The sequence below is a fragment of the Cyprinodon tularosa genome, unplaced genomic scaffold (assembly GCF_016077235.1).
Source record: "Cyprinodon tularosa strain WSP-4 unplaced genomic scaffold, ASM1607723v1 ctg281, whole genome shotgun sequence".
NCBI lineage: Eukaryota > Metazoa > Chordata > Actinopteri > Cyprinodontiformes > Cyprinodontidae > Cyprinodon > Cyprinodon tularosa.
The window spans coordinates 470655-614833 of NW_024038987.1; the positions used below are offsets into that span (position 1 = coordinate 470655).

General features: G+C 39.1%; 4 protein-coding genes across 6 annotated transcripts in view; 3 read left to right on the top strand and 1 right to left on the bottom strand.

Moving 5' to 3' along the window:
- The first annotated feature begins 5576 nt into the window (after window positions 1–5576).
- On the top strand, window positions 5577–17084 carry faxdc2 (fatty acid hydroxylase domain containing 2). The gene is made up of 9 exons (XM_038290461.1): window positions 5577–5618; window positions 7414–7560; window positions 9871–9968; window positions 11937–12040; window positions 12746–12867; window positions 14583–14788; window positions 14871–14976; window positions 15385–15551; window positions 16508–17084. Exons 1-9 carry the CDS (start codon window positions 5577–5579, stop codon window positions 16662–16664), a joined length of 1149 nt encoding a protein of 382 aa, XP_038146389.1. The 3' UTR covers window positions 16665–17084.
- A 1600-nt stretch (window positions 17085–18684) lies between these two features.
- larp1 (La ribonucleoprotein 1, translational regulator) lies at window positions 18685–86757 on the bottom strand. Of its 3 annotated transcripts, none has more exons than XM_038290474.1 (21): window positions 86070–86757; window positions 59429–59493; window positions 53233–53298; window positions 47406–47477; window positions 41320–41470; window positions 36864–36998; window positions 36415–36564; window positions 36106–36268; window positions 33739–33883; window positions 31907–32081; window positions 31329–31495; window positions 30962–31045; window positions 27862–28188; window positions 27061–27184; window positions 25023–25228; window positions 24828–24934; window positions 24075–24232; window positions 23845–23989; window positions 23654–23763; window positions 21776–21903; window positions 18685–21701 (listed from the first exon to the last, which is right to left on the bottom strand). In XM_038290474.1, exons 1-21 carry the CDS (start codon window positions 86440–86442, stop codon window positions 21468–21470), a joined length of 3285 nt encoding a protein of 1094 aa, XP_038146402.1. In that variant the 5' UTR covers window positions 86443–86757; the 3' UTR covers window positions 18685–21467. The 3 variants fall into 3 exon arrangements, with proteins under 3 accessions (XP_038146402.1, XP_038146401.1, XP_038146405.1); XM_038290473.1 differs by having other exon boundaries at window positions 30962–31060; window positions 86070–86756; XM_038290477.1 differs by lacking the exon at window positions 47406–47477 and having other exon boundaries at window positions 30962–31060; window positions 86070–86756.
- Window positions 86758–111641: 24884 nt separating this feature from the next.
- zgc:56585 (uncharacterized protein LOC393297 homolog) lies at window positions 111642–130175 on the top strand. Its single transcript, XM_038290458.1, has 7 exons — window positions 111642–111812; window positions 123882–124005; window positions 126734–126840; window positions 127124–127220; window positions 129271–129347; window positions 129573–129730; window positions 129842–130175. Exons 1-7 carry the CDS (start codon window positions 111720–111722, stop codon window positions 129960–129962), a joined length of 777 nt encoding a protein of 258 aa, XP_038146386.1. The 5' UTR covers window positions 111642–111719; the 3' UTR covers window positions 129963–130175.
- Window positions 130176–135586: 5411 nt separating this feature from the next.
- The window catches only part of znf346 (zinc finger protein 346), a 12632-nt gene continuing 4039 nt past the window's right edge, over window positions 135587–144179 (top strand). Inside the window, exons 1-5 of the mRNA XM_038290472.1 lie at window positions 135587–135713; window positions 137845–137948; window positions 138241–138330; window positions 140260–140407; window positions 140532–140747. Of these exons, the coding sequence (XP_038146400.1) occupies window positions 135593–135713; window positions 137845–137948; window positions 138241–138330; window positions 140260–140407; window positions 140532–140747 (679 nt within the window). The 5' untranslated portion in view covers window positions 135587–135592. The remainder of the gene's footprint in view (window positions 135714–137844; window positions 137949–138240; window positions 138331–140259; window positions 140408–140531; window positions 140748–144179) is intronic.

Sequence of the window (144179 nt, forward strand, 5' to 3'; positions counted from 1 at the left end):
ATTTATATTGTATTTAGAATTGATTTTATGACACTTGTTTACAGTGTTTTGTAGATAGTTCAATACTGCACTTTGGAAAGGCTGTTAAAATTACTATTTAAAAATTTCTTTTCTAATTTTGACTTTATAACCGTGTTTCATTGGTTTCAATGTTATTTAAATCGATTTTCATTGTTTCTTAATAAAAGAAAAAGTCAAAGACATGCCTATTCAGTTTTTTGTTGTGTGAGCATGTAAACTGGAAGTGGAATTTACTAGGATGCAGGGGGGGGGGACCAAAAATGTTGCCTAGGGTGACAAACTGGTTAGGGGTGGCCCTGACACCAGGGGTCTCCATGGTGATGTTAAGGTCAAGCCAGTCTGCTCGACCTTTTTGAAGCAGAAGTGTTAATTCAATTCAATTCAGTTTATTTATATAGCGCCAAATTCACAACACATGTCATCTCAAGGCACTTTACAGTTCAACCAGATCATACAGTCAAATTGATACAAAGTTTTCTATCTAAGGAAAACCAGTTGATTGCATTGACTCATTGACTCAAATACAATCCCTCACACTAAGCAAGCTTGTAGCGACAGTGGAGAGGAAAAACTCCCTTTTAACAGGAAGAAACCTCCAGCAGAACCAGGCTCAGTGTGAGCGGCCATCTGCCGAGGCCGACTGGGGTTCAATGAGACAGAAGCAGAGATACAAAAAGCAGCTGTAAAAGGCGGCCCCGTCCAGGAAACACGCAGCCAGCCAGACGAGCTCCAAGGTAGCTCCATGCCAGAGGACGAAGAGAGCACATCCACTCAGTCACGGTCAGAGAAACAGGACCACACTGGAAAACAGGCCGATCTCCAACATCTATAAACAAGGGTGTTGATGGAAGCAGCACAGCTGATGTTTCTTTCCAGGATGGAGTCACAGCCAAACAGGAACAGACGAGGCAAAGCTACTCTGAGGAAAAGCAGAGAGAGCAGAAGGCTAGAGATTGAACTAACAGATTCTGTTTAATTTAAATTATTTTGTTAAGTGGACACCCCATCCCGTGTCTGTGGCGAGCGAGGCCTTGTTGCTTCACACTTTGTGACCAGTATATAAATTGCATGAGTATCGCGGCTCAAACTGCGGGTTTTTCCATTTATAGTTTTACTCAAAGGCAGGAAAAGGAATTTTATATTGGTCTAATTTAAAATCTTTTCAGAATAGTTTGCTACATTCACATAGATCTAAAATAGACAGAGATGCACACATTACAGATACACACACAGCTATACCCACTATAGTGATCCACTGATTAATTTATAACAGATATTATTCACACAGCACATCTAAACAGTTGACTAACACTAGATATAGCTTAGATTAGGTTAGTTTAGAAGAAAAACAAATAAATAATAAAACATATTAGGTTAGTTTGGTAATAGCCTAAAGAAAAAGTTGTCTTGTGTTGAAGTAAAATAATGTGACTGTTAGGAAGGGATGTTGAGGGAGGATCAGAGCTATAGATAAACTGCTGCATTATTTAGTTATTGGTGCTTCTTATACAATACGATCATCTTCATGAGTCAGAACCATAGGCAGAACATGGAGAACCTGTGGGAACTACTGGAAAGCAGAGTTGGGTCAAATTCTTTACATCATTAGAGCTTTTTCAAGGATAATTTATTAATGTACATGTTTTGTTGTAGGTGCAGCCCGCTCTAATATAGGCCTACACAGGGCTAACATGTGTCCTAATTTACAGAAATAAAAACAAATATATACAGATGAAAAGGTATGGAGTAGAGAGCATGCATGCATGCCAATTATTCAGCTTCAAAATCTGTAGAACTGGGAATCCAGAACGTATTACCATCCAGAGCCATAGTGACAGGACCGCACTGTCACACAGCTGTTATGCACCAAAAGGGTTTTGGCAGGTTAGAAATTAGTTTCTTTATTATAATAATCATTATTTTGTTATGAATACAAATATTATGGAACAAACAAGTTCAACTATGAAATAATGCAGACATCAGGATTCCTGCTCAGATTTAGTTCTCAGAGCTATCCAGCAGATGCCGCCATTTTAAACTGTATTAAATATATCAAGCATGGTTGGATTGGCCAATTCTATTAACTTGATTCATTGGTTCACTGGGCTTCGAAATTGACATAGGTCTCCAGCCCTGGTCTTCAGGATCAAAAGTCCTACAGATCTGAGATGCATCCCTGCTCCAACACAGCTAATTCAAATGACGGTATGTCTTCAGCGTGCCATCACATTTGGCAAACGCCTGGTAAACTGCTATTCATTTCATTCAGCTTTGTTGCAGCAGGGACGTATCTAAAACCTGCAGGACAATAGATCTTGAGGACCTGGGTTGGAGACTCCTGATGTACATCATTACCCCCAGATATGTGGAGCAAGAAGAATGAAGCACCCACTGAAAATAACACGACCACAAGAAGGCATACTGGAGGCTGGGCGATGCTCTGGGGCTGCTCTGTGTCCTAAGGTATTAAAAACCTGCAGCATAAGCAGGAGACATTGTTCAAATGTCACAGTGTCTGCTTGGCAGTCAGCAGACCTTGAAACAGGACAACGATTAAGTCTATCTCAAAGTCCATTAGGGATCAGCCTCAAGAAGGAGAGCACAGTCGCCTGTTCTGAAAAAATTAAAATCCATGGAGAAGTTTTAAAAAGATGGTTTCAGCTTTTAGATTCAATAAAATTAATCAAAAGGTAATCTTTATTCAGCACTAATAGAAATATATAGTTTTTTTTTTTAATCAACAGAAGCTCTGCATCACATTGGACTCCTTCATAACAAAACCACAACTAAATACTAAACATGCTTTCAAGAAGTTAGATAATTTTAAAACTGTAGAAGTCATTAAAAACACATTTTGTATTTAAGTAAAGGAACTAGTAGAAATCGCTATTCCTTGTGTTCTGGTTTGAGTGTTAGATTCTATTTTACATCTAAAAATGTGGTGGGGAGGTCATTTGCCATAGAGTGAAAACATAGGAATGAGTTATTGAATAAGAGAATCTTCATACCTCAGAATAGCCATAATATGACCTGACACACTTCATGCAATTAGAAAATATAAAATATACTCTAAGGGGGTCCATGGACAAATTTTTCTCTGTCTGGGGTCCGATATCGACACATTTAGGTAAACTTAAAACTGTGCCCATCCTCTGGCAGTCATCCTGCGTTAGGATCTGTGATCTTATTCAAACCCATGTGAACCATTTCTTGTAGCGTGCAAAGCCTCAGTGCTGGCAAGATAAATGCTCTTTATGTTATGTACGCTCATGTGTGTACATATCTGGATGTATATACTGTATGTGTGTAAAACTGATTGTTTATTTTTCTATTTTATTTTTATTTATTCATTTTGTTTTATTATTTTTTTCTTTATCACTATTCTATATATATGTATATGTATGGGTGTATGTACGTGTATATGTATATATTTTATTTATTTATTCATTTTTTTTTTTTTTTTAGCTATTGTTTATTTTTGTTTTACCTTCAATTATCTACTCCTGCTGGATTGGTGTGCAAAATGTTCTTGGAATAGGGGTTAAAATATAAATATGAGTATCAAGCCTCTTGTAATGGAAAATATATAATGTACCAGTGATGCTCAATAATAATAAAAAAAAAAAGAATAGCCCTAATATTCTTGCTTTGGAAATTTCCAAGAGCATAGATGATGTGTATGGATTTATTTAGGTATATTCAGATATGTGTGCAGGACAAAGACAGTGAGAGAGGAGTGTGGTAGAAATTACAGATTGGGTCTAGGTGGAATTGGGATTACATTAGATATCAACTTTGATTCCTATCCTATTTGCAGTGGCCTTGAACCGACTGACAGTGGATGTTGAACAAGAGTCTTCATGGGTCATACAGTATGTGGACAAATCTGATTTTAGTGTGAGATGGCTGAAGGCGAAATAGATCCTAAAAAGGGGAACATATATGAAACAGAATTCAGGAGAAGGGAGACAGGATACGTGTGTGTAAATAAGAACGAGACAAATTAAGTAACTTTTCCAAAACCTAAGGTGTTTAGGGAAGAGTTCTTGAACCGCGGTGGAAACAATTTACATCAAGTATCTGCAATAACTGCCACTAAATATTTTGCATCATGGTGGAATAATTTTGTCAAATTCTTCTTTGAAGCATTTTTGTTCCATCTAATTGGACAATTTTCAAAACCCAGTGGTGATTTCAAATGCACCTTAAAGGGATCTTAGTCTAAGCCTTAAACAGGCTAAGTCCAAACTTTCATTCTGCCTGTTTTATGCCATTTCAGAGTGACTTTGTGGTATGCTTTGTATGAATGTCTTGTTGGACCAAAATGGAAATTTCTGATAACAGGGAGTAAAGGTCTAGCAAACACACTCAAAGTGTCAGTTCAGTCAGTGAGTATAAGCTAATATGGTTAGTCTTTCATCATACAGGTGTCACATGTGCAGTAGATCAGTCATAAATGGTTTAATAAATGTTTTGACTGTGAAGGAGTTTTAAATCTAACCTATAAAAATAAATTGAGTGGCGACAAGATTAGATTCAATTCTCTTTACATGTTTTAAAATGTTCTTCTGGATTCCCTCTAAACTACAGTTTCTAATCTTGCTGTATTGATAGTTAAAAGGAAAACATGATTATGACTGATGATAAAGTCACGTGTCAGTTCATTTAGGCTGTGAGCTAATAGCTAAAGATGTTAAGACATACGACATAGTTAACGCCCAGGAAATCAGCTCACCCATTGTAGAAAAGCTGCAGTAGATGTGCTAATAATTAAATTTAACTGTTTTAATTTGGATTGGATTGCATGAGATGAAGTCACAAGATCTGTTGGGGTCTTGCGATGTCCATCTCTGTCCTCGAAAGGACTTGTTGATACCTATAAATGTGATTGAAAGGTGAAAAGGATCGATAAAATCAAACCATTAAGGCTGACAACTTTTCTTTTCAGGATAAAGTTTAAGACAGGAGCTTAAAATGTATCTCAATATGTTAGTGGGGACTAAACTAAGACAAGAGCTGGTCTACCCTAAACAGCTATAAAAACAAGCTGTTTTCCACAGGCATCCAGTGTTTGGAGGGAATGTGATTTTCAAGTTGTAAATATCTTCTAAACGTTTACAGGTGAAAATATTCTCAGTTTGTGAGAGAACATGAGAGGGATTTCTGTCAGGTTTGTAAAATCTCTCAGCTCTAGTCTACAGGTTCTTGGCAAATACATCTAATTTTATTCTTTTTTTATTTAACTAAAAACAAAACAACTTATCATCACTACAAAATGTCCACTGCAAACAAATGCATCTAATTAAAACATCAAATCCAGTCAAAATGTTCATGCAATTTTTGTGATAAAATAATGCTGTCTAATACCATTTATCATACCAACTAGTAAAACGTTGTCTATTTAAGAAAACTTTCATCTACGGAAGAGGATTAAGGCCACTGAAAAAATAAAAAAGGTTAACAGATTTTTAAATATTATTGCAGTTTAATATGGGAATAAAGTCAGAATTCTGACTTTAATCTGAGAATTTTGGATCTTAATGTAGATGGGCACAATGAAGGAAGAGGTGGGAGCAGTCGGCTTCACTGACAAAGATGTGAGTTGTTTGAGAGGGCCAGTGACATATTGGTGGAAAATGACGGAATTAGGTGACTTTTTATGTGCCAGAGTGGTCCCCTGTGATGCTATTTCATTAATGAAAGAGCAGGTGAACAGTAGTTCACAGTAGCTAGTTTAGTCACTTAAACAGACATGGCTACAGCTTGATTCTAACATGTTTGTTAGCTGTCAGAATTCAGAGATTTAAGTGAGAATTCTGAATAAAAACTCAGAATTCTGAGAAAAAAGTCAGAATTCTGAGATTAGTCAGAATTCAGAGGGAAAAAAAGGCAGAATTCTGACTTTTTTCTCATATTATACTGAAATATAATGTAAAAATCAATTAAATTTTTTTCAGTGCCCCTTTTCCTGTTCCATGTTTATCTTAGATGGGTAAATTTACATTTCTAGTTTCTAAAGATTAATTTGATGTAACTCCAATATTTTCTCAATGTATGCATTTTTTTTTCTAGTCAAGAGTAAACAGTGGAAACATTTCTTATAAAATCATATTTTTATTTGTTTATTTTCTTGTCATTATATTGATCAATAATACCAGCTGGTCCCTCGTCTGGTTAATTCCTTACTTTAGAGAAGATAAAAATCAAACCTCACGGGAAACTGGCATTATCAAAAAACACTAAAGCGGTTCAAATGTGCTGTTTTTCTCGCATGTGAGCTTTAACCATTTTAGACAATGAATGGTTTCCCTGCTGAGTTTCAACCTTCACCTGAATACATCGTGTGGCCTTCAGGAAAATCACAGCAGGAAAGAAGGGAGAGGACTTCCGGGTTCGTTCTCTGTCAGCTGACCAGGAAGGGACCAATCAGAAGTGTGGATTAGATGTAAATAAACTCATGCAGCAGCAGCCGCATAGAGACGAGAAGACAGGAAAACTGCGGGGAAACATGGAGACTGCTCGCAGCGGTGAGTTTTTGTTTAACATGACCGTCAGAATAACTTCTATGTTAAAAACCGCTAAACGTGGATTATGGATGGAATTGAACACCGAAAACAGCAGAATTAATTTCCTATTTTAATCTGAATAATTAGGCGAAGTTCCTTTATTAATTAATGTACAGCAATGGAAAAAATGTAACTGTACTTGTTGGTTTGTTTTTTTGTTTTTGTTTGTTTTTTTAGTGATGTTTATATTTCTCAGTCTTTATAACAAGAAATTGGAGAAAACAAGTGAGGAATAATATTTTTTCCATTACCATTATTTAATGTCAGCTTTGACTTTATTAAATTAAATTTACTGTAATAATTTTTATTTTAGTCGCGCATATTTTATGGATTTGCATATATTACAACTGTTCCAGGACACGCTTATGTCTATTTAATTTTTCTTTTATAAGCGAACTGTTTCCCATTTATATCCCCTAAAATATTTTGCATAAAAAGAAAAATGCTGTTAACATGAGGCAAGTTCAAGCCGTAGTCAATCTCAATTACTGTAAAGGTGGATTATAACAGATTAAGTGTAATCATGCAAACATGATGTTTTTTTGTTTTTTTAGGAGACCATGCAACACTTAGATGATGATTTTACCATGAATATCATAATAACAATAATAACAATAGAGGAAATTGAGACCATAAAATGAAAAATCTCGATTTGTTCTAAAATAATGTGTGGCCTCTGGGATGGCAAATAGTTTCTTACTAAATCTATTGCAGATGTGTTTTTATTCTCCTAATCCTTACTACCAGAGGGCCCTTAATCTTCTGCTTGAGGCTGCATACCTGCTATTTTTCATTTATTTTTTTTGCCAGTCTTGCTTTTATTTGAAGATATTCTAACTCTGTTTCCCACATTCACAGCAGCTGTCAAACTTTACTAGTTTTGCCAGTAAAGATACGCTGTCCCTCCCTCTATATATATATTTTTGCAGAGAGGAGGAGAGCTGTGAAGAGTTCGGCAAGCAGCAGCCAACAGGTGAGAACACAGTGGCCCCATATTGGATCTTTAGGGTGAGAATTAGACGTACAGAGATTTTTCAGCTAAAAATGGCAACAGATTGTAAGTTTATAGAAGTTAGTATTATAATGCAAGAAGCTTGAGAAAACATAGTTTGTTCTTCTTAACTAGTTAAAAAAGCTTGGCTTTCAGAGGACCATGACTCCCAGTTACAGGTTAAAATGAACATGTTTTCTTATTGATCAGATAGAATCAGACTGCAGAGCTTCCACACATCTTGAAATTTGGTTTCTGGCATCATTATATTATTAAAGTGGTTCATAAATCTTTTTAAACAGAGCACAGAGAGAAGTAGGGAGAGCTGCAGATTTAAAGGGTAAACAGATTTACTGGGATATGCAACATGCAATGAAATATATCTCCAAGTTTACCAGAAAGTATGCTATGTTTCATTTAAAATGAAGCATATCCATATTTTTCTGGATGAATAGAATTGAAATTGTACTTCTAGGGATCCGTGATGTATCAATTTTGGCATCGGAATAGGCTGTTATTCGTTATTTTTGTATACGGTACATTCATGTTTTTGGGCCCTATATATATATATATATATATTGCACTAAAAGGCATCTCTCTAACATCTATAAATATAAATATTAGTTTATTATAGTTTTCTTCTGCACTCAACAATAGCAAAGCAAACTCTCACTTTAATAACTACTTTGAAATATGTTTTCAGTTTCAACATTTCTCCTGCATATGCATATGTTTCTATATTGCTTGTAATATTTGTCATTATTGCAGCATTATACAGGTTTGTTCTACCCTGCTCTGAATAACATAAAAATTCCTTTAACAGTTGACGGATAACTTGAATTCTCTAAATCTGAAGGACATGATGCAGAATTTTATACTCTTATATATTTTTTTTAAACAATTGTATTGCCATACACAAAGAATTATCTCTAAGTGAATGAAGCTATCATGTTTTTAAAGGTGACATTATGTGAGTAATGTTTTAAAGAAGGCCGTAGTCTGCAGATTTGATGTTGGTGTGAATCATGACTGATTCTTCTCTGATGCATATTTTGAAATGAATCTGCAGTTTCTCCTTGCAGACGTGTTAGAAAACAATCTTTTGTTATTCAGTGTGTCAATTACAAAGCTTTGACAGTTGCTAAAAAGGGCGTCATGATTTCTGCAGGTGCAACCCTTCAGCTGTTGTTTGCATTTTTTTTTTCCAGTTACATCATGGATCTGTTGATGTTATTGTTGGATGGAATCAATCTTGTTTTTTTCCACATTAGGAAAGCTTAAGGCCGATTAGTGACATCAAGATGCAATAATTTTGTTGTATTTACAGCTTTAAAAAATGTGATCAGTAAACTTTGTCATCTTTGGTTTAACTTTATTTCTGCCTCGTCAGTATTTGAAAATCTCTCCAAAAAATATTTAACGGAAAAAATTAGTTGAATCTTAAATGTAGGTACAGTTTGTTATCATTACCTACTCTGTTTTATTAGATGCAGGTTGTGTTTTAATGTGTGTAACATAAATGTCCACCCTTTTTTTTTTTAACTGTATCTCCATGGGAACCAGTAATGTTTGCCAACAGGCTCAACCTGATTGGTCACTTTATTCTTGTTCTGTACCGGCTGAATTTGAGCCCTGAAGGCAGCAGAGATTATAGCCGATTATGACTTTTACTTTGTACCAACAAACTCACAGTTCGTTTAGTAATTTGTTAAAAATGCATTTGACAAAGTAATAAGTCTCTCCCCCAGAAAATACAAAAAACAAAATAAAGTGGAAAAATCAAACTCTAGACCAGAGGCATTTTGGATAACACTGGCTAACATTGTTCTCAGGGTTGCCATGGCTACAGTATAGGTGACCTGGGTAAAAGCCTTTTCAGAGTCTGAAGAATGTGATTCATCTGATCTAAATCCTGCTGACTGGATTTGTCCTCTTTCTAACAGATGGGGGAGAAAAAAGCAAATTCTTTACTGTCGTTTGAAGCGATGTTGGACAAGCTGATGTCCTGTATTTTTTCTATTATTGTTTATGTGCTGATAAGTATCCAGTTGATTAAAACTGCTTCAAATCAATAGCACAGGGATGCTGTTGTTTTTAGCATTGGGAACATTTCTCTTCAGTTTTCTCTATTATGGCACAGGACCTGTAGGAATCATTTAGGTGTTGAATCATTTGGATAAAATGATCCTAAAGATGTTTTTCACCATTATGTTTTTCTGATACAGCTGAATATCTACAGATTTTCCTGTAATGAAACATTAGCGCTTATTATCATTTTTCTTTTTTTCCCAGGAGGGTGCTGGAGGACTGTGGGATTCTGTGAAGAAAGGTGCTGTTGTCATTGGATCCGGAATATTATTCTTGGCTGCCTTTGGCAACTCACTGACATGGTACAATCATCACAGAACAAGCAGCCAGCTACTAACGCACCGAACATGGTTGCAAATGGTTCAATGTACAATGAAATAATAGAATGGCAGGGAGTTAACAACAGAAAGGAAATGATTGGGAGGGGTCAGGACTGGAAAAACTAGAATGGAGAGCACTGGGTTGGTCAGTTTTACATGAACTGGCTGCTACAAGATTATACATAACAAGATAGTGAGATAAGAGGCATACATGCATTGATTTTATTGAACTGTGATTCAGAACCACATGGAATTCTATTAGCAAAGGGAAGGTTTTAACCACTCACAGTAAACTAAGCAAAGTTAGTAGCAAGTATGGCTTATTTTTCAATGTTAAAAGGTTTTTAAGTTGGGTTTGGAGTTACACTTTAGATTTTGGCTTTTTTATGGTCTTTATTTTTTTTAAAAAGTAAAAAAAATACTAAATAATGATTATCTTTATCGACTGATCTGCAAGGTTAATATAGTGATACATTTTTCAGCCATTTTGCATGGTCACGTGTAACAGAAGCAGAAAGCTTCTCTGTTATAAAGCCATTTGCAGGTGCAGGTGTATAGACGAGACAAAATAGGACATTGTGGGGTTTGATTGGTTATGTAATATAACAAGCTGAGACAAGATCTGACTAAACGCCATGAGATCTCACTCAGCATGTCGAGGCAGGAACGTGTTGATTGCAAGTGAACTGGCAGGTGCATTACAATGTTGGTATAAAAGTGTTAGAGTAGGATTACTTTCCTGTAACCTGATCAGTATTTTTGCTGTTAGTATAGGAATAATTTACCCTTGGAATAAGAATTACTAATGTTGGCATTTAGCATAGTGTTTCCCTGTCATGTAAATTCTATTATAGGAACAAAGGTATTTAATCTTTTTATATTCATTCTTTTTTCCTGTTTATTATTAAATTTTTTTTTTTTTTCTATGTTCAAACATTATTTGGAAACTTTTATTGGAATATGTAATTATTAGATAATATCTATTTAATATTCTATTACTATTGAAATACTTTCAAAACCGTTGTTAGTAATAATTGCATAAAGAGGTTAGCCAAACATTTGTCTCCTGATATTTCATTTACTTATTTTAGGTTTTTAAAGTTGTTCTTTACTATTATGCTATTTATCATGGATACCATTTTAAATCTGAGAAAATAAGTTTTTCCAAAATCAATTTTCTGGCTTTGGTTGAAAATTTAAAGCTATAAGACAAGGCAAGGAAAGGCATCTTTATTTGTATGGCACATTTCAGCAACAGGGCAATTCAAAGTGCTTTACATAAAATCAGTTAATAACACTTCAGCTGCATAAATGGGAGCTTTGGAACGATAATATTAATTAATGAGCAGGGTCAGTATTAGCCAGAGGATAAAATCATATGCTTGGATGTAGATATATAATGTAAATGTTAAAGCATAAATCAGCCTTAAAACACAACTGAACTCTTTTACTGTTTATGTAAATTCTAATGGGGGCTCAGCTGCTCTTTTAGCTGCTTTATCAAGTAAATAAATCAATTTCTTTTGTTTGTACATCTATTTGTTTTAGGGTACGCTTTAAAGTGTATTTAGTAGTTTTCTTTGGTTGTCATACTATTGATTTTTAGTCATTAGATATCAAAAATCGTTTGTATGCCAGGATTTGAGGTTTTAGTATTGAACTTTTCTTTGAATAAAAGATTCAAAGGTTTAACTTTATTGTTAGTCTTTTTATAAATGAATGTTGTGTGGTTTTCCAATTACATTACAGTTGATCTTTATGGTGTGACTACTTGCTAATGTTTTGATTTCTAATCTGGATTGAGTTTTGCTCATATCTGAAATAAATTAGCATGATAGTTGAGATATGTGCACTTTTATAAAAAAAAAAAATGAATACAGAAGCAGGAAAAAGCAGTAATGACTACACAAGAAATGAAGTTTTTAGCAAAGTTGTGACGTCTCCCCTCAGGCACCTTCAGAGATTCTGGGGAGCTTCAGGAGACTTCTGGCAGACCTTGTGGACGAAGGTGTACCTGGCCTTTGAAGGTCATGATGCCGCTTTGTTCTTCGTAGGTAAGATGTGTGATCATCTGATAACGCCCTAACGAATCCCCCTCCCACCTCCCAGTGTTACGACAGGTATTGAATGTGTTTAGCTGCTTATGCTTAAACTGTGACCTTTTTCTATCATATAGTTTGTGTTGGTCTCCAATGATCTGCATTGATGTCTGAATCCGCTTTATAACTGAATTGGGGGTTGTATTTTTATAATACATGTTATTCTGTTTTTTTAGGGAATTTATGAGGCTCCAAAATGGCTGCCTGCGTTTGATATTAACAGAAAAAGGAAGCTGTGGTCAGTCATGACCTCTAGTGTTTACTCACTCTGTTCAGTCATGAACTCAATTGCTCCCTATTTGGATATTATCTGTGTCTATGTCTAAACCTCTCACACAATCCAAAAAGATCTCCCATGTTTGCTGTGCAACTTTAGAATGTGTATTTACAGCAAACTTGAGGAAAAATGAACTGCTTCTAATGCATGTTATATTTTTTTATTTTTTTTTTATTTATTTATCCTGACTGCAGAATGATTTTTAGAGAATAGTTGGTTTGTTGTTCAAGCATTCTTCGGGTGATACTGTGGTGCGACTTAAATATTACTGTAATGTTTTAGCTCCAGGTTGAATTGATGGGTCTCTGGAGATTATCTAACTTCAGTCACAAGGATTTTTCATCATCTCCCTTGTTTCTTGTTGTTTTATTTCTGCCTTACAGGAACCATGTTGGCCCCGACTTTGGTGTTCTGGGTGTTAAATGCTTTCCTACTGCTGGTAGACACCACTGGTAAACCATCTTTCATCACTCGCTATCGCATCCAGGAGGACAAGAATACTCCAGTAGGTTCCTCTATCTTTAAAAAAAAAAAAAAAAAGAAGCTCAATGTTCTTTACTCTATTTTTTCCATCTCCAATCGATATGTGGAGAAACTTCCTGAAGCAGCTCAACTCGGTAAATTAGTGTTATTAATCTAGTTCTGACGGGTCACATCTCTACCTGAGCAGGTCAGATGGGATGGTCTGCTGTGTGTCTGAGCAAAGTCCTCTCACTGTATTTGATTAACAGATGTTGTTGCAAAGCGCAGAGATAAACTGATTATCTGTCAGAGATTATGTCCAGGAACACGTTGCACACAGGAAGCTCGATCACTGATGTAATAAAAATGATTCAGGTTGTTTGTTCTAATGAGCCGTGCTGGTTGAAGGAACCAACCGGTCTGTTCTGGTGTCTTGATGCAGATGTAAACATCTGTGTCTGATGGTTCTTTTTGATCGCTTCCCACAGTTTTAGGGATCATCACCTTAGTGGCTTGAGTTCATTCTTTGGATCTCAGGGGTCTATTTGGAACCGGTTCTATCTCCTCTGTTCTTCCAGGTTTGCAGAGTTCCTTCTGCATGCTTCCCTTTAGGTTTCACAGTATCTTCACAGTCTGGACCTTGACTGCAACACCTATTTGTGATTAATAGATAATAGAGGGGTTTTTGCGTGTTTAAACCAGTATGCCCAACGTGTGGTCTGTGGACCATTTAAGGGACTTTGGAAGGAGTTTTTACGGCCCCAATTTGCAATTTTAAAAAATGCTGCTAAACTGTTCTTGCAGCAAAAGCAGCTGATGTAGTTAAAATACAAATTCAGATTACTCTGTCAGCACTGTGAAAATACCTTCTTTTTTTATGTATTGAAAAGAAGGGAGACAAATCAATCCAAAATATTGAGGGCTATTAGATATTTTAAGTTTTGTTGATTTTCAGTTTCCCTTTTCCAAATTTTGGATAAACAAAATCTGGAAATATCGATACTATTAAATATTTTTTTTTTGTTTTTGTTAAAAACTTAAAGTCTCCTGAAAACTGAAATTATATAGTAGGACCCATAATAAAATGTTTGAGACACTCAGAATGCACATATATGTAACACACACAATTAAAAACACTTGAACAAGCATCCTTAGAAGCCTTTGGAAGGTCCCTCAAACTAGGACAAAAGGGAAAAAACAAAAGACAGATGGAAAAATTTCCTTAAAGATGTTCAGGTTGAACTGTTTTTTTATAATTAGCTTTGGATTGTACATTCACATCAATTTAAAGCAAAAAGCAATTGACCTAATGACTGAGGTGAGCTCATAACATTCGGTTTCATGGTTATTTACACCCCCATATTCCCCCTGTCCCTATTGATTATTAACCTGTAATCTTTAATGACGGACGCACATTTAAAGTGCAAAGTGCTGGCTCTGAATGGACCTTGTTCTTTAACATAAACACATTCTGTTGCCGAATGTCTGACATTCAGGGTTCATGGTTTAAACCTGGTCATGAAAAGCATTGAAAAATCTAAAGTATTTAGTTAAATGGAAAAAAAAAAAAACAGACCATAAGTGATTTAAAAAAAAGATTTTCTAACATGGTGGGAAATACAGAAAAATACAAAAATCTATCAAACTGTACTGTTACAAAAAAGGTGTTTTTTTGTTGTTTCTATTGTGTGTATAAGAACAAACAGATGTATGAACTGAGAAGATATGAAAACGGTTCTGACTCATCTCTTCCTATAGGTGGATCCTGTGAAACTGAAGCAGGCTGTGAAGACCGTTCTCTTCAATCAGGTGTTCATCTCTGGACCCATGGTGGTGGTCGTTTACCTCCTGGTGAGCTGGACAGGAGACCCATGCGGCCCAGAGTTGCCCACCTTCCACCGGGGCCTCATTGAGCTGGCCATCTTCTCCATCCTGGAGGAAGTCCTGTTTTACTACTCGCACAGGCAGGCAGCCTTCGCTTTATTCCGCTGGATGGTGGCATGATGAAGATGCTTCTGATATATATTTTTTCTTCACCAATCTCAGGTTGTTCCACCATCCCAGCCTCTACAAGCATTTCCACAAACAGCACCATGAGTGGACCGCTCCCATCGGAGTCGTCTCCATCTACGCCCATCCTCTGGAGCATGTGGTAAAGCCTTTATTTACGTCTATTTTAGTCAAACAGAAAATGGGTTTTTAATGCATTAGAGAGAAAATGCATTATAATGTCCATTTAACAAACCAGGAATTTTTCATTGTTGTGTGTAAAATTGGTGCAGATGGAGTGCACAGCTCATCTGCTTGGCTTGGTGCAGTCACAATAAGGAAGACCAAAATGATGGAGTGTTAAACACTTTAGAAAATTTAACACCAATCCAAGTGCATCTGGTTGCACTCTGAATTAGTCTTAAATTAACTCTCTACATAGTGTATATCTTACTCCAGTTGTTGTTCTAATAACTCTAAAAGTTCTTTGACACTGCATATTTAACACTGTTGAATTTACCATGAAAAGGTGCTCAGGACGTTTTAAAACTAACGTTTCCTTTGCTGTCAGATCTCCAATATGCTGCCTGTGGTAATCGGGCCTGTGATAATGGGTTCGCACATCACTACCACCTCGGTGTGGTACTGCCTGGCTCTGGTGAGCACCACCATCTCCCACTGCGGCTACCACCTCCCCTTCCTGCCATCGCCAGAGTTCCACGACTTCCACCATCTGCGGTGAGGCTTTACTCAGACATTTAAGGTCAAGGGTTAGAAAATTGAAATATCAAACCTATATCTCTGTCGGCTCCTCACACAAAAGTATTAGGACAATTCAGTCGTTAACACCAACAATCTTCTGGATTCCTATATAACTTATGAGTCCATGCTACACCAAATCAAGTCATTTATGTACATATAAACATAAACACACGTGGCTAGACAACTCAATACTACAATTCTTACCCATAGCTCACACTACCACAACCATTTCAAATATACACACACACACGTGTGTGTGTGTGTGTGTGTATATATATATATATATACATATATACACACACGTGTGTGTGTGTGTATATATATATGTATGTATATATGTATGTATATATATGTATATGTATATATATATGTATATATGTATATATATATATGTATATATGTATATGTATATACATATATATATATATATTTATTTATACACACGCACACACATATACACACTTTTTGCAAAATGAAACCACGAGGAGTTCACGAGGAGTTCTGGATAAAGCATATTGGCAGACGAAATAGATTTTAAATACAAAATGTTTTTTATTTTGGTGTAATTAATTAACTAATTTAGTAATTACAATTACCAAATTAGTTAACTTTTATTACTATAATCGATTATGATTAATCTAATTGTTTCAGCCCTAAGATCAATCCAGTCTGAGCTGGTCAGTATCAGGATTCTGTTAAACCTGCGGGTAATACTCTCTACTACTCATGTTCCGAATGATGTAGTAGGGTAAAAATGCTGCAGTCCAGCAGGTTATATCTCATCTTTTAATGTTATTGTCCAACTGGAAGTATTGTTGACATGTTGGAGTGACTCAGACTTTAGTTTGTGAAACAAGGACTTTAAATATTGATCTGGTTACTAGAAATTTCCTCACTGAATGAATCCAATAAACCGTCTCTTCTGGTTTCAGGTTTAACCAGTGTTACGGTGTTTTTGGCGTCCTGGACCGGCTCCACGGCACTGATGCAAAGTTCAGGCAGACGAAGCAATACGAGCGGCACACCCTGCTCACCAGCCTTACCCCGCTCACCCAGAGCATCCCTGAAACGCCTAAGAAGGGCCAGTGATCTGCGGCCTCTTGCTTTTTAGTTCTCAGTCAGTCAGGACTTCATTGATTGTAGTCATTTTAACTCAACTTTTTAACCATTCCTGCAAACTAATTCATTAACATGTTATAATCTAATTATTTCATAAAGGAAATGTTGATCATCTCCTTCCTTCTATAGTGCAGTTTTGCAAGGATATGGACAGTTATGCTGGTGTTGAATCTAAGCTTTATTTCAATTCCTAATCTTCTCTAGCAGCACTTAAAGCTCAGCAGTTTACGCACTTCTGACATGTTTACGACAGAAGAGATGCTGACAGGAGCAGCACTTTAGAGGCATTTGGACCCAAACATGTCTGAAAGCATTATGGCCCTCCCTTTGGGGAATGCAGATGGTGTTCTGGGATGTTCTTTAAAAGATTAAAATACTTCAGAAATGTCATTTCTATGTGCTTTATTTTACTGCACTTTTTAAAGTTTATAAAAAATTTGCTGATTATTTAATCTTGTTTTTTCAAAAAAGGGAAGAATAAATCAACCCTTGCAGATAGAAATATTTGAAGTTTGTTTTTAATTCACTGATTAGGCACCTTCATAAAAAATATTTTTTCTTTTACACACCCCCAGCTGCTGCCAGCACTAAACAAGCCCTGCTTGGGAGATGAACCTTGCCAACTCTCAATTTTTCTTCAAGGGAACTGGACCAACACAGTGAAAGATTGTGGCCTTAAAAAAACAAAAAAATGCTTTTCAACAGATGGCCCTAGAATTCAGTTAATTTCAGTGCATAGAACGCTGACAGATGAGGTGAAACTGGGTTAGGCTACAGTCCCCCAAACAGCATCAGGTTATGCACCTCCAGCAAACCGAACTATTCCATAAAATTGTAAATAAAATGCTTTTGTTTTTTATTTCATCCCAATTCAGTCATGAAATTCTTCAGCATAAGAATATTAACCGACATGTTTTAACTAACATTACAGCTGAATAACAAAATGGTAACAACTGAACTAAAGATCAAATTAAGTGTGTAGTGGGAGGGCTGGCCGTATTGTCTGCGGTTGCCATCATTGTCCACATGTAGGCGCTGTGCTTCATATGGTGCCTAAAGTTGAAAAGCTCAGAGAAGCAGGTTGGTAAGGGAAAATGTGTTTCTGTTGCCTGTAGGTCAAGGTAGAAAGTCGCTTCTTACATAGAGAAGGGAATAGCCCTTTTCCTTATTTTCCGGTGCCTCCCCCACACCCCCTCTTTGAAAACTACTGGTAGGGCTAGAAGACAACATCCCAAAGTTTGAGTGCATACAGCCACCCGAAAATGAGAGCATGGCAGAACTACACTAAAAACTACCAAGACATGAACCAACAGGACAAGCAGCGAATCAGTAATCAGAAACAGGTAACTGGAGGAGCTGCAGCTCAGGTAGAATGTTTCTTGAAGAGGGTCTAGTTATGAAATCTGGCCTTTCTGGAAGAGCGATAAGAAGGAAGTCATGCTGCTGTTAGACACAGAACTCGACCAACATTAATGGACATTCATATTCTGATGAGAAAACAAAAAAATAAAGAGGTACTGGAAAAATACAATCCCAATCTAGAACCCCATCCAATCAGATTTTTTTTTTTGTACAAACAGGGGAGGAGATGAAAAGAAAACCAGTCTTTAGAAACCTAAATTCTGTTGAGAAAGTGGGATTTACTAACTGGATGGGGTGAGCTTAACTGCAACACTTCATTACCTTGTGTTGGTGGTACTGCAGGTCCAACTAAAAGACACTGAAAACGAATGTATGCACGGTTCCCCTTCTTTGCATGAATGAATAACTGGATCTGCAACAGTTGGGGAGCAGGAGCAGCTTTAACCTGCAGAGGTCACCAGGCACTGGGATGGAGCCGTTCCTACACGGCATTTAGTGGGAATGGACCCAAGACCTTCTGAGGAAACGGGGCTTCAAGAAAATGAGCCACTAAAGGGTTAATAAAGAATGGATAACCTCTGCTTCCAGTATGAACCCCCCCCCACAAATGACCACACAGCAGCTGCTGTTTTAAGGTTTTTTTGTCCATTTTCTGTTTTTTTTTTTTCTTTATTAAAGGAAAAGCAAAATTACTACAAATTACAAATAACACTAATAGCGAATCACATCAGCCTACAAAGCAGATATTATGAATATTAAATGTTATAATACAAGATCTCATTCAAGTATTTTACATTTTTTTCCACTTGATATATTTTTTTGTTCCTTTTATCCTCATTTTCATCTTTTTTTTTCCTCATGAGAAGCCCAGGATAAGGAAATGAACTTTTGAATGGTTCAGTTAGTTCTTATTCATATGGCTTTATGGAAACGTGTCCTTTGTATTCAGTCTCATAAGCAGCCATATTCCACCCAATCTCCAGTCAGGATAATCCATCTCTCCTTTCCGGGCAAACGGAGCAGGAAGCACCCCTTAATGTTTGTATGGGAGGCTAGCAGCAGCAGTTCAATGCTGTAAACTCCCACAATAAAATATTCTTTCCATCCAAACAGGTAACGGTCGCATCAGAGGGAGCTCAAAAGGGAAGAGAGGGTTAGTCAGTCAGTCAAGCCTGCAGCTTAAAGCCCCCACATTTCCGGAAAACTTATTTTTTTTTTTTCTTTTCCTGTCGCTGTTCAGATTCTGTCCATCAGCTCCGATAAAGACCATATTTGATCCAGGGACAAATGCATTGTTACGTCCAGACTGAAAAACAAAACACTGACAAGACGAAGGGCTTCAACATTACAACAGTGAGGCGGACCTGATCGGCGAACAGGCAGAGATTCAGATGATCAGAGGACCAGCAATACGGATGCATCCTGACAATTAGAATATCAGCAAAACACGAGCATGAAACTTTTTTTTTGTTTTTTAAGATTCATTAATATTCCTGTTTATATTGAAGATTATGGCCTTCAACTGATAAAAACCCCAAACTATGTTTGCCAAAAATTTTAATCAGGAAAAAAGATAAAAATTCTTTAAAAAAAAACAAAAAGCATGTTATGGCTCAAATGATAGGAGGATTCTGGTTGTTCACTTCACAGAATGCTGTATCCATGCATGTCAGAGAAAAGTGGTGTGAAAGAAAAAAATGTAGTGGAAAAAATGTTGCTCTGCTGACAGGCTTTGTGGAGAAGCTTATTTATTTGCAGCAGAACTGGGCAGCTGTACCCACACAGTACCAGAACTTTTAAGAACCAATGGTGTATAGGTGCAGAGCAGCTGAAGGCTTCGGTTAAAGCCAGAACGCCTCAGCAGAACCACAGGCTGATCGCCTCCAACCCAAACAAAAGGAACCAAAACCAGCTCTGAACTAGATATGGACAGAACCTTTAGGGAGGCAAACATCTCTCACATTTCCTAAATTGCTTCAGTCTAATATTTTAACCATCTGAGGAAATTAATTTCAGGCTTTTTATTAGCTTTAAGCCAGAACCATCAAAACCAACTGAAAAATCTTTAAATGTGTTTCACTTTTAAAAAATAATTTATCTCCAGCTAAACTCAAACTTTTCAGCTTTGGCAAAATTACAATTTCAAACATTACTTAAAGGTAAAAAAAAAAAAGAAAAAAAGGTCAGCTGATGATTTCATGATTAGTTTCTCATGCTACTGTTGGACACTTTCGCTCCTTTTTTAGGTAGTCAAACTAAATACAACCAGATGTGAACGTTACAACTGATGTTCTTCCATTCGAACCAGAGGCCGCTCTAAAGGACGACTGAAAACACAGCGAGTTGAAATGAGGAAGAACTTAAAAGTTATTTTTAAAAGAAAAATTTAAAGACATGTAAGGCATATAAATCCTCTGATCTATGAACAATAAAAGCTAGCAGGGAGCCGAGATCGCTTCACTTCATCTGTTCGGTTCACATTTACACAGGCGTTGAAATCCCCGCTCCTCTGGGGCGTCGGCAGGTCCGGTCCGGTCTGGTCCTGTTCGCACTCGTTAGTGTTCAGGCCTGCGACTGATGTGTGAAAGAAGCGTAGAGGTTCCAACTCTGTCATCAAGGAATCCAGACAACGGTGGTTAAGCATCGCTGATGGATGGATGTGCAGAGGGATGGATGGATGGATGGATGGATGAAGGAGGAGCACCGTGAAAGAGGTCATCTTCAGTTCTCACTTCAGTTTGTTATGATGCTTTCTGAGGGAAGGGTGACCAACTTCCATCAGGAATCTCAGAGTTGTAACAGAAGCAATGAGGCGTGGAAGACTGTCAAACCAGACGGATGGGATCTAAAGGAAAACATGGCAGCCACAGCACCACCTAGTGGCTGCTACTGCAAACAGCCGTGAAGAAAAAACGTAACAAGGAGGCGGGCATGCATCCGGAAGCAGTAAAACCATCAAAATAAGGCAACTTTTGACAATCTAGTTTATAACGAGGGGTCGAAGCAAGTCTCATCATTTGGCTCCTTAATAGTGCCCCCCTAATAGTCCAGCAATAAAATAAATCAAATAGGTCTGATGTTGAGCCTCTTAATGGAAAGTAAAGCCTGCAGATGGAAAGTTTAGTCGCTCGGTCCGAACCCCTTTGGTCCAGATGGCTTTGAGCAGCTAGGAGGAGTAAAAACCTTCCAGTTAGCAGGTTCACCAAGCGGAGCGGGCAGGGGGAGGAAACGCATCAGAACTTTCATTCTTTAGTGATTCAGCATCGAATTAAAACTTCGGAAAAGGTAAAATTAATCAATAAAATAAGATTGATAAGAGCCCCTCCCCCTTCGGTGGCACAGAGACAACCGGCGACATGCAGGCGTGGTCAGGTCGATCCGTGCAGATGGTTGGCGTCCCCGGCTGTGGAGTTACTTCAGTGTTTTGGCGTCTGGTGCGGGTTCTGCAGAGGGAGCGGGGGGTTTCTGGTTCTGGTTGGTGGGTTTGGCAACGTCCTTAGACGAAGAACCTGAAGCAGTAGCAGGAGGGGCCGGACCGGCGCCGCTCGCCTGGCTGTGGGGCCGACTCGAGGACTGAGAGTGATGGCGGCGCCGGCCGTCCCCGCTGGACGGGTGTCTCCTACGTACCCCCTCCTCTATCGGCGGCTGGAAGCAGAAAAAAGGCAGTTTTAATGGGGGAAGCTAGTGACGGATCTCCGACCTCAGCTGTTTCCACTCACATCGATCCTGAAGTCCTCCAGACGCTTGAACTTGCTCAGACACTCCTGCAGTTTGGGGTCGATCTCCAAGTTCTTGGCTTTGGAGTATTTGAGGAAGGCCCAGAACTTCTCCAGTCCATAGAGCTGACCTGAGATCAGGGAGGAGAAAACGCTTTCATTTATTCAATAAAGACAAGGTTGATTCTGTGTCGTATAAGTATTCAAACCCCTTAAAAAAAAAAAACTAAAAAAAAAACTTACCAAAATAACTCAGTATTAGACTGTTACCAAAATGTCTGAAAAGTGTGGCATGCATTTATTTTGAGCCTCAATCTTTAGCAGAGCACCCCTCTCCTCTAAGTCTTCTACTACTATAAGTCAACTCCCTTTAGGACTTTGACGAGGCCAAGCTAACACACACATAATTTGATAAAAGGGTTTTCCTCCTGTCCCAGTCCAGTCCTTAAAAGCTGCATTGTCTAGATGCGTCACTTTCCGGACCCTCTATGCATCGGATTCAAATTTGATGGGGAACAGATACATCTAAAAGTGTCAGGATGGTAGTTCCTGAGGAGGGGACATTAGCACCCCTCCTGGATTGCTGATAGCCCAAAAAAAGAAGCCAAATTGGCTATATTGGTACTCCCCATGGAGATGTGCAGTAAAAATGCCTTCAGGTGTAACATTTGACTGCAAAAACAAGCAGTTTGTCGGCTGTAGGAAGACATTTCCCAGGTAATTTCAGTCAGTGGATGTACTAACCAAGAAAATCCATATATACGGCAATGTATCCTATAGTATAGTATGTAGCGCAACATTAGTCTGGCTATTTCAGACTGACTCAAAGATATTGACAGAGTTAGACTCGACATTGTGTCTAACATTACAAAATAGAAAGTAATTCATTGTGAAATGTCAATGTAGTCATCCTTCATTAAGAGGATGACGCTGTCGTTTTTGTTACGTTTGTTGTATTTGTGATTTTAAAAAGTCATGTGCTGAAATATGTTGCTTATTAAATTGACGAAAATAAAGCAACTCAAACATTTTTAAAGGCTAATGCACGGACACAGCATAAAAGTATATGCCTTCATGCATGCATAATAATTTGCAAATAGTAACACACTATAGCCTTAACAGAAATGTATTTGTAATTCAGTCTTTATGTGATATCTTGAAATTATATAGAATACGCAATTACCATAACAATGTAATCAATACATGTATATTCGGTGTACATCATCCATTTAGCACTTTTGGCACGTTTATTATTATGCTCCATTAACACATTAATGTTGTTGTGATGAGTTTGTATAATATATCATATTAGATCATATTTATAGACTTCATAATGACTATGCAATGTGATGTGCCTATATTTTTATTATAAGTTAAAGTAATCTACTTATGCTATGAAACAGCAAGTGTCAGTCAAAGTGAGGAATTAATATTAATTTTAAGACTTAAGCCCTTCTGAAAATGAGAAAATTGTTCGATGCTGGAGTGCAGATATTGTTTACACCGAGCATGGTCTAACTAGGGAGTACCAATATGGCGGCCGGTGGCTTCACTCAATCCCGTACTACCTAGGGCTATCAGCAATCTACTGAATAAATGGAGATCAGTGGTTTGGACCTCCATCAAGCCTCTATTGAGGTTGTCCTACATTAAGCTTCTTTCATCTTGTCTTTAGTTCTGAGATTCAGCCAGAACAAATTCTTCTTCGTTTTTTAATTCAGTTTAAAAACGTTTGCAGTCTCCTCTTTTTATGGCTACACGCCACAATATTCAGATATTATAACTCATGTTATATTTTCTATCCACTTCCTAAAATCAAACCCGTCTGTCATAAAGTCATCATTACATGTGTCCTATTTAAACTGCTGCTTGTTTCCTCACCTGCTTCGTAATCCTTCATGGTTTCCTCCTGGAAGTCCTTAAAGATGTCCGGTCTGAACTTCCTCTCCAGGCCGTAGCTGTAGTACCGGAACAAACATTCCAAACCGTACCTGCAGAACAGAAGCAGCTTCCCGCTTTGAACTCTGAACTACATCACCCATGTTTTAAACCCTCCTCCATCCAATCGCTACCTGTAGCCCTCTTTGCCGTCCTCCACCACCAGCTGCCTGAACTCCTCGTACATCTTTCTGTTGAAGTGATCCCGCAGGAAGAACGACCAGAAACGGAACAGCGTGTTCATCTCCTGTGACTGGCCAATTCCGAGCCGCTTCCTCTCTGTGATTGGTGGAAATAACATCAGTTTTAGTGGTTATATTTCAATAAATAAGAGCTGCAACCAGCAGATGGTTAGGGGACGCACCGTTGAGGCAGCGCCGGCGGTACTTGTGGTAAACATGTTGCGTGAAGCCGTTCTCCTTCAGCAGCTCGTGTGACGGGTGCTGGAACTTGGGGAGGGACTGAGGCGTGCAGCCGATGTTGCTCAGGGCAGGGGTGCCTTCAGAAGGACTGGCATTGGAGCTAAAGGGGAAGGGAAGGGGAGTGAGTGAGTGAATGTTCCTATAAATGTGGGAACTCCTGAAGCCTTTAGTTTTATTATTCATTTTTCTTATATGGAAGTTTCTAGTTTTTTTTATCATCTGCATCTAAAAGGGACGTAGCACTCAGACCAGCTTGACTGCTCCCTTAAAATGGGAAAGACACGAGAACAAAGGGTACCAAGTGTTCATGGCTCCAAGAACGCAGCATCAGATTATAGATGCACAACAGGTCCATATTCAAGCTCTGCTTAACAATTACATATATGGGCAGGCAGGACGACCTTTACTTCCAGTTGTTCCAACACCTGGTATAGATCTTGGTGAAATCTTAAGGTGTTGTGCAGACATCGTATCGAGAAGAATCAAAGAAAGTACTGATATATGAGAGTACACTACAATCTATAATTCTTCTCTCTGTCCTGTTTTCTTTATATTGCGCCTTAATTCCCAATGATAATCAAAAGATTCAGAATAACCAGAAATGTGGCAAACCAGGCGGGACAACCAGATGTTTAGTCATAGTCTGACAGCACTGGAAAAACTCTTTGCGCTGATTTCATCAGGTTAAAGTCTACCTGACAGAGGCGGTGCGGGAGCGATGTTCTCTGGAGTCCATCACCCAGCCCACGTGACACTCCAAAGGCGGATTGGAGCTGTGCCGAGTCTTCCTCTTCCTTGGTGTCTGAAACAACACAAAAAATGGCATCAATGATATAGCTGATCACTATTCCTCACGAACAGTCAGCATTCCATCGTGGAGGGCGGCGTACCTTTGCATCAACGGGACGACTCTCCTTCACCACTGGGTAGAACCGTGGGGTCATGGTCGGGTCCTTGCGGTGGGGTGTGCGAGGCGTGCGGGGCGTCCGGGCACTGCGGTAGTTTGGAGACTCAGGCACGGTGGTGGGGAGAGAGCGGGCTGCAGAGGACGGCTCTGGAGCACCAAAGAGTTTGTTTGCTAAAGCGTCTGTGGGGACTGGAAACAGGAAGTGAACAATGAGCGACCGAGGAGGCAGCAAGGGCGTCTCAGATCAAATATGATTTAGATCGACCTGCTCAAAATGTCTGATGCAGTGATGGCGTCACCTCAGCCCTGTGCCACCCATAACTCAGTATTAGACTGTTAAACACCAAAGATTTCTAAAACTGAAACCTATTTAGGCAAACAGAAGAGTCTAAGAAGTGGCAGCATATTAAAGGAATAGTACACCCAAAACATGATTAGCCTTCATTTTCTACTCACCCCCATGCTTAACAACACTCTGGAGTACTTTTTTGATATCTCAAATGCATCTGGAGATCTGGGAGGCTTCTTGCTGTCTGCTGACATTCAAATAATGGAGGTCTATGGTGCCCGAGGCAGAAAGGTCCATAAAAGTCCACAAAAAACGTGTCAATATTCCTCCATACTGCTCGTCCAATGTATTCCAAGTGTCCTGAGTGGGTAGCATCCAGAATTTACTCGAAACAAAGTCATTTAGAATGTTTTTAGAGCATAAACAGTAGTGTATAGGACTTCCTGAAAGCGCGCACATGCGCGTTCACGACGCTACGGAAGCCGGCAGACCAAACCAGCGCATTCAGCTCGGCAAAGAACTCATGCTCTTCCTCAACACTGAAGTCCTCAGACATTTTTCTTTCGTTGTTTCTTTCTTTGCACAGGTAAACAGCACATTTCTTCTTCTACGCTTGCATTATTGGCAGAGCAGACGCTGAATGCGCACTTTCATCTGGTTTGGTCTGCCGGCTTCCGTAGCTTCGTGAACGCGCATGTGCGCGCTTTCAGGAAATCCTATACACTACTGTTTATGCTCTAAAAACATTCTAAATGACTTCGTTTCGAGTAAATTCTGGACGCTACCCACCCAGGACACTTGGAATACATTGGACGAGCAGTATGGAGGAATATTGACACGTTTTTTGTGGACTTTTATGGACCTTTCTGCCTCGGGCGCTGGGTACGTCCATTATTTGAATGTCAGCAGACAGCAAGAAGCCTCCCAGATCTCCAGATGCATTTGAGATATCAAAAAAGTACTCCAGAGTGTTGTTCAGCATGGGGGTGAGTAGAAAATGAAGGCTAATCATGTTTTGGGTGTACTATTCCTTTAAATAAGAGATTACATTCATAATATTAGGCAAAGTACTTAAATCACTTCATTAATAGACTTATGTTTCATAAACGAAAATGGTGTTAAAAGTATGTTAAAATTTTTTTTTAAAACAATCCACTGGACTTTGTTTCCAAGTTTGAAGAAGTTTCACTTCCCATCCAGGAAGCTTTTTCAATTCAAAATGTCAGGAATAGTGTCGAGTTCAAGGTTTTATACAGTAGCCTAACAAAGCCTTGTTTTTGTGTTAAAAACACAAAAAGTATGATTCACTTATGTTAAAAGTATTTGTGTTTCTTCCCACTAGTGGCCTTTACTTGAAAGTGAGCTGACAGGAAATGGGGTTGGGAGAGAGGGGCAAAGGTCAACGGGTTGCACGCCTAACTCCTGCGCCACCATCATGCCCCAAGTAGTGAATTTTATTGGGGGGAAAAAAACAAGCAAAAACATAAATTAAATACATCTCCATGTGATATTTCAGTGATATCTTACAGGGAAATAACCTTTATTTATAAAAAGGTTAAAACCACCAATTTTATTCCATCTCCAAGTAAATTAATTTACTGGAGTTTTTGGAAATGTCAGGAGAGTATTTAAAACATACAAAAAACATCATTCCAACGCCTATTTATAATATTTCAGATAAAACTTGATTATTAGTATGAAAACAAAATTAAGACAGTTTTTGTGTCCTTACTTTGCTGTGAGCGGGGGGGACCTGGGGGGACTTCCTGGTTTGGGTCAACAGGGGGTTCAGGTGTCAGGCAGTCAAACTGTTCACGGCTGATCAGGTGGACCTTCTTGAAGTTCTCCACCTCTTGCTGCAAAAGTAAGAAAAAAGCATCTGAACAATCTGAGAAAACAAAATGATCCACAGAGAGTTAAGAGAACGGATCAGTCAGCATCCATTGATAAAAACAGCAGGAGAATAAATCCATAGAGGGAAGGTTAACAGGTGATCTTAGGAGGCTCATCGGTAGACCTTATTTTCAGGAGTCTGGTAACTGAGATGCAGCAGCAAAAGACAGCCGCCCAAAACACCCGCTTCACCTTTAAACCGGAGCTTAACACCCTGAACGGTCCACAGCTAAACATGACAACACAAAGAGTTCCTTTCAGGAAGATGAAATCTGACCCACGTTCTGAGGGTCTCCAGATCTTTGAGCGTCCATCTTTGTCTCCCCCCCAGCAGTTCGTCAGCGCCCCGTCAGGTGAAGGCCTTGTAGGAGGGGTCTATTTATAAACAAGCTACCACGGTTCCATGTGGTGCTGGCTATACGCTGGACAACACGTGAAGGTCCAGCCCAACAATGACACAATAGGCTGTGGTGGTAACAATAGAGAAACTGCTCTGTTTCAACTCTTAATCCAGAAAAAGCTCCAACTGAAGAGGTAGAAAGCTCCTCCTCCTCTGGTCTCGGGCAGAAAAGCTTTGAAAACACAATAACGCCGCATGGAAGCGGTGACACAGCCAGAAAGGTGTAGAACCCCCCCTCACCTTGATGGTGGCGTACTCCGGTTCGTAATTGTCTTCCCATAGGTCCTGCTCGTAGTAGAAGAGTCCGTCGTTGATGACCTTAGCCCACTCGCTGGTCAGCTTGGCGCGTGACGTGTGGTGCCCTGTGCGGTCGCCCCCTGGGTGTTTCCGCAGGTAGGGCGGCGTCTGCGTCACGATCAGGATCTTGTTGACGTCGTGGTCGTCGAGCTCGCAGTCCGAGTCCTCGTCCGACCAGTCGGTGAAGGTGTTGCGGCGTCCGTCTATCTGCTCCATCTCCTCGTCGAACATGAAGTCCAGCTCCTCGGGTTCGTCCTGCTCCGCCCCATCCTGATCCGACCAACAGAAGTTTCATGAACGCATTCTCTCGGCTTCTGAAACTACGGTTCCTACATGTTCTTCACTAAAACGTTTCCTGACTAGATTAGTCAACAAGAATTACTTAGTAGGTGCCTCCAACAGCAACAAATAAGCCACACCAACAGAGGATTACAGACTATGCTTGTCCCTCCCCTACCTGTTGCTGTGTACTGAATGTCAGCCGGTTTCCTATGCTGTTTTGAAAGGCAAATTTGGATGTTTGGAAAAAACACAAGGACACAAAACACAAGCCTAGTAAACTAGCCCCACCCACCAGCGGCCAAATGAATTTTTGCCTGTGAGTTTGGTCTTGCCTCGATCAATGCCCCAGGCCCTACAACTGGCAGGCCAATCACAATGCAAAAATTCTAAACACATTTGAATTTCTGCAAAGCGGGCTGGGTTTTGAGGGCGGGACGACAAAGCTGAGCGACGCTGGAGAAAGCACAACAAGGAAGATGGCAACAACTATTAAACAGCTCCCGTTTGACTCAGCTTTCATATCAGTTTTGGAAGGATTAGACTTGGGGTTTTCGTTGAAACGTGAGCAGGAAAAGGCTCTACGCTGCAGGCTGGTTACCTGAGCATGTAGCCTGACTGCTGGTTAACAAGCTTAGATAAACCTGTTATTCTCTGTATTATTACAGAAAGAGCAGAACCAATGTCAGAAGTTCTACAAACTATTTTGTCTTTGAATCTTAACATCAACACCATGAAGATTACAGAAACTGATTACTTCAAGCAGCAGTAAAATAGTTGCTTCGATGTTTGGTTTATAATAGCAGGTCTAGTACTTTAATATTAGCTGTGTTGTTTTTTTTCTCCATCTCAAGCAGTGAGATTCTCACACCAAATATTTACTTGAGCTCAGCATATTTACTTCCAGCCACCTTTCATGATGAAATAAGCTCCTTTGATCTTCTCTGAATGGCCACCAGCTGCTCCAATTATACATCTACTGCTGCTTCTTCAAAAAGATCAAAAATAAAACCTTTTTTTTTTTTGTTTTTTTTTTTTGGCTGCATATTTTTCCATTTTTATGATGAAAAGTCTTCAAATGAACTTTAGCAGTTTGGGGCAGCAGGGTTGCAGGAAAGCAAGCAACTGTTAGCCTGATAAATCAGACTAAATGTAAGATTTAATGTGTAATTTAGTCAGGCCCGGATGAATGAGACAACGGAATATTGTTGATGAGAACAACCCGTTGTTTTTCAAACCATGTTTGTGCCTATTGGCAAACACTCTGACCAATGAGTGCAACTGACTGTGACGTAGTAAGTGCGACAGGAAGCTGGTGGGGGAGAATAAACAAACATCCTGTCGAAAAAACGGCGAATACGTCCTTTTAAAAAAATTAATAAGCGTAGAGCCTCTTCCTGCTCATGTTTCAACGAAAACCCAAGTCTAATCCTTCCAAAACTGATTCCAAAGCTGAGTCAAAAATCGCCATCAGAGCCAGCGGTCCTTCACACACGGCTATGCAGAGAGATGGCCGCTGCAGACGGGTTACAGTTAGCCCTGGCTGCCGTTAGCCTCAGAGGTCCACTGGTTGCCACAGTCCTCTCAACTTCGGAATGCTTTTATAATTACGCATTAAATGGGTAAATGGACCATATAATGATGCTTTAAAGTATAACATTCTTACCACAAATTATCTCAAAATGTACTTTTATTGAACAGCAGCAACAGAAAAGAGAACTTAACTTTCAATGGAGCGCTTCATTGAAAGCTGCTGCTGCCGCAGTGCATGCTACTGTTCAATAGTTGTTGCCATCTTCCTTGTTGTGCTTTGTCCAGCCTTGCGCAGCTTTGTCGTCACGCCCTCAAAACCCCTCCAGAAATTCAAAACACATCTCTGCGTTGTGATTGGCCCGCCAGTTCTAGGGCTCGGGGCATTGATTGCGGCTAGACCCACTCACAGGCAAAAATTATTTTGGCCGCTGGCGGATGGGGCTAGTTTACTAGGCTATGTAACTGTGATAATACTGCATGGATTTTCCATATCTAACATCTAATTTTTAAATAATCTAATCAATCACCAAAGGCTCGAGTTACTTTTAGTATCTTTGTTGCAAAAACAATCCTCTTGAGATGCTTAAATGTTCTTAATTGGAAAGTTCTAATTTTCATTTGGTTGTCCGACAATTTTTCACCTTTTAGGATGTCAGGAAAAACTTCTGGAAAATATTTAGATTATTCTTTCAAATTTACAGTGTAAATATTGAAATAAGAAAATAATGCATTCCATTTAGTTTTGGTATTTTATCCAGAACCAGTTCAAAACACACAGGCTCAGTCAAACGTGAACTAAACTATAAGCTGGACATCAAAACGCTGTTTCTGGATTCAGAGGCAGGGTCTCATCTTGGAGAACCATCCTTTGAAATGATATAATTTGCATCTGAATCAACACAAAAACTACTCTATTCATTAACTAATGTTATAGTTCTGACCTTCAGGATACTGAAGAATTTGAAAATAATTTTGTGACCCTTATTTTACTTTTTTTTTAACAACTTTTAAGAAACTTAAAAATGGTGAAAGAAAAGTCCAGATTGTATAGAAGCCCTGTCCTTTTCTGTTACATAATGTCCCTGGTGCCCTCTGGAGGCTTTCAGCCGACACTGCATCCAGGCAGTATTTTAGGATCACAACATTGCACACAATGGTGCAAAAAAGGAAAGATCGGACATCCATGCATAAAAAATGTTTAACCTTCTCTTCCCCTCAGGTAGCTCCTCACCTTATTTCCTGAGGCAACAGGGGTGGGCGAAGAGCCAGACTGGGGAACCGGAGAGCGCAGCAAATCGTCTTTTTCTTTCTGTTGCTGCAACGAAGGGGCCTGAATCAGTAGAGGGAGTGTGAGAACAAAAGGAAGGGAAGGGAATTAAGAGATGGAAAATATGCAAAAAAGAAAAATGAAGTGCAAAAACAAACACCAGCTTTATGGCTTCATTTAAAAAAAAAAAAAAAAAAAACACGGAAAAAAGTAAGATGTGGAATACTCATGATGATATGAAACTAGCCAATTTTACTCTGGATTTTTATTCTGGATCTTAATGTAATGAGATGAGCTGGGGGGGGACCGTAAACATTTGAACTGTTCCTACCTTTGGCCTGGCAGGCGAAGGTCTGGGCCTCTTCTTCACCTCGATCCAGGACTCAGAGTCCAAGTCGGGCAGACTGGCAGAGAGTCCCTTTGGCATCGTTTTGAGGTTTGACATGTCGGCTTCAGTCTTGGTCTGTTGCTGCACCGGGGTGGAGGACCTGGAGGATCCTGCAGCAGACACAGATTTATTCAGTTAATCTAATGCAGCAAGAGGTTTCTTTTCAATAAATGTATCAAACTGACACCTACTCCAATTTTAAGCTATAAACGCCATCGTTCAGCAACATGCACCTCTATGCACTTTTTGAATTTAGTTTAAACAAAACAGATAAAGATAACTATGTATGCACATGTGGGGAATGTCTAATTCACTGTTTCTATTGGATTCAAAACTACAATCTGAAAACAACCATCATTTTTTTGAGTCAAAATAGAAACTATTCAAATAAGTCCAAATCTGAATCGGTGGGTCAGACCAGAGAAGTGCATTTTTACAAAATGGATTTCTCTGATTAAAAAAAAGAAAGAAAAAAGGAGTAAACAAAGAGGCAGACTGTTCTTTTTTCTGCAGATTCTCACCTCTGAGCTCCTCAGTCATCTGCCTGGGAACAAACTCAGGACAGTTGATGAGCTGTGAGAAGTCTGTGTGTGTGTGGTTCGGCACCATCAGGCCTGGAAGAGGCCACTTTTCAGGATCCTCCTTCCGACGGATCTTCATGTCGATAATCTCCACCTCTTTACTGTCCTTTAAAGCCTAAGAGCAAACACACTGCATGTTAAAGACAAGCATACATAAACATGACGCTAACACAGAAATTATTTTTTTTCGCTACGCTAGCGGTTCATCCGATGAGTTCGAAATCTTTATTTTTACTGTCTTTACATGTTTCCAAATAAAACTTTTGCTGATTCAAACTGCCTGTTAGAAGCAATTTAATTTGTCTTCAGGCAACTCTATGTATGTACAGTTAAAAATAAATTAAAAAACAAGTTGAAAATTGTCAACTGTCACCCATCAAATAACATTTTTTTAATGAGATCAGGGGTTTCTGAAATGTGGAAAAAATGGTGTGATTTTCTGTTCTACAGAAGGCTTAAATGTTAAATAGTTTTACTAAGTAAAGATTATTTCAATCAGAACATTTCTAACTGAAAATACATTTATTAGGCCCCGTCCACACGAAGACGAACCCTGGCCGAAACGCACAAATTTTTCACCAAACCAGCCTCTCATCCACACGAAGCCGGCGTTTCGGGGGTCTGTAAACAATCTTTTTTTTATTCAGCCTTCAGAGTGGGAAGATTTCGAAACGCCGTTTTAGCGTTTCCATCTTTACGCTCTAACCGCATATTTTTTTTTACATGCATGCGTCATAGCGTCGCCTCTAAACACGCATGCGCGACACATCTCAACAACAATGGCGCCGTTGCTGCTAATGCTACTCACCCTGCTGTCGGGCTTACAACAGAATCTTCTTCTTCTGGAATATCTCCAGGAAGAACAGAGCAATATCGACGACATAGTTCAACACCTGAATTTGACTTAACCACGAAAATGGACCCGCAGGGCAACCATGTATAAATATTAGTGCGCATGCCCAACATTTCGTCGCTTATTTTTGCTTTGACACCACAGCGCCACTTACAGGCCTGGCATACATTTTGCAGCGTTTTCATGCATTCGTGTGGACGCTCACATTTATTTTACGTCTCCGTCTTTACGGCAAACGTTTTGGAAAATATCAGCGTTTCGTGTTCGTTTTGACTTTGTGTGGACGGGGCCTAAAACTCCTTAAATCACAACATTTCTCTCTATTGCTTAGCTCATGATGACGTTATTGACAATGGGCTGAAACTATCATGCTGCCCCACTAGGTGGCCATTAAACTGCACATTAACATAAAGAGGAAAATTACATTAAGCATAAAAAAAAAAAAAACTTAAAGTTTTCTCATAATTTTCCGATTAGATTTAGATCTTGCATTAAACCCTAATAAAATATTTTAAAGGTTTCAGCTGTAAGGAAAGAAATCTTTGCAGGACAGGTTTCCAGTTTTATCTAAAATTATCACAATCAATGGAGAAAAACAAAACTTAAAAACGCCGCTTCCAATGTGCTTAGAACCTTTAACATGTGCAGAAGAGTTATGCTAAATCTTTATTCTCACAGTCCTACTTTGGAGCACCAAATATTCGGGTTCTAAAAATCCAAATTTTACTGTTAATATCAGGGTTTTTGCAACCAAAAATTCCCCTTTGAAAGATATCTGCATTAGTCTGGATGGGTCAAATATTAATACTTTGCACCAATTCAAGCACACACAAAAAATCAGGCTGACAAAAGTTAAACCTTCTTTTGGCAGTTTATGATGCTGATAATTAAACCATCCACATTTCTGATGCATTTTTACCTCCAGGATCAGGTTGACATCTGTGGTGAGGGCCTGAACTCTGTGGAAACTGGCGATGAGTCCAACCGGCAGGAAACCTTCCTGGTCCATCTTCCTCCGTAGGAAGAAGTCCCGCTCCAGGTTATCCAGGCTGAAGTAGTACTCTCTATGGAAAACAGGAGACAACGTCTAGTCATCTGCTAAGTTCAGCATTAAATTAAGGCTTCCCTCATTCAGGAAATAAGCTTTACCCAACTACAGTTAATGTAAGCTTTTAAGAAAATACAGGTGCTGGTCATAAAATTAGAATATCATGAAAAAGTAGATTGATTTCAGTAATTCCATTTAAAAAGTGAAACTTGTATATTATATTCATACATTACATACAAACTCATATATTTCAGATGTTTATTTTGTTTAATTTTGATGATTACAAATGACAACAAATGAAAATCTCAAATTCATCATATCAGAAAATTAGAATATTACTGAAGACCAATAAAAACAAAGGATTTATAGAAATGTTGGCCAACTGAAAAGTATGAGCATGTACAGCACTCAGTATTTAGTTGGGCCTCCTTTGGCCTGTATTACTGCAGCAATGCGGCGTGGCATGGAGTCGATCAGTCTGTGGCACTGCTCAGGTGTTATGATAGCCCAGGTTGCTCTAATAGTGGCTTTTAGCTCTTCTGAATTGTTGGGTCTGGTGTATTGCATCTTCTTCTTCACAATACCCCATAGATTTTCTATGGGGTTAAGGTCAGGAGAGTTTGCTGGCCAATTAAGAACAGGGATACCATGGTCCTTCAACCAGGTACTGGTAGCTTTGGCACTGTGTGCAGGTGCCAAGTCCTGTTGGAAAATGAAATCTGCATCTCCAAAAAGTTGGTCAGCTGCAGGAAGCATGAAGTGCTCTAAAACTTCCTGGTATGTGGCTGCGTTGACCCTGGACCTCAGAAAACACAATGGACCAACACCAGCAGATGACATGGCACCCCAAACCATCACTGACTGTGGAAACTTTACACTGGACTTCAAGCAACGTGGATGAAGTGCCTCTCTTCTTTTCCTCCAGACTCTGGGACCTTGATTTCCAAAGGAAATGCAAAATTTACTTTCATCAGAGAACATGACTTTGGACCACTCACCAGCAGTCCAGTCCTGTTTCTCTTTAGCCCAGGCAAGACGCTTCTGACGCTGTCTGTGGTTCAAGAGTGGCTTGACACAAGGAATGCGACAGCAGAAACCCATGTCTTTCATACGTCTGTGTGTGGTGGTTCTTGAAGCACTCACTCCAGCTGCAGTCCACTCTTTGTGAATCTCCCCCACATTTTTGAATGGGTTTTGTTTCACAATCCTCTCCAGGGTGCGGTTATCTCTCTTGCTTGTACACTTTTTTCGACCACATCTTTTCCTTCCCTTCGCCTCTCTATTAATGTGCTTGGACACTGAGCTCTGTGAACAGCCAGCCTCTTTAGCGATGACCTTTTGTGTCTTGCCCTCCTTGTGCAAGGTGTCGATGGTCGTCTTTTGGACAACTGTCAAGTCAGCAGTCTTCCCCATGATTGTGTAGCCTATAGAACTAGACTGAAAGACCATTTAAAGGCTTTTGCAGGTGGTTTGAGTTAATTAGCTGATTAGAGTGTGGCACCAGGGGCCATCAATTTTGAACCTTTTCACAATATTCTAATTTTCTGATATGATGAATATGAGATTTTCATTTGTTGTCATTTGTAATCATCAAAATTAAACAAAATAAACATCTGAAATATATGAGTTTGTATGTAATGTATGAATATAATATACAAGTTTCACTTTTTAAATGGAATTACTGAAATCAATCTACTTTTTCATGATATTCTAATTTTATGACCAGCACCTGTAATGTGAAGGATGGCAGATTGACAAAAACTCAATTTAAGTTTTATTTGAGGACTGCCTTATAAATAAAACACTTGTTTACATTTAAAACATTTATTCTGACGTTTCAGGATCTCCAGAGCTGCATGTTTAAGACCCTCTGAACAGCTGATCAGTTTTATCAGCATAGTTAATAATCAATAACTAAACAAAGGATAACCAGGAGTAAACAGAGAAGCAATAAGATACACTTTATGTTAGAACCAATAGTTCAAATTCAAAGGCCTCTGTCAAATAATACTCTAATAAAAAGATTAGTGCTGAAAACCCAGTAGATTTTTATTTGTAACCATTTAGAGGATTAAATGTGGTTTTGATCGATGCTGCGATCAGAGCTGTAATCTTTCTCCACTAATGTTCAGTCAGAGAAGAGACATGAGGAGCTCATCACTTCTACAGCAGCTCTGCAGATTAGAGCCCACCATATTTGTCGTTGCTTAGAGGGAACATCTCTGAAAGCCAGCTTACATCTGTCTCTTGATGTAGTCTTTCAGAAGGTCCTGGTCCACAGAATAAAGCTCGCTGCTGCTCATGTTGTCGTAGTAGTAGGTGACAGAGTTGCCGTACTTCTGGCCGTACTGTCCGTCCTTCGGGTCATACGACTTGTAGCCGTAGTGGTAGTCGTAGTGACCTGCACAGGAGATTAACAAACCAGCTTCAGATTTTATGTCACTTTGATGCAATAATCCATCAGTAGTTAGGAACTTAAAATAAAGCTAAATGCCGGCAATAAAAATGGGAGATTTTGCGTATAGAAGAAGAAAACAAAAAGCCTACTTCTGCCTCCTCGGCCTCGTCCTCGCCCCCTTCCTCTTCCACGTCCTCGACCTCTGAACCCTCCGCGGAACGGCGCCCCCTCACTCTTCACGCTGGACACCTCGTCATGGTCATCGCGCCACTCCCGCTCGTACCTTTGACTGTGCCAGTCTTCAGGAGAAAAAAAAACAACAAATCAGCCCCTCAAACAGCGAACTTGACATTAAATCCACAGACCGTTGTGACCTTTGACCTTATCTAATAATTCTTATAGAATGTTTTAAACCATTGACGTGACTAGTTTACTACCCCATTGTCAAAGCAGAAGTTTAACAGTTATCTGTTCACATCCTGCAGGCTGTGAACTAAGGCTCGGTCAAACAGCACCATCTGGTGACTGCAGTTACTCCCTGAAAGCTTTGCTGCATAAACTGGTTTCCAGTGGGGATGACCCCCTTCCCCACACTGACCTCTGAGGTCGTTCCTGGCGTTGGGAGGAAGGCGCTGGTGTTCGTTCTGTCTGCTGTTGTTCCTGGAGGCCGAGCGCTCCCTGGGACCCTCTGGCTTCACGTCGATCATCAGAGGAACCCACTTCTGCTTGTTTCCTGTTTGCGACAACATGAAGAGGTATAGCAGTCAGGGAGGAACTAAATGTTTTAGTTCCTGCTTTGGCAGGTTTACTGTTCTTTTCTTTCTCTACATCAAAATTTTAAAAGAAAAAGAAATTTTTCTTCCAATTTTTAGCATATTGACAGAAATTTGATGGTTTCACTAATGTAAAGCCTGAAATATTAACCAGAAGCTAAACATTTTCAACCTCATCTAGAATTGTGCTGCTCAAGGGTGCAGCACAGTGTTGCCGTTAATGTGAGATTATTCCCCACTCTGAGTTTCCTGATGCATCACTGAACGGATCTTAAAGACATAATTTTATTTTATTTTTTTTGGACATTTGTCATGATTCCAAAAATTGTTCAAGAGGAGCTAATTGACATCTAAAAAGGTCAAATAATACTTCAACCCAGCCACAAATCCCAGGTGGGTTAAAAACAGCATGGATAAAGTGTAAAAGCAGAGAGGGAAAAAAAAGAGAGTTCATCTCTTTTATGTATTGTAACTGGCATTATTAGAAGGATGGGGTAAAAAGTTGGATGAACTTTAAGCTGAATAAGGACCCAGCAGGAGTATTAGCAATGCAGTATAATGTATTTCACTGAAACATGGCTGCAGGAACATACAGGCAACTCCAGTGTCTGTTAGCTGGGCTTCCTGACCATACAAGCAGAAGATGTTTTTGCAAAGAATGAATGGTGATAAAATGCTCGTAATTATGGAAATCCCAGAGATAGCTTCAATAAAGCATCCTCAGTCACAAGCTTCAATAGATCCACTGTGAGACAGCCCTCTACAGGAGAGCCTTCCTGTCCCCAGCCATATGAATCTATAACAACTCATTTAAAAAAACCCATTCAGTATGAGATAAAATGTTTAATTTCCTTCCCCCCACAAACATAAAAATGTCCACGCATGAAAAGGACCTGATAATAATGATATCAGCCAGGTAAGATCAAAACCTTCAGATGGCAGGTGTTTACAGAAAAAAAAGATACTCGATAAAACAGGCAAAAATTTGGGTTGATGTCATAATAATGAAACAAATAAACGATATTGTTGATTAAGGGTTTATTAGATTAGAATTTGATCCATCTGTTTGTGATAAAGAAAGTGATAAAGAAAGCTTAAATGTCTTTTAATGATAGCTTTACAATCCTGTAAATTAGAAATAATAAATATTTTACATTTTCTATCTTTTTTTTTTTTTTTTATTTAGTAATCCAACAGATTCCCGTTTTGTTTTATCTTATACACACGTCAGAGTTTTAATTAAGTGTAAGACATTTAGTCATTTAATACACCTGGCAGATTAATTGTTAATATATAACAATATACTATTTTTCCTTTCAGCACATTGTAAAAAAAATCTTTAGCCCTTCACATTATGAAAAGATTTGCTTTATGAAAGAGTAAAAAAAAAGTTTGTCAATTCATAAGGTCAATAGACTTTAGACCAATTCATTAGTCAATAACTTGCATCCATAATGCAGTCAAAAAGATAATTAAAGTTTGCATGTTTTTTCTGCTTTAGAATTTAGAGTGAACATAACCCTAGATTAAGGTCGGTCAATCCAGCTGCTTGAAAAATCTAAATTGACTTGGTCCATTTTAACCAATCTAGAGAGCAACTGCTAAAAACTTAGCTGTATTAAAGAACTTAGCAGTCCCTGAATATATTACAGGCACAGAGAGGCTGAAGGAATGGAGTTCGCATTGTGACTCCGCCTCCGATGTGACCCTCTGCTGAAATGTCTTGTGTTACATGTGCTTTTCTTGTGCTGAGGTATTTTTTGATATCTCAAACTGTATCCTGTCAAGGATAAAGTGTGAAATATGCTTTTTTCCCCTCTTCCTCCCCAATGTGGCTCCTATCTTTCCCCAGAGATAAAAGGCAGCGCTATAGGTAACCGCCTCATAGTGGGAACCTGGGAAGCCATAAAAACGCACAACATGCAGTGTTCTGCAGCACGCATGGCCTCAGTAGAACCGTTCCCCCTCTCAGCCCCCCCCACTCCACCTCAATGTATGTGACGTATTGTGATGAACAGTTTGTACTGAAACAGAAATCTCAACTGCAATGTAGATTGTAGTTAACAATAAAGTTGATTGACTATTAAATAATCAGATAAAATTTACTGCGATCAAAGCGGTTCTTCACCATATTAATGATCTACAGATATCCATTTGAAATATGTTAAGCTTAACAAACTTGGACGAATGAACAGAGATGGTAGACGACCAGATGGAGAATAGATAAACGGATGAAAGAAACCATCTGCACTACATCTCCTGGCCAACAGGGAGCATCAGTGAGCTGCTGCGTTCCTTCCTTCCTGTTCTAGGTCTTAAACCAAAAAGGATTTAATAAGGTTTAAAAAATATATGGCCAAATTTCAGAACAACTTCAGAGGTTGCTTAAAATAGCTTTTTAAAGAATGAGATTGGTTTCATGTTTTAGGTGTTAACTGCGTCTCACATTAGACATCAGTAGAAATCCTAGAAGTGCTATTATATTCCAGCTGCACCAGTGGTTGGCAATTATGTGTACAAAGAGGATGTGTTTTAGGTTTGTAAGCTTCTCTTTCTTTTTAACAAACATATCTATTATATTCGCCAAAGAGGTAAATATTCCCTTAGTAACCAGAAACAGGAAGTTTTAATCTCATCGGATCTCTGATTAGGAGAAAAAGTGGTTTTGATTGCACATGTAAATATCTCAGCTCTTTACAGAGAAAACACTGAAGGTCACCATGTTGTGAAGGTCAGAGAAGATTGTCTCCCTTCCCCAGTTAAAAACCTTGACGCTGCAGCCAAAACAGGTACCTGCCAACACCATGCAGTAGAAAAATGGAAGCAGTGCTCCCCCTAAAAAGCCAGCACGTCAGGCCTTTTAAAAACTCTGCAGACAGCTTCTATCGAACAAAAGGAGAATATTTTAAAGGAACTAATATTCAGCTATTGCAGGGGTCACCAACGCGGTGCCTGCAGGCACCAAGGGGCCCTCAAGGACCACATGGGGTGCCCTCAACGCCTTCTGAAAACAGCAACTCAGCAGTGGGCTAAGTTTGAAATTTTATTTTATTCTGTGACTCTTCTTTTTAATCATTTATAGAGCATTTCATCATAGTAATCATATAGGGCATTTTAGCATTTATAGAGATTTTAAAATTATAATGTTTAAAGGAAAATTAGAAATTAAAAGTTAATAAAAATGTGTTTAATTTGGATGAAGTTTAGGTGAACTCTGACCCCTCTTGTTCATAGGTCAGTATTGGTAGCCCTTCCTATGATTCAATAGCCATGAAGTAGCCCTCAGCCTTGAAATGGTTGGTGACCCCTGAGCTATTGTTATATTCCACAATCTGGCAATCTAGATCACCAGTTCCACCAATCTACAGCTATAGTCTCAACGTTTGAAGTTCTGTGTTTCTAGCAGCATTTTGGTGACTCCAGTTGCCTGCAGTTAAAGTGGAAGTTATTTCTTCCAAAAATGGGGGAAAAAACTACCTTTCTAATAATACCTTGATGATCAGGTTCTTCCCAATGAATTGTGTATATTCTAAATTCAAGAAAGAAGGCATGAAAAAGATGAAGATAAAAGAGTAACGAGAGAATAAAATAAAGTCTGAAGGGAGAAATTAAAAAATTATAAAAGAAAAAAGGATGAAATGATAAGGACACCAGAGAAAGGACAGACAGTGAAGGAAATTAAGACAGGCAGATAGAAACAGGGAAGGAAGCAAAGAACAAGATGGAAAATGGGACAAAGAGACAAGAAAAAGATGGAAGGATGGGCATGAGGAAAGACAGAAGGGACACGATGAGGCTGTAAGGAAAAAGGACACAAAAATATAGGGGGAAAAAAAGCTTTTAAAAAGTGGGATCGGGATTAAAATACTGAGACCAGACTCGGTAGGAAATCTGTAAAGATTAAGTTAATTAAGATTTACCAACTAATTATCAACAGAAGCTCCTCTTTAACATCAAAACAAGTTCAGAATTAAAAATTTATTTTTAAAAACTACGATTTTGGTGCGTATTTGCACTCAACACATTTAATTTTTTGCACCTTGATTTTTTTCTCTTTCCACACCGTTTACATTCGATCACTGCTGCACCTTAAGGAATGGAAAGGTTCTCAAAGCTATACAAAACGAAATTTCATTTTGCATACACTTCTGTTTATATAAAAGGACAATAAAGGTTGTCCAATTCTAAGTCTAAAATAAACAAAAGACATTATATACATTTTAGAAGGGGATCATTTCAATCTATTTTTCTTCTGGACTTAAATTTTTAGCTGATATTCACCTTTCTTCTTGGGCCCATTTTTCTGCGAGTCGTCGTCTCCATTCTTCTCCTCTCCGGAGTCGTCTGACTTGGCTTTCAGGTTTTCCTTGCTCTCCTCGTTGCTCTCCCTCTTCTCCTTAGTTTCCTTTTTAGCCGTTGACCTTTTAGGGCCCTTGAAACACACAAAGAGAAATTATTAAAAAAATTACCTTCTGTGTCGAGCAATTTGTATATCCATAAAAAGATAAACATATTTTACCAAGTCTAAAAATAGATTAATCGTGATTTAAAAAAAAGACAAAAACCCAGAAAAAAACAGCCCCAAAGAGCAGACATACAATCCTTGACTGCAGCGCTCGTTAATGCATTGCTTTAACTGGTTTAATTATGCTCTGAATTCCTGTGTCACAGTGATTGGTGTTGGACAGCAGCGTGGATGAATGCCATTCAGCTTTGGAGGCATTAACACATTTATAACCATTCATTTACATGTGTTGAGTGCCGAAAAAAGCAAACCAAAGTTCAGCTTCCACAACGATTACAACAAACAATGCAGTTTTAAACAAGTGATTAAAGAGGATTTAATCTACTAAAAACATTCCTGTAGAAACAAAAGACGTCACCAGAGAAGTACAACGTTGGTAGCAAAACTAAATCCCAGTCTAATCAACCTGCTCTCGGTTCTCAGTACAAAATCCAGAGTACAGAGTACCTTAGTCTTTGTTTAAGGTTACCCACTTTTGTATTTGTGTGAGCTTAAACGCCACGCAGTAAGGAAGAAGCCAACACACCATAGATGAGGAATAGAAACCTCACAGATGGATGTAAAGGTTGACATAATTGTATCTTTAGAAATTATGTTTAATACTTAATTTCCTTTTAATAACCATATATCCTGTAAATAGGCCATTTTAATTAGGAATGACTGAATTCCTAGACGACCGAGCATTTATCAATTTGAAGATCATCACTGATCATGCCATTAGTTTTCCTGCAGCTGTTCAAACCACCATATTAGCAAGAAGCAGCAAAAATGTGAGGTAAAAGGTCTGTTTATGAAAAAAAAATATATGCACCTTATTTACACTTCTTACCCTGATGAGGGAGAAAAAAACCCTGGAGGATTCATACATTATACCAATTCTAACCATTTAGCTTATTGAAGATATATCATCATCTAAAGAGGACAAAAGAAAAATTTTATACTCCCACTAATGATGTAAAATCTCAAACTCCATAAAATGATCCCTAAGCCATCGTTATTACAATATCAATGTACAAATTACATGCATCAGAGATCTGTCTGAATGCCCTGGTCCTTTCCCTCATGTCTTCTCAACTTCATATTAGCCTACCATAAAGGGAGAAGGAGTCTGTCCTATCAATGCAGACAGATACCATAACATGTAATTGCTAATCGTATTCATAAAGGCAACATCCTCAAATTTCAAATGTTTATCCAATATCGTGCAGCTCCTGTCAAAACAAGGGGTGCACATCCAGAACCAGGCCGTCATTCACAAGAGATGGAGTTACAGAGTCAACGCAAAACCCAATACTGTTACGCCCAGCATGTTGACTTTATCAGCCATTAGTAGATACTACAAAACGCCTTTAAGGACAGCTTAAAGGACAAAAGGTTTATTTTAGTTGATCTGATGTAACAGATCTATAAATATTAAAAAATGGAGCTTATACGGAAATAAAAAGAGGTGGGAAGTTTAAAATATGTATTAAAGCTGTAGTGCCTTCTTTAGAATCAACTTCAACACTTTGGATTAAAGTTGTTAACATTTTTGTTTTACGTCAGAAATGTTCTCACATACACTATATTGCCAAAAGTATTTGCTCACCTGCCTTGACTCACATATGAGCTTAAGTGACATCCCGTTCCTAATCCATAGGGTTCAATATGACGTCGGTCCACCCTTTGCAGCTAGAACAGCTTCAACTCTTCTGGGAAGGCTGTCCACAAGGTTTAGGAGTGTGTTTATGGGAATTTTTGACCATTCTTCCAGAAGCGCATTTGTGAGGTCGCACACTGATGTTGGACGAGAAGGCCTGGCTCTCAGTCTCCGCTCTAATTCATCCCAAAGGTGTTCTATCGGGTTGAGGTCAGGACTCTGTGCAGGCCAGTCAAGTTCATCCACACCAGACTCTGTCATCCATGTCTTTATGGACCTTGCTTTGTGCACTGGTGCACAGTCATGTTGGAAGAGGAAGGGGCCAGCTCCAAACTGTTCCCACAAAGTTGGGAGCATGGAATTGTCCAAAATGTCTTGGTATGCTGAAGCATTCAGAGTTCCTTTCACTGGAACTAAGGGGCCAAGCCCAGCTCCTGAAAAACAACCCCACACCATAATCCCCCCTCCACCAAACTTTACACTTGGCACAATGCAGTCAGACAAGTACCGTTCTCCTGGCAACCGCCAAACCCAGACCCGTCCATCAGATTGCCAGATGGAGAAGCGCGATTCGTCACTCCAGAGAACGCGTCTCCACTGCTCTAGAGTCCAGTGGCGGCGTGCTTTACACCACCGCATCCGACGCTTTGCATTGCACTTGGTGATGTATGGCTTGGATGCAGCTGCTCGACCATGGAAACCCATTCCATGAAGCTCTCTGCGCACTGTTCTTGAGCTAATCTGAAGGCCACATGAAGTTTGGAGGTCTGTAGTGATTGACTCTGCAGAAAGTTGGCGACCTCTTCGCACTATGCGCGTCAGCATCCGCTGACCCCGCTCCGTCAGTTTACGTGGCCTACCACTTCGTGGCTGAGTTGCTGTCGTTCCCAAACACTTCCATTTTCTTATAATACAGCTGACAGTTGACTGTGGAATATTTAGGAGCGAGGAAATTTCACGACTGGATTTGTTGCACAGGTGGCATCCTATCACAGTTCCACGCTGGAATTCACTGAGCTCCTGAGAGCGACCCATTCTTTCACAAATGTTTGTAAAAACAGTCTGCATGCCTAGGTGCTTGAATTTATACACCTGTGGCCATGGAAGTGATTGGAACACCTGATTCCAATAATTTGGATGGGTGAGCAAATACTTTTGGCAATATAGTGTACCTGTACGATACCTGAATACTTAATTCCAGCACCTTTCATTCATGTCAACAATATGTTCACCTTATCGAGAGACTTTTACTACCCATATGCTACACCTGATCTTTACAAACGGATGGAGAATTGTGGAGAGGAAATGATAAGAAAATTTTGGTGTAATTATACAGATATCATTGTCACATTCAGGGACACAAGAGATGCTGAAAGAGGTCCAAACAGAGCAGCATAAATATGCAGCTTTGAATATCCCCACAATATTTCCCTTTGACTAAATCTGCACAGTTTACAGTTTATTTCAGACAAAACATTAAAACCAAGTGGGCCAGAGGTGGATTTGCATGTGGTTTAAGACATTTCAGACCCCTTTTGTGCAGCTCTCAGAACATTTGACTACAGCAGACCAACACTCCTACTGTTCTACACAGGAGGGAAAAGCTGGTGTGGAGTAGTTCATGAAATGTTCTCACAGGTTATCTTAACTCCCTAAGCTGATATAACATTTATTCAAATCCAGCAGCATTCAGCCTCAACTGAGGCCTCAGCAACATGGCTATCTATAAACGCTTGGTGCAAAAACGTTTGCATACCAGTCATGTTTAATATTTGTCTCCCTTTCTGCACAACCTTACAAGACAGAAGTCGAACACTTATCGAATCACACCAAATTCAAAGATCGCAGCCAACATGCTTGTAGCAGAGCTCTTAAGGCTGATTTATACTTCGAAACTAGGTCGTCTGCATCGCAGTAAACAAAAAAACGTCTCCGCCCCTTCCACAGACACTCTCCTGCACCTCTCCCAAATTGTAGGTGAGCACAGACAGCGCCGTAGACAGGACGCCGGCTTGTTTTGTTTTTATGACCGAAATTGCTGAAAACAACTCGTGAAGTTGGACCAGCTAGAAGTGCGAGGTGTGCGAGAACGCTGGGACCCCTTTCCACCTGAATCCCTGCTTTTTTTTTTTTTAACTGTCATGTACTTCCATTGTCGGACAAACTCGCCCCCACTTCGTAATCGCCTCGCCGTATCTAGACCCACAGCCTATAGCGCAGACCACGCTTCAATGCTGGGCATAAATCAAAAATGTCTGCGTCAAGCTCACTGCGACACACTGCTGCAGGAGTATAACCAGGCCTTTAGTCTAACACATTAGGTCAGAGTAAAACTGACAAACTCTTCCATTTAACTTGTCAAACAGTGAAGGAACGGAAAGCCGCAGTACTGAACTTAACATTTCTCTGATTCTAATACCCAACATTTGTCTTTTTTTTTTGCTTGCATGTTAAGCTTGTTGAGCTAATGTCTAATGGAAGCTTTGGTCTTTTGTTTTTATTGTTTAAACTTTTATGTTTTACATGCAAAATGGAAATAAGGCTGCCTATAATACCTGCCAAGAATGGATCAAATGTTCTGGAGTTGATTGTTGACTGTTGACAACAGCAACCGAACAGAATTTACACCATAACATTTATTTAATCAGCGTTAACGACACGGCCTACATTCATGGATGAATGATGTTATATGGAAGAAAAAAACCTTATTGACCTAATTGAAATATGCCTAATTTTAATACATTAAAATATAAATAGCTGTTTTTTCATGACGGATTGTTAAAGCTATAATAGTATTCCAGCTCTTATAGTCATAATTGGCTTAAAGAGCAAATATATTTTACATCCTAAAAAAGTATCAAAGAAATTGATCACCACCTGCATTTTTATTGGTTTTCAGGACTGATTTGAATCACAGGAACACTGACAGACAGACCGACCCTATGGAGGCAAGCCACCCTGAAACAGGAAGGCACTACCATATATGGATGAGCTCTCAACTACGGGCACAAAAATATATATATTATTTTATTTTTGAAAATTGGGTTGTTTTTTGTTTTGTTTTTTACCAAAAGGCCTTTCTGAAATTATTATTTTAAACTTGTTTCACACAAGTTTAATATTGTGAATCTGCAGCCGGAGCAGGAGAGAATCATGGGTGTTTGCGAACATGTTTGTTTGAAACTATAAAAATGTATTTTCTAGTCATTTCCCCCCCCCATTCTAATCTCAGCTCCTGTCCACCATTTGTGTTGAAAACTAACTCCTGTCGCTATGCAACTCTCCATCATGTTAGTCATTATACTCTGCTTCAGGTGCAAATCTTTTCTCAGTGTCTGAGCCAAATGAAGGAGTGCTCATCTCGGGTTTCACTTCCAAACACCACATGCAACAAGATCTCAAACCAGTTTTTAGATTCCAAATATATGAGAAAAATAAAAAATAATAATTAGTCAGATCTCTAAGCCACTCAAAGAAATTTCATAATGAATCTTTGTTCCCTCGCGCAAGGACTGGCCTTTGCTTGGCTGATTTGCTCCTGCTTCCACAACTGAAAAGGAAAAGTTACCCGATGGTTATGTATTCTTAAAAATATATATATATATATACAAAATTTTAAATACTCACAAGTCAGTCATTGCACCATGGAAATAGAATTTTTAGAATTGTAAATCAGGGTTTCTAAATCAGCATCTCAATTAATTAAAAGAAAGAAGTAAATGTTTATTTTTATTTCTCTAATATGAACACAACTCGGACTGACAGCAAGTGTCTGAAAATCTAAATGGTTTTCATCAATTAAAACAAAACCTTTTTAAGACAGTCTTTAAATGAAAGAAAACCAAAACATGCATATAACATTTTAACCTTTGGACTAAATCATGCCTCAAATTCTACGTGCCAGGTCGTTGGGTTCATTGCGCTGCCAAAAAATGGCTCCACTGAATTGATTTCTTTCTCGTTAGTTCAACATGGTCTGCAGAGAATGAAAGTGTTGCACAATAAGCTTCTAACTCTGCGTGCAAAAGCAGTTAGGGTTAATATTTCATTGTGAAAAAGAGAGCCTCTTCTGTTCTTGAGCTGAAATAGATGATTAAAGACTGGCTTCTTTTTCTGCCCGGAGGATTTCTTTTATTTTTGGTCCAATGATTAGCTACAGAGACTGATTAGTTAACAGGCTGGCAGGCTGCAGGTTGAACTTACAGTGATTCTCCATGAGTCTCTGACCTGCCTGAGAGGCGGCGGGCAGGACACGGTCTGTCCCACTACCTCCATCTGAACACAAGGAGGGAAGAGCAGTTTAGACAGGGTCATGATGAGCACACACACTTACTGTCTGCAGGAAATTTCACCACATGTTTAACTGTAAGCTACCAGCGAGCCTCCTGCTGCAGAAATAAGCAGCTCATTCAGGAGTCAGGGCAAATTTACATAACCGTCAGCCCCTAAGGCTTTTTAGTGTCACACAGCTCTGCTCCTGTAGCATGAAGGCATTAAGAACCCTCCTGTTGACATCAAACAATGAAAATGCCATGTCAGTGTTGAACGCCCTGTTGAAAGTGAGAAGCGTCTGCTTAATGTAACGGCGTATAAGAAAATGAAATCATCTCAGAAACGGCATAAAAATGCTATAAAAAAAAAAAACTTCAGACAAAATGGATCACTTACAGCATTGATAGAAGGCAGACTGTCAGATGCGAGCTTTGTAATGTGAACTGATAGGATGGGGGCAGCAAATCGAATGCCACAGTTTGCTGAGTCACTCCTGCTGCTTTGCAATGATGAGCACAGTAAATATTACCTCGTTAAAATAATGGCAGAAACCACAGAGTCACCCTCTTTTTATGTAAATGCTGCAAAACGTGACAGCAGACCCAAAAAAGCTCCACCACACCACCAATTGTTTACTACAGACAGTAGAAATGGAGGTATGCAAGTTTTTGGTCCCAAGAAAGTGAAGGAAACATGAGCAGACGTGTACTCCTGCTCATCTGACCTACTGTTAGACAAATATAAAAGATCAAGGCCCGCAGCGCTGCAGTCTGTGCATACAGTGCAATGAGGAAACCCTACATACATGCAATTTATCCTGTTAATCTAAAGCAGCATAATGCACAGTTTGTAAAATTAGTTCACCATCAAAACACTAGAGCAGCAGCTATCCAAATATTTAGTGATTCATTTAGTTTTTTTTTTTTGATTAGTCTAAAAAACTATTTTTAAAACTTAAAAAACCTATTGCACATTTTATATGCACTGTTGACGGCTAAAAGCCACAATTAATATCCATCCATCCATTTTCTCGAGCTTATCTCTCAGGGTAACGTTGGAGCTGGTGATCATCTCCAGCAGGCTATGGGCGAAGGCGGGGTACACCCTGGGCAGGTTGCCAGATTTCCAAGGGCAACATGGAGCACAAACACTCACACCTGATGGAAATTTAAAAAATGCAGATTCACCTAACAGGTATTTATTTAGACTTTGGGAGGAGGCGCATAAACAGAGGGCTCAACAATATTGATTAAAAATGATTTTTTTTCTCACTCAACTTTCCTTCTAAAAATGACAAATAAGACATTGCTTTAAAAACTAGCTTTTTTAAGTTCAAATAGTGCCCTCAATGAAAAAAAAAAAAACTAGAAAAGCACTGAGCCCAGACCTCCGCCAAGCAGCCATTTAACCCAATATTCTTAATTTCAACAAGCGCAACAGCCACAGAAATTGTGTTTTCTAAAATATTTACCTCCTTAGTTGGACATATATGTGATAAACCTGTTTATTTAAGGGACCTTGAGTCAGCACTATGAAAATTTTTTATTTAGACAGTTACAATTGCAATACCTGCTAACCGCCCATTAGCTAAGTACGGGCATCGACTCGGGTTGACAGAGAGACCAGCTTCTAAAGACGAGGGTAGAATGGACATAGGCAGGTCAGGAAGGATTCCCAAAAGGCTGTTCTGTCAAGTTAAACTGGCCCGATGATCGGACTGTTATATAGAAGAATATTTGTCAGTGTGAAGCTTTTAAACCTAAGAATGCTGCACGAGCTGTGAAGCATGGAGGCGGTAGCATCATGCTCTGCACTGGTAGACTGAGTAAAAAAAATAGGGTTTGACCTGACAATCAGCCGAAACACCAGTGGATTTCCCTACATCTGATCATGATAGCAAATACATTAAATAATGAATCAGAAAACACACAGCCTGTGGAACAAGCAGTCTGTTAAATAAATACTTTCAGATCAGCTCTACCAATTCTTCCAGGAAGAGAGGTCCAATATCCAATCAGAATCAGGCCAGAAGCGCAATCATGGCCTCAAATTTTTATACAGAGAAGGGGGATTTTAGCTTTTTAGAACAAATCTGATTTCCTTCCATGCAATTTTCTTAGAGTGATAACATGTTTCCAACTTTGTTGGAATGTCTAAAAAAAACTCACACCTCAAAAATCATCCAACATTTCTGCAGCTAACAAGCAACAACCAAAGGAAGTGGAAGAATAACTGTTAGAAAAAAGTCACCAAAGTGTACTTTGCAATGGATGGCTTTGGACAAACTTAAAATGCTTATAAACAGTAGAAATTTTACAATGGCCTCTTATTGAGCTGAATCCAAAGATAAACCTCAGCAGTGCTCACAGATGACCAATAAAAGCTGAACTAAAAAAGAAAAGACCTCTTTATCAAGTTTCAGTGTCTTATTTCTCAGTGTGTCTGATTTCTGAGACCCAGGAAGTGATTTATGGCTGTAAATGTTACGTGATGGACACCTCACTCCGACAGCACCAAGAATAGCAGCAGGACAGATCCAGCTGGGGGTTCTGTACGGTGGGGATCCCTAAAAGGACATCCTCTCCCAGCCCTTGGCCTCCATCCCCAGACTCCAACAATTCCCACTTTTGATTTCTGCCACCGGACCTGCAGGTTATTCCTGGGACCGATGACATGATCCACATTTTCCCACTCAGGGACATGAGCTCCCAGTGGGGGTTGGCTCAGCCCAGGCTGCCTAAAATAGAGGAGGTTACCAGGGTTGCACCCCTGGTGGTGCATTGTTCACAGAATAAAGACAAGGCATCTCTGAGGAGATTGCTGCAGCTAAGACAGAGACTTGGAGCAGCCCAAAAGATGTACAAGATATAGAGCTACAAATCAGAGGTTTTACAGACATTTTGCTGAGTTGTTATGACTAAGCTGCTTCAGGAGTCCTACAGTTGCCCCAATACTATAATCTCAAATTTGATACCGATACTAGGAATAATACTTGACGTTTTTGATACCATAGCAACAAAAGGGCTAAATCATTTCTCATTAAGAGCAAAACCCTTTTTATTATTACAACTTTCATTTTCTTGATTAAGAAAAAAAGCAACTAGAAAAGGTCTAAGCCATTATCAAGAACCAAAATATTCAGAACTGAAAGAAAACCATTTCCTTGTCTCATTAAGACTGTGGCAATGAGGAATATTTGTCATCCATGGTAAGGTGCAGGGGGTAAAGTAAGTAAAACTGCATTTTTTGTGGTATAAAATATTTGATTGTTGGCTTCATCACACAGCCCTTAACTCAATCCCAGACTAAAGCCGAATGAAGAACCAGTTTGTTACAACCTACATGCGTTTCAGGATAGCATAACAGAAGGACAATAGGCGTGGCATAGAATGGAAGAGCAGCCCATTGGTGTAGAAAAGGAAGAAGAGGGAAAAAGGAAGAAGATGCTGGGCTAGTAACGAAGAGATGCGGGTTTACAGCAACATATAATCATTTTAAAGTAGCAACAGAAATGCAATGAGAAGGACTTTGTTCTTTCAGCTTTTTATTCTTTTGATCAGGCAAACTAGTGAAGTAATAGTAACCCAAATGAGTTAACCTGCGCTGAATTAACCTGAGCCTTTCCAACATGAATAGATGAGGTACTAATGATTAGGGAGGTCACACTGCTGGTTAAAGTGAGAAAACCAACTCTTTCAGTGGGCTCGGCTTGCTTTCACATAGACATTTAGCCTGGACTAACATCATGAAGCTGGAGCCTCTTAATCGGTATCATATTGGAAATGAAAAAGTTGGATGGGGACCCCCCAAATTTCCATTGCAATGTAGCACCATTTCAGTGGGAGTGGGGTCTTTAACGGCAATGTGAAACAGTAGTGAACAGCCCAGACTGGTGCTCTGTGAAGTAAAACAGGAGTGCAAGACAAGGCTATTGACGACGAGATAAAGCAAGCTGGATAAGTACAGAAGAGACAGAGAAACAATAAAAGATTCCATCTAGAGCACAAGAATAAATAAGCCGAAGCTAACCTAATACTAGTCAGGTAGGACAGTGCTCAAACAGAATGAGCCCAGCTTAATGTGATGCGATGGTTAAGATATTGTTCATTAAGGTATGCTTGTCCCATGAGGAAATTCTCTACATGTTAAACCTCCACTGCTGATCCACTGATCACTAGTGCTCTGATGCCTTGACAGAGGATTTGGATTCATAATCAAACTAAATTACAAACTCATACAAGTAGTAAACAATTTTGCTAATTAGGTGACTAATTAATTAAGATTAATTGTTTAATTTGATCTAATTTGGGTTTCTTGCTTTAGCTTCAGATGGTTTAAAATAAGGCTGGGCTCACATTGAATAATGCTTCTGTGCAGCTGCAGAAAATAAGCTCACGTGAGTTCACGCTCTTTCCAGTTCTTGCACAAAATTCTCCATCTCTGCTTATAAACATCTCTTTTCATACTCCAATACCCCACCCTCTATGGCTTTTTGTTTTGCCTTTTCTTTTTTGCTAGTGAAGTCAGCAAAGGTCGATGATGTGAACTTCATAGCGACTTTTTCTGTTTAGCATGTGAAACATGGGAGTTTGATACAGACCATATAAGAAAGGAATACAATCTTTCCAAATAAAAACTCTTTTTTTTTATTTCTAAGGAAAAGTTTTACAGTCTTCACGTTTCCTCAAAGATTAGTCTAAACAATAGGCTCTGTCATGCTGGAGAGAAGTTAGAAGGGGAAAAAGGAGAGAAACATGCAGTTGAGGGGACAGAAAGTCGGGCCAGCAGAGGAAGACTGTTCAGACTAAAGGTGCAGTTAAGCTGATGTGTTTGTTGATTACAGCAACAAACACTAAAACAGAGATTGTGAAAACCTAGGCTTACTCTCTGCAGTTCACTTTAACAGGGCCAGCTTCACTGCTTGATCTGACTGGTGAATGTCCAGTGAAATATGGGGTTTAGTCTTTAGCTTTCTGATTGATAATATTTATATGTTATTTCAGTCCAAAGAAGGCAAGATTATCATTTTCCTGACATCTTGACATCCTTTTTCTGTTAAGTAATGATGAAATTAAACTGAGGTCTATATACATACTCCTGTAGTCTTAAGGAAGTAAAGACAAGACTGATTCATATTCAAACATGTTTTACTAATAAGAAAAACATTTCATTTGTAAATGAAAACCAAGACTTTTTTTAATCGTTTGTATGCTGATCTCCCCAGACCAGTGTTAGCATTGTTCTGTCCTGCTGGTGCAACACTTTGCTAATCATATTTAACGTCTGTTTGAATTACAACACAACTGATGACCTGCTGCTTTATTGCAAGTATCACCTCCCCCACAGCTGTCTGCTTTGCCCGGACTGGTGGTAAATCTCTGTTCACTGGAAGCCAAGAAGTGCTGCTTTTTGATTGATTGGTTTATGTTCTCAAAACAATTCAGCATCCAACTGTTTAGCATATTTTTAAGAATAAAAAAAAAAACTAAGAAACCCCATCATCCTGTTTTTTCTAGCGACAAAGGTGGTTGGATCATTTATGGTATATTTTCACAATCTGGCCTAAAATTCTAATTTGTAAAAGCTTTTTTTGTCATTATTACTGTCGGAACACATGGTTTCCTTATGTGTTGATTTTTCGTGTTTGTTTAAAGTCACAATAAGCTGGATGAGAACTTTAACAGCATGTCAGCTGCAAGTCTGTGGGTTTACCCACCTGGCACCCAAACCCTCTATGTTAACAGATGATAACACCTACCTGCATGTCTTTAGTTGCAATTTCTCCTGGAGTGGGCCAGCTGTTTGTGTCGCCAAAGTCTCCAACCTGAGCAAGAACAAGAGAAAAAGTCCAAACATTAGGGATGTTCAGATATGTTTGTCATGTCATCCCAAATCTCATTGTACTCCCAAATCTCATTGTATCCGTTGCAGAATATAATGACAATAAAGGCTTTTTGACTTTGACTGTCATTTCCACCTTGGTAGATTTCAAAATAAAGTGCCGTCTCCATTTTTCTCCTAATTTACAATGGAAAAAAAAAACCTTACCTATTAAAGAACTGAACAGTGAACTATTTTAAGGGCTGTAAAAACAAAACCAATCCCAGAGGAGAACAGACCACTCACATTTCAAGTGCAGTCAGGACAGTCAGCCAGAAACTCTGCACTACTACAATCTACTTTCTTTGAATTCATCTATAAAATGAATTATATTTATTCATACTATTATTCTGTTATTTTCTTCAACCCGTCTTTACCCCTTTTAAATTTGCATTTTGGTTGTTTTCAGTTTCCAATATGGTGCAAGTAATGGAAAACAAGAGTTGATGAGGTTGGGGTGTAATTATGTATTTTCTATATTGGATGACAAAAAGGTAGTGTGTTTAATTGTGGAAAGCACTTTAAATTACATTAAGTGCATGAAAAGCTCTTTTTAAATAAAGTTGAATTGATTAATTTAACAGATTTTTTTTTTTTTAATTCTGAAGATTTTGAGCAGCAACTACAACTTGCAATGGGCTGGACCCCCCTTTGACCCATAGTAAAGCTGGGCCAAATAGACCATGATGATCATCTACAGCAGTGGTCTGCAAAATAAAAATCCAAAGAGCCAATTAGCCCAGAGTATAGCCAAATAACATTTTTAGAGACAAACACATTGCATCCTATTTTCTCGAAAACACAGCTTGTTATCTTTGGTACATATCCTGCATAGGAAAGCTGCTGAAATTTAACACACAAATTCCCAAGCTAATAATAAGAGATTTAAAAACACATTTCTCATACTTTTAATGTCATTCTGTTGTGAAAATTTAGCTGCAATATTCTTAAAAAAAACAACACAAAGTCTTATAAGCTTTGTGTTGTTTTTTTGTCATGCTTAAAAATAGGGGTCTAAGAAAAATAAAAAATAAAAACACTGCCAAACACTAGATTATTCCATTAGCTGATATTTGTATTGATTCAAAATATGCCTGAGAGGATCTTAAATGTGAAAGATATTTATAGGCAAATATCCATGTCACTGTTATTTTTATGCAACTCTTGAACGTTCAGCCACTAGTTGGTGCTGCACTACCCAAGAGCCTATTCAGTAGGTCTTCACCATCTGCAGCAATGAAATGGGGTTTTCAAGGGCTTTATTAAAATAAATGAATGAAAAAACAAAGTAAAATCACAATAAATCATCTTTACTAAGGTGTAGGGACAAATCGTATCATGAGGGGTGTATTGTTAAAGCAAGTTACATTTCAGTCAGTTCAGCTCCTTTTCATAGACAATGTTGGGCTGGTACCATATAATGCAGAGTCTCTATCAGATACATACACCTATTTTTCCACTCTCAGCAACATTTAATACAGAAACGAAACTCAAGTGTCGAGGGGGGAAAAGTCCATCTAAGCTAGGGGTACACAGTTTTGTCGGCTGAGCGATGGACCCAGGTGTCCTTTTTTGATCGGCCAATACTCCGATGTGAAACCATGGGCTTCCTGACAATGCGAGCAGACAAAGATTTAAAGTCGTAGGGAAGCAGCTGTTCCAACGGTTGCAGTCCCAAATTCTCCAGAGTGGTGCCGGACTTTACATGAGTGAACAAAGTGAATGTGATTGGTCGATTATCAAGGGGGTGGGATTGTTGTGGTGGAAGGTTCGCAAGCATGTTTGATTGTGGCCGTTTTCTCAGAAGCATCTTGCTAACCAGTTAGCAACTTAGTGCTAGTAGGTTTCCAATGGGAAATTCCATTGGGACCAAGTAGCGCTAAATTGGTGACTTATTGGACACCTCACTCCGACAGCACCAAGAATAGCAGCAGGACAGATCCAGCTGGGGGTTCTGTACGGTGGGGATCCCTAAAAGGACATCCTCTCCCAGCCCTTGGCCTCCATCCCCAGACTCCAACTAGTGCTAGTAGGTTCCCAATGGGAAATTCCATTGGGACCAAGTAGTGCTAAATTGGTGACTTATAAACGACACTGTCAAGGAACGCTACGGACAGCGGAAACATGCAAGAGGAGGAGAGTTTTGTGTCGGAGGTCGTGGATGAGTCTCCTCTGTCATACATTTTTTATTTAGAGGAGGAAAGCGGGGACGAATTTGTTGTGGAAGAGGACGCCAGGGCGGCAGAAGCTTGGTTTGGTGTAGAAGGCTTACAGCCGTACATGTTTGAGCCCTTGCCTCGCAACGCTGCCAGTTCTGTTAGCTCTACGCCTGCTGAAGACACAGACGTCCATCCCCCAGAACACTAGGACGTAACTCAATGGAAAAGGAAATTATTCTTATTTCAACCGTTGTGTATATTAGCTGCGACATATGAATCAAGTTGCTATGCCCAAAAAAACTCGATCGACAGATGACCGTTGATATATGAATGGCCGAATTTAGGTGTACTAACTGACTTATAACTAACTGGCCTTCATAAGATAACGGGAAAAAAAGACCTTTTTTTTTTTTTTTTTTTTATAGAAATTTTCAACATTTTGGGACAATATCTTCTGATAAAGAGCACATTTATGTATATGTTTAAGCCAGAATTATTTGACATTTAAATATGACTTCCCTACGACTTTAAAGATCGGTTACCAGTGATTGGCCAGAAAACCGTTTTCACAAAGCATAAATGCTAGAGTGGTTTAACATCCTTAAACAGGAGAAAGGGTCTGTGGCTTGTCAATCTCCTGTTTAACTATAAAGCCAACTTTTACAAAGTTGCTTTTTTCTGGCTTCTTTGAATATCAACCAAAAACCTGTTTTTATTCACTGCCTGTAGTTTTATTAGTCTCTACTGAGCCGTTTAATACTTCTTATGAAACAGCCATGATGCTTTAAGGTGAAGGTGTGGTTAGAAAGGAGGAAACGACAGCAGCCTTCTTTAATTTTGGTGAAAGAAAGCAGAAATCTGAATAAAACGCTTTCAGGGGCATTTTGCCTGTTCTTATCTTCCGTCTCGTTTGCTTAGCACAGCACAGCACAACAAAGACCATCACCACCCGAGCCAACCAACGGCCCTGGATGACTGAGGAGGTCCGCCACGCGCTAAAAGCACGGAACTCAGCCTTCAAGTCTGGTGACAAGGAGGCACTGAGGACAGCTAGAGCCACCCTGAACCGTGCCATCAGGTTAGCAAAGCGGAACCATAACCAGAAAATCCAGCATCTGTTCCACGACGCCAACAACACCAGGAGCATGTGGCAAGGCATACGGGCGATCACAGACTACAACACGCCCCCTGCCCCGGTGGATGAAGTTGATGCTGACTTCCTAAACGGACTAAATAACTTCTTTGGGAGGTTTGAGGCACTAAATCGCACTCCAGCAGTGAAGGCTGTCCCACATCAGGAAGAGGAGGTTCTCTGCCTTGACACAGCCGACGTGTGGAAGACTCTGAGGAGGGTCAACCCGCGGAAGGCCCCAGGTCCCGACAACATACCTGGGCGGGTGCTCAAGGAGTGTGCAGGTCAGCTAGCTGGTGTCCTCACGGACATTTTTAACACCTCGCTGGAGCAAGCCACAGTGCCAGCATGCTTCAAGTCTGCCTCCATCATCCCAGTGCCAAAGAAACCTCAAGTCACCTGCTACAACGACTACCGGCCCGTCGCACTGACTCCCATCATGATGAAGTGCTTTGAAAGGCTGGTAAAGGAACACATCGTCTCCAGTCTCCCCCCAACACTCGACCCGTTCCAGTTTGCCTACCGGCGAAACCGCTCCACTGAGGACGCCATCTCCTCTGCTCTTCACCTGAGCCTGGCCCACCTGGAGGAGAAGAACACCCACGTGCGGATGCTGTTCCTGGACTTCAGTTCAGCGTTTAACACCATCATCCCACAGCACCTGGTGGGAAAGCTGGAACATCTGGGCTTCAACACACCCCTTCGAAACTGGCTGCTGGACTTCCTCACCAACAGACCTCAGTCAGTCCGGGTCGGTCAGAACACCTCTGATGTCATCACCCTCAGCACGGGCTCCCCTCAGGGCTGCGTCCTGAGCCCCCTGCTGTTCACCCTGATGACATATGACTGCGTCCCCAGGTTCACCACCAATCACATCGTGAAGTTTGCGGACGACACCACGGTGGTGGGCCTCATCAGGGACGACAACGACCGGGACTACAGAGAGGAGGTGGAGCAGCTGGTGGACTGGTGCAGTGAAAACAGTCTGATCCTGAACGTGGAGAAGACGAAGGAGATCATCGTCGACTTCAGGAAAAACCGCCCCCACCATGCTCCACTGCTCATCAACAGCTCAGCTGTGGAGGTGGTCAGCAGCACAAAGTTCCTGGGGGTGCACATCACGGACAACCTCACCTGGACTGTAAACACTTCATCTCTAGTGAAGAGGGCACAGAAGCGCTTGTACTTTCTGCGGAGGATGAGGAGAGCCCGCCTGCCCCCGCCCATCCTCACAACCTTCTACAGAAGCACCATAGAGAGCGTTCTGACCAGCTGTCTCTCTCTGTGGTGTGGAGGCTGCAGAGCTTCTGACTGGAAGAATGTGAGGAGGGTGGTGAGGACAGCGGAAGGAATCATTGGGGCTCCTCTTCCCTCCATTAAGGACATTTCATCACAGCGCTGTGTGTCCCGAGCCCGTAATATCATCAAAGACCCCTCACACCCCCACCATGGACTGTTCTCCCTGCTGCCCTCTGGAAAGAGGTTCCGCAGCATCCGCTGCAGATCCACCAGGTTGTGCAACAGCTTCTTCCCCACTGCCATCAGACTGTTGAACCTTTGATCCACAATCCGAACTCTGCACCTATTGCACATTATCGGGCATCAAATGCTGCTGAACTTTTAACTTTTAGCCCTTTAAATTGTTCATCTCATTGTATTTTTCAATAACGCATTTTTTGCACAAATGCCATTTTGCACTGAACCACTGCAACTTGCACACTGTCTCTTATCCTCTGCACTGTTCACACTTTGACCACTGCTGCACTTTTTGTATTTTTCTATAACTCGTGCCATTGTGAAATATCAATGCAACGTTCATAAGCTGTATGTAACGCAATTTCGTTCTGTATGCACCCTGTGCATACAAAATGACAAATAAAGAAGTCTAAGTCTAAGTCTAAGTCTTAGCAGCAACATGTTTGGATTCCAGGAAGTGGGGAGGTACACATCTGTCTCATGTGACCTTGGCTTATTTGGACTGTTAGAAATCATTTTCCATTAGTACAGAAGCAATAGCTATTTTCCAGACATCTAAACAAATATTTGGATTATCTGGCCTCTAATTAAGAACAACTAACAAAAATAGCGATTGTTTTGTTTAACCAAAAAGACAGTAAAACACGCTCTGGCTCCAACTCTCAGGACTTTAGAGTCATTATGGGGATGCTTAAAGGACGCAGATGACCGTCCTGGTTCATAACAAAATGTCAACTCGACTGCAGATGTATGCTGAGGCTCATATTTGTACACAAAACTCTGTGTACCTTTGTCCCCTTCAGATAAAACTGTAGAGTTTTAAAAACTGGTTAAAGCTTTAAGCACAATTTACAATCTACTACAGGAACAATGATTGGAACAGGAACGCTAAGGGAAACTGAAGGTAGACATGTTTTGTAAGGATGAAAGAAAGGCAACCTTTACCAAATCGACGAGTAACGTCTGGGAAATCCAACCCTTTTTCAACCTTTTATTTTGTATCATCACCTGGAACCTTACATGCCGTCCTGAAAGGAATAACTACAGCTACTCTGGGTTTTCAGTAATGGTGGTAACAATACCTTCACATGAATGTGACCATCCCACATGTTCACTGCTTACTTTCATTAGAAATGTGTTTCTACTTCAGAGAGATTTACCTTTCAGCTTTCAATGGGAAAAAGTCTAAGGAACAACTGAGCCTAGAGAAAATCTTTAAATTATTTTTCATCTCTGCAGGGAGAAGAAAAGAGCACATTTAACTCCGTTAATGCAGAGAATCAAATAAGCAGACCAGAGGCTATTACCTTTCCTCCACGTCTCGCTTTGGGTGGAATCCCCGCTCTGACCACTTTGGCAGGACCGCTTGACTCTGTGGGAAAACAACAAAAAAAGGACGACAGTCAGCTACTAGACAAAGACCATTTCTTCTAATAACTACTAGAAGATGGTTCTTTTATTTCTTTAGTCAATAAAACCCATAAGTACCACATAAGTTCAAAGCACTAAATGTATAAAACAAAGCTCATATGAATTATTCTGCAAATTTGTTCTTTCAGGAACCTCCTACTTTTCCTGTTGAAGGTTTGCTGTGTGAATACAGCTATTATCAGGGTTTGCTGTGTGTGGCTCTAACTGTTTCTTAGTTTTACTGTGATCAGGCAGGCGATGTGAGAAGTGAAAGCAGCTCACAGGGAGCATTTAACACCACAGACTAAATCCTCCTAAGCTCCTGAAGGGGAATCATGTCGAGGGACGTCGCCTGACGCTAAACAGGAGAAACCATTATTGAAAAAAATAACTGACTTGCAGAAACAGCCTGAGTTTCTCTCTTTTTTTTTGGAAATAGTATAAACAACCACGCTCTTAAGTTAAGTTAAAAAAAACAAAGTGTGCAAAATCTTTTTGTATGGTTCCTTTTTTGTTGTTCTTTAAAAAAAAAAAAAAAAAAAAATGTCACCTTGTTTTAGTTATTCTTTTTCCCCTAATAAATGCCTTTATTTTCAATGTGGCATTTTTAAGAACCATAAAATTAACCTGTGCAAAAAAAAAACACCCAAAAATATAAGGAGAAAAATTTGAACGTATAGCCTTTAACATGAATATGATAACCAAATTATAAGAAGTGGAAAAGGGGGACAACTTCAATCACAAGCATGTGAAAACTACTATTCATTTAAGCATGTTAATTTTATTGAGTTTTTTAATATATGCATCTAATTAAAAAATCAAGCCTCTGTAGTGTTATATTATTTTAGATGCCATAAAGCTTTTTAATATGAAGTTAAAAGATTATGCTTTGCAATCTGAATTTACATCATTACTTTACTTTTGTCTGTAGTTCAGTCTCACCTGGACATTATTGAACATTAGAAAATGTTAGGGCAGAACCACAGCAGGTTGGATAAGAGGCCACAGCACAACCAGAGAGAAATCTAACAGCAAGCAGCCGTTGTTACTCAAATAATTATTTTTTACCAGACAATTTGTCCTCAGAAGAAAAGTATTAACTGAAACTGACACTTCTAAGAGTTACTTTTAATCTCATGCGTGTTAAACAAGATGAAGCAGCAGCAAATGTCAGAAAATGGTTAAAAATAACTTTTCAGCGTCTCAGCTGGTCTGAAAAGGTTTGTCCAGGCCTCCAGCTACCATCAGCTCCTGATATCAAACCATGCAACATTTGGACAAACTGTGACCTTTAAACAAACTGTTCAGTTTAGAGGCACAGCATTGAGAAATAGTGTAAAAGAGTCTTGGGCTACGTTCACACTGCAGCCTGAAGTGACCCAATTCCAATTTTTTTGCCCATATGTGACCTGTATCTGATCTTTTTATGACAGTCTGAACGACACAGATCGGATTTTTTCAAATGCGACCCAGGCCACTTGGATATGTGGTCCTGAATCCGATACGTATCTGATCTTTTCAAATGCGACCTGTGTCTGTACGGCCAGGTCGCATTCATCCGACCTACACGTCATTGATACTTGACAAATGTTACTAAACGTTACTAATCTGCGTCCTACTAAGCGGAGGTGGGAAAAACTAACAACCATGGCGGAAGATAACACAGAGAGCAGTCAATGGAGAGAAAGTGAGAGCTCTGTACGGACGTTGCTATTACTGCCCCACAAAACGCCATTGCAAGAAATCTGGCTCTCTTTCTTTTTGATCTTCTTAAAAAGATTTCATTCGTAATGTGCCTGCTCCTGTTGGAGAAGAACTTAAAGAACGCAATATACGCTGCAGTATTACGAGTCATGTTTACTTCCGCAAACACTGAGGACGCTTGCTACATGTGACGTCATCGCGTCCTCGAGTGCGCATGCGGGACACTTCGGTTGAACGCTTTCAGTTCACACAGTAGACCACATACAAGTCGCATATACTTGGAAGTGTGAACGGACATGCAAAAAAATCCGATTTCACAAAAAAATCGGAATTGAGCATTAAGGCCTGCAGTGTGAACGTAGCCTAAGTCACATATAGTTGCTTCACTTAGTTGCTTAAACGAGTGAAAGTGGGACATCTTCAGCAGCTGAACGTTAAACGTGGCCTAGCTTCACAAGGACAAAGAAAAAGAAACGGGGAAAAAACACACAGATGTGAAAGCTGAGACGGTTACCCTAAGATTAACGAAAGGGTTGCAAAGGCGTATTCATTTCTGCCAAACATTTACTTTTTATCAGTTTGTCTAATAGGTTTTTACAGTTAGAAAAAAGGTTAAAGATAAAATTGGCCAAACACACAGATAGGCTTTGTATGTCAACAAAAAAAGCTACAATTTTAAGAAATTAGAACTAATATATTGACCAGAAATAACCATTAAAAAACCTGCAGCACAGCAGAAAAAAAAGGAAATAAAAAATTAAGAAAAGAAACTGGTGACCAAAAATGTATTAAGCATAATTCCCCTAAGCCCAATCAGTAGAGGAAACTAACAGGTGGAAGTCCAGTTATCCCAGTGCTGCAGTCAGACCTCTAACATATTTATTACCAGGTGCAGAGAAGCTTTGACACCAAGTATATGTCCCAGCTGTTTTCATGTTAAGCAATAACCTACACACAGCTTGAGAGGTCAAGATTTGTGTGTTAGATATGAAAATGGATTGGTTTAATCAGCTTAACATCAGCGGAGGTGAAGGGAGGAGGGGCGCGCCTCCAATATAAGTAAAGGAGAAACAAGGTCATTTATCACAGAACTGGACCTAAGCTCTGTTATCAGTAAACCGCTTTCATTAGCTAGCGGTGGATTGTTACTCTCCATTCCTTTTTCCGGTTTAATCTCCCAACAGACACAAATTCACATTCACTTTGTCTAGAGCTGCAAATTTGACAATTTTGACAACAGAGTCAGTAATTACAGATGGAAAATATTTGATCATATCAGAAAACTTTAGAAGTTCCATCTGTCTGGTTAATTGGGGGACATGTCCAGATAGGCGTAGAACAGGGGTCACAAACGTGGCGCCCATGGGCACCAAGGGGCCCTCAAAGACAACATGTGATCCTTGTCAAGAACTCACCAGACATTTGAAATAAGACAATATTAATACAAATATCTATTATGTATGAAGTTTAGGTGAAGTCTGAATCCTCCAGTTCATAGGTCAGTATTGGTAGCCCTTCCTATGACTCGGCACCCATAAAGTAGCTCTAAGCCTTAAAAAGATTGGTGATCCCTGCATTAGAAGAAACACAAGATGCAACCTAATAGAAAGCCATCTGCACAAGAGGTGAACTCAAAAACGAATCCTTTGAGATAACCGATTTCCTTAACACATTAACCACATTTTTTTTAAATCAAGTTTCTTAAAAGAGTTCCAGATTTTTCTGCTTCAAAAAACCCTAAAAATTCAACAATGCATGAATTTCCCTCCCCTCCCTTTCCCATCTTCAATGCTACATAGCTATGAATGAGTTTACATACCTCTTTAAATAGGAAAGGATTGATACAAACTAATGAGGTTTTTCAGCGCCATGAAATCTATGGGAAGTTCTATAAGAGAATTAATTTAATTCTGAAGGTTTGTTTTGATAAGTTGTACAAAACGGATTTAACCTAGAAGTTTTCAGGCGAAATAGTTAACTTTTTATCTCCTACATTCCCTGTAATAAAATTTCTCCTTTTAACATTTCTTAATTAACTATTCGGCTGATGTCACTGGTACAAAAAGATCAACTTCCCAACTAAAAAACAAGCTCATTAAGGATAAGGATGTCTGTGTGAAACAAAGGTTGAGAGCGACGCAACTATTAGGGCTGGGCGATATAGAAAAAAAGCTTATCGATAAAAAAAAATGCATATTGATCGATATCGATAATTATTGAAAAGATTTGAAACCATATTTTATGTGCAGCTCTGCCTGGACTTTTTATGATATTGCTAAATGATTTAATTTTAATAAAAAACACAAACACAGACTTCGAATTAAATCTTTATTTAACCAACTTTTTTAACCATAACAGAATTGTTTAAAAGAAAAATAACTTAAGAGACCCGAGTTATGTTATTAAATACTGACAAAGAATAAACTAAAGTGACCAGAAAAGTGACCAAAATAAATATAACAAATAAATAAATGCCCCCCCACCGCCGCCGCCGCCCCCGTTTCCTGCTTTAATCTGAGTTATTACTTTGAAGTTTCTGGGCCCTCAGCATTTTTATCTCAATTGTTAGAACTACGTGGGAAACTGCCCAAAACTGAAAATATATATATATTTTCCCGAAATTCCCGAAGATTCCTCGGAGGAGAGCCGCGTCGGGGCCTACACAGCTCGTACTCCTGTGGCTGTGTGCGGCTGAGATGATAAAAAAAAAAAAAGTTGGTTTCGTTATCAGACTGGTTTTCACTGGTTCCCGACACATTTTAAAGATGACTGTGGTTTGTATTTGGTCCAACTTGCCATGACCGAAATACTGCCAGACTGCCGAACTACAAAAACCCTTCTTTGAAACAATTTCCTCCGCCTCTCCTTGCTGCGACATCTTCATGTGCTCTGTGTTGTGGTTTGAGAGGGCGGCGCTTGGTGACGGCATGCCTGGGTCCGCGATCGTGATTGGTTGGGAGGATGCAGTGACTAGCATAAACCTACATGCTAGGCTACAATGAGAAGGAAGGAAAACTGCGTTTCTTTTTTTAATCGAACTTTTATCGACCCTCTTTTTTTCTATTGCGCCACACGTCTATCGATCGATATATATCGTTATTGAATTATCGCCCAGCCCTAGCAACTATAGTAACAGAAAAATAAATAAATAAACCAGCAAAGATCTGTGAATAACACAGCCTGAATCGCATCATATGCTATAAGTAAAAGCAAAGGCAATGTTCAGGTGGGGGCCGCTTTGTTTCCAACTTCACCCTCTAATAGGTTCCTTTGCACACATCCAAAAACAAAACACCAGGGATGAATAAGCAGCAAATTAAAGCATCCCACCACATTCCAGCTGGGCTGCTTATTATTGGTTTACTCACCAACAGTTCAACCATCTCTGTAAACAGTTACCCAGCTTCTCCAATCTACTCTTTAAATCTCTTAAATACACTTCCATTTTAATGAATACTTCATGTAAAAGCCCATACCTTAGCTGTATGATACCACACATATTTAACCCCACTTAATTTGCTTAGTTTGTAAAGAACAAAAGAAAAAAAAGGACCTGCTTCTTTGCTACCAACAGCGCAGGTTACAGCTGTGGTAACATTCACAGAAACGTTACCAGCTGGAATGAGCGGTTTCATCCTTGGATTTGCTGCAGCTATTTGTACATCGAAAGGCAAAAAGCTTTGAAAGGACCTGCTTTGCTCCTTGAGGCCATCTCTCCAGAACAGAGACGAATTAAACAGATTGAAGACAGTTTTTTTGCCTTGTCATCCTGACAGAGCAACACTGACAGCTTCTCCAGTTTTACAATCGTCGATTCTAAGGAATTCCAGCAGATTGCATTTAGCTACTAACGTCTCGAATACACTCCTTATCACCAAAGTCCCTAATCGATTTGATTTTGATTCATACAGTTCTAAATCGATTAATTTCGATTCGATCTGTTTTTACAATAATGAGAGTTGTTCAACTGTGTTTCAAAATACTGATGTATTTTATTTTTTTCCTGTCACATTAAACACAAAGTGCAAACTTGTTATTCAGACAGTTCAAACTTGAGATGTGAACAAAACTGCCGTATAAGTGCAAACTTGTTTGTGAAAAGTGAAGCCTCACTCGAGCAAGCAGACGTGACACAGCGGAGACACAGCAGACATGAATGAGCTGCATCATCTTCACTGCAAAAACCATATTTGCAGCATTGCCTGTTAACAACTAAAGGGTGTTTGCTGGTTGGCCCCCATTTGTTAATTTCTTCAGTCAACCTATTGGTTATATTTGCAGCTGTCTGGCCTGAAGTAATCTTGAGTGCATCTTTCCTGCTCATTTGAATGGGAACGTCACACGCGTCACTATATAACTAAATCATCTCTTTCCCTAGACATTGATTTTTGCAAAAAAAGGAATCGATTCAAAATTGATTAAATAGTTCTTTTTTACCTAGCCCTATTGAGGCGCATTCATGGTTATTTCATAGCTAGGAAAAGTTAGGCTTGGAGAGAACATGACAGCAAATAGGAGAAAAGATGACCACATGCAGCCATGGCAACTTTAAGCAAACGAAAAACAGTCAGTTCATTAATGTGGAATCATTTTGGGTTTAAGACCCCCTTAAAGCAGTAATTATATCAAAATTCTAAAAAAAAAAGTTTTTTTTTTTTTTTTTTTTTTTTTAGATACGAATGCTCTGTGCAGAAAGTGGCTTAATTTCAGTTCCACCTGGTTTAAATTAGGTATGAAATCTTCTCTAAGGAGACTTTTGCCATCGAATTAATAAAAAATAAAAAACAATCGACTGATTAATCAATTAGCAATATGAGTCGTTAGTTGCAGCTCCAGTCAGCAGGACAGAGCACATCAAAAGCCAAATGTAACTCTCCAGGTTAACATCCTCTACTTTTAGGTTGGTAAAGTAAACCTCTGATACAAAGCAGGCAGCATCTGAGAACATTAATCTTTATAACAGTGTGTTGCCTTTGAATAATCAATTAAGAATCAGACAGCAAAAGGTTCCTTAAAGAAGGAATTTTTAGGAAATTGAATCAGGGGAAACTAAACTAAAACTTTTCCACTTCAGAAGTTCTGGAAAGAGCATATTGATAGATGAAAAACGTTTTACTTTAAATGCAAAATATTGAGGTATTTTCTTACAATGTTAAATTGTTGCTTTAAGTTGGTTTCTTTGTCACTTAAAGGCATGTTTTACCGTCTTTGTACTCCAGTTAAAAATGAATCAATAACTACATTAGTTGATAATATAAATAACTGACTAATCATGACTAATCCAATTAGTTGTTTCAGCCCTAATGCCAAACTTCTCATTTTGGCAATTTCAAAATCCAGAGTGCGATAAATTAATCAGCCACTGAAGAACAAAAATTCAATTAAACTTAAATATCAATCCACTTTTCAATTTATTCTGCTAAGATGTAGAAAATCTTGACTTCCCTGGATAAAACTCATCAAAATCAAACTTATTTCCACTTCCTGCACATGTAATTCAAATAGATCACAGTCTCATTAAAACTGTTTGCGCTTTTAATTCTCATCTGTACATAGGAGGAATTTTTATGTATACTGAATGGCTGCAGAAACCCAAAGGTTTGCTTTTTTTTCCTGGTATGCAGATATAAAGTTTTAGTCTAAATGAAAGCCTCGACCTAATTTCAGCACAGCAGTGACAACTTGGACAAATGCACTGGCGAGAACCCTGGCATGTATTTAATCAAAGTGCATAGTAGTTGATATTAGGGTTTTAAATCTAAAGGAATGTCTCTTAAATTCGGCTCCGCTGCCTGCTCCTATAACCAGCGGTAATTTAAGTTTTACAGTGCAAGAGGCATTGCAACAAATGGACAATCAAGTGTTGTTCAAGGATCAACAGCAGGTTTGTGAAGGAGAGCAATGTTGCAACCATCAGCTGAGCCGTCCAGCACAGGCAGATATCCGTCCCTCACAGAGCAGCTCAGTGTTCGCCGCTTATCAGATCAGATCAGATGATAGGCTAAAGGTCAGGGGAGAGCCTCTCTGGGCAGAGAGAGCAGTCAGACTAGACATTAGAGGTCCTGAGGCTGTGGTGCAGTCAGCAGCTCAGTCTGGTAACCTGCTCCTCTCCAGGAAATGTGCTTTGTCCATTTTAAAAACATCCTAGACGTTTTCAGAAAAAGACCTGAAAAGATTGCATCACAAGCGTTTCCACCCAACGAGTACCCAAATAAAAATATATAAACAAAATCAAGCTTTTTATATGCATTGAATAAACAACTGAGCAACTAAAATAAAAAATAAAAAAATGTTTCTTGAATCTATTAGGATGGTCAAAGGTTTCTACTTAAAAAACAATAAGATGGAAAACAGAAACATGATGAAAAGCCGATGTTACACAAAAAAAACTACCTAAAATAATCAATTGGATATAGAAAAAACAAGCACAAAGTCACACATTTACATTGCCCTTTTTGGTTGTACCGAATGCGCTGGCTGAAGCCAATCCATACACAAAACTTTGTAAAATCTGTGTTAAGGCTGCTCTTTATTTACCGTATTTTCACGACCATAAGGCGCACCGTACTAAAAGGCGCACTCTCAGTTATGTGTGCCATTTCTGTATTTAACACACACATAAGGCGCACCGGACTATAGGGCGCGTTTTTTATATACAGTTACATGTCCTCTACTACCTTTAAATACCTCTACTGCGTATTTAAAAATACAGCGGGGGCAAAACTGAGTATGACTGTGCTTTATTCATGTATTTATTAAAAAGTATTAATCAAACCTGGGAGCTGGCCGTGAGATCTCAGATGACACAGCGCTGTGATCCCTCCTAAATTAACTTAAAATCCTGAAACCTGCCGACAGAATATGTCCGCTTTTATTACCAGTATCCTGGTGCCTGCAGTTTAAATTATTTAGATGAAAAACACCTGCCAGCCACCGTGGTGAACCCAGAGGCTGCCCAGCCTAGAGGCTGCTGTTGAACGGATTTCTACTGTCGGCGCACCGCTGGTATGTGGGGGTGTGAGCGCCTCCGACAGAAATAGATAATCTGGATGAACTGACTGCAATTATTAAGTTTTCAGGTGGACTTTTTCACTTAAAAACATATTAAAACTACTTTATTCCCCCTGATCACAGCAAATATAGCTGCAAGATTTAGATTATTTAGATGAAAAACACCTGCCAGCAGCCGCGGTGAAGAGGAGGAGACCCGCCCAGATGCTGCTGTTGAATTAAGTTTTCAGGTAGAAAAATAGAGCGGGAGCAAAACTGAGTATGTTTGTGCTTTATTCATGTATTTATTACAAAGTATTAATCAAACCCATCAAAGTCATCATCCTCTGTTTCTGAATTAAACAGCTGCGCTAAATCAGACATGCCAATTTCCCCTTCTTCGCTGTCAGAGTCACTTTCCGTGCCGGGCGGCTCCTCAGAAATAATGCCGGCTTTTGCGAAAGCTTGAACAACAGAGCCAGCAGACACGTTAGTCCAAGCATCTACAATCCATCCGCAAACGGTGGCGTAACTTGCCCGGCGCTGCCTTCCACTTATCCTGAAACTGTGGTCTCCGTCTGTCATCCATCTCTCCCACGCCGCTCGCAGCCTTACTTTGCACGGCCGCTCCACACCGATGTCGAGCAGTTGAAGTTCCTTTGTCAGACCCCCGGGATAACGGCGAGCACAGCGTTCATTTGATTCACCTTTTTTTCACATCGGCTGTGAGATGGGCACGCAGCGATGGTGATGCGTGGAAAAAACCACCTGGTCTCCTCACATACACCTGCCTCAGCCACGCTTTCATCATCTCCTCATCCATCCAGCCCTTTTCATTTGCGTTGATATCATATGTCATCAGAGCGCTGTGTCTGTCTCGCTGTCAGCTCCCAGATCAGCTTCTCTGATTGGTTGATGCGGCGCGTCCAGCAGCAAAACTTCAATTTTTCCATCTCGAGCAGCAGCAGCGCGTTGGCGGTGCGTCAGATGCTTAAACGCTCCCGAGGCGCTGCGCCTGCTGCTCAAAACGCGGTGCGGGACCTTTTGCTGCGCCTATACGCGCGTCAACCATTGACTTTGCATATAAACTTGCTGCTTCTGCTGCACCTGCTGGGTCCGGTTCACACCGATGTCGAGCGGTTGAACACAGCGTTAATTTGTTTCCCCATGTTTTTCACATCAGCTGTGAGATGGGCACGCATGGAGTTACATATTAACAGCGATGGTGATGAGTGGAAAAAAAACACCTGGTCTCCTTACATTCAGCCACTCTTTCATCATTTCCTCAATGAGGTGGTCTCAAAAGTCGCAGTTGCAACACACATAGGGCGCACCGCACATTTTGAGGGGAAAAAAAAGACGTTTAAGTGCGCCTTATAGTCGTGAAAATACGGTAATGATTCTGCATCTGTTATAACAACATAACTATGCAGAAGAGAGATGCAGCGCTCAGGGCATCTATAATAGTTTGTTCTCAATTTCCAGTTTAGTTATGATCACCACATGCCTGCTTCCGTTTGCAGCTATGAAAGCAAACCAAACCAGACAAAAAGAATAAACAGCTTTATTGGGAGTTAGGAAAATATAATAGAAGTAGAAACTTTGGGTGAAAACAAAGAAAATTAAGAAATGGCGCTTATCTTCACAACTGAACGCATTCTTCTTATTTAGCCTCAAAGTGTGTTCCTTTATATTGGTGTAGAAAGTTCTTATGGAGGAGTGACCTAACATTTTAGTTTATCAGATCAGCTGCTACTTTTTCTAATTTTATCCCTCCTGTCTGTAAGGCACAGATACTGGCTAACTGGTTATAACTCTCCAAAAATCTATAATCCAACAGTCCCACAGATCTGAGGTTAAACCAAAGCAGAAATGCATTAGTTGTAGCTACGTTTAGCTCTTCTTCTTAACATTGGGAGTACTGTCAGTCCCCACTTTCCTTCAGAGAGTCATCCACACACACCTCCTGTATACGCTAAGGACATTCCCATGGGTGTTCTAAAAACCTGCTCCAAATCCCACAGGGTACGGCTGCAGAAGCCTAAAAATAAACTCTGTGCCACGTCGGCTCTGCAGCGATAAACCCAGTCATGATGTTGAGATATTCTTTAGATTTATGTTTAAAAGTAAGTTTATCAATGTGATATTTAAATAAGGAGAATGCTTGCTTATTACAAATAGCTAAACTCTGAAACATAATAATATAACCAAGATGTATAAAGTTCAAATGGTTCAAATGCAACAGCTACAGTCTAAAACCAAAAATCTGCTATTGTAACCACTGTTACTAAAGTATCACATATCTTTACATCTCTATATTTATCTCTCAAATACTAAATGCATTACAGAAGCTGCCGTAAAGTGCCATATTGTGCAATAAATGTATAAATCTGTATGCAAAGAAAAACAGTTTGGCCTTGCCTCCCTTAGATGCTCCCACTTCTTTTTTTTTTTAAGTCAGAAACTCCACAAGACTGAATCCAAGACAAAACATTAGGGCTACAACTAATCATTATTTTGCAAATTGATTAATCTGTCGATTATTTTTCAATTAATAATCAGCCAAAGATTCTTTGGGTTGCTCTGTCAGCTAGAGGCATGTTCTAAGTCTCTATACTCCAGTTAACGATTAATAGATCATTAATTAGTTGACGATTATTTCAATAATGCGATTAATTACAAATAATCTGATTGTTTCAGCCCTAAAGAACAGAGTTTGCGAGATTGAAGGGCGAACCGTCTAATGAGGTAGTCAGAAGCACAGGAGCAGCACAGGGGATGGTGCCCTCACCTTTTCTTTGTATAACATACTCCTCTGACTTCCAGTAAAAGACAGTGACTGTAATCGTTCAGTGCTTAAAAATGGACGCATGGACCCCTTTTGACATGAGTGAAAACAACTAATTTGAAAGTTAATTACAGAAGAGATGATTGCCAATTTGAAGGAGAGATTGGTCAACTTCACCTAAAGACAAAACACTCATGTTTGTTCTTTTACTTTAATAAAAAACTCAGGAACAAACAGGCAACTTCTAATGAGTGAGACATTTAAGCTCTGTACTAAACCATACAGATAACCTGAAAGAATTTATATCCCCACTAACCCTCCGATTTATCTCAATGCTTCTAACTTAACTAGGACTGAATTGTCAACTAATTTAGTAATTATTTATTGTTGACAATCAAGAAACTAAAACTTGCCTTTTGCTGAAAGAGCAACATAGACAAAAATAGCTATTATACAAAAAATGCAAAACATATATAAACAGTGTGCATTTAAGATGAAAAACCTTTTTAGTTTATTTATGTGCTCTAGCCAGAAGTTTAATCCAGTTGGATTAGACTTTTTAGAGATTTTATTTTGTCATTTTGTACACACAAGTGTATGTTTTAAATTTGTTTTAGTACAGCTCTCTAGACTTTTTCTATTTTTTTAAGTGCAGCCTTGATAAAGGTAAGCAGCAGTGATAACAAAATTAATTCTTAAATTTTATTATTTTTAAAATTTCATTTAAGGAACCTTTTACCATCTAATAATCAAAAAATAAAATAATCGACATAAGAATCAATTAGCAAACTAGTTGTTAGTTGCAAACCTAAATTTAATCCATCAGAACCTGCAGAGCAATGACAGCAGATTATCTAGGCTTTCTCCAATAGGTTGCAAACCCAGTATTCTTAATGTAAATGGTATATTCTATTTTTTTTCCCAACAGAGCAAATAGACAATGTTTAAATTTGTATACAGTGGGTAATCTGGATATTGCACAAAAGATTGCTTGGAATGCAATAGAGTAAACTGCTATTATTACAAGTGTCATGCATGCCAAGAACTTATTCAAATTAACACACAGGCAGCCCATGGGGAAAAAAAGATGAACAGGAGAAAAGGTTTATGCGTTTGCCCCATCCTCCTTTAAATAGCAAGTAAAGGTAACATTGTGGGGTTTTGTTCAAATTCAAAAAACATGATTTCCTCCTAACATGTAAATATGGCCAACAATTTTTAGCCTTTAAAAAACTTTTCACATTAAAGCTTTAGGACTGACGTCCTCTGTACATTTATACATGTACAGGAATCTCTAATATATTAAATCAGAGAAGGAAAGAGACGTCATCAGGTGGCTGCATTCAGAGTGACTGCCTGCTACGCATGGTGGTGCAGAGTGACGACGGCAGAGGGAAGCCTGACTGCTGCAACCAAATAAGGAGGAAACGGCAGAGACAGCCTGCCTCACACACGTTGGACACCCTGCAGTCACGTGATCAGGGCGATGACATCACTGCAGAGCGTGAAGCTGAAGCCTATTAGCTGAAGCTTCAGTCGCTTCAGCTAGTAACCACTGATCAGGCCCGAAGTCTAGGTGTAGTGCTGGATTCAGACTTGAACCTCCAAAAGCATTTAAAGACAATTACAAGGTCGGCTTTTTTTATTACCTGAAGAACATTTCCAGGATTAAAGGACTAATGTCTCAGCATGATCTGGAAAAACTAATCCATGCGTTTATTTTTAGTCGAATTGATTACTGCAACGGTGTTTTCACAGGTCTGCCTAAAAAGTGGATCAGACAGCTGCAGCTGATCCAGAACGCTGCTGCCCGTGTCCTCACTAAGACTAAGAAAGTAGAGCACATCACCCCAGTTCTAAAGTCCTTACACTGGCTCCCTGTATCTCAGAGAATAGACTTTAAAATACTTCTGTTAGTCTATAAATCTCTGAATGGCTTAGCACCTAAATACATCACAGACTTGCTATTAGTTTATCAACCCTCCAGACCACTCAGGTCTTCTGGCTCCAGCCTGCTCTGCAGACCTAAAACCAGAACTAAACATGGAGAAGCAGCATTTAGTTCCTATGCTCCACTTATCTGGAACAAACTTCCATAAAACTGTAAAAGTGCGGAAAGCCTGAGTTCCTTTAAATCAAGACTAAAAACACATTTGTTTAGGATTGCCTTCGACTGTTCTAGTTAAATAATTCAACAAAAACATGTTTTCTTTAATCCAACTGTTTTTAATATTCTTTTTTTGTTTCTGCATTTTTTATTTTATTTTATTTGTTTTTTATTTTTTCCTACTTGCTTTGATTCTGTTTTATCTTCCTGTACTTTAATCATGTAAAGCACTTTGCATTGTCTTTGTACTGAATTGTGCTATACAAATAAATTTGCCTTGCCTTGCCTTGCCTATTAACGGGCTGCACACGAAGGGGGTTGAGTAAGACAGGTAACCCAGACCTGGAGTCCAACCTGACCCCGGATGTTATACGACACCAAGCTAGACGCCCGACTCCAAACAAGATAGGGTCTGCTTTCTGAAAGACCTGCAAGACTCTACAAATTAACTGTGTGTTTTGCAAGCTGGTGAAAAAAGAGACCCTTCTTTTCCTGCAGGGAAAAGAAACTTGACAAGCAACAGACTTAGCATTCTTTAAACATGAAAATATTTAATTGTTGCACAATTCTGAGTCCTAAGCATCAAAAGCAAATCATTCCAAAAAGCAGAGAAGTGCAGAATCTGTTACAGTTCATGATAGAGGCTGTCGATGGGGGAGGCTGGGGGCTTATGAGTCTTTACACATAAAAAGTTCTTCTGTAAAAAGAATGAAAAAGTTTTGGGGGCATTATAGGCCCGGGGGAATAAAAAAAAAAAAAATTGATTCAATGATTTAATTTAATTTTTAAATTAGATAAAGAAATTTTTTTTATAACAATGCATTTTTTTGGCTCCCCAGTGTTTCTGTAGCTGCAGTATTACTCTCAGGTTGCAGTTTGGCAAGCAACAGCATCACACGAAACAGCAAACGACATCATAACTACAGGAAAGTGAGATGTTTATTCTCAAAGTAGGAATAAAATCATTTGTAGTTTGGAACTGAAGGGCGTAAAGTTTTCAAGCGTAATGGCGGATTTCCAGCATGTGGCAACTGCAGGTGGAGTTTTTTTTTTCCCCAGGAGGGGAAAATAAACATGCAAACGCGAATTTCATAGTAACACCAGCACCAACTCTGATTGCTAATATGATGTGTCTTTTGGCGCTTATCAGAATGCATTACTACCCAAACAAAAGTTTAGTAGGAGGATGGGAGCGGGGGTCAGTTACACGAACAGTAACTTGTAAACATTAGCAACACGCAAGGTTCCCAGCGAGATGCGGAAGTAATAGAACAAATGGGGTTGTGAATTATAAACATTCAGAAAAGGTTCCCAGTCCAGATAGCTAACAAACTAGTCGCTGACAGAAGCACGGCTGCCAATAGCGCGGCTTTGTAGTGATGTGCCAGACAGACTGACTTACACCGCATCAGTCTGGAAAGAATCGGCAGACCACCATCGTAAAGACAGGGCAGGACGAGCAGAGTCAGCAGAAACAGGTTAGAACCAATGAGATAAATATGGATTATGGTTATCTGATTGGTTACAGAGAAGCACTATTGCATTATGGGTAATTCCAGCATAAAATCCTGCCTCCTCTGCTGTGATTGGTCCACTCCATTTTAGACCAAATAGTCTAAAACTTACTAAACTGAGTTGTGCCTCATTTAGGCTGGTTAGGCTACCTGAACTTAACCTTAAGCAAAATAAGAATGAAGGACCAAAAAATTGTTTATACTTTGGCACAAAGACTCCTTAGTTTGTTGGTGAAGTTGGAATCCATACCTGAAAACTATCAAGTACAAGGCTTCTAGAACCACTCTTACCTGCAGTTGAAGCTGCCAGTCTACTATTATAGGACACCACCATTAAATTATGACTGAACATCGTCTCTTTTTCCTCCATGTTTGGTACGTCCCCTACTGGGAAACTCAGCGTGGAGAATCTGATCTGTCAAAGACATTCTATCGGGTAGTTCATCCAAATCTGAGAACACTCCGTGGCAACTGCTTAAGCAACCAACTGATTCAACAGTGTCAACAAAAAGTGATGTTAAACCAGATGATCTGCTCTTATCTGAAAGGAGCTGAAGAATTTGTGTTTTTATTTTAATCGGCACACTTTTCCCGTTATCTGCAAACACATGGAGATCCGTAGCAATGCACTGCTCTCAAGAAGTTAATGGGCTCTTTGAGTGACAAAAAACTAGCCCAAAAATGTTCCTTGTCCATCGAGGTGCCAAGCTAGGACATATGGGGAAGCATTTGCAGGACCTGTACGTTGACTGATTCTGTTCAATATCTACTGAAATACGCTTGACGAAGATTCATAAGTATTTCCGTCGCTTTTACATCAGTTTCACTCCGCAAAGAGGGTTTTTCTTATTAAAAAAATGCACTGTTTAACCTCCATTTTACAATTACACTCAAGTCTGCTTTGGTTTATCAAACAAATAAATAAATGATACTAAGGTTTGTGCTTGCAACATGAAAGAATGTAGAAAAGGTCCAAGTGATAATGGCTTGTTTGCAAGGCACCAAGTGCTGACAGAGACTGTGCTTTATCACAGCTGCAGAGGGCCCAACCTAGCAAAGAACAGGCCGTCATCTCAAGCAAGTCAATAAGCAGATAAACCCAAATTTTGTCACCTGAGTAATTTCACAAAAACGTTTGTCTTTAAAGTAAAGACACAAACCCCAGCCCAACCCACAATATCTGCCTACATATTTGCACAGTTAGGATCCTGGACTGGACACAAACAGCCCACACCCGAACCCCCACCAGGGATGTCCCATTATCTGCGCGTCCAGACTCAGCTCTAAGACCGATAAACGTAACGAGAGTCGGACGGCTGAGGACACGGACTCTAAAACAGCTGACAGACAGTGTGATGAGTGGGTGTGGGGTGGGTGGAGGGGATTAGGAGCTAAAAGCTCTGCTAACCTTTAATATCTGACTGAACTTACAGCAAGTATGAATTTAGATTACCTAATCTAACTTAAATTATGTGGTTTAGTTTTTGAGGTAACAAATAAATAATGCATAATTTACAAAAACATTTTAAAACTGAAACGGATCCATGAAATAGTTTTGTGTTTAAGTGGCTTAACTGATGGGCCTGTTTGCAGACCCGTTTGTTTGCTGTAGTCTGGATGGGTCTCGTTTAGAAGAGGAGCCAAACCACACAGTGATAGATGTGCAGAGAACAGACTGAATAATGGCAGTGTAGATGATGACCAGCAGCTCCTGAAGTAGATTAAATTCTTGAGTTTCTGCAGGAAGCAATACAGTCTCTGCACGGCCTACTACTGAACCACGTCTACAAATAACATTTATTAACTTTACATACCAGACGCTTTATCTTAAAAAAATGATTAAAACAGGATCTAGAAATGTTAATCTGTGGCTTTGGCATTTAGTTTGCACAAAAATATTTATAAAAAAAAAAAGGTAACCTTAGCACACAAAACAGACGGTTGAGGAAGAACCATTGCCTATAAACTGAAAACCATTGAATCTTTCAAGAACAAAGCCGATGAAATCCTTCCAGAATCCTTTAAAACTCCTCAAGTGCTCTTTGACATTTGTAATAGAGCAGAGTGAAGCTACACCGTCCTTCACGTCTCTTTGCTGTGAGAAAAAACACTTTAAATCATCACTTGAACTGTTAGAAACAATCCAACATGAACAGAAACTGTTGAACAGGTATGAAGCAGATGACCCCTGCAGCAGTACCTTCAGTCACACACAGACACTCCTTCTCTTTGAGAAGCATCTTTAGTCCTATGATCTGTTCAGAGCCTGTAACGGCCAACCATAAAATACAAGGCACCTCAGGACATGGATTAAAGCAGTTATGGCTCAACAGTAGCCCACAAAGTTGAAAATTACAATGCTTCTCCTACAACATTTCCTTTGACTCAACCATGTACTTCACAGTAGCCACTTTCACACATTTTACTTTATCTTTAATATAAGAACAGATCTGAAAAATATCATCTCATCCTTAGCCCAACAGACAGGGCAACACTACCTCTAAAGGTTTATTTACAAAAACATGAGATTAAGTTTAAAATCAAAAGCCTTAGGACATGTCTGAAATTATTAATCTACTATAGAAATAACTGTTAATTTGATAATCAAAACTATTATTTAGCTAGAGTAATGGCACACAGATTCTAGAACATAATGTGCAGAAGAAAATAACCTACTTTCGACAGTAAGACAGAAAAACACAACAAGAGGCAGCTACAACTAAAGGAAATACAGGCTTATATATTAGAATGAAACCTGCAGCCTACCTGCTGCCCAGCCTAGTTAGTTCCCATACTTCACACCTATGGGCAACTTCTGCTCTGTGACAACCACCCTTAGCAGCTCAGAGACAAAATGAGCTCGTCTAACTAAAAGGAAAAAAGTTTATAATTTCCCACACAATGTTTACATGCAGAAACAGAAAGTGATAGTATGAGGAAGCCGTGTTAAACACCACACCCTCTAAAAAAAAACAAAATAAAGTTTAACTATAAAGTATTTTCGAATTATAATGGAATTATTTGAACAAAATTAATTATGACAGATGTTTGTCTTCAGCCCTGTTGTGGCTATACCTTTCTCATACCTCATCCAACATAGCTAGGTTATCCTGAGCTATTTTCTGTATGTATGCCGCTATACGTTTGGGCTGCTGGATCACATTAGGGGTGTAAATAACAATCGTTTTGTATCGATGCATCGAATCGTCGGCTGTTGGATCGATGCATCGATACAAAACGATTGTTATTTACACCCCTAATGTGATCCAGCAGCCCAAACGCCCGCAAGAGTATCAATTGGTGTTTTTTTTCTTCCCTCCAGTCTACTTTTATCCACTTGCTCCTGGACGTAATTCTCCCTCCCGCGCTGCGGTGGCGCTAAACCTATTTTGCCCTCCTACCTCGGTTCCTGGTTATACTCTTACAGCAGTGTGTTGCAGTAAGCTTGACACAGACATTTTTTTATTTATGCTCAATATTGAAGCATGGTCTGTGCTACACACTGTGGGTCTAGATATGGCTGAGGCGGTGAGGAAGTGGGGGCGAGTTTAGTCCGACGACGGAGGGACATGAGGGCCAAAAAGAGCAGAGATCCAGTTGGAAAGAGGGTCCCAGCGTTTTCGCGCACCTTGCTCTTCTAGCGGGTCCAACTTCACAAGTTGTTTTCCGCAATTTCGGTCATTAAAACAAAACAAACCGGCCTCCTGTCTGCGGCACCGTCTGCGGTGAGCTACAATTTGGGAGAGGAGCAGCGGAGCGTCTGTGGAGGGGGCGGGGACTTCTGGAGCCGAGGTGTTGCATTGCACAGATTTTGTGATGCAAGGCCTTTCAGAATCTATAACACAGGGGTATTATTATTTTTCAGTGAATGAGGTTTTAATAGGAATAGGTGGAAAGCAACTTTTCTACTTCTGTTATTTGCTGTTGTTTCTCAAAAACGATATTACAGCTTTCATTGATTTATTTCAAATTTGAAACATTGCCTAGCCTTTAAGGTGTAAAAAAAAATTAATACAATAAAATAAAAATGAACCAATTAATCGAATCGTGGTGAATTCTTGAATATCAAAAAATAATCGAATCGCTGGGTCAGGAAATTGATTCCGAATCGAATCGCCCTGATGGGTGTGATTTACACCCTTAGATCACATAGGCACAACTTTTTTTTCATTCTGCTTCTTTCTGTCTCTATTCTCCCATTCTGCAGTATGAGTCATGTTACACTCAAAACTTTAGGCTCTCTCTGCTTTTTCTAATCAGCTGTGACTCCATCCTGGGTTGAAATATCCTCTGTGCTGCTGTCAGCAACATCTCATTTTAAAGATGGTGGAGCTTGGCCTGTTTTCTGTGTAGTCCTGTTTCTTTTACTGTGACTAGCAGAAGTGGCTTTGTGCTCGTCTGCCTGGCGGTGTCTTTCCTAGACGGGGCCACCTGTGGAGCTAGCCAACAGTTACCTTTTCAGAATAACGATTGGATGTCTTTAGTCGTCATTTCTCAAGGGTACAAAGACATTTTTAGCAGCTGAAAACAAAATCAAACATCTGCTTCTTGTCGTATGGTCCCCTTCTGTCTCCTTGACCCCTGTCGACCTCGGTAGATGGTCACTCACACCGAAACTGGTTCTTCTGGAGGTTTCTTCCTGTTAAAGGGGGTTTTCTTCTCCACTGTTGGTACATTCATGGGTGTTGTGAGGGATTGCTTGAGAGTCAACGACAAAATGCAAGCAAAGGTTGTCACAGCATGCTCATCCAGTTCCTATGTAACAAGTTTTCCAAGCAAATGCTAATTTTCAAATGTATTCTTTATAGGTTATTTAAAGATCATATTTCCCAGATCTCTGTGATGGATATTTCAGTCCAGCCTACACTCATTCTCAAACAACTTATGCATGCATGTTCAGACTCCTTTAATAGATGCATTTGATGCTTTTACATTCTTTGTTTTCACATTTAAATACTTCTGATGTGCACTATACTACTATATAAAGTGGAACTGTATGGCTTTAGTCAGAATTCCTCTTAATTGAAGCTAAACAAGCCCTACTTTTCGTTCTGTGGAAGGTTTTTCCTTAGTGCTACCATGTTTAATGTACTATGTGTGAAAGATGCAATTATACACGGATTTTATAAGTAGCGGATCACTAGCTTCGTAACGAATTTGTTTTTTGTAGTTCTTTTTCAAATGAGTGTTTTAATTCGAAAACCATAATCTGTTAAGAGTTTCTGTCATGCAATGATGTCAGGGAGGTTGAAAGATGCCTCGATTCGCCACAGCAATCCGGAGGACCTTTCCCACCTGAGCTAATGATCTTATTGTGGACTCCAGGAAAGGTATAGAAATGGGTACTAGAAACAGGAGGAAGGAACTAGGATTTGGGCTGTGAGGCCTGGGCTAATTCAGGATCAGCCCAGGCTTCACAGCTCTCCACTCCAACCTGATCACGCATATTTGTGGTTTAATAAGAGATAGAGCAATCTTTAATGTGGTGTTTAAATCATTATGCTACTGCTCTCAATAGATTGGCTGAGCCAATTTTGAATTCAAAATCATTTCCCTGATCCCAAAGGGACATTAAACAATTCTTCATGCTTTTGTTTAATGTCTGCACTGCCATTTATGATCATTTTCCCCCCACAAAAGATAATATATGAAATGCAAGAGTCGTGCATTATTCATTGCTCAAAAAATGTATGAGTCTTTACCAGCAAAATAAAAAGGAATTAAAGGAGTACCTTAAGTGGGTAGCAACAAGAAACATAATTACATAAACCCAGTTGATGATTTGGAGAAAAAAAAAAAACAACGTAGATTTACTGAATCCTACATTTTGCTCGTTTCTTACAACAGTACAATTTTCGACTCGAGCTGAGCAACATTGCAATAGTTACTGATAAAAAAATGTTCGAATACTACATTTCAAGTGCAATACATTATTGCATGCAGATAACGTATCTGGCAAGTGGGATGGATTCTTGCCGCCTTTGATAAAGCATAAAGCTCAGGGAGCAGCGTGGCCATACATGCTGGCCTTGCTGTGATTATGGAACCATATTCATATTTCATATTCATTTTTTGCTTTTCAATCCCCAGTCAGAGACAATCAGTGGAAACTATACAAAATGATTAATCAGGTGTCAAACAACCTTTCAATTTCTACAAGTTTGTTTTTATTCTTTATTCCTGCATTTATTTTTTTTATCTTTGTTGATTATTTGTTAAATTAAAGAACAACCTTAAATCCAGGCTGGGTTTCCATTAAATTTAAAGAATGGATCCGAGGCTTAAGATCAATCAATTTATCAGAAAAGGTCTTTATATTATAGAAGTAGCAAGATTAAGACTTTATTTTTAGTAATATTACGAGCAAAAGCTTGTCATTTTGCAAGATTGAAGTCACGACAGAAAGTTGTCAGATATTTAGTCCTTTAAGAAAAAAAATATCTGACCAGCACAAACTACCAAACAGCAATCTGAGCTTCATTTGTGTAACACAACAGCCTTATAATTTCATGCTGGTTCATCAAAACGTTTAATATTTTGTCATTTGAAAAACCAATATGATAATATAACTTCACAAGTTTCTCTGACCTTATTTTAATGCAGTGGTAACAGCGCAAGAGTTCTCATTAAAACTATATTGACTTTTCATATATCATGAGTTTTATCTTGTAATCTTACCACTTCACAATGTTATGTCTTTATTCTCGTAATATATTAACTTTATTTTCATAATACAACCCGTCAAAAACTAAATTCCCTTTAGTCTGGCCCTAATACCCCATCATTAAAACTTTTCAGCAGTGACCCGAATTATATGGCTGTGTAATTATGCAGCAAATGGATAAGAGTATTAAATCAGAATTTAACAGCAAATTCATAAAGGGATGACAGACGATGTTGGCAGATGAGGACAAAGGAAGCTGCATTTGTTAAACAGATCTTCTGTTTTATGAATCGATTTTTGGGGATTAATATGACATTTTTTTGGAACTGAAAAAAACATTTAAATAAACCTTAAAGAGACGCATTTGAATGATTTGTGAGTAAAATCAATATCAGACTTTACATATTAATCAAATGTAAATCAATATAACCCTACGAGGGTCTATTCATTGAATCTCCACAAATTCAATTGTCTGACCCAACGATCTGACCCAACATTTTGACTTGCACACTTGGAGCTTTGACATCTTTCAGCCTGGATTTTTCTATCCAATGTCTACTGTTTTACCTTCTCATGTTTCAATAAGAGACACATGGCAAATATTTGCATGTGCTTTGAGTTTAGACTGCTTATATGGCACAGAAACTAATAAGCACCCTAGGTTTGGCTCTAATGGAATACAAACAAAGCTTTAGAAGCAACACTGCTAAGAGTCCCCTGGCCGAGCTAGTATCTGCATTTCAACAACTCTGGCTTCTGAATGCAACAAAAACTAAAGAGACACCATTGCCTCTTTAGTTCTACCTCTGACTCTGAGCCAAAATTAAACACTAATGCGACAACTTCAGGAGGACATTCATTCTGATCCTGGATACAGTCCGCAGCCCAAAAGCCGCTTAAAAGGGAGGGAAAAAAAACATTTACCAACACTGCAAACAACCCAACTGGATCGCACACACACAAAAAAAAGGTTTGGTCAAAGCTGAATGCAGAGCAGAGAGCTTCAGAAAAAAAAAAACTTTTTGTGCTTTTTTAGAGATGCTGTCTCTAAAATAAAAGCCCAATAGCACAGGTTTTCTTTTTAAGGCTTCAATCTAGAGTCAGTTTTAACTTTAAATTCACACCAAGTCAGACAGAAAACTGAACATGAAATAAAGCAACTTCACACCTAATGCTCCGATTTTTAAACCTCCAACAAACAAAATTATAAAAACACCTTTCAGTCATTTTTCATCTTTTTGACAATTTACTGTGGCAATAAAAGTACATGCTAAACAGTCACTGATAGAAACACATCCATACAATTTCTATACCAGTTGAGTCCTTGGAGTCAGAAGTGGGATGGTGGCCTTCTACAGCAGCCCTGGAAAGGTTCCCAGGCAATCACTAAGTGACACATAGGAGCCACCTGAAAGGTTGTTCCACTTCTGCAACACTCCTATGGTTCAGATGAAACATTCTCTAAATCAAAGAAAACCACAGCAAATATAAAAAGCCGTCTTCGAGGGAATGTTTGATTTATTAAAGGTAAAATGCATTCAATTCAACCTACCCAGAGTTTAAAAAAAAATTATTAAATCCTAACCTTTAACCCATTTAGGCCTAAAACGCCTGGAAAAAACACCTTAAAAACCTATGGCCGATTTTAAAAAATACCCCTAAAACCTGAAGTTTTTCTGTAAATTCAGCAACTGTGTCAACGCCTAGTAAATTATTGATATCTCAGCTTCTGTAGCAGATAGAACTCAAAATATATTTTATCTTTGAAATTCTTCCCCAAAAAAAAAGTGAAAAGCAGTAATCAAAAAAAAAAATAAAATAAAATTCAACCTTTTATTTTTTCCATATGTGATCATGTCTTCATTGAGAATGTGCAATATAAAACGTTTTTAAAATAAAGAACAAACATTACATAAATAACTATCTGATGATTACTTATTAACAGTATTATTATGCATAATAATGCATATGTCTGTGTTATAAATTGCATACAACTTACCTCCAGATGGCCACAAATCTGTCCCGGGACATATTTTGGGGGAACTGCGTCCTGAAGAGAGATTTACTCTGTCGCCAATAATCTCTTCGTACTGGCAACACAAGAAGTCCCATGCCCATACACAGCCCAATAAATGTCTTCATCTCCGTCACAGTCACGGGTGACCACTTTGCCATCTTTGCTCTTGTTGGAGTTTGGTTTGTTTGGTCACTGTACCTATTCGTCTCGGTAACAAGATGCATCCAAAGTTCTTCATTAAAAATATGCTCAAATGCCTGCAGCGGTGTGGCGTCTGCAGGCAAATCAACTTTCACTCCAGGTGTGCGGTTGAAAACACTCCGTGCATTGCGGTGGTAGTTCGATTGGTTCAGCGCGTTCAAAGTCATCATTTTCATCTATACCGTCATCAAAGCCGACATACTCCTCAAAATCACTGCCTTCCGACAACTCTTCTCTATCAAACTCCTCCATGTTTGCTTGAAAAAAACTTCTTTCTTCTTGCTTGACTTATATGCTCTCCCGGCGTCAATGGTAGAATTACGCAACAGCGCCCCCGGCTTGAATGGTAGAAATGCGGTAATGCTTTCCCGGCCTAAATGGGTTAATATAGGTCTGATACAAACTCTTCCGATATCTGACTTGATCTAATACATAAATCTATAAATTTAGGTACCATAAAAAGCTAAAAGATCAGTTCATGACCTCGATGAACACTTTGGTTGTGCATCAGATCAACGCTCTAACCACTAACCCCTTCTAAAACTTTAAAACAAAAACAGTAATATTAAATTAAGGTTTTGAAACAGTCCAAGTTCAAAACTTAACTAAACTGATTTGCCTTCAATTGACATTTAACAGGTATTTCAAAATAAAAACGTATTCAAAAGAAATCTAAAAAAGTCCCAAAACAATTGTTGAAAGTAGGGCTGCAATTAACGATTATTGTGTAAACCAGTCTATTATTTTCTTTTTAATAATTTATGTTAACTGGAAAAAAAAAAAAAAAAAGACTTTATGAATTTAAACCAGGTGAAAATTAAAACCTTTTCACTTCTCTAGTTAGAGCACATTGACAGACAAAAGTTATCTTAAATGCAAATTGTTTTTAAGTTTTTATGTTACAATGTTGGTATAATTACTGCTCTAAGTGTGTGGCTCTGTCAGCTAAAGGCAAGTTTTAGAGACTCTACTCTCTGGTTAATCAACTACTAAATTAGATTAATCAATTTATCTGATAATTTTCTATGCCCTAATTGAAAGTTTATTGTGCATTTATATCTTTCCTCTGATGTAAAAGACTTATGCCCAATTATTACAAACAAACAATGGGTACTAAAGCTGCCAAAGGAGGCACAGTCAGTTATTACTTAACAACCAAGGTCAATTTCGGTGACAAAGCAAAATCAGATGAAAACCATATGCGGATAAATTAATTACCCCTACTATACCTTCCTTACTGCTATACATTTTGAAATGCAGTCACATTTTAAATGTAACTGATATAAAAGTGGTTCAGATATTTGACAATTTTCACTTACTTATCAAAGAAAAGTGGGGAAAAAAGGCGGAAAAACTTGGAAACTTCTGCTGTAAGATTTAACTAAAATCTAATATTTCCATCAGCTACATAAATTACAATTGAACTGCCTTAATAGGGACATTTCTCTCCCATGGGTCTCAGTGATGACATAGCTTCCCTGCTACCATGCTAACAACAGCTAGCTTGGTTGAAAGACTGTATGGAAGCTCTTTACAGTTCCTAGCAGCAAACACCACACATGACAACCGCTTTACATGTCGCCAATCACCCCTTTCTCCTTATTTTGGTCATCCTAAGCTAACAATTATCCTTAAAGGGGCTGCAGACAGGCGGCTAATGTAGCCGGCTAGCTTGAAAGCAGCCATGCCTTTTCTCTCGGGGAACACGTGGAGTGAGCACGTGACGCCTCTAAACGAACCCGATCATTTATAGCGATTAAAGAAGCATATGTTTTCATGATGGGCGATGTTTCAGGATGGGGTACAAAACCCAAACAGGCTGGGTTAAAAAAAAAGGACATTCGCCAGATGAGATCCGGGCTAACGGTGAAGGCTAAAGAGACAGGCTAGGCCGAAGGGGAGTGTATGTGTGTGCTATTGTTAGCCCTGGCTAAGCTGTTACAAAGCCAACCACAGCTATTTCATTCTGCTTTAACTCATGCAGAGAGCACGGACGCGTATTTCTGACTTGGCGTGGCTGCCTGTCTGTCCCCAAAGACAAAACAAACAAAAAGCAAAGATCGGTTCAAATAGTTTACAAGCCAATAATAACCGGAGTCCTGCCAGGCTGCAGATATCATGTGGGACTACTAACGAGAAAAAGTTGCAATCAGACAGCAATGATGACACAGCAAAAACAAAACATTAAATAAAAACTGGATACACAGGGAATCAAGCTTTTTGACAACACGGTTTTCCTAAATAAGCAACAACACAAAGGTAGTGTGAGAGCCAAACCATTAAATTACACCCCTTAGATGATGTTAGGTGTAATTAAGATCGTAAATCATGTTGAAGACCAATCCAGAGAGAACAGATCGAGCATATTAAGTATTTCTTTAAAGGGTGTGAACACTTTACGTTGAGAGGCACTCATGTTTGACCCTAAGAATAGCCTTCAGTGTGAGGAGGGTGGGGGTCTTTAACTCCAAATATATCCAGACTGACAGCTCTTTATTTCTCTATTTATCTCTTATTATCTGTATGTGAGGCTGATGTCTGGTGGGAACATACCGGTGTGTGTCTGTCCGTTCACGCTGACCACGGTCACCGCGTTCATTTTCCTGGTCCACGGGTTCACCTTGGGCGGGGGAGCTTCAGTAAACTCCTTCCTCCCCCCGCTGCCTTTACCCTCGCCTAGCTTGTCCCCGCTGTCACTGCTGTCCTCGTCCTGCTGGAGCTCCGTCGCCCGTTTGGAGCTCTGCCCCTCGCCGCCGGTGTTCCCTCCCAGTTCGGCGCCGCTGTCCGCGACACCTCGCTTGGCCCGCTGCAGCTCCTCCTCCTCCTCCTCTGCTACTTCCACCGGCTCGCCGTGGATCACTTTGCCATGCTCCTCCGCCTTGGCAAGAGGGTTTCCCGGCAGAAGAGCCTCCACCTGAGTGGCCATTTCCCCACCACCGTCTTCCTTCCCACCCCCTTCTAAGGATTTAACAATCCCTTCCTTCCCCCCTACTCACTAGTCCGAATCCGCCTTCAATTTCAGGGAAGTGTGAAGTTGCTCCACGGGGGCCTACCGCTCCTCTTTCGCTCCGAGACCCAAATAGTTTCGGCCCGGGGTGCGGAGCGGTCAGCACCGAGAGACAAAATATACGAGAAAAACGCGAATAAATGTGTCCAACGGCCTCTTAGGATTAGAACCTTATCAGCACCAGCAGCAGCAATATGGATGATCCCCACCACGCGACAGACGAGTGCGCGCACGTACTATGTAGAGGAGGAGGAGTAGCCACGTAAACGTAGGGAGCGCGCTCCTGGGGTCGGGTTGGAATGGTGCATTCAGTGGCTGTTTGATAACAGCGTTTCTCGGATAGCAACTACAAAAAAAAATAAAAGAAAGCAAAATAAATAAAGTAAAAAGAGAAAGGCTAGATATTAATAATGCAAGACCATACTTTTCCCATACTTATCCAAATACTAGTTATTGTGATGTTTTAGTAACGGGGATATATTATGAATGATGTGCATTGGACAAAAAAATTAAGACCATTATAACAAAAGTAAATGGAATTGATTAAAAATATTTCAACTAATTTAAAAAAAATACATTTCAACCAGTTTTTTAAGCACCTTGCTTCAAATATGTGTAACCTAATCATAAAGCTGTTATTTTACAGATATATATGTTTTATATTGTTTTTTTGTTTTTGATTTTGCAGAAAATTAGAAAACATGTAATGTCCTGTAAATGCCTTGCATATAAATAATTTACAATGAGAATGGCAACCATTTGTAAGCATTAAGGGGTAAAACGCTTTTTGGTTTTGGTGCTGAAATTTCCCAGTCAACGTGAAGACACCGTGGATCCAAGTATGACGTGGGCCTCGAGCAGCACAAACATCAGCCTGTAGTACATGAGAACATGTGTTCTGAAAAAAACAGTTTTTAACCACAGGCGATTGCTTGTTTAGCGTAATGTTTTTCATTGTGTGATAGTATGTCACTAGTGTGATTTAAAGCAGTTGTCACTGTAAATATAAGTTTAAAAAGAGGGGAAGACAAAGTTGATCCTCTAAACTCACACGTGCCCATATATATGTGCACGTGCCCCGCCAGGCGCCGAACCCCGACTTTCACATTGTTTTTTTCCTGTTTTTCTTTTTTTTTTATCTCTAAAAGTTTTCATGTTTTGACCACAACCAGCTGGTATACTTGCAGAGTTTACGTGGACATGCTGGTTTACACTGAGGTGCACACCAGAAGTGATGTGTCTCTAAGTTATGTAATTTAAAAGATTAAAGATGGAGTTAATATTAAAGTTTGGACTTAAAAGTGCTTGGTAAAATCTTCAAAAGACCTTCAAAACCTTGGAGAACTGCTTCTTAAGAACAGGGATTAAAAAACAGTCTGGCTCCTTGGAAACAAACTAAAATAAGACTGGATATTTGCACAATAGTGTGGTTACACAATTAGAATAGGTAGAGGATCCTAAGGGTGGTGTGTATTTGGACCCCAGGTTGTCTTAAGTCTTGCAAAAACACATTAACCATGTTTGCTCTACCACCCCTGATGTTCATCCTGTTCTTTATGACCCTGGCTGTAGGACTTTCTGGCTACTTTATAAGAGTAGCTAAATAAGGGTTGTTGTTATCACCTTCATAGAGCTGTTCGCAGCTTTGTGGAGGCGTTAAGCCTTCAGTATGCCTAAATTGGAAAAAAATTAAAAGAATAATCGTATTGCATGTCTTCAAAATAAAGGTGTTTCTGCATATTTTTTTCGAGTGAAGATAAATCTGCTCCCACGGAGAGAGGAGTGAAATGGCTCATTGTATAGACCTTTGCAAAACACTTAACCCTTTCAGGATGTTTTGACTTGCAAAGATAACATTTATTAGTATGCTCTTTTGGCCCCCACTTACATTTAGAGTCATTAGAAAGTCCAACCCATGATTCTGTATAGCCTATAGAACATCCTTTAGCAGCATTAACTAATTTTTCTGTCTCTCATATCAATGTAGAGTTCTTTTACCCTCTCTCCTTTTACCCGCTGCATTTTTTTTAAGGCTGGCAGGGCTTATGGTTTCCACAGTCCTCTTCAGGTCCCACCAGGTTATGTGTAATTTCTATAGATTATCAGCTAGGTTTGCAATGCCCAGAGGGGCGTTCTGAACTAGTCTCCTATTGCTTATGTGCATATCTTACACCACAACTTTGGAGCACAATAGTGACAAGTCAATACCAATACTGATTAAAAATCAGATGCAGTACACCTGTTTATTGAGGAGGGCATCAAATACCTATTTCCCACTGGCCGAAAAACCTGTTTAAACCCGGGAACAATCAGATTTTAGTGGAACTGCGAACAGCTCAATGATGCATGTACCGGGTAAAAACGGCTCGGCAAGCGACCCGTGTAAAAATCGCCTCAGATCGGCATGTGTGGGAACACCACAGTCGGGTTGACCCGTTAATTTAAAGGGGAAATTAAATGTTCAACCAAACCAGAGAAATGCAGAAAGTGCTACAAAACATCTACTTATACTGTTTATTAGCAAAGAAAAAAAAAACATTTTAGTTTGAGACTTACTAGGCCAAAGGGGTGTACACATAAAAATGTGGCCAAAATGTGGGCATGTGATTTGTTCACTGCTGCACTTTAAGGAATGGTAATGTCATGAAAGCTGTACAAAACAAAATGTTGTTTTGTATACACTGTGTATACAAACTGACAATAAAAGTTGTCTTAGTCTAAATCTAAGATACCAAAATATATAGATATTTTATTCTGACAGCTTCTACAGATTCTGGGGGAGGCTGATGTCATGGAATCTGCCTTTATTGATAAGACGCCCCTCTGCACCTGTGGCCATACAGCCTTTAATGTGGCAGAAACCCTCTGGTCTCTGGATGTTGTTGGGCTGTCATGGCTGACATGCCTCTTAAACATTCTGTAGCAGTTGGGGACAGTGCCCCAGGACTGACAGACTGGGGCGGTAGTTTCCCTTGACCAGAACAAGGACCGGAGGGAGTGTTCCAACTCCAGGAGATCACCCCGCTCTGCCTCCCTGGGAAGGCCATGATGCTGGATAGGAGAGTCTGACTGATTGCTGAAGCAGTGTGGTTTTCTTCTTGAGCTTGGGACACTGGACAGGCTCTGCACCATCTGCTGGGTGCTCAATGGCTGATGGAAGTTTGCCCAACCAGTCCACATGTGCTTTGTGCTCTGTCCCTCATGATGCCCTGTGAGGAGTGCTCCAGAAGTAGTGAGTTAGGGTCCTTTATAAGAAGCCAAACGGTCTCTTTACAAGCAATGCAGGAGTCTGGTCTGCATTGCCAGCATGAAGCCAGACCTGTTCCCCATGCATGTTTGACTCCTGCAGAGCTGCCCTCTGTCATCGGTCCTGTTCATAACCTTTATGGAGGGGATCTCTAGGCGAAGCCAAGTGCCGGAGGGAATCGATTTTTAGGATTAGTAGGTATTGTCTCTGCTTTTTACATTTGACATGGTTCTGTTGCTAGCTGCCTTGTGCCTCGGATTGGCTATTGCTATAATGAGGACTCTGTACTAGTCTTTTGTGGTGAAGAGACAGCTGAGTCATAAGGAAAGGCCCTCAATTTACTTTACTGCTCGGTCTATGTTCCTACGCTCAACTATGGTCATCAAATCTGGATAATGACCAAAAGACAAGATTCCTATTTAAATCAATACAGTCAGAAAATACAGTCAGATGGGCAGAAAAGCAATCAATTGCATTGAATAATTGACTTGCAAGACATACTCCTCCTGGATGAGTTTGAAGCAACAATTTTCGTTTGCATTTTGTCTTGACTGAAATTCCAGATAAAAGCAGCTGAAACTATCTTTCTCTGCAGGGTGGAAAGGCGGTCCATTATACCCCTTTCCCACTGGCCGAGAATCCAGTTTAGTCCCGGGAATAATTGGCCTTTAGTGGGAACACATCAGGGACCTTTGTCAACCTAGGTCAAACAACTTGGCAAGCAACCCGTGTTAAAGTTGCCTCAGCTCTGCTCAGCAAGCTGTGGAAACTTCAGACTCGGTTTGACCCGTTAAATTATGGCGTCAATACAGTGCGCCAGTCACGTCTGATCTAACAAGCGGAAACAAATCTGTTTACATTCGAAAAAAACATGGTGCAGCACTGGTCAGAGGGCTTAGGACAGATAAAAGAATGAAACAATACAGCACACTTACTAAGCCCTGGCTTGCTTCGATGTTGCCTTCCACTGGTTACTTTCCTGATTTCTGTAGCACTGTTGAATTCATCAACACTAACCCATCTTAATTTTGTGTCCAGACAAACATCAGGATCAGACCCTTTTTTTTGGCAATGGGAAGGGACCCAAATGATGATTGTTAGCGAGTCGACCCCTGTTTGAAAAACCCAGGTTAACCCGCTAATTTCAGTGGGAAAGAGGAGTTAGAGATAGGGTGAGAAACTTGGCCATTTGGGAGAGGCTTGGTGTGGAGCTGCTTCTCCCCAACACTGAGAAGAGTCAAATGAGGTGTTTTATAAATCTGTTCTGTATGCCCCCTGGTCGCATCCCTTGGGACCCGGCATGTTCCACCAGGAGGAGGCCAAAGGCACAGTCCACGGCACTCTGGAGGGACTATGTCTCATGGCTCAAGCACCTCGGAGTTCCACCAGAGTAGCTACAGGGGTGGTCTGGTGAGAGGGAAGTCTGAGAGCCTCTGTTGAAACTGCTGCCACACATGACCTGGTACCAGATAAAGCAGAGTACAATCATGTAAAAGGATGTGAAGTAAGAGATGCATTTTTAAGTAACAGACTGTTGGAGTCTATTCACAAGAAAAGAGCTGTACTTAAAATATAAGAATGAGGCCATGATGATACAGTAGGTTGATGGAAAAATGCCATATTAAGTTCTTGTTGTTAAAAACATGGAGGGTGGGGATGGATGGATCTGCTTTTGGTCTTGAACACATTCATATTTTTTTCTCCTTCTTGATAAGCACAATGTTTTCCCTAAAATAATCTGTTGCAGCTGCATGGGACCATTTGGACTAGTCTGGAAATCTCTGAAAAGACACATTGATGACTGAAGGTATTCATCTTCTCTACTTTTACCAATTCCTGGACCAGCAGTGTAAATGTACCCTTTGTGAGAAACTGGCATTTGCTTGATACAATTTCCGTGCCACTATCTTAAATATTCATAACTCAAATACCAGTCACTGAGGGCTAATTATGATACAGTGAGGATCAACTGTCCGAAAGGTTATTGATAAATAATAAAACAGTTTAATAAATAGTTTTTAATCTCTCTTGCTTATAGTACAGTTATTATATTATACAGTATTTACACTGTGAACTGTTTGAACACATGACTATTGTTGTTCTTAATTTAACTAATTTGATCAGATTCCCAAATGCTCAAAATGCACATTGGAGCTTAAGCATAGATTTCCACACTGAACTGTGGTATAATTGCATCATCTTTTCCACTTCTAGTTTGATCATTAACTATCCTTTCAGGTCTCACAGCATGGAGTTAAAGCTAATGCCACCATGTCTGTCTGGAAGGGTTAAAAATTTAAGCAAACAGTTGCAGAAAATTCAGTTGCAGCTCTCAAGGCACTTAGATTATGACGAAAGCCTAAAGTATGTGGTCAGCCAACAGAGATCCTGATGGGTGTTACTCCCTATAGTGCAGTGGCTGCTTTATGGCTGCATTATTGTGGAGGTGTAGTATTATTCAGTGTGCACTGACAGGTATGTAGAGGGTTTCACATGAGAAACCTGCCCATGTTCACAGAGGAGATTAGTAGCTATCATCTTAAAGAATCTAGTGTCTAGTTTTTCTTCATACACTAAGAAACTTTTTCAACATTACTGACACAGCTGGTTGTTCTATTTTACGATGTGTGTTAAAATATAGACACAAACTATTTTCCCACATCCAATCTAGAACATTTTCCTTAGTTTATCACAAATGAAACTGCTGGAAAAAAAATCTGCATACTAATACACACGTGGGACAAGAAAAGTGAGAAACCCCGTCAGACTCCCACAGTTATTTAGGCTTAGCCCTGTGGGTGAAAGGGGTGAGGCAGACAAGACAGGACTGGCCTCCCAACTCCTGCTCCTGCAAAGTCTTTGGTTATAGCTCACCTTTCCAACTCTAGACTCTTTACAGTTTACATAAATATTCCAGAGATTTTAAAATGAATAAACCTCTGGTATACCACCTCTGTATTAGTTTGAAATGGGCCTGCAGGACTAATAGAAAACCAGGGGTTCAGTCTTCCACCAAAGCAAGAGAGCAGAGTTGGAGTTATTGCTAATATAAAAAGCACAGCACTGTTAGGATCACAGTTTTTATTTTATTTTTTTTAATCAAAAGTGATACCAAAATAAAAGCAGGTATTTATTGACACACAGCCATTTTGAGAGGAGGACTTGCACTTGCAGTATTGCACATCTTTACATGTTTTTTTTTTTATGGCTCAATTTTTAGTGTTCAGATCACACCACAGGTATACAGTAGGATTTAGGTTTGGTTCTGATGGGGCAATTCAAAATGTTTTATCTTATTATGTTCGATTGTATAAAATGTTTCTGGTTCTTTATTGTTGAAAGATTATGGTTTTCTTATTTGTTTCTAACAGAGACCTGAAAGTTTTATTCCTGAAACGTCTGTTCCAGCTGGAAAAAAAATGTCCCAAAGCATGGTAAGGCCACCACTGTGCTTCATTGTGGATATTGTTTTCTATTGGTGTTTAAGTCGTTTTTTACCAGACCTACCTTTTAAGAAAACTTTTATTCTGTTTATTTGCAAAAATGAATTAGGCTACACAATTTCTTTGTTAGAAAAAGCTTTCATGATACCAGCCTATCCCACAGCCCACACAAGTTTGTTTTTTTCATTATGAGCCTCATAGCTCTCTATCCAGAGTTTGAGAAGCTAAGTATTTAAAACCTCGGCATGATATTCTCAACATTTATATTATGGGACAGTAATGAGGTATTTGTGACAGCCATTGGACAATGAACAGAATGGGGCAGGTGCTGTGAAGGCTGGTCAAAATAAAATTAATTAAATAGTACTTTGTCACCTCAAAAGAAGCTACATTTTCTTCTGTTGACAAAATAAAGACTAGGTGTCATGTTTGTATTCTTTTACCCACATGCGGTATCACATGGAGAACCAGCAAATGTTAACGTTTTATTTACAAAAGTGTCAGGAATCTGGAAGCGGAGAACTGCAGCAAGTTAGTTGAACTTTCTGGTTGGTCTGAGGGGAGAAAGCAGGCTGACATTAAGGAGTTGGTTGATGATAACTGATGACTAATTGATTTGGTTACTTTAGAGATGAAGGGGAGGTAGCATGGATCTGTAAGGATTTGCTTCAGTGGGCTTTGCAGACTGTGTCCCAAAGGTCCAGGAGAATGTGAGTGAGATCCGAGAGCATTGGTACTTGTAAGAGACGACGTGCTAAAGAGTGGGCAGGCAGGTGATGAAGACTGAGAACTGCTGCACAAAGGGAAGACCTTCTCCATTAAAATCAGAGACGAACCGAGGTTCACTGGTTGTCTGAAACAGTTCACATTAATGTGATTCACAAAAAGACAAACATCAACAAGAAAGATGTTCCTGGTGTAGGCCTTTTGCTGGAATACCATCAGGGTTAATCAACCAGCGAAGAGAGATGATCATTCGCCACCTTATATATATAGTCATCTCAATTGAGAAATGTTCTCTGGTGTGCAGCAATGCGGATCGGGCCAGCCACCAGCAAAGATCCTCTCTGTGACAGGAAGCTCACTCACACCAGAAAAAAACAAGACCCTAACAATAGGTTTATCATTGGGTTAAAAAAAAAAAGTACAACAAAAACATGTCATATGCTGGTTAATTATAAGGTAAAATGACTTTTTTTATATACTATACTGAGTTTGAAGGGAGTGTTTGTTTGGGGCTTGGCCATTAAGGCAGGAGTTGCCACGGCCCATACAGACAAGCCTCTTAGCTGCCTCCCTGACCAGTTTTCTTCTTCTCTTTGTTTAGCCTGGGGGGGACTTCCAATTCTTGGAATTGTCATTCTTGCTGCAAATGTTCTAGACCCAATGAGGACTACTTTCACACTGTTCTTTGAAAAATGTAATGCTTGGGAAATAACTTTGATTTTTTTGTCCTGACTTACGAGAATTACCTGAGGCTTGGATTTGGAGGTAATTAATCCTGAACACACACAGAGAATGTCCACAGCAATAGACCAGCGCATTGCAGTTTGTTTTACACTGTGACCCTCTGAGATAATGATTTGTCTTTTGCACATGTTATGCATAATATCAAAGATGATTGTTAATAGATGCAGGGTTATAGAAGTCTTTCTATACCCAATGTGAATAATAATCCTGTAGTCTGATAACTTTTTTTGATTAAGACTTGCAGCAAGGATAAAATATAAACCTATACATGTAGATCCTGGTCAATTCCCTTACAATCAGTATTCTGACTTTTAGGATATTTTAAAGAATTTAAGCTCAGAGAAAATGCATTTTAGTTGAACTTTTATCTCCTGAGAACAGAACATCCAAGCTACAGCTAAAGGCTGTTGCATTTCTAGTTGAGTGCTGTACCTTTTTCCTGTAGAGACACAACATGATGCCACAAGCTCAGTAAAACAAAAGCAAAATGAATCCTTTGGCCAGGAATCGACAGAGCAATAATTACAAGATCCCAGGGCTTATCTGCAGCATTTAACAACTACTTACAGAGTACCTTGGGATCATAATACTGGCCAACAACAATCGACAATTCGAACTTTACAACCGTAACATATCTCTTTATACTCACACAGGAGATTGGCTACTCTTAAGATAACATTAGAGGTGATTTATTTTGGAATGCTCCAAATGCCAATACGGGTGAACAGATTTTATTTCAACTCAAAGTATGGTAGATTTCTCTTTTTTTATACAAAACCATCTCTAAACTCTTTACCTATATCTATAAATGAGCTTTGATTTAAATTTAAGCACCCTTAAATAACGGACTCTTGTTAAGAAAAACTTTCCTCTATATTATGTCTTTTTGGTGCATTATTTAGTTAATATTTTTATAAAATATTCATTTTTACTTTTTTATTTTTTTATTTTATCACATTATAAATTCCAGCACATTAGGGATAGATTATATATCATATATATGAACTGCTGACAGATTGGAACCAGCCTGAATGGCTAACCAAAGGGCGCACAGTCCCATCCAACTAGAGGCCAATAACCTGCCTCTCCACAACATGGAAGCTCATGTCCGGGATCATAGCGGCTAAGATAAGCAAGCACATGGATCAACACATGAGTACAACTCAGAAGGGAATTGGTAAAAATACCAGAGGTGCCAAACATCAGCTCCTGATAGACAGAAGAGTCATTTGGTATTGCTATGTCAATACCAAGTGACATAGCAATAGTCTCTCAAGACTGCAGAACCCGAAACACTAACATGAGCACTGTCTGGATTGATTACGGTACAAGAAAGCCTACGACTCAAAGGCACACACTTGGATCAATGAATGCTTGGAGCTATACAACATCAACAGGACTCTAAGAGCTTTCATTGCAAACTCAATTAAGTTGTGGAAAACCATCCTTAAGGCCAATGGCAAGACACTTGCACCACACCAGACCAAATGTGGCATATAACCAGGAGATGCACTGTCCCCACTGCTGTTCTACAAAGCTCATAACCCCTTCAGCCAAATAATCAACAAGAATGGGTATGGATACCGACTCAGGAATGGGGCCACCATCAGTCCCCTCTGCAACATGGATGACATCAAGCTGTAAACTAAGAATCAGCAAGACATCAACTCACTGATTCATACCACCCCGATCTTCAGCACAGACATTGGGATGTCATTCGCACTAGAGAAGTGTGGTCAGATGGTAACTAGTAGAGGGAAGGTAGTCCACACAGAGGGGGTCTCACTCCCAGGAGGAGCAATAGCAGACATTGAGGACAGTTACAAGTACCTTGGAATCCCACAAGCAAGTGGCAACCTCAAAGAGGTGACAAGGAAAGACAGCACAGAGACACTAATCATGGCGGCACAAGAGCAGGTCCTGAGCACCAGAGCAATAGAGGCCCAGATCTAGGGCTGGGTGATAATTCATTAACGATATATATCGATCGATAGACGTGTGGCGCAATAGAAAAAAAGAGGGTCGATAAAAGTTCGATAAAAAAGAAACGCAGTTTTCCTTCCTTCTCATTGTAGCCTAGCATGTAGGTTTATGCTAGTCACTACTTCCTCCCAACCAATCACAATCGCGGACCCAGGCATGCCGTCACAAAGCGCCGCCCTCTCAAACCACAACACAGAGCACATGAAGATGTGCAGCAAGGAGAGGCGGAGGAAATTGTTTCAAAGAAGGGTTTTTGTAGTTCGGCAGTCTGGCAGTATTTCGGTCATGGCAAGTCGGACCAAAAACAAACCACAGTCATCTGTAAAATGTGTAGGGAACCAGTGAAAACGAAGTCTGATAACACAACCAACTTTTTTTTTTTTTATCATCTCAGCCGCTCACAACCGCAGGAGTACGAGCTGTGTAGGCCCCGACGCGGCTCTCCTCCGAGGAATCTTCGGAAAATATATATATATTTTCAGTTCTGGGCAGTTTCCCACGTAGTTCTAACAATTGAGATAAAAATGCTGAGGGCCCAGAAACTTCAAAGTAATAACTCAGGTTGAAGCAGGAAACGGGGGCGGCGGCGGCGGGGGCATATATTTATTTGTTATATTTATTTTGGTGACTTTTCTGGTCACTTTAGTTTATTCTTTGTCAGTATTTAATAAGATAACTCAGGTCTCTTAAGTTATTTTTCTTTAAAACAATTCTGTTATGGTTAAAAAAGTTGGTTAAATAAAGATTTAATTCGAAGTCTGTGTTTGTGTTTTTTATTAAAATTAAATCATTTAGCAATATTATAAAAAGTCCAGGCAGAGCTGCACATAAAATATGGTTTCAAATCTTTTCAATAATTATCGATATCAATCAATATGCATTTTTTTTTATCGATAAGCTTTTTTTCTATATTGCCCAGCCCAGCCCAGATCTACCACATCAGACAAGACCCCGGGTGTAGACTGTGCAAAAAGTCCCCTGAGACAATCCAGCACACACCTGCAGGGTGTAAGATGCAAGCAGGAAAATCTTACATGGAGCACCATAATCGAGTGGCTGGAATAGTGTACAGGAACATCTGCGCAGAGTATTGGCTGGAAATCCCAAGATCAAAGTGGGACACACCTCTAAAGATGCTAGGCAATGACCGAGCCAATATCCTGTGGGACTTCCAGATACAGACGGACCGAATGGTAATGGCAAACTAACCGTACGTTGTGGTGGTAGACAAAAAGCAGAGGAAAGCCATTGTGGTTGACATAACACCAAGTGACTGCAACATCAGGAAAAAGGCATATAAGAAACTAGAGAAATATCAGCGGAACAGAGAAGAGCTGAAGAAAACCTGGAAGGTCAAGTCATCAGTGGTGCCTGTGGTCATTGGGGCACTTGGGGCAGTGACCCCCAAACTTGAAGAGTGGTTACAGCAGATCTCTGGAAATACATCAGACATCTCAGTCCAGAAAAGTGCAGTTCTAGGAACAGCAAAGATACTGACCAGAACCTTCAATCTCCCAAGCCTCTGGTAGAGGACCCAAGCTTGGAGGAAAAAAGGGAGACCGGACGTGGTGGGTGAGGAAGAATTATAGTATCGTAAGGATTTTGTGACCGTGTTAGCATGAAATATAACAGTTTCCAACCAGTATTTAAATATTACATCTATATAGGCAGGAAAATGGATGAAAATGGGCCCAAAAAGAGATTCTCGAAAGGTTACATGTCACAAAAAGACAAGGCTTGACATGTATGTCAGCAACATTGTATGTCAAATTTCGAAAAGAATGTGTTTAAAGTAAAGGGGCCTAAGAATAGATCCTAGAGGTATGCCAACTGCAACAGTCACATTTGTGAGAAAAAAAAGAGAGATGAAAAATATCTCTTTTTTTTCCTTTCTCTCTTAGTCAAGTTGTTTTGTGCATCTAAGCTGACAAATAACTTTAACCTGAAAATACAAAAAGGTTTTTTAAGACATAGTTAGTATTGTTTGAAAAGTCTGTCTTGTCATTACAGTTTAAAAGAAAAATCAGAATCATTTCAAAATAGAAAACGTCAAAATTCTTAATTTACTTAAAAAACAATGATCAGCAAATGGTCCATTTGTTTGGCATTTCCAGATACTATATTAGCCCTTAGCTGGCTGCCAGTGGTTGGCTTCACGTAGATGAACTACTTGTAGCTATAGTTTTAAGATTGCTGTGGAGCAACAGAGCTCAAGGTTTTGCAATCCTCCTAAAAAGAAATTCTGAAAACTTATCTTAACTTCATAACCATAAAACAAAACATATCTCTTTATCAGTTTAATGGACTTTCAATTAGACTTTGGTTATGAAGTTTTAAATGTTAAAGAGGACACCAGGTACGAAACACACACAATAGCACAGTTTAAATGTCTTTTTGTGACGGTAGGTCCTTCAGAGCATACTGTTGGTTTTGAATTGTGAATTATCACAAACCACTTTGTTGTTGTCGTGAGACTGAATGACACTCGCAGAGAACTCAGAAGTTATTGCTGGATGTAAAAGGCAATTCTATTGTCTTGTTAAGGTCTAGTCTCTCAGACCACATAAGTTTCCAAACACATCTATCAAATCCTGTAGTTTCACAATCACGCTCACACAGCCTAAACCCTGTGGCCCCACACTGTAAACAGACTGAAATGTAGTACGGTGGCAGGAGCCCATTCTTTGTGGTCGATGACACCAGTAAAATGTAAAGCTCTGGTATTGTCCAGCACACCGCTGCGCTTTAGGCGTCCAATCACCAGTAAAATGGCAATGGGCCACTGAGTAGAAAACAGGGATCAGCAGTTGGTCAGCAAATCACAGCTGAAAGCCATTAAATGCTGGATTTGCAGAGTAAGCAGGACAAGCTCGGGGGCCCTTAGAGTAGGTGGCCGGTGTATGTAGAGTTAAATAAAGTTACATAAACACATACATATAGAGTCTAAACACATATAATATATTAAACACCCTTTTTTCTTAGCATATAATAAATAGATTTTCTAATTCATTGACATTCTGACCAGTTGAATATTAGCACAGTATAAGGAAGTGACTCATTGCTCCTGGTTTTACTTTTACAAAAGTATGTGTCATGCCAAATTTAGAATCCTGCTTTAAAAAAAAAAAAAAAAAAAGGAAAAAAAAAGCGGTGGGAATCAAAAAGGAAGATAAATATATTCCGTAAGATATGTAGATAGAAAAGAGAAAAAAAAAAAAACTAAAAGAAGGATTTTACTAATTAAAAACTTATCTGTGTCATCATCAAACACCTCAGATGTTGAAATTGTTTAACAAAAATAAGATTTGCACCCTGTTTTTGTTTCTGCTGATAAGATAAATTCCTAAGTGTTGCTTGATTTAATAATACTGCTCTACTTTAATATTATGATGTAATTAGTTGGTAAGAAGGCCATCTTGAACCATGTGGGGCGTCTAAGCGCCACCTAGTGGCGGGTTTGTTCTAAACGCCTGTGCTTTGACTCCACACACTCATGGTGCTGTTTCTTTCCCTTCTTAACATACATTTTATTTTCATTATTGCCAAGCCTGAGGTCCCACATGTTGACAACTAGGCAAACAGTTGGCGACCAAGTAAAAGATGCGTTCTCTCAGGTCATGCATCAGGTCATTTATTTCCTATTATCTTGACCACATAACTTCTAGATACAATAGATTTTAAAACTGGACATGCTTTTATTGCCTTTTTTTTTGTAAGCATCACTCGTATATTGTGCTGTAATTAAATCGACATCAGCTAAACACAGTATTAAAATATTTGTTCTTTGTTTAATTTCCTTAGAAAAGTCCAGGCATTTTTCAAAACTTATCTGAATAAATTTTATCACAAAAGTTTCCATTCATAATCTAAAAATGTATTAAAACAGATATCATACAGGTGACTTATAATGAAAACTATAGAATGATGGGCAATTATTTAGCAAAATGCTGTAGAGTGACAATTTAATGTGCTTTGAATTAATTTAACAAAAAAAAAAGAAAATTAAAAGGAAAATAATCTCAATAAAGTTCAAACCATGATAAAAGCAGTTGGTAACGCAATTAAAACAATTGATAATAAGTCATATTAAACAATGTCACTATTAATAAACCAATTTGTCTCATGATCCATCAAAAATGTACATGAAGGAGGAACTCTACCTACAAACTGAACAACCATCACCCATCAAATGAAGAAAAATATCCATCCATCCATTTTCCACCACGTTTATCCCAAGCGCGGTCATGATGGGTGCTGGTGTCTGTCTCCAGCTGTGTACAGGTGAGAGGCAGGTTGCACCCTGAACAGGTCGCCACTCCATTGCAGGGCAAAGAAAAATATCAATTATGAGATTTCTATGTATTTCTTAGGATTTAGATTTATCCCTAATGAGTCAAACATAGTTAAAACATTTACTAAAAAATGAGACAGAGAAGCCCAGATAAAGCAATATCATGTTTAGGTTATTTATTAACAAAAGCTTAAATGTAATAACATGTATCAGAATGTACATGAAATTTTATTATTTTATTTTATTTTCACTGGGTTGTTTGAAATAAAGGTAAAATGAGACAAGGGAGATGACACCAAGATTTTAATCCTTCTATATTTCTGGCATCAAAACCAGTTTGTGAGAAAGTACTGAGTGTCCCCCTATGGGCTGGATCTCGCTGTCCCAACACCTCTGGAGCTACTTGAATCCTCATTATTGATTGGTTCTGACCTCCTCTGACTCAGCATGGTGGATAAATGGAAAGTTAAAGTCATTGGAGGACTGACTAGTTGGATGGAAAAAAGAACTGCGTTGTATACAATTTCCAAATGCACAGAAGATGCAGGAATTGTGCCATACAATACAGACAAAGACATTCCTGGGACTGTTTCCTACTGTTTCCTGAGTCACTGTGATGGATTAGTGAGGCAATCTAAAAATGACTTGGGGAAAAATGAGATGATGTATTAGACAGCAAATCATAAGTTGATTCTAATTTTCTAACTAGAAAAACAGGCTTCAGACAAAATCATCATAGATTAAGTCAAAAATCTTTACTCTATCCATAATACATCATTGTCAACTATGATTATGTTTTATGTTTCCGTATATTGCCATTTGTGATGTGTAATCATTCTCATGAATAACAGACTAGTTCACATTCAAAGATCTAATCATTTCAAGAGGCCTTATAAAAAGCCTGTACCAGGACTTCATGCTTGTAGATGGCGTCCCAGACAGAAAGACTAAAGGGTTAAGAGTTTGAAAGACTTTTCTGTAGAGCTAGGAGCAAAAATAATTTGTTTCAGTGACTTTTCTAACACATCAAAGTTTCATTTGAAGCACAACCTCCAACTGTGCAGGCTTTAGCTGACCCACATCAGCTTAACTGAGAAAGGATCTATGAAGTAAGGTGCACAAAAGAAAAAGCTGGATTTGGACCAAACAAGGTTGTATTTCTAAAAATGTGTTTTTTATAACTCAAAATTGCTCTTCCTCTTTTCAAACTTATAACTCAGGTTGATATCTGCTAATTACAATTAGGGAACAAGGCCCTTCTTTAAACTCCTGAGACCGACCAGAAATCTATATAAAGTTAAGCCTTTTGCCAGCTTGAATAATCTTCTTTAGGCATAAAAATCTTTATGTGATATGTTATTTTGTTTAGGGGATTTTTGTTTCTATACGTCATTAATCAATAAAACAAAATAATACGATTGATAACAAACGATCAATTAGTTTATACTTGACTTGAATTTAATCAAAGTTTTTTATTGTTAATTTAAAAACTATTTGTAGAAATATATACAGTCTCTAAGTTTGCTTTTTCATGATCTTGGCACTGATGACTGGCTTGATTACTCATTTCCTTAACCTGTATAATTCTGCCTAGTTTCCCATTACCGTTCATCTTATCCACCTGTTCCTGCCTCTATTTAACCTGCCTGCTTCCAGGCATCAGTGCAGTGTACTCTCTAGTCAGTGGGGACAGTGTGCCAGCATTACCTTAGTGTTTCTGATTACCTGATCCTGTTCTGCCTCTCAACGACTGAGCCTGCCTGTTTCCATCTGGTCTGTTTGCTTAAAGGAATAGTACACCCAAAACATGATTAGCCTTCATTTTCTACTCACCCCCATGCTGAACAACACTCTGGAGTACTTTTTTGATATCTCAAATGCATCTGGAGATCTGGGAGGCTTCTTGCTGTCTGCTGACATTCAAATAATGGAGGTCTATTGTGCCCGAGGCAGAAAGGTCCATAAAAGTCCACAAAAAACGTGTCAATATTCCTCCATACTGCTCGTCCAATGTATTCCAAGTGTCCTGAGTGGGTAGCATCCAGAATTTACTCGAAACGAAGTCATTTAGAATGTTTTTAGAGCATAAACAGTAGTGTATAGGATTTCCTGAAAGCGCGCACATGCGCGATCACGACGCTACGGAAGCCGGCAGACCAAACCAGCGCATTCAGCTCGGCAAAGAACTCATGCTCTTCCTCAACACTGAAGTCCTCAGACATTTTTCTTTCGTTGTTTCTTTCTTTGCACAGGTAAACAGCACATTTCTTCTTCTACGCTTGCATTATTGGCAGAGCAGACGCTGAATGCGCACTTTCATCTGGTTTGGTCTGCCGGCTTCCGTAGCGTCGTGATCGCGCATGTGCACGCTTTCAGGAAATCCTATACACTACTGTTTATGCTCTAAAAACATTCTAAATGACTTCGTTTCGAGTAAACTCTGGATGCTACCCACTCAGGACACTTGGAATACATTGGACGAGCAGTATGGAGGAATATTGACACGTTTTTTGTGGACTTTTATGGACCTTTCTGTCTCGGGCACCATGGACCTCCATTATTTGAATGTCAGCAGACAGCAAGAAGCCTCCCAGATCTCCAGATGCATTTGAGATATCAAAAAAGTACTCCAGAGTGTTGTTCAGCATGGGGGTGAGTAGAAAATGAAGGCTAATCATGTTTTGGGTGTACTATTCCTTTAAATTGTCTTTAATCCTGCTGGATTCTACCTGTTTGCTGAACTTGGAGCTGCTTTCTGTCACAGACCTGGATTCCACCAGGAGCCTATTCGGACTTCTGATCTCCAGGTTCTACATCCTGAGCATGTCCTTGAAATTGGCTTTTTGCTTCGCCATCTGGATTTTCCTGCCATCCTTTGGATCGGATCTCCTGCTTGTTCTCCGTCCTCTGGGACTACAGCATATGGGACTCTTAAGAGTGGCGCCCGCCGCATCTTGTTGTCACCCCACTCGCTGGAATCAACCTCTTTCTCTGGGCAGGGACTGACTCATAATCTTCCTCTGCCAGATTTTCGTGGTCACTAACCTGTGTTTCCTTTCTGCAGAGGTTCTTGCCTTAAGGGCTGATAAAATTCCCGCAGCAGTGTGTCGCAGTGAGCTTGTCACAGGTATGAAGCAGATGTGTTTTATTTATGCCCAATTTTGAACCTTGGTCTGCACTATGTTTATTCCACAGCACAACACAAGAGGGACAGTCATGAACTAGCTGTGGGTCTAGATACGGCCGAGGCAGTAAGAAAGTGGAAAAACACAAGGGGCAAACCCGGAGATCCAGGTGGAAAAAGGGTCCCGGCGTTCTCGCGAACCTCGCTGCTCTAGCTGGTCCATATTCACAAATCGTTTTCCACAATGGCGGTCATACAAACAAAACAAACCAGTAAGGTACCAAACAGGAAATACACCTACAGTAGAGTGGATGTAGATTTGACCAATCAGAGGACTCCTGTCTGCGCCACTATCTGCGGTCACCTACAATTTGGGAAAGGTGCACCAGAGTGTCTGCTGAAGGGCGGGGGCATATTTGCGTTAACTGCGACACAGACGACCTGGTTTCTAATTATAAACCAGGCTTTAGATGCCCTAGCTGCTGTTACTGCAGATCTGTTTTTGAATGAACGCTTTTTGAATTATCCATCTGCCCTGAATACTGGGTCCCCTGTTCTGAGCCGTGACGTCTGTTTTTATATATAAAAGGTTTCATTAACGATTCATCTAAATCTTTTTCTGTACTTAAGTGAAAATACTCCTTTCTTTTTTTGTTTTTTTCCCCAATTAAAATTATTTAACGAGAACAACTTGACCACATCAGCATAGTTAAGTCAAATTCTTCTCATATTTTACAGATCCGTGGCCGTTGTTTTCAGAATTACTTTATTAATCCCTTGCAGGAAATTTGTTTCTTGCATTTCAACCGTTTATAGATGTACAGGCTAGACCTGTGGTTGAACAGGGACACTTTGAAGTTAGCAGGACAACAACAATTGGAATAAGTTAGAATACGAGGAAGTCAGGCTTCATCAGAATATTGCTAGAATATCAAAGAATATTTGAGTTAAGTTTGTCAATCGTTTTAACTCTGCTTCAATATTTTCAATCTTAGCATGACAAAGATTGAACTCTACAAAGCTAGAAACCTGAATACTGGTAGGTTTGGCTATTTCCTAATTTTGGTGAGACAAGTCAACTCAGTGTTTAAGGTAAAGGTAAAGAAGGGGTTCCCCTGCAAGAAACTGCATGGAAAACATTGAGGTTAATCATCATGAAGGCATACTAACGACTGTTAAAAGTAAAGGGAACAGATATCCTCGTAATTTGGCAATAAGAATGGTTAATTTCCACATTGTGGGCCTTTCAGCTCTGTTTTTGTTCAAACATGCCTCAGAGAACCCTTAATAAAAAGGGGGAGGAACACAGTGCTGTTTATCAGGGTCCATGAAGTTTAGAGTTGTCTATGTAAGAAAAAGCAGTTGCCTGAAAATAAAAAAATAAAATAAAAAAAACTTTGCAGGATTTAATCTGCTGTTGCTTCTTATTTTGAAGAGGAAATGCATTAGCATTTGATGAACATCTGAAGCATTTGTCATCATGTGTCAGCATCCCTCTATGTTGCAACTTTTACTATGCATTTCTTCAGACTGGGAGAAAAATGGGCTGAACTCCAGTAGATTATCACCCACATATTCAGAGCAACATGTATGGTCTTGAATACTATGCTCATCCGAGTCCATAAAGCAAAATAAACCATAAATATCCACACACACTTACACATATCCGTGTTTTATAAACATTCTGACATTGAACCTAATTTGCACCTTAGTCCTCAATCTACCCCTACCTCCAAAAAAGGACGGCCTAAAAAAGATCCTCACCTTATAAGTAAATATGGAAAAAATATGCTGTCACTCAGCTGCAAGTACACTCAAAATATTTTTGGAGTAACATTTACTTAGAAAAAGGCTTTCCACATAGAGGTTCTTTTTAAATTTGACTCAATAAAATATAAGTTAATTTTACTTATTAAGAAGAAGGGATTTGACAATAACTACATTTTACTATGAGATTTCTCTAATCAAGAAAACATATCTGTGTTTTGCTAGTAAATTTTACACAAAGAGGCACAGAGACATACAACCTTGTACAGATTAAGAGAATCTAGAGAAGTCAATTAACTTATGTGGTGGAAAAATCTAAATTTCTGATAGAACCCCTTCATAATATTTTATTTAATCTCGAAAAGTATTTACTAAAATGACACAGCTGTAAGGCTAAATTGTGTCTGAGGGAGACAAGCAATTGTATATCCTCTTAAGTAGTGTTTGGGATAAAAAAAATAATCCTTCTCATTACAAACTAGACTCTTATCTCAGGGTTTGTTAATTTTTCAATTTTGTTATTTTCCTCAACTGTCTGCAATTGCTTGATAAACTGTATGTGTGTATACCTTCACATCCTTTCCACGGGAAGTAAGTTAGTGAGAGGAACCTTTGTCTAACAGAGCAAAAAGTGGACCTGGAAGGGCTGCTATGCTTGTATTGTTCTTTCTTTGTAAAGAAAGATAATAAAATGAAGACTTAGTGAATTACAATCTATCTCCTATATTTAACTGGGTTGTTACCTAACAGTCATGTTTTTGGAATGTGGGGGGAAGCCGGAGTACCCAGAGAGAACCCACATATGCATGAGGAGAACATGCAAAAACTACATGCAGAAAGATTCTGGACCAAACCCAGAGCCTTCTTGCTGCAAATGACCAATGCTACAAACTGTGTCACCATGCAGCCAAGAAGTGAACAATATTCTTTATTTCTAACCCAAACCTTGTCAGGCAAGGGAAAAAAAAATATTACAAATTTCAGTCCTAATATCCAAGTACATATTACTTTCATCTGTTAAGTCTTATTTAAATTGTTTTGTTAACACAGACTCTCTGAGCCAGACCTTTAACCCCACACTGCTACTCGGGCGCCGCACAATGGCAGCCCACTGCTCCCCAAGGGAATGGATTAAATGCAGAGGTAAATTGCTCCATTGTGAGATCAATAAAGTTTGATTATTATTATTAAAAAGTCCCTTTTATAAGTGTACAAGTAGATACACACACACCAACACTTATAAAAAAGGAAATTATGTAGGCTGCTGTATCTGTGGGAAGAGATATACTAGCCTCGTGAGACCATCCTGATCTCGCGAGCTTTCAAGATTTCACTCGCTAATCAGTCTGGCTACTTTCCGTTAAAGAAAATTTGAAGTCGTTCACCAAACGAACGTCCAATCAGCATTGGCTTTGAGGCGGGTTGAGGTGTGACGCAGCGAGAAGCGCGACAGTTCAGTCTAAAGAACATGGCGGCTTCAGCCGATGAAACTAGCGTTAGCGTGGCTATCGAGCAAGTTTTATCGGAATTACACTGTATTTCTTCACTGAAAGAAGAGCAAAACACTGCTCTGGAGGATTGTCTCAGAGGAAAATATGTTTTTGCTCTTCTCTCGACTGGTTTCGGCAAGAGTTTGATCTATCAATTGGCTCCTCTTCGTCGTCGCTCTGTTACGTCATATGCTTTGTTGATCTGATTGGTTTATTTGGCCCATCTATCACCAACATAGGCCAATCAGCTAACCAGTGTTTTCGCTCCTTCCCAAAATTACTTCAACGGAAGGTTTCCAGATGGATATGCGGAGCAAATCAATCTGGCGGAGTCAGGTTAGAGATATAGACCCCTTGAATGTATTATATATTAAAATTATATACTATAATAACTGTAACAATAAGTGCTGCAGGAAAAAGTCAAATTCCTTTTGTTGGTCATGTTTGTAATAAACATTACAGAATATTTAAACAGACATAAATGGGAGAGGAATTAATTCAAATTCATTAAAAAATCTATGTTTTATGCTTGATTTTGATTCTTAATTTCTCTAAGGACAAGGGGTATGCATAGGTCCGATTTTGAGCTTATGCAGGGCCTTGGATATCTATCCCTTTAAACTTTGTAGCATTTGGTCCCATTGCAGAAACATGTTTTAATGAGATGGACCAAGACAAATTTGGCAAACAACTGTGAAGTAGAAGGAAAATTATGATTTTCACATTTTTAAACAAGCAATATCATTAATTTAGATAAAAGACTTATGTGCATAATTTAAATTATGATTAAAGGTACAGTGGAGGATTTATACGAATTTCTGAAAAGGCCCTCCCTCTTCACTTGAAAAAAAAAACTGCACATGCACACCCTGTACCCACTGCGGAGAGGGTAATGTCTATTAAACGTGTGTGAGAGCATCCATGAGCCTATTTCTCCTCGTGCATGCTCTGTTTAAAAGTTTCTGTTTGCATCACTCATACAAGCTTACTTTCCAAAACAAGATTTGCATTTTTTCCACTGTCAGTATCACCACTGTTAAGGGAAAATGCAGACGAGCACATAGAAGGGCCTTACGTAAACATATCACCAGAATGAATGACAATTAGGAGGACCACTTATTTTGATGATCCACTCAGAAAAAGAACATCCTCCACTATACCTTTAAGGTAATTTACTAATAATGGCCTAGTCAAAGTTTAAACTTAAACACAGCTGAGAACCATAGGCAAAACTTGAAAATGGACACACTGTCATGAGGACTCTATTTAACTAGAAACAGACGTTGGGGGAAAAAATCCTTTATTGAATAGAAACAGATGTACCACGCATTTTCTGTTTTTTGGGTTGTTTCTCTTTTAAACAAAGCTTTATCATTTGTTTATGTATAAAATGAAATTCCCATAAAATTCTTCATAGTTTTGCACGGTAACCAAAAACACAGACTGCAGTGAAAATAATAATGATAAAATAAAGAAAGTATAAAAACTTCTTGAGACACTGCTGTGTTTAGGGAATGTCCTTATTTCTCATCAAATTGTTTTTAATCATTTTTCTTATTAAATGAGTCAAGTTTCTGTTTTTTTAAAATGGTCCACATGCAAACCAAAAGAGATGTAAAAAAGTTATAATTACATTTACCAAATCAAATCCTGAGTGAAATGGTAAATACTTATATAGTGCCTTTATTCAAGTTAGGAGACTTGACCAAAGCGCTTTACACTACATTCACGCACACACTGATGGTGGCAAGCTACATTGTAGCCACAGCTGCCCTGGGGCTCACTGACAGAAGCGGGGCTGCTGTACACTGGCGTCACCGGGCCCTCTGACCACCATCAGTAGACAATGCAGGTGAAGTGTCTTGCCCAAGGACACAACGACACTGAAAGTCAACCCTTCGATTTCAGGGCAAACTCCTACATCCAACGGCACTGTCGCCCCATAGTGTTCCCCAATCTGAATAATATACTTTACCCACAAAAGATGAATGAAAGCAAAAGGTAGCTGAATGATTAAAATTTCAGGTCAGAGGGTTTTAGCTAATTGACCTGAAATCAGATTTTAAAAAAGCAGCCACAACCTCCTATAAACTACATCAGTCTTTTCTCAACATACACTGTAAAAAAAAAAAGTAAAAATTACGGTAAAATACCGGTAGCTGCGGTTGCCAGGAAATTACCATAACAAAAAGAGAAATCCGTAAAAGACAATACGGTTCATTGTTTTGGTAACCATAAGTTTTACAGTTGAAAACAATGTTTTTCACTGTATAATTATTGTATAAAAAATAAATACCATATACCCTTGAACTGTAATGTCCTGTGAAAAAAATAGCCCTTTCCATTGATTTTTACGTTTATCTGCCGTAAAACAACAGATACATCACAGTTGTTTTACGGCAATTTCTTGTTTATTTTACAATGTGGAATAAATATTATTACGGTAAAGAACTTTTAAAACAATTGAAAAGTGGAAAACCTTTTTTAAAGTCTAAGTTAATAAAAACATGGCAAAATAGTAAAACATTTTATTATAAACAGTTCAAATTTACAGTAAATTCCTGGCAACCACAAATACTGTACAATACATGTGAAAGACCTGTAAACCTATAGATTTACAGGTATAAACTTATAGATTTACAGGTATAAACCTATGGATTTACAGGTATGAACCTATGGATTTACAGGTATAAACTTATAGGTTTACAGGTATAAACCTATGGATTTACAGGTATAAACCTATGGATTTACAGGTATAAACTTATAGGTTTACAGGTATAAACCTATAGATTTACAGGTATAAACGTATAGATTTGCAGGTATAAACCTATGGATTTACAGGTATAAACTTATAGGTTTACAGGTATAAACCTACAGATTTACAAGTATAAACGTATAGATTTGCAGGTATAAACCTATGGATTTACAGGTATAAACTTATAGGTTTACAGGTATAAACCTATAGATTTACAGGTATAAACGTATAGATTTGCAGGTATAAACCTATGGATTTACAGGTATAAACCTATAGATTTACAAGTATAAACTTATAGATTTACAGGTATAAACCTATGGATTTACAGGTATGAACCTATGGATTTACAGGTATAAACTTATAGGTTTACAGGTATAAACCTATGGATTTACAGGTATAAACCTATGGATTTACAGGTATAAACTTATAGGTTTACAGGTATAAACCTACAGATTTACAAGTATAAACGTATAGATTTGCAGGTATAAACCTATGGATTTACAGGTATAAACTTATAGGTTTACAGGTATAAACCTATAGATTTACAGGTATAAACGTATAGATTTGCAGGTATAAACCTATGGATTTACAGGTATAAACCTATAGATTTACAAGTATAAACTTATAGATTTACAGGTATAAACCTCTAGGTATAAACCTAGAGGTTTTTCCTGTAAATCTATAGGTTTGATTAAATTGTTTTGTTTTCTGCCTTTCCGAGTCTCTGTGAGTAGATACTTTTCCCACACAAACTGTTGCATCTGCTGACATTAAAGTATTTTGAATTATTATTTGCATAATGTTGCTGCCTACTTAGAGGCTTATTGTCATATACTTCAGCTGAACTGATTACATAAACAAATGAGACAAAAAGTAAAATCCTAAAGACACAAAAGACGTCTAAAGTACTTTCCATATTAGTTTTAATTTGATGACAGGTCTAAAAAGGGTAACAAACTTGGAATGTATCTTTTTCTGTAGCTTTCCTCCACATGGTGAAAACTTATAGTTTTTCCAAAAACGTGACTCAGTAATGAAGCCTGTTGATGGAATCACCCTTCTGTCTCCATCTAGCGGCCACAAGCAGCTATAGCATCTGTCACAGCCTGCGTGAACGGGATCCAAACAATGTAAAAAAAAAAAAAAGAAAAGAGAAAGATGTAGAGAGGAGGGATACTGTGTTTAGATAAACGGTAAACTGTTAAAGAAATGAGGCTTCAAGTTGTTTGGAGTTTAGAAGATGTTTTCCTAATGAATCACCAGACAGAAGATCTCAGCGGTTTAAACCCCTGAATTATTATGTTGCAATAAAGCAAAATGCCAAGGTAGTTTTTAGCTTTATACTGTGCTATTAAGAGTGTTTGTTTTGATTTCCTATATCATTTATTCAAGCAGTTCTTATAGGAACCCCATGCCTATTCTTCATAAAAAACAAACAAACACAAAAACAAAAAAACAAACATGTTTTTCTCCATCACCGGCATGTTAAAGCGCGTAGCTCCGGCCTCTGCGGGCGGGGTCAGCTGTGGGCGGGCACAGTTAAAATCCAACTTCTTTGGAACAAGAACAATTTCCATCTTTTGTTGAGTTCCTGAAGCCGAAGAGCTCCGTATTCTCCTTGCTGAGATGGCTTTGGATGGGAAAAGTGCGGTGGTGACTGGAGCAGCCATGGGCATAGGAAGAGCTGTGGTGGAGATTCTCCTGAAGAACAAAGCCAAGGTGAGAGCTTGCAATAAATACCGTCTGAACTCCTGAAGAAGGAGGGACTTCAAAGATAGGGTAAAACCACAGGCTCATTAGGAGAAAACTAATTAGTTTGTCTCAACTAAGCTTTATTAAAGCATCTTCATATGCAAAACAAGTCTTCATGTGTGGTAAATTGATGTTTTCTAAGTACTTGCAGTCTTGGTTTATGATGATCCAGCCTGTGTTGGTATTATACCCCCAAAAATCAAAGTCTGGCTGACCAAATAAACTAACAGTTAGAAAGGAACTTTGCATTATGAAATATCTGAGTTTGTAAATTAGAAATACACAGCTAACTGTAAACCCTGTGCAGAACACCAACATCATTTATTAAGGCTATAATTAGTGCTTTAAGCAGTCAGACTGGTTCTGTTGTGTTTTTGTTTTATGGGTTTCTACCTTAGATAACATCTTCATTTTCAGTTTCAAACTCAACAATTTTCAGGAGATTGTTTAGTAAACACATTTAATTTCACAAAGTTGGTTTATACAGTTTGACACAAAGGTATCATTATAAATGTAAATTTTTCTCCCGTTTTTACGACCATTTCTACATTTTGTTGTGTATAACAGCTAACCTCCTTGTAGTTTTATTGCAATGTAGAACTCACACAAAACTTACTTTTCAACTTCCTCTTAAATTCTGAGAAAAAATATTAGGTCATCTTCACATTTATTTCAATTCGAATTCTGAAAAGTGTGGTGTGCTTTTTACTCAGCCCCTTTAATCTGATTCTTCTCAATAAAATCCAGTCTGGAGAATGGAAAAAGCAGAACAGAAGCCCACACCTTTTAAATGGAAATATAACTAAACTAACAGGCCAAGCAAGAAGGACAATATTCCAGTATGCAGCGCAGAAGAGGAACTTAGGGGGAGCTGCAGAGATTGAACATCTGTTGTGAACATCTGTTGATAGCCCAAGTATTAGTGATGCACTCCACACATCTGTCCACTAAAGAAAAGTCGCAAAACTCAGTCACAAATGTAAGAAGTCCAATTAAAGATTATTGCTAGCCCTGTGGAGGTGCCGTGTTTGGACACTTCAATTTGAAATCAACCTGAACACACTACCTACATAGCAAAATATGGTGGTGGCAGCATCATTCTGTGGGAAGATTTCTCTTTTGCAAGGGCAGAGAGGAGTTTTAGAGTTGATGGGAATATGGATGTTTTCCAAATGTATTAATGTAAAAAGGTCTGAAATACAAGTTAAATGAACTTGACATTTTCCAACCTTAATCTTAATTTCTCCAGCCTTATGGCTGCTGTGATGACAAATTGCAAAGATAGCTACACTAATAAACTCTTTAAACGGTTTTCTGTTTGTTTGTACCCAATTAAATCGTAAAACATCAGTTAGCCACAGTGATTAAGCCCATAAACTGTTGGGAAATTAATTGAGTAAGGTTTTTTTTTTTCCATCCTTCAACCAGAACATGCTATGGCTGATGATGGCAAGCAACAAGTGGCAGAAACCTCCAGCTTTCCAAGTCAGAAGTCCTGTTTAAGATAGTTTAGGGTCTCTTAAGCCAGTTTGTTTCAGAACGTTTTGTATTTCATCCCTCAGGTTTTCAGGACCACATTATCCTTTAAACATCTGTTTAAATCTGTACACAACTCTTATGTAGAAGAAAGAAGGACCAATTATTGGAGGGCTGGGGGAAAGCTTTAGGTAACAGGTTTGTTTTTTTCTGCTAGAAGAAAAATCTTGTTTCAATAATGATCCCAGTATTGATAAAGAAAGTGTTTTGGTATATTAGCAGGTCCAATTGGAATTGAAATGGAAGAGATGGAACGGTTTGAGAATAACCACAGAGATTATATTACCTAATTTTAACTAATCACAACACTGGTGGAGACTTCCATTGAGCAATTGAACTAGGGAAGGTTTCTGCTCCTGACTGACATTCTTCTGAAACCAAGAAGACCCCAGACCTTTAAATACTGCTTTAAAGCGTTCTTAAATAATAGGCCTAAAATTTGAAATCAGTCGATGAACTCATGGCTTGGGTCATTGTGGCGATTCCCATGATTCCATCAACTAGAAGCACCTCATTTCTAACCCTTAAACTTCGTCCCATTTAGTGCAAAAATGTGAAGTTGAAGAAAAAGGATATATGGTTCAATATTTATTGCAAATAAATGTCCGCTACATCTAAATAAAACCATTCACTGGTCAACCTGTTAGAAAATTTGCAAGTAAAATAAATTCAGGAAACTTTACTTTGATGTTATGTAAATCATTTCCATGTATTTACATGGATAGTTGAAAGGAGTTATAACCTGAGGTGAAACTACAACCATTACAGGAAAGGTTTACCTACAGAAACATAAACAGCTTAATGCTCCTTTAGAGACCACAACTAGTCATTATTTCACTTCTGTTGATGTGCAGCACTTTGGTGGACCTTGTCTGTTAAACGCTATAAAGAGCTATATTAACTAAACAAGCCCTCGGAGAGTGTAGATCTCCAAGCAGCGAATTTTGTCCCATATTGTGACAAACACCTATAGCTAAAACTCGCACATGATCTGGATAATTATGATTTTTTCCCTGACATGAAGCTCACATTTGCCAACAGTGTCCTTAAAATCCTTTCATACGTTTATAAATAAAGCACAGCTTGTGTCTGCAGCCTCTGGTGTTTGTTCTGCTCTCACCTTTCCTGTGTTTTTGCATTCTTTGTCTTCAGTATAATACCTCTGGACTGATTCTGAAGCTGTCAATAGTCACTGCTACCACTCTGTGGTTTAGGGGGGAACTGCTTGATTGCCAAATAATGTTAAACAAAACATCCTGCATACAGATTCATCCGTTTTTACCAACATTTTTCATAAAAATGTAATTAAAATCCATTATTAACTTGTCAAGTTATCCTTTACACAGACAGACAGAAGGAAAAAAGAACATACACAAGCTCGACTACAGACATAACCTCCTTAATAAAGCGGGAGGATAAAATGTCGACTAACACAAATACAAAAAACCCACCCAAAAAACGGGATAAAATAAATGAATAAAATCACTTTCATTCAGCAGAAGTAGACATAGATGGCTGACAAATAACCAGTAGGACTTAAAACTGTACTGTAAAGTGAAAAGTATCCAGGTACACACCATAACTGCGTTTTTTTCTCCACTGGTTTTGTGAAATTTTACCCTTTAATACTGCCTCTAATCAGTGTATGTTCGCCCCATTTACAGAGGAATGTTCTGTTTGTTTATCCACCAAGTTTCACAATTCAGTGGGAAGCCAAACTGTGTTCTGAAACACTGGATCTTTTTACACTCCACGTTTTTTTTTTTTTTTTTTTAATGAAAGAAGAGAACAAACTGTGTCATGAAGACGGGATCACATGCAGACAGCTCAGACCAAATTATGGAGTGGCACAGCACTCCACAAATCTGATCTTTATGGATGAGTGGACACAGTGGACACTAAATTAAAAATAAAAAGTCCTGCTTACCACCTTCTCTGTAGGTACCAGTGGAAGAAGTTATCTCAGATGAGACCAAAATTGGTCATTTTGTAGAGCTGGTCAGAGATCATAGGGATATAAAAGGAGCCAAATACAGAACAAACCTGGAGGAAGATCTGTCCAACAGGACAGTGACCCTCGATGTACAACCAGAGCTGCAGTTAAATGGGTCAAAGCATGTGGAAATGTTAGAGTCTAAGTCCAAACCCAAATCTAACGGAGAATCAGTAGTACGACAAAATATATCTGTGTTCACTCTGTCCAACCTGACAGAGTTTGGGCTGTTTTGCAAAATGGATGAGCAAACTTTTCAGTACTAAGATCTGCAAAGCTGTGGGGGAAGAAACACAAATCAAAACATTGGCTCTGAATCCTAGCAGATATGTTTTTGTAAAAAAGTAGGGGGGAAAAAAATCAGTATTTTTTCCACTGCTTCACAATGATGCTCTGTCCTGAGTGTAGCCTGGGGTTCTTGCATCACCTTGACTTTGAAGAACTACCAGGTGCACATACTCTGTTTTGGTACACAGTGAAGTGAATGCACGCTTTCAGTCATAGTAAAGAGCAATTTTAAGGTCCTTATATCATTCGAGGGTAAAGCCTAGAACCCTCCTTTCTCTTATTCCTTCTGCATTCATGCATGGTCCCTTTCATCTCTTACACACAACGCATTACTGAAAGAAAATCACAATAAAAAACATCTAAGTGGATTTATTTTCATATGTTTGGAAGTGTCAGCTCATATGATGTATGCTGTAATGGAGAATAGACACCAAAATCACAGTTTTTCTTTTACTTTCCATTAAAACCATTCAAGCCCAGACGGGTGTCTCTTTTCTCTTATTTAACAAAATATAACCAACACAATAAAACCACAATGGTCACAGAAATAACTTCAATCTGAGAAAAGTTATGAAAAATTAAAATTCCATGAAAATGACCAAATGAGAGTCAGACATTGCTTTTCAACTGTTCTTAAACAGAATGATTTTAAACAATAAACTAATAAAACAGGCAAGGAAAAACATTATGTTATCCCTAAAAAACCCCCCACAGAAAATAATGTCCCCAAATGGACATTTTAAACAAAGGCATGTCCACTAATTAGCATAGCAGGTGTGTACAATCATGTAATTAGTCAATGGGACTATATATAGGGCTATATGGAAGTCTGTGCTGTATGGTGACCTGGTGTGTACTGCACTCAACCTGGACCAAATGAAGCAAAGGAAAGAGCCATCTCAGGAGATAAGGAAGAAAATTATAGACAAGCATGTTAAAGGTTAAGGGCTAAAAGACCATCTCCAAGTAGCTGGATGTTCCTCTGACTACAGCTGCATGTTACTCAGAAATTTAACATGCATTGAACTGTAGCCAACATTCATGGATGTGGTCGTAGGAGGAAAATTAATAACAAATTGAAGCCTAAAATATTACAAAGAGCCCAGAAAAAAAACTTCAAAAGGGATGAAAGGTGAACTTTGAGCTCAAAGAACATCAGTGTTAGATCGCACCACCATTGTTTGAGCTAAATTGGACTTAATGGGAGACGACCAACAAGGACAACCTTATTGAGAAAAAAAAAATAGACTGGAATTTGCAGTACTGCATGTTGACAGGCCACAAAGCTTCTGGGGAATTTTCCTATAGATAAATGAGACAAAAAAAAGTTTTTTTCTAATACACATCAGCTCTGTGTTCACATAGAAAAATTGAGCATAACAATAAGAACACTGTCCCTAATGTTAAACATGAAGGAGACTGTTATGTTCTGCGGCTGCTTTGCTTTATCAGGCACAGGGTGTCTGACACTGGGAAGCATATTTCTCTCTAAAATTCCTTGATGGTCTTGAGATTTCATTGAACCCTGCAGAGATTCAGAGAGCTTGGTCTCAGTGACAGGCCATGTGTCTTCCAACAGGATGACGACCCAAATGAATGGCTGAGAGGAAAACACTGTTCTATTCTTAAGTTGCCTTCTATGAACTTTGAACTAAATCCTATTAAGCATCTTTGGAAGGAGCTGAAATATGCTGCCTGCAAAGATGCCCTTCAAACCTAAAACAACTGGAGCAAACCATGAGGAATTGACCAAAACACCTGCTGAGAGGAGCAGAAGTTACTGTTACAGGAATAATTTGATTTCAGTGATTTTAGTTATATACTATATACACAGTAGACTGGGTGTTGATGTAACGCAGGAGGTCTGGAGATACAATATTGGTGTACCTTCTAAGTCTTGAACGAGGAGGGGGAGAGGCAGTGACAGTGTCACAAGGGTTTCTGGGCCTTGTTGATAAGGCTGGTAGCGGATGGTAATAAACTTCCTGTAGCGTGAGGTTTTGGTCCTGATGGACTGCAGCCTCCTGCCAGAGGGAAGTGTCTGAAATAGTTAGCGGCTGGGATGTGAGGGATCAGCCACAATCTTCCCTGCATGCTTCAGAGTCCTGGAGGTTTACAGATCCAGGAGAGATAGAAAATTGCATCCAATCACCCAATCTGCAGACCGGATGACACACTGGAGGTGAGGATGGATTCAATGATGGAGGAGTAGAAGTGCTGCTCCTCTGCTGGGCTTTCTTTGTGAGGGAGTTGATGTTCAGTTTCCACTTTAGGTCCTGTGAGATGATAGTTCCCAGGAAGCGAAAAGACTCCGTAGTGTCAATTGTGGAGTCACAGAAGGTGATGAGGATAGTTTGGGCTGAGTTCCTCCTGAAGTCCACAACCATCTCCACTGTTTTTAAAGCTCCAGGTTGTTCTCCTGCATTATGTAACCAGATGGTCAACCTCCCACCTGTAAGCGGACTTGTCACCATCACAGATGAGTCAGATGAGAGTGATGTGGTTCGCAAGCTTCAGAAGCTTGACAGACTGATGACTGGAGTTGCAGCTCTTGATGTACAGGGACAAGAGCAGAGGAGAAAGAACAGCCCTGGGGGAACCAGTGCTGATGAGCTGTGAGTCAAAGACATGTTTTCCCAACTTCACGTGCTGCTTCCTGACAGACAAGAAGTCTGTAATCCAGCATTAGGTGGAGTCAGGCACACTCAGCTGGGAGAGCTTCTCCTGAAGCAGAGGTGGGATGATTGTATTGAAGGCAGAGTTGAAATCCACACACAGGATTGTGGTGTAGGTACCTGCGGAATCCAGGTGCTGGAGGATGTAGTAAAGGACCACGTTGACAGCATCATTTGCAGACCTGTTAGCTCTGTTGGAAAACTGTAGGGGGCCCAGCAGGGGGTCAATGAGCTCTTTCAGGTGTGAAAACACAAGGCGTTTTTTAAAGGACTTGAAAACAGAGGTCAGGGTCTAAAGTCATTAGGTCCTGTGGACCTTGGCTTCTTGGGAACAGGGATAATAGTGGATGATTTGAAGCAGGTTGGGATGTGACATGTCGCCAGTGAGGTGTTAAAAATGTCTATGAACAATGGAGAAAGCTGATCAGCACAGTGCTTCAAGTTGGATGAAGAGGCAGAATATGGTCCAGCAGCTTTCCAGAGGTTCTGTCTTCTGAAGAGTTTATTAATATTTCTCTGTCATTTATGGAATAAGTTGTAACTGAGGTGGGTGGAGGAGGTGGAGGAGGATTGTGAGAGGTGGGGGAGGTGTCATGGGGGGTGGTTGCAGGACTGTCCCTTTTACCCCGTTTACACTACCCTTAAAAAACTGAGCCGAGACCGGTCCGAGCTCAGTAACTGAGATAACTTGTCGTGTGTGAACGGAAACAACCTGAACTGAACCGAGATAAACATAACCGGACCGCGCTAACTGCAGACCAGTTCCCGAGGTGGGTTCGGCTTGGTTTTTTCCTGGCTCGGTTCTCTGATAACAAGAGCGCATGAGCAGAACGCGTCATCGCCGACTGGCTGAACATGCCGATTCACACTCCATTCCAGAAAGTCGGCTTCCCAAAAGCCGACTTTCTCAAGTACATCCGCGCAAGGTTGCCGTCTTCGCCTGACCCACCGCAAACACGGAAGTACAGCAATAATAATCAAGCATAACTTTCTGAATGTGACGGGCGCCGCCATTTTGATTTGCTTGATTCCCTCCTCCTTCGTCTTCTTCTTCTTGGGTTTTACGGCGGTTGACAAACAGCGTTTGGTGCATTACCGCCACCAGCTGCTTGAGTCCCTCCTTCAATCCTAGCAGTAATACCGCACATCGTCACTAGGAGGCGAGGAGTCGAGGCGTCGAGATAACCGAGATAAGTGTGACGTGTGAACGGTCGTCAAAACTGAGCTTGGCCTGGTTACCGATCCAAGCTCGGACCGGTCTCGGCCTGGATCGGTTTTTCAAGGGTAGTGTAAATGGGGCTTAAGTCTGTCGAAATGACAGAAGTCATTCAGGTTGTTGGGTAATCGTTGGTTGTTCATGGAGTGGGGGGTTTCCCCACCCCGTCCTCCTGAAGGCCGCACCCCCATAACCTGCAAACATGCCAACTAGTCAGAATTTGTAAAGTTAGCCTAGCAGCATGGAATAATACATTAGATGAGGGCAGTGGCTTGATGAATGGGCTGCTACAGACCGCTATGGAGAGCATATTTCCCCTTATGACATCATCAGGGGGTTGCTTTTCAAACGGACAATATCTATCACACATTAACTAAGAGGTGGAGGAAGAAAACGATAGAGGGAATTTTTTTTTGTCCATCTGTGAACCTAGTACATGGGCTTCGGGACACATATCACTCTTGAAAAATGTTTATAATGTAAATTGTGCATTATACTTAAATTTAAGGTAAGGGTACCCCTTAAAAATGGTTAAAAAACATAGTCTGGCATTTATTTGTTTGTTTTGATAGCATTTGTATTTATTTTTACTTTCATTAAATGAGGGGTTCCAACAATTTTGTCCATATGTGCGAAGTCCTGCAGATAATAAATCCACCCTAATCACACATCAAACCGCCCAAATTCTCACAGAGATGTGAGATGTAAAGCCATTCCCTTCTGGTGCCTGCTTCAGCAAAGCAGCATTGTACAGGCAAGTTTGAACAGTTTTGATAAGCTGAAGTTGGAGAGGGGATGCCAAGCCACGGCATCAGATACGTCGCCTTCAGTCATCAGCATGGTGAGAACAGATAAACAGAATGGAAATACAGATTGGTCCTAGAAGATGTGGGTAAAATAAACACTGAGATGAATAATCAGCTTTGTTTATCAGTTAAAAATTGAGTTACAATGAGATTACAGGTATGATAAAGCATTAATCATGAGGTAATGATTACTGGGTCCGATGGAAAAACACTAGCTTTAGCTAAGTCTAGGAATGACAAAAAAGTTCATGCCTCACAGCACATGAGTAATAGGCTTTTGAATACACATTATGAGTTAAAAGCAGGAAGTGACAAACACTGCAAGCAGGAGGGAATCATTGGGCTGTTTTTAGGGTGTAAATGAAAACATGCAAGGTGGATGACAAAATAAAGCACTCCTAAGAAATTAAGTATCAAACACTTTAAACAAGTTTGAGTGAGAAATTAACCTTCTGTTTACATTTCAAATTAAAAGCAGGAAATTAGAGCTGAATTCGTTCTGGCTATGAGGAATTCTGCCCCAGTTTAATTTAGAATATTGTGGGGATGGCCTTTGAAGTTGTTTGCCAGCAGGCCTTAAAAAGCTGAAAAACAGCTGTTTAACATTTCCACATTGTGTCACGTTTCAGCCAAAATCCTAAGTGTGCTTTATTAGAAAAAGATGCTCTTGTCCAATGAGGCCACATTGGACAAGATGTTCTGCTACGTAATGCTGGACATCACCCTGCCCACCCACTGTCCATGGTGAAACTATGCAGATAGCAGCGTCAAGCTGCTGGAATCTGTTTCTCTAGATAGAAACAGAGGAGCTGGAAAGATGTATAGAGCTAATTATGGGACAATTCTGGAGGGAAAACTGTTAGAGGCTACAAAAACTTTCCACTGAACCAGATTTTCATCTTCTAGCAGGAAAACCTGATACATACAGCCAGAGCTGCAATGAATCAAAACATTTTAGTTTTTTGAAAAACCTTCACTAGACTTTAAGTTGTTTCCGATGTGTGCTGCTACAATACAGACGATTCAGATTCAAATTCCTCCACGGTATTATCATGAGTTTTTGCAGGAGCCAGCTGATTAACTCCTTAAATAATATGCATTATGTGGACCAGACAAACACGCAACATACATGATGACTCTGGGGTAATGAAGTTGACTATGTTCAAAAGAAGTATGTGCAAAAATAGCAGTCTGTAGATATCCAAAGATGCTTGGGACATACCCTAAAAAGACTGGAAACTATAAACATTAATTGATAATAATTATTTAGACACACTGCCTGGATTTAACTAAGCAAATAAGTTAAAACCTCCTATTGAATAATTATAGGAGGACTGATTGTCTGTCAGCTGGCAATCCGTTGTTTAATTCCAGCTGAGGCAATAAGTAGCTTTGTTTTCTTTCTTCACATTTATGTCGAAAGACATCCTTTGGTCATAAAAAAATATCTTGAAATAAGTGTCAAAGTTTAAAATCTCTGACATGAGAAAACATCATAAAAGAGATGCAGAAACTACTAAAATTGGGTTTAAAATTATCCAAATATTGGAATGATAGTAAAAGTGGTTGGAAAAAAATCCTGAATGATCGTGAAAACAAAATGCTTCTATGCTACAGAGTGTAAGGATTAGACTCTGAAGGACTGGAAAAAGGTCTTGCCACAATTCTTAAATCTAAATATATATATATAAAATCTAAATCCTAGATCGTATACCTAAATATTTAGAACATATGCTAATTAGCTTTGCCCCCAACTCATAGAAACTGCAATAAGAATGGGGGATGGCCTGTGTTCTTCAAGATGCCTCCTCTTCTTATCAATTTTCTTTTGTGCTGGTGTTTATATATTCTTTAAAGATTAAAGATATAGATTTAGGATATGTTTTTGGATTTAACATTAAGAAAAAGATTTAAAACATATGCTTAGACTTAAAAGTAGCCCTGCGAAGGATAAATCTAAGATTCAAATGTAAATGTAAGACGGTAAAATATATATAACATTTGTATTTTGTATTGTTTTTCTAAATGTCAGAAAAAAAGCACTAAATGTGAAGAAAGGTTGCTAAATAACAAAAATGAGATTTGTTTTGCTAAATGTCTTAACGCCCCTATAAAAACTGGATGGAAATAAATCTTCAACATGGCAGAAGTTCAGCGAAACAATGTGTGCTGTAATTAAAGTATTTGCTATTGATGAAACAAGTTAGGTGCAGTATTTCCATGCCCTGTTCATATGGATACACTGCTAAAGACAATACAATTATGAATATTTGGAAAATATGAAACAGCATCAGTTTCTCTATACTCTAATCTTCCCCAATAGTTATTTTCTTATTACAAAGATGTAATTTCTCTGGCTTCTACATGCTGATGAAGATTCTCAGTCATCCAGGTCATAGTCATTCCGTAAAAGTTTTAAAAAACTTTCCAGTGGATTGTTTTTTAAACTGTTCTGGTTTCTATAGCATTCCCATTCACAGTCATGTAAGTTGGTTTCATTGCATGTCAGGCAGAGAGAGAACTAGAGATGTCCCGATCCAGGTTTTTGCACTTTCGATCCGATACCGATATTGTTTTTGGACTTCCGATCCGATACCGATACTGGCCAATACCAGCCTATCCGAGCATGTATTTAAGTTTAAGTTAAAGTATTTAGCCTTAGTTGTAAGACTCATGTTGAAAAGGGTTTTAGTACTCTTGATAACATCTAGCCAGCTGAATTAGGTGAGATTGAATAAAACACAATGATTGGTAACAACAAACTTACCTGTTTATTAAGAGATAAACACAAACTGGACAAAATTATGAATAGCAATCTGAAATTGCACAGTGAACAGTAAAGCCGTAAACAGTTAAAGGTGCAAGTATTACAGTAAGTTTTAAAAAAAATGCCAAACAGGGAACACTGGCGCATAATAGTGGAATGGATCGTTTCAATCGGAGAAACGGGAAAATTCCGACCGGATTAAAAAAAAAAAAAAAACTGGATCGGCAGTCTGGATCGGCATTTTACATGCTTTGCCGATACGCATTTTTTTGCCAATATCGGCGTCCCGATCCGATCCACGTATCGGATCGGGACAAGCCTAGAGAGAACCTCCAACAAGCAAATTACATTGGTCTGAAAATTTCTTCAAGATTCACATCAACCAAAAACCTCAGTGCTTAAGTGGGTTTTCATAATAGACCTCAGTGGAAGGAAAAAATTATGCATGATTAATTCTTTTCAGAATTCAAAGCAGGCCATTAAGTTGGATTTAACTCCTTTAACTTTGGATCCCCAACCACAAATATTACGTAAAATGCCCTTGTCTAGCATGCTCTAACCTTAGGCACACTTCATATAAATCTAAAGCAGGCTAATGTTTACCAAGAGAAATATCTCTTAACGGGGACAATGTCCTGCTACACAACTGTAGATAAGAGTGCTGTTTACAGTAGAAGTCGATGTTTGCTAGATAGCTCTGACTGCATGTGTTTTGAACAATCTTGACAATAATCTGTATTTCCTCATTTGTACAGGTGGCCCTCTTGGACATAAATGAGACTGCAGGTGAAAATTTACTGGAGTCCTTGAAACAGCAGTATGGAGCAGGGCAGGCGTTGTTCATAAAGTGTGACGTTGAATCAGAGGAGCAGATTAAAGGTAACATATGGACTCACGCGTTAAAAACAAGGGTAAAAAACGTCAGCTGGAGGGCGGATTTCTGCAAAACACGTCAAACTACTGTATGCAGGCTGATGTTCTGAATGTTTTCATTCAAGTTGGTTGTCAGAAACTAGAAAGTCCAGACTCAGGAATAAACCAGGACAAAATGTGCAGAACAGGTATCTTTACTATGGGTGGAAAACTGCATCTTTCTTTGGATTGTCCCAGTAATTCCAGGGGTATAACCAAAGGTGTTTCATTACAGTGTTCACATGAGCTTACACTTTATAAGGAAGTAAAACAAAAGAGAAACTTGATCTACGGTAAAAGGACAATAATACAACTTTCTTGGCTCTACAGCCTTCAGCCTTTAGTGGACTGATGGCTTGTCCAGTGTTTACAGGTATAGCTAAGACTGTCACAAAATTAGGTGACTATAGATTGAAAGCAATGGTTAAAATATATCACTTTTACTGGTTCTTCACAGTTTATTTTTTCTCAAAACAAAAAGCACTTGAATTTTTCTATTAAATTTCTAATTATAAGTTTTTAACCAAGCAAGAACAAGGGAAGGTCTAAACAAAAATTAACCACGTTTTTCTGTGGTTTCTGATAAAAATTGTGTTACATAGATCCATATGGACTAAATATTCTGGCTTTCCAGAACATCGCTTTGAAAATAACCTGTTTAAATAACAGAGGCATCTAAGAATATTTATCAGTTCAATTCAAACCAATTTATTTAAATAGCGCCAATTCACAACATGTCATCTCAAAGCACTTTAAAGAAATAACTTAATTAGATCATGCGGTCAGATTTTTATCTGAAAAAAAAACAGCTGCTTCCGCAGATTCATTGACCGTGCAGGATTTGTTCATCCTAGAAGAGCATGTGGCGACATTAGATATTTGCTTGTATTTTCTGGTCAACTCTACAGGAATCTCTCATTCTGAGTGTGCATCCGGTGACTGTGGAGAGGAAAACCTCAATTTTAAGAGGAAGAAACCTCCAGCAGAACCTGGTTTAGTTTGACCGACCTTCTGCTGAGGCTGACTGGGGTTCAAGGAGATAGAAGTAGACAAGAGGAACATATAAGCACTGATCTATAAATACTTTCCATTTTAGAAAATGTAACGGTAAACTAACTCCGTACTTGGCTCTGTCTAGAAAAGAAATGGTTAATCAGATGAGCTCCAAGCCAGTTTTCATGTTGAAGGGATGAAAGAGAGCAAATAAAGTTAGAGTTTGAACCAACAAATACTGCAGAAAGGGAGGATGGATATTAGGGATGGGACGATTTATGAAAACCGTCCGAACCGTTCGGTTCGACTGTCTCAGTTCGATTCGCGTGTGTTTCGTTCGGTTCATGCACTGCCCTTTTTCTCATAGGCGAAGCATAAGACGGAGCTTTGCCATTTATGGCTTTATATATGAGAAGGATTTAACAGGAAGTCAATGAAGGGAACACTGTGAGATAGGCATGGATTTATGAAACACTTTACACTACCCTTAAAAAACTGAGCCGAGACCGGTCCGAGCTCAGTAACTGAGATAACTTGTCGTGTGTGAACGGAAACAACCTGAACTGAACCGAGATAGACATAACCGGACCGCGCTAACTGCAGACCAGTTCCCGAGGTGGGTTCGGCTCGGTTTTTTCCTGGCTCGGTTCTCTGATAACAAGAGCGCATGAGCAGAACGCGTCATCGCCGACTGGCTGAACATGCCGATTCACACTCCATTCCAGAAAGTCGGCTTCCCAAAAGCCGACTTTCTCAAGTACATCCGCGCAAGGTTGCCGTCTTCGCCTGACCCACCGCAAACACCGAAGTACAGCAATAATAATCAAGCATAACTTTCTGAATGTGACGGGCGCCGCCATTTTGATTTGCTTGATTCCCTCCTCCTTCGTCTTCTTCTTCTTGGGTTTTACGGCGGTTGACAAACAGCGTTTGGTGCATTACCGCCACCAGCTGCTTGAGTCCCTCCTTCAATCCTAGCAGTAATACCACACATCGTCACTAGGAGGCGAGGAGTCGAGGAGGAGTCGAGATAACCGAGATAAGTGTGACGTGTGAACGGTCGTCAAAACTGAGCTTGGCCTGGTTATCGATCCAAGCTCGGACCGATCTCGGCCTGGATCGGTTTTTCAAGGGTAGTGTAAATGGGGCTTATGAAAGCAGTCTGAAGGTTTAGGTTCTGGGTTTCATACACATGTGCGGTGGCCATGGATATTATTGCAACCCCTGAAATCAATGTTTTTGATGGAGAACAGCAAGGGTTTGGTAACAAAGCGCAAATCAGGTGTTCTTCATAACTTTACTACAATGATTTAATTAAATTCCTTTTAAAATAAAGTGATGAAATTATTTCCTAAATTAGAGAAAAAGTAGAATTTTAAAAGTAGAAGATTTAAATTTCCTTGTAGATTATGTAGCAAAATTTTGGAATTTGTCTTTTGTTTTTTCTTTTTAGCCTCATAAACTTTATGGCTTTTCTTGAGCTGCTACAGCTTTTTAAATCATGCAAATATCTGCAGAAATATTTTTTTAGCATCTCCAAAGATCCAATAAGGATGGATTATATGGATTATAGATTTTGTAAGTTTTTTGCCCAAAAGATGGTTCTTAAAACAGATAAGGCCTGCTAAATATCTGTTAATAATTTTTTGATCAATGTTGAAGGGATAATTAAGCAAAAGTTAAATCAATTTTTTCTCTCTAGCGGCTTTTCAGAAAACCACAGAAACCTTCGGGGGAATTGACATCTTGTGCAACAACGCTGGAATCCTAAATGAGAGCATCTGGGAGAAAACTGTCTCTATTAACCTTGTAAGAAACATCTACTACATGCAGCTGTATTTCATGATGCAAAAGAACTTCCAAAACACATTTGATGAAGACTTTGTGCTCACCCAGTTGCTTCCTTAGGTTGTCTAAGGAAGCAATTGGATAATTTGTAGCAGGTCAGGTGCTCAGATTAAATAACCTTTTATAGGCTTTACTTTACAGTAATTCTGTTTCATAACTGAGACTGAAACACCTGCCTGCTTGTACTGAGAAAAGTATATTTTATTCAGCAGAATCTGATGCTTTTCTGTACTGGCTGTTTCAGACTAGTGTCATCAGGGGGACATATATTGCATTGGAGCAAATGAGCAAGCTGAATGGAGGAAAGGGAGGCGTTATTATCAACACAGCCTCTTTGGCAGGTAAATGATGTATCCTGTTGCATTATGCAGTCAGATTTGAATGACAAGTTGAATGAAGAGAATGAATATAATCTCATTACTTTCCTTTAAGTTTTTTTTTTCTCTTCTTAAAATTCTGTCCAAAAATCTGTCATCTATTCAAATATTTTCCATTAGACCACAACAGGGCAAAACACTCTTCACCCTGTCATTATACTTACTCCTCCTTGCTTTACCTACTTTAATCTCCCCAAAAGCAAAGTCATCTATGTTTATATCTTTCCAAGCAGGTTTTAGACGATACGGTCTGTTTTTATTTGTTTTTCTTTCGTTTTTACAAAAAGCACATTTCCCACCTCTCATGCAGCTCAAAGTATGTGTGTGCCGGTACCTGGAATATAGATCTCTGTAGGCACAGACATTGATTGGTTCTTTTAACTTAGCTGGTTTTCCTTATTTATTTTTTCTATTGTTCCGCTTTTTCTTATGGTGTTGGCAGTACAGATATTTTTGGAAACTATAGTAATATTTGTACTTATTGTATGGAGTGGTAGACATTCTATTTTCTGGCATAAATGGAAAGTTCCCATTTGATATGAACAGTAGTTGCATTTCCATTACAAATGGGGGCAAAACTTTGTCGATATTAATTTTGAAAATGCTAATTTTTGTAATTGTTGTTATTCTATTAAATAAAAATACAATAAAATTGTATGTGAATAAGTCAGTTCATGGGATAACTCTTGAAAAACATGGCAGCAGCAGATGTAAACCCATGGATAGCTCCATATTTCAGCCCTGGCTCTAGCAGTCAGTCTCCTCATGAATCCAAATATGCTGCGCCATCATCCTCCAACTTCTTCCAGTCTTCTTCATCTTTTTAAAAGGCAGTAATGCTGCCTTCATGTGGTATCATAAAAAAAAATGACATTAAAATTGGACATGAACACCCAGTCATGTTGTGATTTCCACTGGAAAGCTGGAGAAATTTTATGATGCCAGAGTTGCCAAGATTAGGTAACCTTTGACCTCTCAACATGGTGGAGAGCAGAGAAAATATTGTAAATGATCAGTACTGCTTTATTAAAAGTTCTGTCATTGTGTTTGTAGCCCACCCAATGCTGTGACGTACATTTCTTAATATGATATCGTCATCTAAACTGTGGCGCAGTGGGTAGCACTGCTGCCTTGTCACAAGAAAGTTTGCTGCAACTGAAAAGCTTGCAGCAGGAAAGTTGTGGGTTCGATTCCCAGCCTGGGGTCTTTCTGCATGGAGTTTGAATGTTCTCCCTGAATATGCATGGGTTCTCTCCGGGTACTCTAGCTTCCTCCCACAGTCCAAAAACATGACTGTTAGGTTAATTGGCTTCTCTAACTTCTCCATAGGTTTGAGTGTGTGAATGATTGTTTGTTTAAAATAACAGTTCATGTTTGATTTCATCAGATGGAGAATAGCAGCCAGTAGGGCACTGTGCGCACTGTGTTCTGACAATCTTCTCATTTGATCTATGGTGAACGCCAGTGAGTGCATGATTTACTAGAACTAGGAGATGACCCTAACTTTCTGCCAAGTGGCAGGTCAGGATAATCTAATAGTAGCATGAGGTCCAGCTGCAGATCATGTGACTTGTGTGATTTGAGGTGTTTCCATTGTAGTTTTGGAAAATATAATTTTGATATGACCACAAAAAAACCACCACATCTAAGTGTAAAAACTTTTCATGCGGTTTTTTTTTTCAAAATTGCAGTTTTTCCAATTCGTCATTAGAGTTTGCACAATAGATGGTTAATGGAAATGCAGCTAGTGTCTTCCTAGGGGGATTTTTTTACTGCCATTGTGTTCATGAAATATGTTGATCTCATATTCATTGGTGTACTGCGGTGCGCTTATATAGCAATAAATGAAAACCCTGAGAAATAACTGTTAAAATAGATTGTCTAAATTTAGCCATTGTTAGGTTTTAAGACCTAACTGGGTGTTTCATGTAAAAAAAAAAATATGAAAACATAAAATATCAGTCCTATCCTATCACTCTTCTCTTCATATTGCATTGTATCTCTGTTGTTTTAGGTCTTGGTCCGTTGCAGAGCTGTCCCACCTACACAGCCACCAAGTTTGGAGTGGTGGGATTCACCAGAGCCATGGCAGTAAGGAAGATTTTTATCTAATTGTTTAAAACAATTTACCGAAAAAATTGTTTTAGGAGAATCTTTGTGCACAGCAAGCTTGACTATTACCTTACCAATCCTACCATTTCATATAAATAGGGAAAAACATTGCTATTTTAAAAATAAATCTTGTTAAAAATTGTTTTTAAAAGTTAGAAGTGAACTTTATATCTGGAAGCTAAACAGTGTGTGTTGGATTTTCAGGCAGCCTCTGATACTGCAGGATACGGTATCCGGTTTAATGCCATTTGCCCTGGGTTTGTGGAAACAGATCTAATGACAAACATCCCAGTAAGGTTGGGACAATTCTCCAACTTGGCTGGCGCCACACAAAAGTTAGTCGAAATGATGGGGACTTTGACGTAAGTTCAGGCTTTTTAAATGTTTTTCATTTGCATCTTGTTAGAAGTATTGTTTACGTTTGTCTGCATGTGCATAAAAATTCACGGATAATCTTGTCATTTCTGTGTCAGCGTGTCTGAGGTAGCCGAAGCCGTTCTGGAGCTGCTGACAGACGAGACAAAAAATGGAGAGGCCCTCCTGGTGTTACCTCAGGGAAAGAAATACATGCAGTTTCCAAATTCAGTTGAATAAAATAAACAACTGCAGTATCGCAAAACTGAATTAATGGTCAATATTTTGAATGAGTCCTGCTTAAATTCTAATCATTTATGTGTGCTTAAATGTATATCAAACTTATCCATGTATGGTTGTTGTGTTTTCTCTTTCTTCTTTTTTTTTTAAAACCTAAATGCAAAAATGTTTTATTGAACTAATTAAAAATCTACAGGGCTTAACTTTTTTATAGCTATTGAAAAAAATAAAGCATTGTTTTAATTTGATACCAGTGTTGTTAAAAAAAATAAAACAATAAAAAAATAAAACAATTAATCATAATTAGCTGCTTGTTCTTCAGACTTTACATTGCAAGCACAAGTATCCAATACATTTTTGTGATGTAAGACATGTAAAAGCATAACAGTGTGACATAAAATAATAAGGAGCAATCTAAGTCAGTTTTTTTTTTACTTTTAAAAGAAAAAAATGCCATTAGGATCTGGATTTACAGCTGTTAGGCATTAACCTTAATTATAATTCTGTAACTGCTTTGATGTTCCTTTAATACAAAAACGTCAGACTGCATCTTTGCGCCAGCTTTAAAACATCATCTTAGAGCGGACGTTTTGCTTTGTATATTATGGGCTGTACTGTCTTAGACGAACTACGTTGTAATTTTGTATACACAGAGTGTATACAAAAAGAAATTTTGATGTATGCAACTTACAACAGTCATATAAACATTACCATTTGTAAAGTGCAACAGTGGTCAAGAATGTAAACAGTGTAGGAGAAAAGGAAAAACCAGTCATGGTGCAAAAGGCATTGATATGGAAAGGTTCAGGGCAGTGCAAAATAAATACAGTGTAAAATGTAGTAGAACATTGAGTTGTGTTCTATTTAAATGGATTATAAAAGTTTCAGCCACATTGGTAGTGCAAAATAATGTTGCAAGTGTGATGCAGAGTCCAGTCTGATGGTAGCAGGGAAGAAGCTGCTGCAGAACCTGCAGCGGATGCTGCAAAGCACAATTCAGCAGCTGCATAATTTTTTTTTAATTTTCATTGTTGCTTCATCCGGATATTACATTACCATGCAAGTTACTAGTAAAAAGAGTTACTAGTTACAGTTACTGTTGATTGCTTATACCAAAAAGTAATGAATTGTTGTTAAACGTAACTTTTTAAGAGATTTTTTTTAAATGAACGCAATGTCAGTATAACACAAGTTTGTCATTAGTTGTTTAAATTCTATTTTTTTCCTGGTTTATCTTAATCTGGGGCTATGAAAGATCCCACTGAGATATGTGTTTAGTGATGCAGATCTGAACGACAAAAAGTGTGTGCTGTGCTCTGAACATGTACAGGTTCTGGTTCTGACTTCTTACCTCTACTGTCCAGCAGATCCCTGACAGCAGGCGCTCCTGTAATATCTACTAATGCTCATCGCTCTGATTCTTTCTTTTCTACCTTGATAAAAAACAATCCAAAAGTCACAGAGAATTTCTCATCAATATAAATTCACTTAGTTTTTCTGTGCAATGGCAGCGTTCATAACACAACAAGGGTTTTCTTTATCCTGACAGGATTTTACCTGGTTAAATAATAATTAAAGTAAACAATTCTAGGATTTCAATAACTAGTCATCATTTAGAAAGCTTATGAAGCGAACATGTCTGAATTATTTCATTTTTTTAATATTAGGATGGGATGTGGCTGTTGTGTTCCAGAAAGATGGCGAGGCTAACTTTGTAAGTGCTCTCGCCAGTCTAGCTGAAAACGTATGGGTAAAATTAAGTATGTTGCTGCTGCCACACATTGCAACTGACCAGACTCTACTTTAATTCAAAGTTTAGCCAAGTTCTGGTAATCATTTGGTGAGGAAAGAGTTATAAAAAGAAACATCTGTGCACGGAAATACAAAGCCGACTGAGGTATAAGCACTCAGAAAGCACTGCTCCTAAGGTGACCAGATTTCTGCAATCTAATCTGGGGACATTTCCAACTAGTAGATAAAAAGAAATACATATGATCAAAATTAAAATACGAAACAGGGACAGTAATGCTTTCATTCATTTTTACAAATGTATTAATATTTAAACGACAAAAATCAAGTGTAAAATCCAGATGTGCCTCTCCTATTTCCTAAGATTAATACAATTATAAAATAAATCAATTGATAGTGTTTATTAGTGCCTAGTCTTCTTCCCTCTCCCTCTTCTTTTCTTTCGAGCTGACTTCTACCTGCTCTCTGTTTAACTATTCTAAGCAGATTTTTTTTCCTTCTCTTCAACTGTTCTTTCCATGTTTTATTTTCCTCAGCTTTCATTCAATTTTCTTTTTATCAGTTTTCTAATCCTCTCCTATTCTATGAATTGAACACTAATCGAAAACAGGGACATAATACAATCAAAATCCCTTCCCAACACATTTAATCTCATCACACATAGTATATTATTATGATGATGGTGATTATTGTTGTTATGTCATCTGGTTAAATAGTGAAAAGGCTAATCATCACAATATTTGGAGCTACAAGTAAAAACATCTAATAAATGAAAATTAAACAGGTGATTATCTCTTCCTTCATCGTTCTCAGATCATGCAGATCGTGTGTCAAGTTTTCTTTTTATTGACTCTTATCTTTTATAATGAGGAACTTTCATCCAAACAGAGTGGTAGAAAAGTAGACCTAAGCCTGGAAGTCTATCCTCATAAATCACAACCACAGAACAGCCAAGCAACTTATAACTCTACTTATACTCTTACTATCTAAAGATATAAACTAAAGGTAACTGATCAGTTCTAAAAACATCTTTAGTTGAACTCTTGTTGATCCCTGAAGAACCACCGAACTAGATTAGCTCCTTACAAGGAATTTTCATATTAAAAAAAACAAATTTACTCATACCAGCTGCACCCAATGGTCTGTCTTACTTCTTGTTGATTAACTTGGTTTATATTTCATTTCTGGTCCTCATCTTTAGTAAAACAAAACATATCTAAGCCCTTTTTCTTTTTAAAATGGGCACCAACCAACATTTATCATGTCTGGTTGGTGCCCAATTCAAATCCAATGAACCGGTTAACACACTCACTTTTCTCCTCTGTTTTAGTGTGGTGCACTCTGTTCCTATTCTAAACGTTAACCAGCCAACCAGCCAGCTAACAGCTGTTTCTGCGAGCAACATGCTCACACATAAAAACAGTCTACATCAATATTTCCCCCCTCATTCATTAAAGGGTTAAAATCGGGGACATTTCCGGGGACAGGTTTAGCTGGGGGACAGGTGTTCCAAAATGGGGACCATCCCCAGAAATCAGGGACGTCTGGTCACCGTAATCCACCCGCACATGCAATACATTGAGGTGACAGGAATTTTCCATTGGTAACTTAACTGTTCAGGTCGGGTCAGTTCAAATAGGATCATTCATTTTCCATTTCATTGAAGTAGTATCTTAATGGGGGCATGGTCTTAAATAGCAAGGTGGCTCTGCAGTCCGATGTGTATAGATTTAAGATACGCTACAACAGCCTGCTACATTTATGGCTGTAGTCTAACTTGGAGTAATAGAGGAGTACCAAGAAGGCTGTGGACAGCTAGAAGAGGTAATCTGGGTATGTGCAGGAGGGAAAGAAACAATGCAGTAACTCATGTAAAGGTAAGCTAATGCTACATAATTATAGGTTGGTAGTTCCTTTAAAGGTGCTTATGCACACAATAGGCCCAGCATAAAATGATTTCATTGCTGTAGATCTTATATCAAATAAGCTGTGAATAGAGATGTCTCCGTCTAACCAATTGGTGACCAACAGTCCTCTGACGTTTGACACAGAAGGGTTTAAACCCCAGGGGAGCGGCCTCTAAAATCAGTAATCTTACTAATGGAAATGTTATATATAAAAAAAAAAAAAAAAAAAGGTAAATCAAGCCATAGTGAATTGTTCTAAGTTGGTACTAATGAAAAAGACATTATTGTCTTATCAGCCTGTGGTTTCAGATTTAAAATTCAGACTCAATGTCCCCAACAGTTGCAGACAGTATCAGATGATGTCACTATTTAGTGACACTTGATGTCTTGGTGATGAACTCATCGTCTTTGGCTTCATCCAGAACTGGAAGAGAAGGCTGTTTTCAACCACTTGTATCTGGGATCTCGTCTCTTGGTCATAATCCAGATTTCATGACCATACCTGGAACACATCCTCTGGTCCCCCTTCTTTTGCAGGGGAGCCACCACCCCAGTGTGCCAGTCCAGGGGCACTTTCCTTGATCTCCGTGTGATGTTGAAGTGATATGTCAGCCACAACCGCTCGACAACATCCAGAAAGCTAAGCTACCCAGGGATGATTTCATCCATCCCACAAAGCACAGACAGCCTGTATGATGAACAAATACATCCCTGAGCACCCCATCTCTTCTTTTGCCACAGTTTACATGGATATTAATGACTTCAGAAAAAAATGTACTTAACAGAATTGATAAACTGAGAGATCAATCAAAAATGAAGGGTCTGCCATACAGTATAAAATCTAGCATGGCCAGCGAGACTGGGGCGACACAGAGCATAAGGTGATAAGATATAAACTCGGCCAAAAGGCAAGGTAAGGCTGCAGTAAGAAAAAACAAGGCTGCAAAGTCCTGCACTTGTACCATTTATAAGCAAAAAAGTAGTGAAGACCAGTGACAGGGGGAGTGTCTTTTTATGCTCATAACGGTTGGCTCTGTATTGTGACAGTGTAATGACAATTAAATACTGGGGGGAAAAAAAAGATGAAAACACCTATTTAATTGCACATTTCCTTAATCTGCTAATGCAATGTTTCATAATTGTACAGTTTTAGTTTCTTTTATCGTAAGTTTTCCTTTACTTTCCTGTCTCTCATTCACATATTTCTTATTACCCCGCTGTACAGTTGCATGCTTTCAGGTGTCTTTAGCATATTCTGCTGATATACTTGAATTCCCCCAATGATGGACAATAAAGGTTTTTGTTTTCTTAATCTATTCTTCTATCTTATTACTGTGTAGGAAGTTTGGTTAATCTTCATCAAACTGTTTTAATTCCATCACATTTAAGGGTTTAATTTTTTGAGCCATTCACAGGTGGACTTACATTTGCACTCATATTCCAGTTGTGAATGCACATAGTGGAGGGTGGAGTGTGGTGGCCTATAAGGGAGAGTGGTAGTCTTGTGGTTAGGGCGTTCTGAACAAGCCTGATATGTATCAATAAAGTTGACTTTCCTTAGCCGTAGACACTGAATGATTTGTGTCCATCTAGTGGCTAATTTAGAAATTACTGGGACGAGGATCCGCACCATTTCAAGGCGGACGGCGCCCTCTGCAGCTTTTGAATCTAGAATCAGAAAAAGCTTTGCTGGCAACAAATAATTTGGAATTTTCTTTGGTGATAAGATGCTACACAACATACAGTCAATTTATGTATGTAATGTGGAAAAAATGCAAGTTGAAAAGGAATATTATAAGAAAAGGGGAAAAATGGCATCTTTTGGCATAAAAACAGGCAAATCTGGAAAACAATAACACTAGTATTTACTAATAAAATCCTGATATAATGCTGAAATAATGCATTTTTTCACACTAGCATGATGCAATCTTAAAGCAAACTAATACTATGCCCTTTAATACAGTTTTTTTCTCAATGCCTTCAGTGTATCCATGTGCGCATGCGCAGTTGAACGGTGATGCTGTGTGTGGAAAAAACATGGCGAAGGAAATGCAGACCAACAGTTTTCCTATCTTACCTTCAGGACCGGCGGAGGGTATGACATCTGCATCCTTTCGTTGCATACGTCTGATGGAGGATAACCGCTCCAGTGTATTTAGCGGCCGCTTCACACGTCGTAGAGATTGAAAGACGTTGGTGTTTTTAATCGGCGGCTTCCACGAAGCTAATGCTAACCTCGCTCCGCTAACGCATGCTAAGCTAAGTAGCGCTAACGTTTCTGCTCCAAGGTCGACCAGAGCAGGTCTGCATCCGTTGTTAGTTCGGACCTTTCCGTGAAAATAAATGAATGATGATGGATACAGGCAACGGTCACGTGTCGAGTTCCATTAAATAACTTGTTTGTTAGTAGAAGGTTGGTCATTTTACGCAGTTTGTCAGGACGTAACGGTGAAAATGCCACCCACTAGACAGACACCGCGATGGAGCGCATCCCAGCTAATCCTGCCGTTATGCGCTTTCTAAATTTAACTTGAATCAAGTTTTCACCCTTCTCATATTGATGTGCAAATGCACACTTCAAATTTTAATATACATTGCAAAAACTTATATTAATGATTGAAAATTATGATAGCAACATCTTCAAACCAGCTTGTAAAGATGCAAAACATATCAAACTGATTTAGGGTGGAAAATGAATATCATTTCAGTGGTTAAGAATCTCAAATCAATAGGATCGTTCTAAACAATAATAAAATTGTTTAATTTAAACGATTTAACATGCAATGCTGAGCAAACTATATCAGATGAGTAGCTTCCAATTCCAATGGTTATACTGAATAACAGATAGTTTATTTGAAATGGCCCATTTATCCAGCAAATTTGTTTGTTTTTAATGTAAAGCATTTATATTTTGACCATTGGAAACTTAATTCTGATAGCTTTGCAAAACACATATATTCCGCCTACAGTACATATATTTATGAATATATTTGATTGTCTAATTCTGATTAAAAAAAAAAAAAAAATTCTAGTTTTTAAAAAACTATAAAATATCTTGGAAAGCTAATCAAATTGCTGTTAGTTTTAATGTTACTAGTTTTAATTTGCCTTTTACATCTATGGTTTTTTGTGCAGGTATATAAAAACTGGTTTGAGTTTATTCTCCCTCTGGCTTTTTTCAAACCTCATCTGTTACCTTTGTGTTGCTCTTTTTCCTGTTTTATTTTCATTTGCTTCTAAAAAAAAACAAAAAACGAATTAGTTACACATACATTTACAGAAAACTGTCATACATAAGTTTATTTTACATTGTAATCCCCATTTCTTTTTAAATCTAGGAGAACAGTCGCATTTATATTGTTAATGTTTCTTTTTTTCATATGTTTGACCATACAACACTTTATAATGTAAGATAAATGGATACTATTGTATCCACTCTGACAAATGATTTTTCAGAGAACTATCACTAGTAAAATGTGGTTTTTGATGTAAATAAATATCCATCAGCAACAGGAAAACCTTAGTTATGTGATCAAGTTTTTTTTTTAACATTATTATCAATGAGTCAACTAGTCCAAACAAAACATTTATAAATGGAATACAACTGCCCTAGGGCTGATTATCCGATTATTTTAATAATTGTCAACTAATTTGTTAATAGATTTGAATTGTTCCCTTATATCCACACTGAATGCAGTGATTAAAGATGCCCCTGGATGGTTCATCATTAGGTCTCTAGCCTACCAGATAACGGGTTAAAAAAAGGGATTGCTCTATAAATTCAATTTAAAAATAGATTATTAATCCCAAAGGGAAATTAAATAACTTCCATCTTATCTGTTGTAAAGCATCTTGAAACAGACCAGGTTTTAGCTACATCACCTGTTGTTTTTTGTTTGATAAAACCTTAGAATGAGACACCAACGTAAATCAGTGGTATAAAATCGTGAGAGCTCACAGAGGAACCTTAAATCAGGCTTTGCTGAATTTGTTGACCTTCATCATCATCAGAAGCAGATATGTTTGTCATATTTTCAAAACTATAAAGCTGGTCACCTTAGCAAAATGATACATATGAGCTTTCCTGTGTGCTTCATGAAGAGAGGAAAGCATGAATTAGAACAATCGCTAACTATCCGGTATTTTAAAAATGTATTGTAAATGTGATGTATTGTAATATTTAATTTTCTCATTCTAAAATCTGTTTCTTTTTCTCCTCCCTGCAGTAGATAAAATGATCCAGGATCGAAGTGACCTATTTTCTGACTCGCAGTGCAAAGTCTGCAACGCTGTCCTGATTTCTCAGTCTCAGAAGTTGACTCATTATCAGGTTAGTGCACCAAAATCCCTGGTGCTGTTCGAGCATCAGGGGAGCCAATGTACATTTGAACATGCTGTAAACGTGTGACTGTATTCATCACATTTATGTCTCTTAAATAAAACCATTCTCACTTATTTTTAATGCAGGAAAAACCTCACCTAGATATTGCTTTGATCATAGAACTTGTATCTAAATATAATTATTGTATTTGTATTTCTCCCTTAAGTTTGGGAGAAAAAGAATCATGCAAAGAATTGTTATTTTAATGGTCTGGAATGTTTCTCCTTTTTTGTGCTTTCAGAGCAAGAAACATGCCAACAAAGTGCGCCGTTTCCTGTCCCTTGATAATGAGAACGGCAATGCTGTCAAGAAGCCCAAAACGTCTAACAATGTGAGTCAATAACTTCAATCATGTGTAATAAAGGACTCTCAGAAATGACACAGGCATGATATGGAGCAAAGCGAGGAGTCAGCTGTCCCTGTAGATCTGTGCTCAGGTGGCTCATTTAGTTTAAACCCATTTTGGATTCTTTGTAGCCAGGGCTGTACAGTGTGAGCATTTTACTTGCATTTGCTCCTAAAAATAAATTGGTGCGATTAGGGGGAAAATATAGATAGTATAGATTTCACCTCTTTAATTCGCATTTTGCTCCCAAATAGGTCAGGCTTGATTTAAATAATATATCAGTTCATATTTTATTAAAACATAAGGCTAGAAATATCTGAAAATACTTAAGGAACTGGTGTTGAGACGTCAGTTTAGCTTTTTCCGATTGCTGGCAGCGACATCTAATGCGGCACAATAATGTGCACATATTTACCTCCTTATATGCACATAAACATGAGAGAAGTGCTGTGAAAACGTGAATGGGGCACCATTCTGACTTCAATCAGCTCACAGAGGCAGGTTATGTTAAAACCTTTAGAACTACAATTGAAATATGCCTGCATCTATTTAATGAGTGTAACGGCAGCAGAAATGGTGTCTTGAAACACATTGACCTCCTCATTAGCACATAAACATTACAGAAGTGCTGTGAAAACTAGAACCCTGCGCAAGACTGCCATCAGCTTCCTGGGGAAGGTGAGCAAAATGCTTCCAACTCGGCAACTTTGTCGCTTTATTTAGCGACTTTTCAGGCTTTTTTTCCTTTCAAATAACGAATAGCGACAAAATCTAGTGACCATTTGTATCTTGTTGGAGTCTTTGGTGGCAACACGTGCACCGATAGCTCTTAGTTTAGCATCTTCAGCGAGTAGTGAGCGAGCCAGCCCCTCCCTCCTCTAAAACACTGTAGCCCCTTTCTGCAGTGGGAGCATAGCGGCTCTCCTCTGTTTCTCCATCAATCATGAGCCACACACTAGAGATGTCCCGATCCAGGTTTTTGCACTTCCAATCCGATACCGATATTGTTTTTGGACTTCCGATCCGATACCGATACTGGCCGATACCAGCCTATCCGAGCATGTATTTAAGTTTAAGTTAAAGTATTTAGCCTTAGTTGTAAGACTCATGTTGAAAAGGGTTTTAGTACTCTTGATAACATCTAGCCAGCTAAATTAGGTGAGATTGAATAAAACACCATGCTTGGTAACAACAAACTTACCTGTTTATTAAGAGATAAACACAAACTGGACACAATTATGAAAAGCAATCTGAAATTGCACAGTGAACAGTAAAACCGTAAACAGTTAAAGGTGCAAGTATTACTGTAAGTTTTAATAAAAATGCAAAACAGGGGAACACTGGCGCAAAATACTGCTTTAAGGTGATGCTGCAGTTGCGATATAATGATGATTAAATCAGCTGAGATAAATCCAGCTACTGTAGGTTCTGTTGGGTTTGTGTCTACTGCAGCAACTTGGTCCAAAACAGAACTAGATGGGTGACACTTTTAATATAATAGCTGAAATTTATTGCATTGTAACAGTGCTGTTTAGTTTAAAAAGTGGGTCCACCGATATATGTGTTATTGTGAAGCCCCAATTAAAATGAACAAAACTTGGATGACCTAGAACTACATCTGGGATGTTAAGTCATTTGAAACTATTCCTTGCTGGGACCAGTTAATGGTTTTTATTTTTCAGCCCGACCTAATGATCCCAAAATTATTATTATTATTATTTAACCTTTTCTAAGAGTTAGGAAGAAATGCAGTTTCTTTAATGGATTGTAAATCCACCTGCAGACGACTGAACTTTTCTCCCGTTGATGTAAAGTGAACGTCTGTATCCTCATTCTGTCTGTTTGGTTTGTTCATCTTTTAAAGAACCTGTTAAATAAATAATCACTGTGCTTGTTGTGTGTCTTTGTCTGCAGGATTGTAACAACGGAGACACAGACAGGACGAAGGCGTGTCACCTGTGTAACATGACCTTCACCTCTCCTGTTATGGCCGAGTCACATTATCAGGGCAAATTTCATGCGAAGAGGCTGAAAATGAAAGCCGTTGAATCACAGACTCCAGGTTTATTCTTTATTTTTTTATCATTTAAAGCCTTTCCCTTTTTTGTGTTCCCTGTTTGCTAAATGTTTTATTTTCCCGCTTTATAAATATCCTCCTCTTTCTCGCCATATTGCAATTTTTTCAGACGCCTCTCAGACAGGACAGCCGGCAGAGAAACCCGCTGACAATTCAGCTGCTGTCCCTGAATCTGACATCAACAACCCAGATCGCTTCTGCTCCACCTGCAAGGCCTCCTTCAACAACCCGCTCATGGCCCAGCAGCACTACGCGGGCAAGAAGCATAAAAAACACATGACCAGGCTAAAGCTGATAGAGACATACGGACCCTCCACTGCACCAGGTCAGAACTAGGATCCAAGTTTAAAGTAAAAATAGAAAAGCACATACTTATTGCGTGTACAAAATTGAATACATCACAAGTAAAAAAATTTGCAGCATTTTGTTGTTTATAGCATAAAATAATTCACAAAGATAGCAGATGTTGCTAAAATCCTCATTCGGTCACGTGACCAACTGAGGCGCTGTATCAGGAAGAAGTCATTTTACATAGCGAGTCAATATTTATTCACCTTTGTGATTGAGTTTTTATCCTTTAACGAGGACAAATATGAAGCAATCAGCTTTAGTGGTTTTATTAACGCTCGCTGGTTTAATCACTGCTTCTAAATATTGTCTGATCTTATGCAGAGATGGTGGAAGTTCTATATCTTTCAGAACGTTGTCTATGCTTTAGTTTAGGGGTGGGACGCGATTAAATTTTTTAATCGCGATTAATCGCATGGCTGTGAAATTAATTAATCGAATTAATCGCATTTTAATCGCATACTTGGAAACTGCAGGAAGTAACTTTTTCCACATGGATTTTGAATGACAACACATAAGCTTAATAGACAAAATATTGTTTATTTTTTTTAAAGAAATATCAACAGGCCAGTGCAAATTTTAAAGTTCAACATATTTAGGAACGCTAAACTCAGAAATTCAGGTAGCTCTATAGGTATAGGTAGAGCTTAATACTGCTTTTTAAACGCAAAAATGCAATACTCAAGTACATTCAGAACAAAAAGCCTCTGAGGCTTTAACACAATTCGTGGATTTATCAACAGTTCAACTGTTTACAAAAAATAAGTCAGAAATTAAATGAAATTCAGTCCAACTCTTTATAACATTGGCCATTCAGATAGTTCAGTTCAACATAAAGTGACAGTGAATGACCTCCAATTTTTCCCATTTGAAACACAACTGGCCAACTGGCCTCAGGATACACATTAACTGATTACTTCCTCTCTTTCAGCCAGTTGCTGAGACATACTAGCCTGTTCACATTTTCAGAGCTCAGGGCTGCCCTCTTCTTTTGAACTATGTTACCTGCCAGGGAGAATAATCTTTCGCAGGGTACCGAAGTGGCAGGGCTGCCTAGATACTTGCGGGCCAGGACAGAGAGCTGTGGATGGGCTCTCTCATGAGTGGACCACCACTGCAGTGGGCAGTCTCTCACTGATGGTAGGCTCTGCCTTGTAGCGGGCCAAGGCTCCTTTGGGCCCATCTTCATCCTCTGATTCAGAGTCGGAATTATACAGCAGGAGGCTCCTCTTCCTTGCTGGCTCCTCTGTGCGTTCCGGTGTGGCTCTGCCTGGTTGTTGTTGCACCAGTGCCTCAATGCTGGTCCACACCTCTCCTCGCTCTCCTCTTGGTAGACACTTTAGGTCCTTAAGATCAGAATAAGAATCAGAATCAGGTTTGTGGTCACATTAATCAGAGATTTACAGAGTACAAGCTGGATGAAATTCATTAGTATACATGGTTTCCATCATCCAGAATCTCCTCTACTGGTTGTGCCTATGGTCAAGTCTAAACTGTCCATATTAGAACTGCTCCAACAGCATCTTGTTTTAAAAAGAAATTAAAAATAGCATTATTCTCATCTGCCTTTGGTAATAGTTGGTTAATTATCTTCAATCCATAAAACAACATGAATTATTTTTTTCTGTTTTCATTTTTTTTTTACTCTTTAGCACACTGAATGACAATTATGTATGATAATGTGCTATACAAGTCATGTTGATGTTGTTATTCCATAAGAGAGGGGAGGGGAGGGGGCCGAGGAAATAAAAGAGTCATAAGCAATAAAAGAGAAAAATAAAGAAGACCATTACACACCTTAAAGCGAGGGTCGAGTGCTGTAGCCACTTGTAGAAATCTGTGATTTAGGGCATCCTCACGCTGAGACAGCCCCTTATCTTCTACCACAGCAATGGGTCTGCAGTCGAGAGCCGCCCAGTAAGCCAGCGCGTTGGTCATTTTCTCGGCCTTGGTCTTGCTTACCCTGCCCTTGAAGCCAGTCAGCTGGTGTAGTGTGGGTTGTTTCTTCTTCCTCCCAGTCGGGCTAGCTTCCACGCTAGTATCTGCCAAGCTAGCTGCTACATGCTTTGCTTCAGGTGATATTTGAGGCTTGATACGCTGCGGTGATGGGCGAATTCCTTGTTGCATAATTTACATATGACCGCGCTCTTATCGACTCTTCCCTCCTGTATTTTAAAACAAAATTTCCCCTGCAAAGGACCAACTAAAATGTTTTCATCTGCTTCGTCTAATTCTTCCATGGTTGTCTCTCCTTCTAGTTAAAAGCAACTTTCTTCTCTGTTCTTCTTCTTCAGTTTCTGTCCGACGGTATTCTGGCCATAGTTCTAATGCTGCCCCCACAGGTGAAATAATTACTTGGGTGAAATCCCAAACGACTTCCAGGAGACTTTGGTGTACGATTAAAATGCGTTAATTTTTTTAACGCGTTAATATTTGTATGATTAATTAATCGAAATTAACGCGTTAATGTCCCAGCCTTAGTTTAAACCAGTCCTTTTTTTTGAAGAGGGGATCGCAGGATTCGGGTTGGTTCTGTGGTTACTGGGTTGGGTTCGGTTGGCAGCGTGCTGCTGCAGCCGGGTGTGAAGGCTGGCAGTCAGTGTTGCAGTCCTGTGTGCGGTGCTGGCGGTTCTGGATAGCAGGCTTTGTTGCGCTGCTGTGTCTGGAAAGAGAAGGCGGTCACTGGTTAATCAGCGAGCGGTCCAAGCGCTGGATCCTTTCTGCTGTCCAGGTGGGAAACATTGCCCTTTGGATGTGATTTTTACCTGGTTTGGCTCATGGCTCCGGGTCAGTAAGGTTCGAGCTTTGGGTCTCTGCCTGCAGTAACTGACTGTTATCCATCTCTGTTCTTATTCTGGAGCCCGGACTATAATGATAGTGAAATCCGTCAGGAGCTGCGGCTATGCTAAACTATGCAACTAGCTAGGGTTCGTTGTTTTATGAAATAAAATATATTCCATAGAAAAATAAACAATGCTTTGAATCAACTTTATTGGCACTCTATTAAAACTAAACAACAGAGAAAATAAGCCATTGCAACTTTGGTATATTGAATCCAACTGATGCTGTGAGAGCCGGATTGATGATAAAAGATTCTGCCTTGATGTGATCCAAACATATTTTGTTGTATTGACTTGGATGTCACAGATTGGTTGATTTTTGGCTAATCTTTTTACTTTCCGGATCAAAATTTTATGTAAAACTTCGGATAATTAAAAATTCCTCATCCCGATCCAAAGCTATTTCTACATTAGACCATTATGATGCGTGAAGTAGTTGTTCGTGGCACCCGCTCGAGGATGTTTGACTACACTCACGTCACAGCTGTGTTTCTTTGCGTGACAGCTCTTAACTCTAGGATTGCTAGAGGCACCCGGCATACTGTAAAAATCTCTCAATTTTTATTACT

Coding starts and splice junctions, on each gene's coding strand:
- faxdc2 (XM_038290461.1), top strand. CDS start 5,577: ATGAAGGAAGAGGTGGGAGCAGTCGGCTTCACTGACAAAGAT. Junction 12,868..14,582: donor AGGAGGACAAGAATACTCCA/GTAGGTTCCTCT, acceptor CTCTTCCTATAG/GTGGATCCTGTGAAACTGAA. Junction 14,789..14,870: donor CTGTTTTACTACTCGCACAG/GCAGGCAGCCTT, acceptor CACCAATCTCAG/GTTGTTCCACCATCCCAGCC.
- larp1 (XM_038290473.1), bottom strand. CDS start 86,442: ATGGCCACTCAGGTGGAGGCTCTTCTGCCGGGAAACCCTCTTGCCAAG. Junction 47,478..53,232: donor TTGCAACTAAAGACATGCAG/GTAGGTGTTATC, acceptor CCTTGTGTTCAG/ATGGAGGTAGTGGGACAGAC. Junction 31,061..31,328: donor CTTCGCCTGCCAGGCCAAAG/GTAGGAACAGTT, acceptor CTACTGATTCAG/GCCCCTTCGTTGCAGCAACA.
- zgc:56585 (XM_038290458.1), top strand. CDS start 111,720: ATGGCTTTGGATGGGAAAAGTGCGGTGGTGACTGGAGCAGCCATGGGC. Junction 124,006..126,733: donor ATCAGAGGAGCAGATTAAAG/GTAACATATGGA, acceptor TTTTCTCTCTAG/CGGCTTTTCAGAAAACCACA. Junction 127,221..129,270: donor CAACACAGCCTCTTTGGCAG/GTAAATGATGTA, acceptor CTGTTGTTTTAG/GTCTTGGTCCGTTGCAGAGC.